Below are 136,656 nucleotides of genomic sequence, written 5' to 3'. Positions count from 1 at the left end.
TAAGATGTATCCCTCTGCCAGTCCCCTTGTCAAAGGCTACTGCAGTAGTGCCCACAGCAGCCAACGAGCCAGTTTCGCAACTCTCTCGCCTGCACACAAACGCCGTTTTTACGGCGACCCAGATAAATCGAATAAAGAGCGTAATGTCTGGTCAGACGGCTCACGCCGTCAGTGTTATGAGTGTAGTAAACATGCCCACTTCCCAGTGCTCATCACTACACACAAGCACAAATTCCCCTGTGTACCCCACAGAGTGCACTCACATAAGGCGCGCTACGGCCGCTCGAGTGATAACTGTAGGTCACGTGCCCACACTTCAGTGCTCACACCTACACAGTGCTCGCTCTGTCCCACACGCTTGGGTAACGGAACATTCTGCCACTGGCCGCGTGTTAATACAGAGCCCTGTGCCCGCTACACAGCACGCACACTCTCAGCTAAACATGTACGAGCCAGCCACCGGCTGTGTGTTAATAAAGAGCCCTGTGCCCGCTACACAGCACGCACACTCTCAACTAAACATGCACGAGCCAGCCACCGACGGTGTGCTAATAAAGAGCCCTGTGCCCGCTACACAGCGCGCGCACCCTCATGTAAACACGCACAAGTCAGCCACCGGCTGTGTAATAATAAAGAGCTCTGTGCCCGCTTTACAGCACGCACACTCTCCGATAAACATCCACGAGCCCGCCCCGCTTCTGCGCCGCGAGCCGTCTCACAAAGCGCTCTCTCACAGCGCTGTTCAGCCGGCTGCCGCCATCTGCGAACCCCCGTCCCCCCTCACTGCCACTGCGCGATTCGCGCTTACACCGCCACAGATTCCCCGTCCCGCGCTGCGCGACGAGCGAGAGTCAGAGGCGATTCGACCCCTAGCTATGAGTGCGAATGCATGGAAAGCTATCCAGGGTGTGTCGAAGTGGGTACTGAACACAGTGATAAAGGGCTATTCGCTTCAATTCGCTCGCCGCCCTCCGCGCTATCGCGCTCGGGCCGAGACTACAGTGAAAGCGGATGCAGCGCATCTGCTTCACACAGAAATAGCGAATTTGCTGCGCAAAGGGGCGATAGAACGGGTTCTCCCTCCGGGTTCCGAGGCAGGCGTATACAGCCGCTATTTCCTCGTACCCAAGAAGGGCGGAGCACTCAGACCTATATTGGATCTGAGATATTTGAACAAAACGCTTATGAAACGGCCGTTCAAAATGCTCACAACCAGTCAAATCCTCGCGCAGATTCGCCCGGGGGACTGGTTCATATCTCTCGACCTGAAAGACGCGTACTTTCAGATTCAGATTATACCCCGTCACAGGCCATTCTTGAGATTCGCCTTCGACGGCCAGGTATATCAGTACACTGTCCTGCCGTTCGGCCTATCCCTGGCACCCCGTACATTTACGAAGTGCATGGATGCGGCTCTCGCACCCCTGAGATCGAGGGGAATGCGAATCCTGAACTATCTGGACGATTGGCTGATTATAGCGCACTCGGCGGAGGAACTAGTTTCCCACAGAGAAGCGCTTCTCGGTCACCTGCAAAGCTTGGGTCTTTCCGTGAACTGGGACAAGAGCTCTTTAGCCCCCAGCCAGTCTATCACTTTTCTGGGTATAGACCTGGACTCGGCGGCAATGACAGCCAGACTGTCCGCACAGCGCGCGCGCTGTGTTCGACACCTCGCCGCCTCCTTTCAGGAGGGAAAAGTTTTTCCATTGAAAACTTTTCAGAGGTTGCTGGGCCACATGGCATCAGCAGCAGCTGTCCTGCAGCTGGGTTTACTCCGAATGCGTCCGCTTCAACGCTGGCTAAAAACGGAAACGCCCCGCAAAGCATGGATTTCAGGCCGTACTCCAATCAGAGTGACTCAGCGCTGTGTTACAGCCCTGCAGCCCTGGCTGACGGCCGAATGGTATCAGCGGGGAGTGTCGATGGGAACCATCGCACACCGCAAAGTGATCTCGACAGACGCGTCCAACATGGGTTGGGGAGCGACTCACGAAGGCAGTCCGATTTGCGGCCCGTGGTCGAATACGGAGAAAGACCTTCACATAAACTGTCTAGAGATGCTGGCGGTCGAGAGAGCGTTGAAGCACTTTCTACCGCTTATACGGGGACACCATGTGCTAGTTCGCTCGGACAACATGTCAGTGGTGTCGTACGTGAACCGCCAGGGTGGAATCAAATCCAGAACCCTGTGCGCGCTCGCAGAGCGCCTCCTATCCTGGGCTCAGGGCCCGTTGCGCTCCCTAAGGGCAGCTCATGTACCCGGTCGTTTGAACGACGGCCCGGACAGACTGTCCAGGGACAACGTTCCCCCAGGGGAATGGTCTCTACACCGCCAGACGATACAGACGCCTTGGCGTCGTTTCGGCGAAGCGAAAATCGACCTCTTCGCCACGAGCGAGAACGCTCAGTGCCAGAGGTTCTTCTCGAAACGGGAAGACGCGCTGGCCCAGTCCTGGCCCAGCGCCCCGCTGTACGCGTTCCCACCGATCTCGATGCTAACTCAAGTGCTAGCGAGGATCAGGAGTTTGAACTGCGCAGTGCTCCTCATAGCCCCGCGTTGGGAAAACCAACCATGGTTCCCCGAGCTAATGAGACTGGCAGACACAGCCCCATGGCCGATTCCGGTGAGGAGAGATCTCCTCTCTCAAGCCCGAGGCTCGATTCTGCATCCCCATCCAGAGCACTGGTCTCTGCATGCGTGGATAATCAACGATTACTCGTTGGCTTGCCAGAAGGGGTAATTAACACGATCACGCAGTCCAGAGCCCCCTCGACGAGGCGGCTCTATGCGTCTAAATGGTCAGTGTTTAATAAGTGGTGTGTGAATAAGGGTTCTAATGCTCGAACCTGTGGAGTTCCACAGGTTCTGAAATTTCTCCAAGAGATGTTGGACGCGGGCAGGTCCCCCTCCACGCTCAAGGTTTATGTCGCGGCCATAGCAGCGTTCGCTGAGTCGGCGCGCGGCCGTGCACTGGGCAGAAATGAACTCATTACCCGCTTTCTACGCGGGGCCAGGAGAATGAACCCTCCACGGCCCCCGACGGTTCCTATTTGGGACCTGTCCCTGGTCCTGGAGTCCTTAAAAGCGCATCCCTTTGAGCCTTTGGACTCAGTGGAGTTGAAATACTTGACGCTTAAGACCGTTTTTCTGCTAGCTCTGGCTTCAGTTAAACGTGTGGGAGATTTACACGCGCTGTCCATCAGCGCGTCGTGCCTCGAGTTTGGACCTAACGACTCGTTAGCCATTCTCAAACCGAAGCACGGCTATGTCCCCAAAGTGTTAGGCACTCCCTTCAGGACTCAGGTCGTTACCCTATCGGCTCTGCCGTCCTCCAGCAGTGAGGAAGGGGTCAACTGCCTTTGCCCGGTCAGGGCGTTAAGGTGTTATGTGACGCGCTCTGCAGCCTTCAGGTTCTCAGAGCAGCTTTTCGTTTCGTTTGGCGGGCGCACCAAGGGTCGCGCCGCTTCGAAACAGACACTGTCCAGATGGATAGTAGACGCTATTGCAGCAGCTTATGCGTCAAAAGACCTGCAATGTCCGTTAGGCATACGGGCTCATTCCACCAGAGGCATGGCCTCATCGTGGGCATGGTCCAGTGGGATTTCCATTGATGACATTTGTAAGGCGGCGGGCTGGGCGTCCCCCTCCACATTTGTTAGGTTTTATAACCTGGAAGTTCCCGCTATGCAGGCTAAACTTCTGTCAGTCTAGTCGTGATTCGTGTCCTGCCCAAGGGTCAGGCTGTATTTCCGATTAGCTTGTCTGTTGAGCTGCACGCTCAGGGTATCAGTTAACATGAACCGGCAGTGCCGTTCTGTGTTTTTTCCCTATGTGTGCTTATGAACATGTGTTGGCCCGCACCGCTGGCCACCTGTTAATCACCTCTATGTTTTTCTATGAGTCATATGTGATTGTTAGGCTCGCACGGCGTGGACAAAGGGTTCCCGCTGCGTAAGCAGAGCTTACGCAATACGAGAGAACCTCTCGTAAGAGAACGATACTTGGTTACTCACGTAACCTCGGTTCTCTCTAGAGAGGGAACGAGTATTGCGTTCCCTGACCGTGCTGAGCCTATCGCTCGCGTCGCTTCAGTCGACAGAAAACAGAGAATATAGCCTACGAGCCTTCCTTATATACGCTCTGACGCCGCCCATTCTGGCGGGCTATGACGCGCAAGGTCGTGCGCGCCCTCATTGGGCGTGACGTCACGCCAGGCTCACTGGTAGGCTTAAGCAGTTGCCGCGCGGCAGCCAATGAGCGCGCAGTATGCCGCTCTAGCTCAGCTGCCTGCAGCCGCACTGCGTTGACAATATATGAAATTAAGGATAATTTTTGGTTTCAGTATCTCGAGAAAAGAAGGCTTTTCCGCTGCGTAAGCAGAGCTTACGCAATACTCGTTCCCTCTCTAGAGAGAACCGAGGTTACGTGAGTAACCAAGTATCGTTTTACACTCACGGTCTTCCAGGCCAAGTGCATCCAAACACTGGCGCCTAATTTCCAAGTCTGCTGGAAAGCTATGCAGTCCAGCAGTGCTGTCGCAACCAGCAACAGTACACCTACCCAGGGGCGTAGCAACCGGGGGGGACGGGGGGGACACGTCCCCCTCACTTTTAGAAACCGGTGATTCTGTCCCCCGCATTTTTTTTTTTTCGGACAAATGCCCTGATTAAAACAATTTTTAATATAAAAATAAAAAATAACCAGGCAATCACCGAAAACGTGAGGAATGGATGATTCTGTTTCATTTGATGTAAGTGGCGATTGATAGCCTATAGCAGGCAGACGTCGATTCAACGTTGATTCTTAGTTGTAAAGGTTAGTATCAATCATCAATCAAATTTCAACGTTGGATCAATCTTTACTATTTATTACGTTGAAAATAAAACATTGATTCAATGTTGAAATGCGGTTGAATGGCGTGTCTGACGTTGATTCAACGTTAATTCGATGAGCAAAGTGATGTTGTTTCAATGTCAGGAGAGACGTCGTTTCCATGTTGGTTCAATGTCAGTTTGCTATCTGTCTAACTATAGTTGATAATAATATAGGCCTAATGTGCGCTGTCGAGGCTCGTGAAGTTATAACATTTTAGAAACAATATAGCCTAGTTAAGAAACAATATATAGCCTAAGGCTACACACGACCAGCTGTTTTCCTGAATGCCATCAAGATTGAAACCGTGACTGGTTTCATAACAGTTCAATAAACAAACAGTTAAAATTAACTTACATTAATTTTACTTGATGTACTCAAAAATGTACTCACTTACATTTTAGTCGCAATGACTGTTTTTGCTCTGTTTCATCAGCGAAAATAGTCCCAAACAAAGATCACAGCAGAACGCGCATCTCACAGCAACACTCGTTGCATTACTGAATGATTCAGCGTTTTGAACAAATCGGTTGAGTCAAAGATTCAATTACCCATTCATAAACTGCCTCATTCTGAATAAATCAGCCGTTTGAACGAATCGTTTGAATGAATGACTCAATGACTCGCTCATTAAGACGGTTGCCTGCCGCCTCCTACTGGCGGTTTAGTTTCATAAAGTATCATTCTTTTCAACATTCCTTATTTGTATATTCAAAAATATTTAAAATAATCTAATTTAATACAGTTATAATTTTTCAATGTAAATTATTTAATTTGATTGGTAACAGCCTAGTGTCTTATTATTTTAATTGAATATATTGATCAAATTTAAGAATTTAAAATGAAAGATGGAGCATAAAATTAGGGGGGAAATGCCTTTATAAAAGGTACAAAAAAAAATTGTATTTTCAAACAGTGATGTAATGAAACATTGACAATTTAAGTTTGAAGGGAGTAAAGCCTCTGTTAAGGCTATAAGGAAATAATTTTGCCAAAAGAAGAACTTTTATTTTAAATAAATGTTCATTTTAAATCAGCCTACTTCAGTGTGATATGTTACCATAATTTGAATAATTTGATACCAGAATTTGAATAATTGTAATGTGATGATCAGATGCAGATATCTAAATCAGAGAATATCATCGGGCGGTTTGTGGGTGGATTATTTATTTTTAACAGTGGATTCAGGTGACTCAAAGTGCACCAGATTAATGAATTTATCTTTAAAATGTACAAAATTTTCTTCCGGGGGGGCATGCCCCCCGGACCGCCCTAGAGGTTACAAGCTCCACCAACAAAAATAATGTGGGAAACACATTAGGGTATGATGATCTACAAAAAAATTACACATTTAATTATCTTATTATTAAACATTATTAGGATTTTACCACCTCCGCCTCGTTTTGAGCCAGGAAAATGAACATCACCTTTGGGTCACGTCCTATGGTCACATACAGCTTTTGTCCCCCCCACTTTTATAATGGCTGCTACGCCCCTGCACCTACCACTGTACTAAATACAGATAAATCTACGCTAGCTCATCCAAGGGCGTGGTGAGCTCGTACCAAGGGAGGGCGTGGTGAGCTGGAACCAGCCTACGTCACGCAGTACCGCTTTCGTCACGCAGTACCGCAACATCCAATAGGAAAATTCAACTGCAGTAGCCACCGTTCAACCTGAAGAGGGCAGCACTCAGACGTTTTTACACCATATATTGTAGAATTAAAACACTTTATACCCAAATGTCAAAAAAGTTACTCGAATCAATGAACAGCATTAATAAAGCCCCATTCTTATAGATCATTAACTAAAAAAAGTTGGTTTAGGGTTTAGTTACCCTTTAATATAAACAGAATTTTTTTTTTTTTTCAAAATGTCGTCTTTTTTTTTGTGCTGGGTGAATGATCCCTTTAAGGGCAAACAGAACAATGTCTTGCCTTTTGTCTTAATGCATAAAGATAGGCCCATATTAAAACACAATCAGACATTTTAAATAAAACTCAGAAAAAAAGGACAACTTAGTGTATATTTTTATTATTTTCTCACCTAATGCAACCACAAAACAACGCTGTGGTAACCCACAACACAAAGCTTCTGATGTTTTGTAGATGTGTTTTGTTTAGTGTTTTATAATTTTAGATTTTCAGTACAGTTTGTTTCAATTTTAATTTTAGAAAAGCTTTGTTTGAAAAATGTTAATAAAACATTGTTATATTCTGTGTTCATCCATTAAGAAGGAACTGAATGCATTTTGACAGGAAAAGAAATATAGAGTCAGATTTCAGAACTTTCAAAATCTGTGATTTTTCATGATTAAATATTTTAAATAGACTGACAGCACTCATTTTTGTTTATTATGCAAGTTTTGATTATTGATGCACAAATAAGCACATTACAGAGCATCTGTAAATAAGCTCCGCTTTATGAAGTCCAGATTATTCTGATAGTATTTTACTGTTTAAATAGTAATTGTTGTACAGTCAACATTTGAAGTGGATCAAAACCTTTCATCAAAGTTATACATGAATTTTGAACAATAGCTGTTCTTGTCTTAGGACAACTTTGATGAACTTTTTTGATCCACTTCAAATGTTGACTACTGTATTTAAATAATTTTCAATGTTTTAATTGACTATTTATGTGATCATGTGCCTTGCAATTTTAGAATATATTTTTTCATGTTTACCAAACACTAAAAATGGTTATAATATAATATAATATAATATAGAATTTGATTGGTTGAACGTTATTACAGGCGGAAGAAAGAAAGCAGCCTTGTTGTACACCTTTACTAATATTAAACCACTCTGTGTTACTTTTGTTCTGTTTGAACGGTTGATCAATCCATCAGTGACTTCCTCATATTTTTATCTTCATCTATTTTCACCTAATTTCATCCATTAGGTGGTTTGTTTTCGTATGGCATCTCAGTACCAGTGGCGCAGCTCTCAGCATCATTGATGCACACAAGCCCTCACAGTATACATCAATCTGCAAACTGTGTGAGGGACCCTAACCTACCCTAACCTAACTGGTCAAAAGCAATATCAACCAAGACCTCAAAACATCATAACAACCATGTGAGCAAAACATGAAAACCCACTCAGAAGAGTCCAGTGACCACATAAAAAAGGTTAACAACCACACAGAAAACCTTGGCAAATGCATGTCAATGCACAGGAAATAAAACACCCAAAATAACCTGACATCCACGTAGCGAAGCGTTAAAAATATGGAACCTCATATAAACGCACTGACAATCACCAAAACATCATAACAACCACAACAATGTACAAAATAAAACTTACTCTACAAACTATAAACTTACTGTACAAAATAAAACTTACTCTACAAAATATAAAATTAGGCGACTCTATAAACTCTACATTAGGCTACTCTAAATGCAGTATAGCCTAGACTATTTACATAGGTTGTGCATTGTGATACTCCGGGCTCCATGTGACACTGTGATGGGTCAGACAGATTTAATAGTTTTGACAAACCAGTGGAAACATAATGACTGACTTCACATTTTATCAGCCAATTTTCTTCTAGTTTAGTGTCAACTGAGTGCTTGTGGAGAAGAATGAGTACCATAATTTAGACTTTCTACCACTAGATGCCACTACCACTCCTTTGTCTTGAAGGGCATGGAAGAAAATGCAATTTAATTCATTATAAGACCGTTGTGTGTGAGAAGATTCGTTTTACCATATTCCTTTGCTTTTCCTAATTGTATTATTTACATTTAAGTGTAAGTTATTTGTCTTAAACGTTTTGTTTCATTTTGATAAGAGACATCAACTAAGAGTCAGTGTAGCATCTCACTGACAGCAGGAGGCACGACATTTTGCCAATGAAGCGTTAACATCAGCCGTATTCTCTCCCCTCCCACAACATATTTAAACAAGCATCTGCCCTTATCTTGAGTCTTTGGGAAACCCGTAGCACACACTCGCGAATAACTGTCATCTTCAGTTGAAGAGACGTTATGGCTTTGGCAGATCCCGAGTGTGCAATATCAAACGGCGCGGATTCCAGGTCCCCGTTTTCTGACATTATTGAACTAAATGTAGGAGGACAAGTGTATGTGACACGACATACGACTTTAATAGCCGTACCGGATTCTCTCCTGTGGGACATGTTTAGTAAGAAGACACCGACAGAACTGGCACGGGACAGCAAAGGTCGTTTTTTTCTGGACAGGGACGGCTTTCTTTTCCGCTACATTTTAGACTATCTACGGGATCTACATCTGGTTCTGCCTGACTATTTTCCAGAAAAGAGCAGATTACAGCGAGAAGCTGAGTTTTTTCAGCTGCGGGACCTGTTCAAGCTCTTGTGTCCCAAAATGAGTAAAGACAACTCCATCACCGATGAGATCTGCCAGAGTGACTCGGAGGAGCCGAGCGCAAGCGCGACTCCGTGGGTCAGACCCGACACCTCTCGCACGCTGTCCGTCGCCAGCACCGCTCATTCTCCTTCCCTGGAGTCCAAAAAGTCGGGCTACATCACAGTCGGTTACCGGGGCTCCTATACAATCGGAAGAGACATACAAACAGACGCCAAATTCAGGCGGGTCGCGAGGATCACGGTGTGCGGGAAAACGTCTCTGGCTAAGGAGGTGTTCGGAGACACTTTGAACGAAAGCAGAGACCCGGATCGACCTCTGGAGAGGTACACATCACGCTATTATCTGAAATATAATTTTCTCGAGCAGGCGTTTGACAAACTGTCAGAGTTTGGCTTCCATATGGTCGCGTGCAGCTCCACTGGCACGTGCGCTTATTCCAGCAGTGACCCGAACGAGGACAAAATCTGGACAAGCTACACAGAGTATGTTTTCTGTCGCGAATGAGCCTAAATGTGTTGCATTTAATTGTGTGTGTGTGTGTGTGTGTGTGTGTGTGTGTGTGTGTGTGTAGGCATTCCACTACAAGAGTAAAGTTTCATCCGTCTTTTTTAGAGGTGCAAACTTGTATAGGAGTTTGCCTCATTCACACCAGGCAATTGTCTCGTTTTTTTGCATCATCATTGTATCGGCTGTTTACTTTAAGTATTTTAAAGCATATTACATATGTAAATAAGAACTAACGAACGCAGAATAACTAGGCCTAGCTATCATTACACTTCCCTTTGTAGTTTAATTTGGTTTGCAGATAAAGTCGTTTTTTCTTACATCCAGATTTTAGGGCCTATTTGTAAAAAGTCTCAGATGTGTATATGCTACTTGCTATTCTTTATGCATGTATTTTAAATAAACACGTAAAATATTGCTTCATTCAACATGGCACAGAGACCACATTTGTAAGTTATAAGATTTTGATGAATGTTCATTTGGTAGGCCTATTATACTTCCATGGGTCAATGACAGTTCCACTTTCAGGAAAAGTCGATTACTCAGTCATTAGGCAACAATCTGGAAAAACTCAGACAGATTACTTTGTGTTCATCAGATCAGGTAGATCTCAGTGACACTTTCCCTTAATAAGTTTAGCTTTATCTTTTCACTGTAAATAAATAATCCACTAAAACGGAAAGTGTAGTTGAATTGCTGCCTTAATTTTTTTTTTTTTTTTTTTTTTTAGTAAAATTAAAGTGGTGCCAAAGTTGCCTGCAGTGATATTTTGCACTTTTTTTGACCAGTTTGAATTTCATTAAGTTTTAAGGAAATAGAGTGGAACCTCTTAAAATAAAAAGAAGAAAAAGAAATTTGTAATAAATTCAATGAAACAAATAAATTACAACATTTTCTTAAAAGTGAGGCTTAAAATTGTATAGCATAACTGGATTGTATTCAATTTTGTACACCTTTTTTGTTTGGGCGAAGAGTGGGAATAGTTTGGGGGTTTGTGTGTGTGTCTAAAGTTTAAGGTTTCTATGTCTATATTACGACAGAGTGTTTCCTTTTATTCCAACATTGTAAACATCCTCTGTCTGTAGTCTGTTCAAAGAGTCAATCATTTAATAAATTATAATCTGTCATAATCTTTCAGCCTTAGTCAGATTTTTGTCTGTTTCCATTGTGTCTTGTGCAGCTCTAAAGGCTGGAGGGCTAAACAAGAACATGTCTAACCAGCTGCTGAACAACCCTCTTCTGTTTTTACTCTTCTGTTTGGTGCAAATGCATCCCATGCTTTAAGTGCATTCTATTTTTAAAATACCTTTTTGTGGCATGGATATAGAAGTGGAATCACTGAAAAAAAAAATGAAATGGAATGTTAAAATTCTTTTAGCAATAACACACAACATTAATCGTTCATTTTTGCAGAACTTTATCTAAACTCTTCAAGCAGTGATAGAGATTCAGGGAGAAAACGAATTACTTGGAAATAACTGGGATTAAGAAATCAGTCCTTGAGTTTGCTTTTTGGATGGAGTATTATTAACTGTGCTCCCAAAAGGTTTGGGGGTCAGCCAGATTATTTCAGTGGCCTAATCATGGATCATTGCCAGTTCTAATGAATACATTAATTGTACCAATGTACAATAGTTCCCTTTCTGTTTTTTTGTGACACAAATGTTCTTGAAATGCAGATGGCGCAGCTGTGCACAAATATAGGTGGCATTATCATTTCGAGTGTAAATAATGAAAGGATCCAGCTGCAAGGTTAGGGTTACAGGACGGGTCTCTCTGTTAGCATGCAATGAAAGTCCTCAGTTCTATTTGCATTCTACAAAATATACTAAACATTTTCAGTTCATTACATATAAATGGGAGTAAGAATTATCTGAAAAGTGTGGGGTGGACACATTATAATCATTACACTTCTGGATATAAGTATCCACCTTATATGTCAATGCAGAATTAGGCTGTGAATGTGCAAGACTTATGATTCATTAGCCCTGTAAATAACTATAAGAATAAGAAAGTGCGTGTTAAACTATGTACTACATACCAGAGTGTTTATGTTTATGAAAAAATTTAATATAACAAATACCAGTTTGCAATATCAAGCAGCATATTGTAATGACTGTAAAAACTCATTGAAGTGCCATCATACTTGGGGCAAATTAAGTCATGTATATAAAAAGAAGGGGACCAAGAACTGGACCATGAGGCACACCATTGGTTATTTGATGTGATTTGGACACCCGTTTGGGGAAAGTTAATGTTGCCTTGCCTGTGAGGTAAGACTCAAACTAGCAAATTGCAGTTGTTGTGAAGCTCAGGTCAGGGGAGAAAATGGTGGTTCACCATCTAAAAGGTAGCAGAGAGGTACATAAAGTTGCATAAAACCTTAAAGATCTCAGAAGCTTCGGATGATGATAAGTGGAATAGCTAGAATTTCTTTTTTTTTATTCAGTTAATATCAACTCAGAATCAGATCAAATCATTGCATCAGACAGATGACAATTTCTGAATATTTGAAAATCTCTATGTTTCAGCTTCCAGCATACTCTCTGTTCTCCTAGACAAACTTTATTTTCTGAGAAAATCAAATCAAAAGCATTGCGCAACAAAACATTCCACAAGACTGACTTCAGACTTTTTTTCTTTTTTTTTTTTTTAAAGTGATCCTTCCAGTTCAATTCTTAGCTAAAAATAACCAATACTCTCAGCTGAGAAATGAATTAATGGTCTATGCACTAATTGCACAACTCAGTTCTTTCTCAAGGAGAGTATTAAGTGAAGTGCAAATTTCATATATTTTGAAGTTTTAATCTCCAAAAAATGGTAGCCTATACTTTGATGAGATTCCATATTAATCAAGGTAGAATTTACGTGCAACATCCTTATCAACCATTGAGCGCACACACTCAATCTTAGTTGCATTCATAAACTGTTTTCCAATCGATGTGTGTACATAAAAGGGCTAATGGGGTTATCATTACTTGAGCAATTTAGTGACAGCTAAATGCAGGGTGATGTGTTATGTAGACTCATTAGTCTGGGAGGGAAGACAGTGGATTTTTGACATCTTTGAAAGCATTTTGAAATAAACCCTGACAACTCCATTTCCTAACAACTATGGAATGCAGTCCCATGTGAACAGACATTAACGGTTTAGCAGTTCGTAGCCTTGATCACTCAGCAACCTCATGACACGTGAAAACCGGTTTATGATAGTTATTTTAGTAGAAGTAGATTTTAGTGCTTTCTCAGTAAATTCAGTTGTTGAGCAGTAATTTTTTTATTTTTTATTGTTAAATATAATTCTAACACAATATATTGTTGGAAATATCTTAAAATCCTCATGAATAGAACACAACATAGTTAGTGATCTTAATTAGTGATCCAGTGTTTAAATGATAATATACTTCTGCATTATTCTTTGACTGAGATTAGGATTGAGAGGGATTCATGTTTTGAACGATGTGTAATGTAGAAATTGCATACAGAGTGACGTTATTTCACACAATTTCTTTTCAGTGATGTCGCTACAATGAGCTGTGGAATATCCAACTTTTAAAAAGATCCAACATTATGGATTTCAATTCTAGGATTTATTGTAGTCTCAAAAATCATGTCATATTATATAATCTGTATGCATATAATTAAATGTGTGAATATTTCTTATAGCATTCTCTAATGCAAACAAGCGAGCAAAAAGTCCAACAATTAATCATAAATGCAGTTCCTGCTTTAGAATAGATGTCGGCCTCACAATTCCTTTCACTTATTTAAACCAGGGACTCTAGTTGTCAAGGCTAGTAATTTCAAAATAATGATCACTGGCTTTCTTAAAGGGGTCATATGTTGCGATTTCTTGTTTTCCTTTATCTTTAGTGTGTTATGTAGCTGTTTGTGCATTTGCACAGTTTGTGCATTTGTTTTGCAGAGTTACAAAGCTCAAAGTCTCAAACCCAAAGATATATTCTTTGTAAAAGTTAAGGCTCAGCCACACCTTCCTAAAACGCTTCATTCAAACACGACCCCACAAATCTACGTCAATATGTGGGGGCAGAGTTTAACGCCGCTGTGACGCAATTGGCCCTCAAATGCGGCCTTCGGAGGACGCAGCCCCTGAATTGGGACACAGCTATCGTTCCAAAAATGGTAAGAGGCGTGACATTTCCGTCTCACGCTTAAGGTATTCGGGCCAATCACAATGCACTGGATCACTGGCCAATCAGAGCACACCACGCTTTTCAGAATGGCGAGCTTTGTAAAAATCAACGCGTTTCAGAAAGGCGGGGCATAGAGGAGCAACATTAATGTACGGTATGTGTAAAATAATGACTTTTTTAACCTAAAATGCGTAAACACATTGCATTAAACCAAATACACAAAATAATGTTCTTTTTAGAACTGTCATATGACCCCTTTAGATACTTTCTAGAAACTCAGCCAGACACACATAACTTTGTTTCTTCTATGTATCCATTTGTGTTAATGTGCTTTCAACTACTAGACACAAACTAATGTGTCCTTTACATGACATTTTACAATGGTTAAACGGGTGAACCACATTTATACTGTCTTGAATTATTAATCATTTTACATAATTCATTCAAATAGAAATAAAATAATGTGACAGATGCGGATTGTGTTTAAAGGTGAGTGGGTCATGTTAAATCTGCAATGAAATGTGATGTAAATCTATACAATTGCATTGTTTTCTCATTGAAGTAAGCTCAAAGGAAATCAAATCATAGGAAACAACATGAATTATTAGGAAGTTGAGGTATTATCGTTTTGTAAAAAGTGCATACTGAATACTATTGTGTTGAGTTCACCAAAAAAGCTCTCTACACTTTAGAAATGAAAATTCCAAACAAGGTACAGTGCAGTGACCTTTACAAATATAATTATGCAATTTTAGTTTGGCTGGCAAGGCTCTCCTCTCAGAATACATACTTGATGTTTAGTAACTTATTGAAATGTATTTTATGAAAGGACACTAATTCAGTATTAAAAAGCTTTGTCACTTGTCACCTGCTTTCCTTCCACATCCTCAGCTTCTTCTAAAAAACATTGGGTCGGAATGACCCTAGTCCCATCTTTAATCAACTCCTTATAATAAACACTTCACACAGGTGTTATGCAAAACATTTGGAGGCTGTTTGGCCTAAAACATTAATAGGCAATTGGAGTCTGTTGGCCTTAAGCTCTGCCAAATCCAATGCATAATTTGCTGAAGAAACGGCTTACATAAAGGTCTGTATGAACAACAATATCTCTCTGTCAGTATATGGCCATGTAACGGACAAACAGTACAAATTACACAACAGATGGTCAGTCTTCAAAGACGAGAAGGCTAAAAAAAAAAGAGCTTTTACACGAAAAAAGCTTTTACAGGCTTTCGCATTTGCATCAAATAAATTACAAATCACTCTCTCCCAAATAGATACATAATTATTATTATTATTATTAATATTTTTTAAATATATTAATACTTGTATTCAGCAATGACACATTAAATTGATCAAAAGATAGTAAAAACACTATTAATCTAAACAAAAGATTTATATTTCAAATACTTTTCTTTTGAATTTTCTATTCATCAAAGAATCCTGAACAAAATACATGGTTTCTAAAATAAAATATTAAGTGTTTTCAACATTGGTAATAATAAGAAATGTTTTTGAGCACTAAATCAGCATATTAAAATGACTAATTCAGCTTTGCCACAAGAATAAATGACATATTAAAATAGAAAACATTGTAATACTATTTCACAATATTACTGTTTTTACTGTATTTTTAATCAAATAAATGCAGCCTTGGTGAACATAAGAGACTTCTTTCAAAAACAAACTCCAAAGTTTTGAATGGTAGTAAATGTTTGTTTTTATATATTTGTTGGATTACTCATTGGATAATAAGTGCAAAATGTGCAGTCACAACGGCAACGTGATTTGGGGAAGACACATCTGTTCATTATTATACTATCACCAGATGTCTGCTCCTAACTTCTTGTGTTATTAAGAGGGCACAGCTTCAGTATATCAAAATAGTAAAAAGATTGCTTCCATATTTAAACACAGTTCAGCTGTTTTATGCTAGCACAATCTGTCTTTGGAGCGTGAAATATTTCACAGCAGTGACCTGGACTGTGATTTCCTGGTTGGCTTGCTCCTAAAATAAAAATCACTTCAAAGTCGCTCTTTTATGTGATAAAATTTGGTGAAACAGCAAGAGTGCTGCGGGTGCCACTGTGCAAGAATTATATAATCAGAATATAAATTAAACAAGTATAATCAATATGAATATAGCCATTTACTTTAACAAGTTATTCTACTATTATAGTCACTGTGTGTGTGTGTTCACATACAGTATGATGAGTAGCCATAAAGAGAAGACTTATGATGATCTAGTGCTCAGCTATATAATAATCTGCCATGCAATGATCTTATGCTCATATATCATGAACTGCAAACTAGCTACCATCATATGAGAAAGCATGTCATGAACTGAGATATCTTGTTGTACTTAAATATAGATTGGGACATACAATAGTGGCATATATGAAATACATCGACTCCACCTTGAACTGGAGTGTATGAAAACGTCTCCGTTCCCTCCATCAGGGAACAAGGGTTATATCAGTAACCAAGACGTTCCCCATCTGTCAGTCACTACAACATTATGTCGACTGACAAATGGGGTCCCTATGGAAAATGCTCCAACCACTGAACTGTGTTACGAGTGATGGAAATGCAGATGCTGGAAAGCTATTGTGTCCCCTTTTGGCAACTGCTCCTGTTGAGTCGTAACTTACCCAGCACCCCACGTAAGTCCAGGGGCCGGTTGCATAAATCTATTTAAGACTGGTCTTACAAGTTAGTTGTCTAATTCTTTTTCTTTAAGACTGGTATTTACTTTTTAAGTCAGTTGCTTGCATACAATTTTAGATTCTGAAGACCGTTTTTGGAGCCTAAAGTGGGCGTGGCCGACGGTCGCCATCCGCGTCACTCCCGAATTTATTCATTTTTACAGTCAGACAATTAGCTGAGATAACGGCTAACAAACAGCAGACAAACGGCTAATGATGACTAATGACCACAGCAGCTGGAATCCACCTGTCACTCAAAAGTGGACACCCTTAATTATGCAGAAATTTAAGGCTTAATATAATTTAAACGGATGAGTTATAAAAAAATCCACTTTTTGCAAAAGGCTGTAAACGTGTTTTTTTCTGCTGTAAAGTTGGGTATTTTAACATGGGGGAGATACAGATTTGACTCACTTCTGCACCCAGCCTCAAGCGGCCAGTCGATGAATTGCCGTTTAATTCACTTCCGTGTTGGTTTCAAGAGAGAGACAGGGAGGTTGCCGCTTCGTTACAATCTATGTTACCATGGAATCTAATAAACTGTCAAGTGCTCTAGATTCACAAAAGTGGCCCAACTTTGTCTTGCGGTATGGCAAATTTTAAAGGGGTGGTTGATTATGATTTCACTTTTTTAACTTTAGTTAGTGTGTAATGTTGCTGTTTAAGCATAAACATCTGCAAAGTTACAGTGCTCAAAGTTCAAAGCAAAGGGAGATATTTGCTTTTAAAGAAATCGAAAAAGAAATCACTACACAACATTCCTCCTGGGTTAGTGACATCACCTTCCCTAAAATTAACATAAACCCCGCCCCCCGGAACACAATTTATAGATTATCAAGACAGAATATGCTAATCAATGACTAGAAGATAACTACACATAAGCTACATACATTTATCAACTAACCATTCAGAAACATCCTGTTGCATTCTACATGTTGTCACTTCTTCTTGAGTCTTTCCATCGTTGTCTGAATCCAGTTTGAACATAAAAGACTAAAAGTTTTTGAAATTTTCAGTGCATGTCTGTGTGAGTGCAAGCTGTTAAAGCTTCGCCCTCTGTGCTGGGAGCAGCAGCTCATTTGCATTTAAAGGAACAGACACAAAACAATGCGTTTTTGCTCACCCTCAAAAATTGACAATTTTAACGTGCTATATAAAAATATCTGTGGGGTATTTTGAGCTAAAACTTAACATACACACTCTGGGGACATCAAAGACTTATTTTACATCTTGTGAAAAGGGCATTATACCACCCCTTTAATATTTGCTTTTATGAAAGGGCAGTAAGAAGAGAAAGAGTTTTCAAAGACCATTCACACCCATTAGAAGTCACATAATGTGAGTCCCTCTTAGGGCTTTTCACATTGCACTTAACCCCTGGTTATCATCGTCCTAAACACCGTTTTTTAACTCCGGGTAAAGGAGCGAAAACGCAACAATTGGAGTGAAGAAGAGACCGTCATTCTTATCATTATAATTTGAAAAGTTCACTCAGAAAGAACCTTGATATTACAGTCAGCAATGTGTAATATGAGGATGCACAATGCTAGAGCCTTTATGTAAACAGGTCACGTGCTGCGTTTGTCCAGTCAGTAACATTGACACCGCGAATATGCAAGAACTTTAACTCTGGGTTTGGGAATGTGCAGTGTGAAACGGCATCTTAAAAATACCCAGGATTAACGGTTAACCCCGGATATAGTATGAGCAATGTGAAATGTAAATAAAGATAAATCAGGATTCTGTTTACCCCTGGTTTAGAATGACCCAGGGTTAATTATTTCATGTGTGAAAAGCCCTCTTGTCAACGGGATGGAAGGGACAGGGCTTACCATGGAGACTGTAATTATCTGCTGTTCCTTTTACATTTTATTTCCTGGGAAGAGTGCTTCGGTTACCAAAGTATTCGTCCTTCAGGTTGATTGCTGCAAACCTATCTTGAGAATGTGTTTCTCTGTCAGCATTTTGAATGGGAGCTTGTGAAGGGACCAGTTCAAAAATCGCAGATCCAAGATTGGCCGTAACCCACCTCCTTTCTTGGGTATGATGAAGTAAAACCCCGTCTTCATCTCAGTTGAAGGTACAGGCTCTATTATGTCCTTCGCCAATAGGACTGCAATCTCTGTGTGCAGGACAGGGGTGTGTTTGCCTGCCACGAAGGCAAAGAAGATGCCACTGAACCTAGGGGGACTCCCGAAGTAGAGGCAGTGAGTCTAGTGTGACACTTACATGGCTCCAAGGATCCCCCTGAAGAGATGGCCAGAGGCAACAGTGAGGAGGCAACGCATCCTTGAATTGCGCCCTCTTGGCTCGTGGCAAATGTGAAAGGGGGGACTGGGAATGAGGAAGTGTAGCGTCGCTCATTGCCAGACCTCGCCATGTATGGCCCAGAGATCAAGGAAACTGCTCTTTTATTGAAAATGTGTTGAGCTCAACAGTCATCAGCGGAAGAAAAAAACAAGGATTCTCCACCCGGCACTCCTCCGGGGGAAGGAACGGTGCTTTCACCACCTCCTGGTCGAGAGCAGCTCCCCACATCTCTGGGCATGCCTGTTTCATGGCCGCTTAGATGGAGGGACAGCCTGTGTTACCTTCCTGCGGGAAGCTCGACGGGGTGGCCGGGGTGGTGTCTCCTGTGGCGCCCAAGCAGATGTAGACGCCGCAGGGGGACGGCCTTGGCGATGAGCTGACTGGGGGGCATCCCGCGGTAGCCTGATGACAGAGGAGTCACGCCAGGGCAGGGTGTGGTTGATCGCCTCAGTCTACTTCTGGACTGCTGAGAACTGCTGGCCGATGTTCTGTTTTGTTAATGACCTGGTATGTAAATGTGTGCAAATTTAATTACACAATGCCTCATTAGCATAAACATAACATTTCAGAAAACTTGTATTACTAGCCATAGGTAAAGAAATAAATGGACCACTATGACCAATACAAGTCTTAAAAACCCAATAAGCAACTAAGTGCCAAGCACAGCATCAAACAACCCTGTAATCAATTTACCCACAAATCTGTTTATCATCATTAAGAAGTAGTCATAGTTCCTAAGAGGGAAGGGGTTTGTTTCATAACTAACTGTATTCTGTCAATAATAAGTATAGCTTTTTCTGTCAATAATCATAGTAACAGCTCTCTGTGGTTTTCAGAAAGGCAATGAAAACAGTGATCATTTAATGTGAGGCAATCTAAACTGAATAAAGTCAATTAAACATACAAATTATGTTAATGCCAAATACCAACCGTGAGCATAAAACCAGCAGAGAATAGATTTTCAATGCATATTCCCATTCTAGAAAAGATCCTTCAAAACTAGATAGTATCCTTGGTTTGGTGCATGCCACAAACCTTCAACGTTCTACGTGAATTATCTGAGGGTAGCGGATCTGCATTTCCTGCCTGAAGACGAAGGCAGGGGCGCAGCCGACCCCCCGGGAGTTAAGGACAGGACCATCCTGGTGGTGGTGGGGAGGATGGAGTTGATTGTTGCCTCAGCATCTGCGAACTCAGACATGTGTAAGTACCGATCTTTTATACAGCAAGTATAAGGACATGATTGGATAGATGTGAAGGTAATAAGTGACGTAGTAATTAAGTCTTCCTGGCAGAACTTATGCTAAAGCTTCATTTCAATGCATTATAAATGGGCCTGCCTGTGTTCTTCAGGAAATAACTTTGTCCTTGCAAGATCATCAGGAACCAAGCAGACCAGCCACTTCTGACTCAACAACCGCAAAAGCTCAACTAATACTGGAAAAGTTGCCTTTTCAGCTCAAAGAAATATCCTTATAAACTCAAATAGAGTATTAATTTAAATGATTTGAAAGACAACCTGGGAGTTAAGCATTTGTGTGTTTGTAAATTTTTACACGGCTTTGCACATGTGCATGAGTGTGTGCTGGATTTATCAGGGCTCTGAGAGTGTAAAGTATTGCTGTTATCCATCACCTCAATGTCTCCAATCGCCGTAGCTCACTAAGAGATAAAGCTTTTGTTTATATAGATACAGACAAGGCGTCATTTAGATTTCATTTTCATTTAGCATGTTGATAGATGTTTGCTTCTGCCGTTGTTTTAAACAAATTGCTCATTTGTCTAAATCAGTAGTCAATTGAATTTGGAAAAAAAGATAATTACCGGTTCCTGTTGTGTTGAGGAGTATAATTTACCTCAATTCACCTCATGCGCTTTATTGGACTTCTAAAGTCAAACAGCCATTCACTCCCATTATCAGGCTTGAAAGAGCCAGGACATTTTTTAATATAACTCTGATTGTATTCATCTGAAAGAAGAATGTCATATACACCTAGGATGGCTTAATTTTCATTTTTGGGTGAACTATCCCTTTAAAGCTTGATGGTATTTGAAGATTTGTATATTGCATTTAATAGATCACACTTTCAAGAAAACATTTGCAATAGTTTGTAAATGGTGTTTTATGCTTGTTTGGGCTGGTGCATGGGTCGTCAGCGTGTGGTGTTTCAAACACTTGAATCATTTTGAAAGGAAACTGGTTCAACTGATTTCGAAAAAGCTTAGTTTCTACCAAAGAGTGGTGTTACCGAATGAGTCAGTGGGAACAATTCAATGACTCACTAATGAAGACACCCTTTTTGTTCATGAATTAATCAATGTTTTTGAACAAATCGGTTGAGAAAATGATTCAATGTTTCACTCATAATGAGTCAATTGTTGCCACCTACTTGCGTAACTTGCATAAAGAGTCACTGAATCCTCCACTAATCATGCACAGACTGAAACAAGCAAACACAAAGCGGAGTGAAACAAACAGCACTGTGGAATGTTATATAGAAATTCTTATTGAATTAGGTACCAGTTTAGTTAACAATAATGATTTCTCTAAATATATAGGCTATATATAATTATATATTATATATAATATGCAAAACTGTAAATATATTCCACATCTATGTTCTTCATCCATGTCTTGTGATCTTACTCTACCATAAAGAGAATTTAAGATGTGTTCCAGTATCTGTCCACATGAACTTAGAGAAGCTCAGTTTAGCATCTTAAACAAAGTTAGGAAAGGAATCGTTTCTTCTGTTAGTTTCTCAAAAGGAAGTCTGGTTTAATCAGTAAACACGGTCACAAGACACACTTCCACAGGATGGACCTGCCAAGTGCCCCATCATCCTCTATCTCATCAGCTTATCTCGCTTAAGCAGCATGGGTTTCCCCATGCTGGGGTCTGTAAATGGCAGCATGAGTGCACTGTTCCTGAACCAGCACAGGCAATTTATTGATCTGGTTTGGCCACCGGACTTGGTAGGGGGTGGTATTGTCAATAAGGTGCAACCTGTACAGCTGTGGAAGCAGTTGGTAGCCATTTAATTGAGAATTACATGCTGATGACCTATCCTCCTCATTGGAAATGCATGATGAGAGATTTATATTGATAACGTACAGTAACATCTGTCACTAACACCAGTGATCTCGAAGGAGGTCTATAATTCTAAAGCTATACTCCCATTCATCCCAGTGGCAGTTGCTCAGCTGGAAAAGGACCCCCCAGAAGTGCGCGATTTTAAATCTGCCACCCAAATTTTTGAGAACAGCAAATACAACAAAACATAATACAAATCAATTAGGCTGTCACAACTGTGGATTTTAATGCTGGGATTGGTTCAGATCTGGCATGACTTATTTTTTATGTCTTTCCTAAAAAAGTTTTATATTCTATTACAGGTACTCCTCAGATGTCATTTTGATCTTATACCGCAATACTAAGTTACAAAATAATTAACAGCATCTGCAGTGGTATGATTCAGACTTAGACCAAACGCCTCATAAGCCAGTACGAAACAGAGTAAAGCAAATGCAAGTTGATTTTATGAGAACAAACAATAACCTTGAAATTCATCAAGCACTGTGTAATCAAAAGACTCTTCCACTGCAGCGGTCTGATTCATCCCTCAAACGTCTACCTTCCTCTAGCTTTCATCATCAGAAAAGGATGCAACTAAATAAATGCTATTATTGGTGTGGGCCTTTCAGTAACTAAGAGACGCCTATACAAACATAGCTACAGATCCTCTAAAGATGAATGGGTCACTGTATATTCCTTTCTAAGGAAAAATAAGTCTTTTAATGTTGATTAGTGTAACCTATTGATTTTATTAAAGAACAACCATTATAAAGCTTGGAAGAGCCAGATTTTTTTTGTTATATAACTCTGATTGTATTTGCCTGAAAGAAGAATGTCATATACACCTAGGATGACTTGAGGGTGAGTAAATCATGGGCTAATTTCCATTTTTGGGTGAACTATCGCTTTAATAGTTCAAATTCATTATGCTGTTTGACTTAAGTTTAAATGAAACAGAATTATACAGTATGAATTATACATTTAACACTACTGTTCAAAAGTTTGGGGTTGGTAAAGCTTATTTGGTTAAAAATCAATAAAAAGTAATTTTGTGAAATATTACTTTAATTTAAAACGTAATTCCTGTGAAGGCAAAGCTGAATTTTCAGCATCATTAGCCTTCAGTGTCACATGATCCTTCAGATATCATTCTAATATGCTGATTTTCTGCTCAAGAAACAATTTGTATTATTATCAATGTTGAAAACAGTTTTGCTGCTTAATATTTTTGATGAATAGAAGGTTTAAAAGAGTGCTACTTATTTGAAATAGAAATCATTCGTAGCAATGTAAGTCTGATCAATTTAATGCATCCTTGCTGAATAAAAGCCCTTAGTAATGTCTTTAAAAAAAGAGAACAGCAGCAATGAACTAATTATTCACGAGATTTAAGTAATCCTTCAACTTCATTTCGTCAACATGCCAGTCTAAACAGTGTATATAAGCACAATGTAATATCACTTAAAAACAAAAGAAAAGGTTAATACCTATTTGACAGTCTTTGAGTCCATTTGGAGATAATGAGAATTCTTCCAAAACAAACAGGTTAAGCTGTGCAAAGAGTTGGTGTCATTTCCTCTCAGGGGTCTTCCTCTGGTGCAGATACTGCTCGGTTTACTCAAGCCCTTCAGTCAAGGAGGCAAGAGGAAGATAACAGCTGACCTATCCTGAGGATCAACAAACTACTATTCAAAAATGTTTTTGACATGTCTCAGTAAATCTCCAAATATTGTGAAATACATATATAGATAAGTATTCTTATCCAAAGGTTGTACATTTCATTACTATGATATTATTTCAAACAGTTAATGTATTTTGTGTTTACTTTGTCTTGAAGACGGCACTGTATTATACAGTTTGTCTATTCATGTTTCTTTTTTTTTTTTTTTTTTTTTTTTTTTAAAGCTTCAAAAATCAGTCTGCTGCAGGCAATTTATCAACTTCATGGATCTGCACATTGTGAATAAACTTTTAGATTACAGGGTTATTTGTCGTAATTACTCAAATGCAACATAAAGGGTTATAAAATTGGCTTCAGACAAAGAGTGTCTACAGATTAGAACAGAAGCTATACCAAGGGAAAATTACACATTCATTCTTACAATGACCGGGTAATAACATTTTTAAAAAGAAAAACAGTTACAAGTACATTTTCTGTGTGGGATGAGTCACATGACTGATGAAGAAGGTAACAAAAATGTTGATGAAAAGTTGAAAAAAGCATACTGCTCGACTGGAGAGAGTTCAGAGAGGAATCAGTTCTGTACTGCTGTGAGGAGAAATCAGATCTATCAATGAGAAACAAATAGGGTGAATGGACACATGCAGGAGAGGCGCATGGCTGTCATTACCCTCACGTCCTGTTGAGATTGACCTATGTTTGGGCTCCCTGACACCTCCATGATGTATATAATAATAATAATAATAATAATTTTGAAATTAAATTCTTATTGTAACGTCAGATTCACGTCATATTCTGGAGTCTAATAAGTAGTCAAACAGTTTTGGGGCACCATTGACTTACTATGGAAGTCAAGGGTGCAGCACAACTGTTCAGCTGAATCAATGAAATTTACACAGGTTTGGAACAACTTGAGGGTGAGTAAATGATGACATAATTTTCCATTTTTGGGTGAATTATCCCTTTAAGTCTTTATTTCTATAGGGAAGATCATTAGATATCAACCCATTACTTAAATGTTAAGTATGTATTTTTTAAGGTATCAAAATTGCCCTGGGGTCTCTGAGACCTCGAACAGTGCATGAAAGTTAATTTCAAAGCACTATAGAAGCTAATTTACAGTAATCAGGTTTTTTTTATGGTATATTATATAAATGTGCAGTAAAGCTTGTAAAACACCTAGGTTCTAAAAAATAATTATTGTGTAATAATCAAGTCTTACCACAAGTGTTTAAAATGATTAAGCTCTAATGGCTTTTATCTTGCAACTCTGCAAGAGATAAACGCATTTTTATGTCATAAAACTGTTAACATCTTAAGGAAGGGAACACTATTATATATGGTCTAAATTCACAGTTCTTGTAGCACAAATGGTATGTTGCATTCAGGTGATTAAAAGTAGCTTGACATATTCACAGCACTGAATAAGGATGAAGCACCTGAGGAGGAGGCTTTGTGTCGCTCTGTTGCCCGTCTTGCCAGCTTGCAGCTGCAGCAGTGTTCAAATACAAGGAAACTATGTAAAATTCATACATTCAAATCCATCGGGCAAATCAGTATTCGTGGATTCCCTGTTCTAATCAGAGGTGTAAAAACATGAGCGCATTCTCCAAAGTTGAAAAAAGAAAGAAGTGTAAAACACTGCAAAGAATAATAATAATACAGCCTCAGACCACACTTTGAATTATGATAATGGGCTTTAATTGTTTCCGTAAGTCCACAGTGGTTTACGGAGCACGGGAAGCCTCTTTCTTTTAATCCAGTTACAAATAATACCTTGGCTCACCTCCATTATAAGCCCAGGCATTTGTTTCTATGACAACTGCTTCGTCATCGAACCCAGAGAACACTTGATCAACGTACTGACATCTTTAGAAGATCTGAGGTCACTACTTAAAGCTTGGATAAAAATAAACCTTCCAATGTATGCACTGAGGTTCTCAAACACATTCAAAGTGCATCAGTGCAGCAGTTGGTACATTGTTCAAACACCAAACTTATATTATGTCAATGTTATGTATACTGATTTAAGTCAGTGGAATAATCTCCCACACATTGGCATATAAAGACTTGATCCCCAATATTGATCTCAAATTGTACTCTACAGTCTTTTAACAAACTGAACCAACCTGGCATCTCATGAAGTTTAGAGGCATATGGTTCATTCTAGTCATAAAAATGCAGGTTTGGCCTTGTGTTGCTCAACCCATCCAAAAGTGCTTGCATTTGTCACTGGGACCATGTTATAGTATTGCTTCGGTTTAGACTGACTTAATAAGGCTCTTCCTAAAGCCTACATTTACATCTCTTCCCTGCTCATTTTAGATGTCATTCAGGCACAATGCCAAAAACATCTGATTTAAGGTCATGCACCACTACAGTACATTACCTTTCTCACACAGCTGTTAACATTTGTCTAGTTGAAGTCATGGAGCGCTGGTTCTCTGTGGGGCTAAACTGCACTTTTATTCATTCTAAAGGATTAAGAAATAATGAGAGAATATTCTTTATTTGCTTTGCCTTGTTTAAAGTATGGTTGTCAACACATACAGCTTAAGTACAGCTCACACAGCTTAAGTACAATTGATTCTGTTTTTAAAATACAGGATTGAGCACAAAATATCAGTTTTGAAAATATACAGGCATGAAAATGTACACAAAAGTACATGGTAGCATTAGCATTAGTGTGACAGCATCTCTTAGTAACCTTATCTTAGTAAAGCAGAACCTTCAACTAATTTCAAACCATTCAAACCTGGTAACTCTCCCATGATACACACAAGCATACTGAAAGGAACATGATGTAACTATATGCAAAATACTGTTTACAAATAGAGCAAGTGCCACCCACAGGAATTATATACTTGCAAAGCTAGAAATGTATTCACCTACAAAAATAAAAGGAAAACTATAGAAAACAAATAATGAACTTTTGAGAATTCATTCATATAGGTCTACTACTAATAATAATAATAAAAAAATGATAAAAAAATAATAATTACATTCAAGGAACGATAATGATTCTATACACTGTTGAAAAATTCAGCATAGACAAGTATAAATTCCATGTTGGTCCAGGTTAGTTTGAGCTGGTCTAGCTGGTGGACCAGCATAGTTATGCTTTTCTCAAACAAAATTAAGCTGGGCTGCGTTTTGCCAAAAGCATCGTAAGCCTAAATTGATCGTAGAGACTATTGGTGGTCAACCTAAGCTTACAATGCTTTTGGGAAATGCAGCTCTGGTGTGGCTGATCCACCAAATCCTGCTTCCCATGCAAAATTATGCCGGTGACCAGCAATAGTGTTTTTTCAGCACGGTAAGTACTTGTATTATTATTTTTTTAAACAAAACATTTTTTTTTGTAGAAAAGTATTAGCTATTAGTATTATCTTTGGAGGTAACGGAGAACAATAGTTGAATTCCAGAAGTAAAAATCCCAATCCCATTTTTTTTTTCATATAGAGAAAATGAAATGAAAGTTATTAATCGTCAGTACAGTAGGCTATGCTAGTTACAGTCATTTTTTTTACTTTTAATCTTTAACTTCATTAAAGTGGCCATATAATGCTCATTAAGTCCATAATAACATTTTTGATGTCTGCTAGAATACATTTACATAATTTAAAGTTAATTAAAAAAGACAATATTTTTCTCATACTTCACATTGCTGCAGTACCTCTTTTCACGCTCAGCCTGAAACACTCTTTTTTAGTTCTTGTCTCTTTAAAGCCCAGCTTTCTGAAAAGCCCAGTCTGCTCTGATTGGTCAGCTGGCCCAAGCTATTGTATTTGGTCAACCGTTTAAAGTGTCGAAAATATAATGACCCTTTCCATAATCAGGTATTCAGCTCCTGAGGCTTCATGAGCAGCTGTAATATGGTGACGACATTGAATGTCCATTCAATGTTTTTCTTTTGGCCCTTGCAGCACAAAACTGACTGTCCCTGACATAGCAAATTCACTAACCCAAGTTCTTTGAGGACGAATCAAAGCAACAGGCGGGCATTATGTAAATGTGTAACATGGAGACGGATATAATAGAGTGCTGCGAGGATGACATATTTTTGTAAGGCAAAACCTGGAAGCGAGTTAGCAATTTAGCACTTTCGTTTTTTTTTAACAGGTCTGTGGTTAAATGCAACATACGTTTTATTCTACAACATAGAATACATCAGTAATACCATCTTTTAATTTTTTTTAAAGCTTTTAATTGTCTTGAAAAGGTTGCTAACAAGTGGCTAAAGACTACGAGGTTGTCTGGAACATTAAACATCATCACACAGAACAGAAAAACCAGGGTGAAGCTAACTTTAGGGTTATACATCAAAAATACACAACCCGTTCGAAATACATCACTGCAGCACTAGCAGGACTGCAAATGAGACGTTTCAGGCAAGTGTTTTCTGCTGAAGAGATTAACTTTTGTCAGGATTATGCTTTGTGTTTGTTTCGGTTCCTGTGACCTTGTTTTCAAGGCTGTCTTTCTCATTCAGTTCACCTGTTCTTAATTAATTAGCTCATTAGTTCCCTCATTTGTTCTGCTATATATACTCCCTGTTTGGTTCAGTTCTTTGTCTAGTCTTTTCATTGTTTAGTGGATGTGTTTGGTTGTTCTCCTTATGTTTTGCCTACGTGGATTTATGAAAGACTGTTAGACTTTGCCGCAATTTTACAGTTACTTACCGCAAAAAAGCCCAGTAAAATACCACTTATATTATTTACGGTTAACTACTGTAATATGCACTGCATTATGGGTATTTTTTATGAAATTTACAGTAACTTACTGTATATGGAATTTACAGTATGTTACTGTTTACGCAAAAGCAGTAGTGCTACTGTAAATGAAGAAGACAGATTTTTTTAAGTTTGTATATGCATATTGTATTTATGTTTTAGGCATATTAAAATATCATATGATAATGTTTTATATTTCCCCCCCCCCATCTTGTTCTGCAGATGAAAATCATGAATCTGCATTCTCATTTTTAAGCTATGCAAACACTGGATGTTTAAAAGTTAAATAAAATAAATAAATAAATAAAAACACGTGGATTGAAGGATTTAAAATGAGTTCTTAGTGAGAGACCAGAGTAATTTTTATATTAGCATTTTCTCCAATAACAAAAAAAAAAAAAAAAAAAAAATATATATATATATATATATATATATATATATATATATATATATATACAAAAATTCACAACTGGTTCCCATACAGGCAATATAAATGATATAAATGTATTTTTATTTTATTTTAAATTAATATAAACTTTATATATATAAACTTTGCTTACGCCTCACACAATTTAAATTGTTGCAAAGCCCGCGCAACAACCTGGCAGAATGTAAACTGAGGTTTGTGTGACGTCACGTGTCGAGTGCACGGACGTCCCTGCTGAGAGTGGATCGCTAGACGCCAGCTGGGTTTTCTTCTGAGGTAAGTACTTTTTACTGAACAAATTTATTTTATAAGTTACTTTTACAAAGTAAACCATTACCAATATCAATTAAATATTGCTAAAGTTATGAAGAAAATAAATAATAAAATCTAATAGGCTTTTAATAACAGCTCACAGGACAGTCTAATTTTCCTCGAAACTGCCGCTTTAATATCCCATTAAATGCTATAGAATTGACTGACTGCCTTTTCCAGTAGATGGACCCAATCTAATATTTACACAAACAAAGGTTTTCTGTCCTTTTTACGACCAGTTATGGCATATTTTACTCGTCAGTTAAATGTGTGGCGTTTTGAAGTAACGTTAGGCCTAGCGCGTTTTCTCAAAGGCACTCTCTCGCGCTCTCTCTGCCCCAGGCCCGGCTCATAATGGGGGTGCTATGCACCCTCAAACGCAAGCAAGAGATTGCTACTTTGATACTGTTACTTGATTATGCTATAATATATTGGCGAAACAGATTTGCCAAACCAAACGCTCCAGTGCATATTTGTGCTTACCGGTATTTGTTTTCGCGCTCTGGAGAACGCAGGAGTTTTTATTCAGTGACGAATTATGCAGGCTCGCGAAAACTCTCATTAACAAAGTGTAGACACGATGTAAGAGATGTGACAGCTACGTATAAATGCTGGATTCACTCTGCACAGGACCGAAATATGACATGTTAAAATAGTAAGGCATTTAAAGCAATGTAAAGGCAGACTAATTTAAAAATATTCACTGCAAAATATATTTTTTTATTCTATGCCAATTATTGGTAAAACTGTCATCTGATTGTGTAATTGATCAATCTAGCAGTCATCCTAGATCTGTTATTTATCATGTTCATAACATATAGTCATTTGCCAATAATCATTGCTGAAAAATAATGTTTCTTCTCTTTCTCTCTTTTCCCTGTGTCAACAGGAGCTAACTACAGCCCAAAGGCTCTTTTAAGAGCCTCAGCACTGAGCATCTTTGGCTTTGTAAGTATGTTTTGACTAACTATCAGATGCATTATGTGATTAACATATTGTAATGGAGAACTTGCAGCATAACTTTTTTTAGGAGCACTTGTGTGAATCAAGAAACATTTCTGATTATTTTCAGTTGTACACTTTTTTTTCAGGATTCTTTGAATAGAAAGTTCAAAAGAACAGCATTTATCTGAAATAGAAAGCACTACTGTTCAGTCAGTATTTTTTTATTATTATTATTTTTTTGGTTGTTGAATGAAATTAATACTTTAATTTGGCAAGGATGCATTAAATTGACTTAAAGTGACAGTAAAAACATTTGTAATGTTACAAAAGCTTTCTATTTCATATTTAAGTTTGAAGGGCCATAAAGATACTCAGTGTACCTTTAACGTAATTGTACATTCAGGCAATTAACAGAGTTCCCTAACAAGGGATGTGCAATAAAGCTATACTATTTAAACTAACTCGACTGGTAATAACTGCTGTTGCACAAGTTGATTCCTCGTCTGTCCATGAACAAATTTAGATTAAATAAACCCCACAACTCCAAACTCAACCATTTCTCACACATTTTCTCTGTTTTTTTGTTTTTCAGATCAGCCATCAGTGGTTTACCGGTATGGAGGCCAGTCAAGACCAACTGGGATGCTTTTTTTGCGTATTGTCATGATCCCTGCTTTGATTTGTTAAGAATTCAGTTCTCTTTTTGCATCCTCCTTTTGATTCTAAACTGAACTCAAATGGCACTGCGAATTGGGTAAGAGACAAACATAAATTACTTAATTGGGGAAATTGAGAGATGAAACCATGCTGATGACCTCTGTCTGTGGTGAAGTAGTGAGTTTGACGTGTAATTAAACTCAAGGTTCTGTGGGGTGCGGACTGGATCGATTCCATTCCTAGAGCTTCCGGACAAATCTTTGGGGTGCGGACTGATGGGGCAGTGAACCCGAGGTTACCCCGTGAGTCAGTCCTAGAGCTTCTCATGTAAGATTTTGGGGGGAAATCAGGTTTTTTGGATACGCTGATTTCTTAGGCGTGCCGCAAGAACACCACAGACACAGTGTAATCACCATGGGAAAATCTCAGAGTAAAACTGGGAGTTGTGAAAAATATAATACACCGGTGTATTGCCAGATGAGAAGTTAATTTATGTTTATGTATTATCTTTTTACTCTTTTAATTCATTTTATAACCGTACTGTACATCTTTTTAAATTGTTTTTATAACTATTTTAAAGTGCCACTATTATGCTATTTACTACTGAATTTTCTCATAATATACATTTGCACATCACCACATTTTTCAAAGATTCTTAAACGGCTCGTCAGATGAATCAATCTCTCTAAATCCCTCCTTTCCACATGCTACTGGCCAGACAGCTCAGTCTGTTGTGATTGGTTTACTGCGTACAGTGCGCATGTCTTAAACAAAAACACCCATTACCATAACAACATCAGCTGTCCTGAGGCTTCCTACATCGTAAACTAAACACAGTAACGAACAATGACATCGATTTTACCATATCAATCCGAACGCGAGTCCAATAATGAAACTCTGGAAGAACTAGTTATTCAACCCGAACCTCCATCATAAGGACGACTCAAGCAGGACGTTTCTCAGTGATACACTGCATTAATAGACACAGTTGTAGATAATCGTGGCCCACAAACTGATTAGCATAGTATTTAAAGGGTTAGTTTCAAGGGTTTGCGCATATGCTTCAGTTATTGTGTGCGAGAGTGATCTCAGGACTGGTGGGAGCATATTGTGGCGAGCTTTAACGAGAAGCAGTGGGTCCGAAATTTTAGGATGAGCAAGCCAACCTTTGATATGTTGTGTCAACGTTTGTTCACATTCCTCTCCTACGAAGACACAACGTTTCGACAGGCCATCCGTCCCTTTGCAGAAGCGCATCGGGGTTGCTCGTCATTAAACCGCGGAGAAGTAGCCTAATGCCTCAGAAAATCCGATCAGCCTGTTTACATGACAGTCGCATTGGCACATATCCGATTTATATCTGATTTATTTTCACATATGAATGAGGCCTGAAACCGATCGCGAAATATCTGAATGCATGTGTTTTTTCCCTGTTTGCACTGGCATAGAACACATCCGATCTGTGTCACATATGAGCAAAAAATCTGAATTGGGTTACAGTTCATTGTAAACGAGGCCTTAGAGCTGTTACACACTACATGAAAGGTCATTTTCAGAAATCCATAATAGGGGCACTTTAATTTTCTTTGCTTTTATTTTGTGATTATTTTAATTCCTTACTGTGTAAAGCACTTTTAATTTCCAAAGTGTATGACGTGCTATATGAATAAAACTGCCTTGCCTAATGTTGCATCACAATAAATAAATAAAATGGATGTAATTGATTGTGAGAGTGAATAAAGAATATGCTGATGTACATGGACTCAAGTCGCTTTTTTGGAATTTATTAAATTCAATAGCATTCATGTAAAATATAAATAATAAAATAGTGTAAAATGGGCATACTACTGTAAAATGAAATTGCGGTAAGGGCATCTTACTGTAAAATTTAATTGCGGTAAGGGCATCTTACTGTAAAATTTAATTGCGGTAAGGGCATCATACTGTAAAATGAAATTGCGGTAAGGGCATCTTACTGTAAAATGAAATTGCGGTAAGGGCATCATACCGTATAACACATTTACAGTAAGCTACTGTAAAGGGGAACTTACAGTAACTTACTGGCAATAGTGCTGCCAGTAAGTTACCGCAAAAATACGATAAAATGTCTAACAGTGGCTATTGATTCTGTGTTCTTCTTCGTTGTGAGCTCATTTATACTGTACAGCCATAGTGTGAGACCTTTGGTGTGGACTTTGTGCTTTGTAACAACATTCCTGGAATGCTTTTTGGCCAGTCAGATTTGAAGAAGTCTATAACTAACTGTTAGTATTACTTAATACACCCTAAACTTCACACCATACTTGATCTCCTGAGATCATCAAAATCATTTAGTGTGAAAACAGAAGAATAACTTGTATATAACTCGAATATCACCTCCATGCCCAGCTTAGCACAATGGCAGCTGAAATCACTGTGGGCTAAAAAAAAAAACATTCTCTTGACATAATAACCTCAAGCATATCTGCTTCCTCCAGTTGTGGCCGTCTTAGCATTCATGAGCAGTGAAACATTTTCCATGTCAATGAAAATGAAGGGCCTGGACATTTCATTGGAGGCCAAGCGTTAGTCTGAGCAGTACAGTAAGATAGAAGCCAGATTGGATCTTTGAAGTATACCATCAAGGGAAATTAGAAATCAGTGCCTGAAGTGATAGCACTTGGCTTAGGTCCTGACATAAAAAATGAATCACTTTCTACCCCCACACCAAATCTCCATTTGACTGAAGAGTGGGTGCTTTGCCCCTCTTTAAAAAAAAAATCCCTTTGATTCTCACACCTGCAAGAACCCTTCCCTCATCCACTTCAGTCAGGTAGCCATTCACTTTTCATGTGTTTTTGGCTCTAAAGTGCGGAGGAGAAACGATGTGGCATCTGAAAAACTATGATTGAGGGTTGCACTGCATGTCACTGCCAGGTTACTAAGTGCTGGTTTAATGGCCTACTCTAGTCAATAAGCATATTACCCACCTCCATGAAACAACAGAAGCCTCCTGCACAGAAAGGCTGATAATAACAAGCCGTGACAAAACACTAGAAAAGGGGGATACAACTCAACTACCTGTACAATTAACCAAAACAGGACCACTGCATTAACTGAAGACATTCAGGAAACTCAGTGTTGAAAACCTAAATGTGAGCTGCATAAAAAAAAAGCAAGTGCACATTTGCCTCCACAGCGCTAGAACAAAATGGGAACATTCTTTATCCTTAATCGATCCAAAGTATTGCCTTGAGCTACAGTCCGGGACACATCAGATCTAGCTTGATTTCCTTTCACTTCATCAAAAGGTCCTCCAACAATCATTTTCAAAGCGCCAGAAGAAGCTTCTGCTTATCGTGACACAAGAAACGCTTGTTGAGGAAAAAAAAAATCACTGATAAGTAGAAAAAGTAGTAAGTCAAAAACACATTAAACTTGAAAAAAGCCGTCACTCACATGACATCTCATATAGCAGCCACAACCATCCAATCAATTCCCCATGGACAAAATCAAGTTTTTTCTTGTTCAACAAGCTGTTTCACTTAGATATACATTTGGGAAGAAAAGACTGTCACAACTTCCAATTCATGCAGACAAAAAAATGAACAAAAAGCAAAAATTACTTAAGATTACTAAATTAAATCTGATTTTTTTAATTAATACATACTATAATTGTATATAAATAACTGCATCAAACTAAGGTCTTTGATGAAACAGAGGACATGGAAAACTTAATAAAAATAAAAACAATAATAAAAAGTACATTTCTTACATACATTAATAAGCCTTACAATGAAATTAGCATTTTTAGATAAGAATATCTTTGGAGTGGTACAGGTATGAATGATTTTTTTTCTTTTATTTGTAAATGTTACCAAACATGTCAGATTAGAGGAGTGTAGCACCTTGCAGGTGATGTTCAGTGAGAAACTAAAACCATGGCAACTAGACAAGGCTGACATCAATCATGCAGACTAAAATTAGCATCAGTCCAGATAGCAGGTGGGCGAGCTTGGGGGTGGATGAAACCCTCTATCCTTCCACCCAGCAAACTAAAGACACTTAGACAATGAGATCGGACATCTGTATCATCTCTTTAAATGAATTTCAAAGATCTCTTTATGCATGTTCCACAGGTCAGTTAAAACTGTTCATCTAGGCGCCTAACAGAGCCTCCTGGAGCTGACTATACTTCGATTAGAAACAACGATGTGGGAGGGAAATCAGAAACAGTCTCTGCTTTTATGCATACTTAAAGGCAGGGTAGGCGATTTGTTCCAGAAACATTTTTTGTAATACTGGTTGAAAGTCTCTTCACATCCTGATAGCAATCACTAAGTTAAGTGATCTAAATGTATTTATATTTATATAGTTTGCCAAAGCGAACTTTCTGGAAAAGTTCCCTACAGCTGGTTAACACCTTCATTGGTCCGTGGAGATTACGCAATAGGTAGGTGTGCATGGAGGCTTCGCATTCTTTCACGTGGAAATTTTTTATGGTTCATTTCTCCTGTTCAGTCCATTGAGGTCAGACATCCGTGAGTGAAAACAAAAACACTGGAGAGCTGCTTTATTTTGATGAAATGAGACTGACAGTTTTTCATGTTTAATACGGTAAAGCTGCTTGATTTTAAGAAACCTATTGTATGCTATATAAATAAATGTGACGTGACTTTACTAGAGTGCTGAATTGCAGAGCTCATGCAAACATCCATGTTGTTTTTCGTGTGCTTTATTAATAAAATAAATGCTTGCTGTTTTCTCAGGAACTATACGGTTATCCGGACCACACCTATTTGGGTAGAGTGGGTAGGGTTAGGTTAACCGTATAGTACATTTACGTGTGGTCACGTGTGGTCCGGATAACCGTATAGTACCTTTTCTCAATTTTGTTGTGGGTGTATTTTGATATTGAGAGGACATATTCATCGAACCGTCAGTTTCAGCAGTGTGGGCGGCCTCGGATGATGCTAATAGTATTTAAGCGCACGTATTTCGAACTTTGCTTTATCCCTAAACGAAGAACGAAAAAGAACTTTGCTGTGAGTAGCCTATATCGGGGCCTTAATGCCATCTCTCGTGACGTTAAAATATGCAGGTTTATTAGGCAAACAGAAATAAATAAGAGAGAAAGTATAGATAATACTGTAAATAAGTAACTAGAGTTTTACATTTTCTGGATGATGCAGATCAGTACTGGAAACTCTTGGAAGGAAACTCCCATCTAAATCTAGAAAAAAATTCCACTCACTTCTTAGCTTCAGGTGAACAAACTGTGCCATTGTAGCCTAATGTTCCATACAGGGTAAGAAAGACAGTGAAATACACATGGGGAGACAGAGAAATTTAGGGCCTAAGGCAATCTGAAGCTTTTTAAATGTTTATATCGATAGGTATTTACTTGCTAGTTATCTGGCAATACTACTCTGATACGAGAATCAGCTGATGCTCTCCATTAGAAGAAAACCAGAAAACCGTTGGCTGCATGTAAAATTTCCATCGTAATGCTCCCAAGGCCCTGATACATCTTATTCAGAGGACCAGCAGTAAGTTGCCAACAGATGTTGGCAGTGTGCAATTGTAATTTCATTAAGGAACTGCAAGACACACTCATTGAAAACATAGTATCATGGGAAATGCAGTGTAGTACTGTGATAAAAATACATGAACCATTAGAAAAGGTTTTGGATGAAATTCCCCTGCAACTGTGATGAGGTTACATTGTGAACTCTATGAAAGATGAGTCAATGTTACATGGAGACAGCAACGATGAATTCAGCCTATAGTCTAAGGTGTAGAAATCTTATTAATGATAGATTAATTAAATAAATCACACCCAGGTAAGACATAGTTTGGTAAATTTTATTTACAATTATTACTGAGTACGCTGCTTTTGTTCTAGATTAATTTTTCCCCCAGCAGAGAAATTGCTCAAATGCATAAAATAGATGCTACCAGAATATAACTAATGAGTGCTGCTTACTAACCATGCCATTTTAAATAAATTCTTAATGCATTTATCCTTAATTATCTTTCCCCATCAAAAAACAAAAAGGCACACAGATGACGTGGAATATTAACAGGATATTTTAGTCAGCAAACCCTTATATAACACATACTGCAGGAGAAACCTAGACAAGCAACAATAAAATAACATTTCTATTAATTACTATAAACACTTTTAGGACCATACAAATATTCGTTAACCAGCCAGAAATCATAAGAATCTTTCAATCAGTGATGATGAAAAAGACAGTGTATGATTTATCTTTTCAATGCATAGTTCATATTCAGGTACATGCACGTCCCTTTTGTACAAACAATTACTAATACTTTCAAATAAACATAACCTTAGGAATCTCACCCTCTCATAAGTAAAAAAGGAAGAATAGAAGCTCATTGAATTATCAAGGCTGGCTGAATCACTCAATGGTTATCACATCTCCAACACACTCTTTAGTGTTTACAGTTCCTTGTCTGAGATTGGTTCTTCCTCAATCTGCTGCAGTACTGTAAGATCACATGGATGTGGGCTGCCCAGCTAGAAAGAGAAAAAATATAGTCATAAAGAAGATCAGAAATCTCACTATATTGCACATATTGCAGAGATGCCTGGCCTACTTTTGAGTCGCACATAGCAGGAGTTACAATAGAGCTGTTGGTTTCGTATTCTGACTTCTGCTCCTGCTTCTGAGCCTCCCAAATCAGACCTGCAGTCAGAACACTGCAAACACAAGATGAAAGAACACATTGTTAGACAGTCAGAATCCTCAATGTAATGCCTTATCATACACTCACCTCCATCTAAGAGTGAGAGAGAGAATCCTAGCTTGAGGTCCAAGGCAGCAGCATAAGAGGATATGAAATTGTAGTAGTAACACCAGCCCAAAGGACCAGAAATAATATGGCAACAAGATTAGAAAGAGGACCATGCAGTGTGAATGAAAGGATGAGCAGAAATACATATGACTGGCATTTGGAGAATGTCGAGTATGTGCGAGGAATGATAAAGCTCTAGATGAGCCACATATGGCTGCTCTGAAGGTAAAGACAGGAATAAATTCAGAAGGGATTTTAAATAAGAATGAATTGCGCCCACTGATAGTGTTGCTTATTTACACGCACTTGTCTGTGCTGTTTTAGCACCAGATTCTCTACAGAAATGCAATTTACCATCTTGCAGGCCATTTTTTGTGTGCTAAATTATGGAAGATGCAGCAGATTACTGCAATCTGGAGTTCTTAACTGGGCCACTATGACAGTTAAATAGCACACAGAAAGTACGCTTGATTACACAACATTTTTGGATATGTCCATCATAACACTTTTCACCATCATTTGATCATCATTTGATGAATTACCCTTGCAAATTGTACACATACACAAATATGCCTTTTAAATACAACTTTATAATAGCACAATGTTTACTGCACCAGTCAAATAGTACTTAGAATTAGTGAATAAGGTGCAATTTATTGTTCTATTCTAATTTGCATATAAATGAGGCGTGTTTGCGCAACTTAGTTTTTATTTAAATATGCCACGGTGCAGTGCTAATCCAGCACATATAGCCGTAGACTATACAGGTGCTGGTCATACAATTAGAATATCATCAAAAAGTTGATTTATTTCAAGAATTCAACTTAATAGGTGAAACTAATATATTATATAGACTCATTACATGCAAATGAGATATTTCAAGCCTTTATTTGTTATAATTTTGATGATTATGGCTTACAGCTTGTGAAACCCACGAAATCAAAATCCCAGAAAATTAGACTACTACATGAAATCTCACAGTAATTACACAGTGATACCATGGTCATTGAACCAGGTTTTGGTTATTTTGGCAGTGTGGGCAGGTGCAAATCCTGCTGGAAAATGAAGTCAGCATCTCCATAAAGCTTGTCTGCTGAAGGAAGCACGACGGGCTCTGAAAATGTCCTGGTAGACGGCTGCGTTGAGTGGACAGCACAGTGGACCAACACCAGTCGATGACATGGCTCCCCAAACCAACACAGACTATGAAAACTTCACACTGGACTTCAGGCATCTTGGATTGTGTGCCTCTCCATTCTTCCTCCAGACTCTGGGACTTTGGTTTCCAAATGAGATGCAAAATTTGCTCTCATCAGAAAAGAGGACTTTGGTCCACTGTGCTTTATTAAATCCAGAGTCAACGCAGGCGTCGACCAGGACATTTTCAGAGCACTTCAAGCTTCCTTCATTTTACAGCAGGATTTGCACCTGCCCACACTGCCAAAAGAACCAAAACCTGGTTCAATGACCATGGTATTACTGTGTAATTACTGTGTGATTTCATGTAATATTAACATTTTCTGGGATTTTGATTTCGTGGGTTTCATAAGCTGTAAGCCATAATCATCAAAATTATAACAAATAAAGGCTTGAAATATCTCACTTTGCATGTAATGAGTCTATATAATATATTAGTTTCACCTGTTAAGTTGAATTCTTGAAATAAATGCCTTTTTGATGATATTCTAATTTTATGACCAGCACCTGTAGGTGGTTAGTGAATAAGACGTGTTTTTGTCATGGGATTCCAACATGGCAGAAATGGATTTGTGTAGTCCAGCTTTTTAAAAATCCCCATGGTTTCTTCTTGATGGTTTGTTTCCATTTGAGAGAAACAAATGACAGTCTTTTAGGAAAGAAAGGAAAGTCACAGGGCAGAGCTGTCAGTGCCGTTATCTACGAATCAGCTAGAGGTTTAGAATTGGCATTTTAAATCTCTGGGTTGACATTTTGATGGCTGAGTTTATATGTGCACACAACAACTGATTAGAGTAATCGAAAAGCAGGCAGGGAAGATTAGTCAGGTTAGTCACTGATGAAGCCAGGCTGGACCTGACCTCGGAGTAGCTGAAAGCTCACCTTGAAACAATTCAAATGAAAACAGAGCCCCAGGGACTCGATGATCATGGCTGCTCCTTTGCCCAGTGGAGTACTACAGAACGAACAGATTTTCCTGCCACTCACTGACCTAGATTACACAAAACATGATCTGAGGGCTAAGCAACAGACTTGCACACAGCCCATGGCTTATGTGGGGTCCAAACACATTTTGAAGACAACAAATATATGGGAGACACATGGGGATGGATGGATGGAATTGTTTAGGTCAGTGGTTATCAAATGGTTTTGCTTGACGAGCCAAACTGAACATCAAGTGGCAGCCCAACATAGTATCTAAACTGTTTATCATATAAAATGTCAACAAAAAAATCAAGGTGTGGTCACAACAAGTCACCATATTCATTTATTAGCCTATCACATAGAACAAGCACTGGGCCAAATTATATATTAACTGCTAAAAAAAAAAAAAAAAAAAAAGGATTTAGAAAAGCATTTTTAAAGCAACACCAAGGAACTTTTCCTCTTCGGTCACCCTACAGGTTGGAAGCGGAATTGTCCATTACCGCTGTCAAATAATTTCTCCGCCCGCAGCCTACTGTCGCACGCACGCACGCTCACTGTTTATCCAGCACCAGCTTTGGAATGAACGATGTCGACAGAAAAGGTAGAGTATGATTTCATGAAAGTTAAGTATGATGTATTGTGACATCAGAAACGAAAAAAATCTAAATAATGACTATTGTAACGCTTGACGTAAAGCAAGTCAAATTTGTAGTTTTCTAATGTCTCATTCGAACTACAGAAACGCAACCCGGTTTGGCAAACTTGCATAGTGTGGTTATATCAGATATAGGGCTGAAAAGCGAATCCAGAAGTGCCTTTCACCCTGTTACGACTTGATGAACCACTGATACGATTTTGGAAACATTATTTTAAGGTAAAAAAAGTGTTGCTTTAAAAGGATAGTTCAAAATGAAAATTCAGTCATCATTTACTCGCCCTCATGCTGGACGTAAATGGGAACCAAAACTGTTTAATTAACTATTTTATTTTGTCTTCCACAGAAGAAAGGAAATACAGATTTGGAATGACATGAGGGGGAGAAAATGATGACAATTTTCATTTTTAGGTGACCTATTACTTGTTTTTAGTATAAACGTCTAAAAATCCAACAAAAACAAAATAAGTATGTATTTTGTATTAATGCACTATGATGTTTTTTTTTTTTAACATGTCTTAATTTAAATAAATGTACAGTTTAATAGGATACATGGCCTTTTGATGTCAACAAAAAAAATGATGGATGTTTTACATTTTATTATTCTGCTGTCATCAATCCACCAGTTGAGAACCACTGTTTTAGAGTATTTAGAAACCAATAACAATTTCTTTTAGCGAGGAATACCTATTTCGTGGTGGAGCCCGAGGCTCTGGCTCTGGTGTGTTTGCGGATGGAGACCAGGATTGCCTTAGGGAGCTCATGGACTGAGAAGCCTCGAGAGTGGCAGACCCTGGACGTCCACTATGGTACGACGAGGAGCCAGAGAGGGCAGAATGAGGGCGGCTGTAGTCTGGTATGGACGAGGTGCTGTTAGATGTGCTCCATGATGATCTCCAGGAGGAATGGGGCATATCGAGGTTGTCAAGAGACTCGCCCCTGCAAGCAAAGTGAGTTTGTCAATGTTTGTAGCTCACAAGTAACATCAGTTGTATCTTTACAGGAGCACTCAGTCATTGTCTTCCTCAGTGTTTTCTTACAAAATAAGAAAAATTGGCATATACTAACCTCCTAATGGGAAGATCAACCGGTTCTTTGGCGGTGACACTGGCAGAGCTCTGCTGGCGAATCCAGCTGTTGTCTGTGTTCAAGGAAGTCTTCTTCTTCATTTCCTGAAGGATCTGCTGCCTTTCCAATTCAGCCCGAGATAGAGGATCTTTCTTATAGTCCCTGCTGACCTCACCCAGACCACCACTTGCTGCTCAGACAAAAAATTACAATTAATAACAATGTGACAAGTTGTAATTGGACAAACATCATGTAATTTCACATCAAGAGCAATCGATTTCAGATAATCTTCATATGATTATATATATATAGTGGGGTCTGAATGTCCACCGAAAGACCACAGTGAAAATCTGGGATTCAAAATATAATGTAAGCCTGGCAATAAAAAAAAAAGTCACAGACGCTCAGATGTTCTTGCTTCCACTAAAACTCAATATGAAGCTCTTTGGATCATCTCAAATCATGCTGAAGAACATGATCATCAGGTTTTTTTACATAAAGTTCATGCAGCTCGTGTTGCTATTATTAAAGCAAAACGAGAATAACCAAAATTAAGACATCCTTAAAAAAAATTTAACTTAGTATTTTTTTTGTTTGTTTTTTATTGATAATATACACAACCTTTCAAAAATCTGGGGTTTTTAAAAAATGTTTCAAAGAAGTCTCTTATGCTCACTAAGACTGCATTTATTTGATCAAAACAGAAATATAGTAATGTTGTTAAATATTATTACAATTTAAAATAACTATTCTATATTTTAATGTTTTAAAATGTGATCGACAAAGCTGAATTTTCAGCATCTTTACTCCAGTCTTCAGTGACACATGATCCTTCAGAAATCATTCTAATATGATGATTTGGTGCTCAAGAAACATTTCTTATTATTATCAAAGGTGAAAACAGCTGTGCTGTTCCTTTTGAGGAAACTGTAACATTTTTTTAAATGATTATAGAAAGTTCCAAAGAAAAGCATTTATTTGAAATAGAACATTTTAACAATGCATTCTTGCAAAATAAAATGTATAAGAAACTTATTGACCCCAAACTTTTAAATGGTAATGTAATATATATTAGATCATTTGAAAAAAAGTAATTCAATTAGAACAATTTAAAAATAGAAACATTTTCACTTATGGTCTCAGGCTGTTTGACCCCACTGTTTTTATATTAGAGTTTTTAATCAAATGCACACTGATCATGTGGACACAGACTCGATTACATTGATTTTGCTGACATTGCATCTGTCAAATTTGCAGCAAATAAGGCCAAGGTGATTGGTTGAGCTGATTGATTAGCGTGGGTCCGAGCCGCCCCACCTCTCTCTGGGTCTCTGTATTTCATGGCATTGAGGATGCTCCTCCTCTCAAGCTCTAGCTCACTTGCTGCCTGCTTTCTCTGGATCTGAGGGTTTTTCTTTCGCCTCAGTTCCTCCTCCAGCAGCCATCCTGCCAACCCCCTGTGTCTGCTGTACACACCTGCAGAGAGCCACAGACTCTACAGCACTGTACTGCCTGTGTGATTTAACTCCAGCCCTTACAACATGTGGCACACTGACAGCACGCTCTTCAGGAATGCTGTCTCAGCGGCTCCTCATTCGTCAAACCAACAATAGACACACATAAAGGGTTAGAGGAAAAGATAAAAGCTGCACTGACCTTTAATATCTGGTTTTGCAACCTCATCAAGTTCTGGAGTAGATTTGGAAATGGACCTGCAAACCGAACCGAAAGAGAATAAGATTACTCAGTCCGATAAACATTCAGATGAAAGATCTTATCAATGTATAACTCCTGTATGGACGCATAGCCTGAAAGCATTGCATTCATTTACAACTTTGTTAAATAAAAATGGTAGTGCAAACAGCAGAGTCCAATTTACCTGTGCGAGTAGGATAATTCAGGGTAAACATTGGTATAGCCAAAGGAGTCCACCTTACTGTGGCCAAACAGCAGAATCAGCACAGACAAGCAGATGGTCACACAGTCATGATTGGACAACATTAATAGAAGATAAATTAGTATGATTATTAATGCATGAGTAAAACACATACTAGGGCTGGGCAGTAGGACTAAAATCTTCAATCGTGGCATGAGTATCTTGTAGCACGGCAACAGCAACCATCACAATGTAGTTATTATTGCTGTAAAAATGTACCCCCTAAAATAATTGTATACTACTGATTTATTATACTACAGTGTTCAAAAGTTTGGGGTCAGTACATTGACTGTAAAAACTGTTACAAAAGATTTCAGTTACAAAAATGCTGTTACTTTTAATGTTATATTCATCGAAGAATCCTGAAACTTTTTCAGTGGGTTTTTTACAGTGTATTGAATAGGCTTCCTCATATTAAGTAATTTCACTATGTATTTTCGCATTATTCCATGTTTCTTCATTGCTCTAAATGTGTAAATAATGTAAAACAGTCATGCTCACTAACATATACATACAGTGTCTACCAATACATAGAATGTATTACAAATTTATAGAGTCATACCGCCCAGCCCTAACACAGACAATGTTAGTTTAGTCAGGTTACTTTGGTATTTAAAGCAGGACTAATACATGTATTTGTCAAGCATGCTATTCAATGCCATTCCTTGATGTTATTGTTCTGGAAGTAAAAAAACAAAACAAAAACGGATTAAACTGCATGCTTGAGAAAATGATACATTCATATTAGCATGACACAGATAATGAAAGATGGGGCATACAATTAAAACAAGAGAAACCAATTAATGACTATTGAAACGCAGAAACTCACTCTTGATCCTGAAACCTCTTCTGCTCTTCCAGGTGCCTCCACTCCTCCTCTCTTCTCTTCCTCTCTTTTTCCTGAAGGAGGCGCTCTTCTTCTCTCTTCCTCCTCTGTTCCTCAAGGCGCTCTTGTTCTTTCGTCCTCCTACTCTCTTCCTCTAAACGCTGCCTCTCCTCTTCTCTTCTCTTCCTTTCTTCTTCTCTCTTCTTTTCCTCAAGACGCTGTTGTTCTTCTCGTTTTTTACTTTCTTCCTCTAACCGCAGCCTCTCTTCCTCTCTTTTTCTCCTCTCTTCCTCTAACCGCAGCCTCTCTTCCTCTCTTTTTCTCCTCGCTTCCTCTAACTGCAGCCGCTCTTCCTCTCTTTTTCTCTCCTCCTCTAAACGTAGCCTCTCCTCCTCTCTTTTCTTCCTTTCTTCCTCTTGCTGGGCCAATCTGGAGGCCTCTTGCTCTTCCCATGAAACAGTAGGTTGTCTGATGGAGGGAAGAGGGGAGTAGAGGTTGTGTCTGTTCAGCTCCATCTCCTGTTCAACAACAATCAAAGATTTGTTTGACAGTGACAATGACATACATGTATATACCCCCTTACAAAATCTAAAAAAAAAAAAAATTGTTTGCATGCCCTTATGGAGCTATATGAAATTACAGGCCTTTACATAAATTCCACAAGATAAAATAATAGGTTTTGTTTTGCTGGAAAATCACCAGATTATTTATATGAACTTTTGAAAAGTGTAATTTGTGTAAATGTAATTATTTTTATAAATTCTGTTATATTTCTTTTGGAATATACTTTCTCCCGTGAACATGGTCTAATTATTGCTGAGGCATCCATAAAATACTGACCTGCATACAACAATGGTTCACTGTAAATAAATGCACAACACAACACAACACAACACAACACAACACAACACAACACAACACAACACAACACAACACAACACAACAAACATAAAACATAAAACATAAAACATAAAACATAAAACATAACATACCTCCTCAAAATCTTTGGGGCCCTCTTTTGCAAGATCTTGCTGTGCCTTTCTCCACTCCTCATCAAGTTTTTCTTGGTCTTTTCTATACTTTTCCTGCACAAAGAGAACAAGAGAAAAACAGTTTGAGTTTGCATGATCAGCAGCACTATACATATCTCCTTCCAGAACTAGTTTCTACAACCTTAGGAACAAATAATCTCACAACTATTCATTTAAATGTTACATATTCTCTTTTACCCGACAACATAACCCATATTTAGGCCATAACTCTATAAAGCCCAACGGTTGAGCTCATATAATATTCACCTGCAGCAAAAACTCCTGCTCTTTCTGCCACTTCTCCTGACGCCTGCGCTCTTCTTCTGGGTCCCAGGACCAGCGTGTAGTGGATGTAGTGACGGAGGGCATAGGAAGCTACACACACAGAAAATGCTTTGAATTATTGGAGCCAACCATATCCCAGATATCCTTTACAATATCTTGGCTTTTTTTTTTTTTTTTTTTGCACCCAAACCCTATAATTCACTTATTATTAATTAATCAGATCATATACGTGTAAGCAACAGTTGTTGGATTAAAAGAAAACATTTAAACTCAACTTACATTTGATATTGCTGTATCAGATCCACCTGTAAAAAAGAGCTACAATTAGATGCTTCTTAGACAGTGTAGCCTACATTTAAAAAAAAAAAAAAAACCTTCATCATAGCATGAAGGGAACACATGAACAGCATTCCATCCCAATATCTGATAACATAAAATATATTAAAATAAGAAACCCATAACCCAACAGTACCATAAATAAATGTTAAATTAGAACCACATGCAGACTCGGATAAACAAACGCATGCAAAGACTTCAATAAACAAACCAAATGAAAAATGCAAAAACACATCTCGTAGATAAACACCTTTGGCCAGTCCCCATATGCAATGCCACATGCAGAAGCACTGGCTATTAGTAAAACTAAACCCCACATCCATGCCGAGCACAGCATGCACTATTTGCATTCACAACACAATACCAACACACTCCACACTGATTACTGATTTCTTTTCCTGAGCTGCTTCTACAATCAAGAATATACAGCAAGAATGACTTGAGTGTGTGAAGGTAAAACAGTCTCATATTCATATCTGTCTTATCCTAAATTCTTTCATTAATACCTGTGGGGAAAATCTCTGATGTTATATTAATATGGGACTGTAAGTAAGATATCAGCAAGATAAACTTTCCTTTTAAAGTACTTTCCTACTTTTATTTAAAGTGCTTTGTATGTTGGTATGGTCCTGACATGCTGTCTTTCAGAGGCCTCAGAGAATGACTAATGAAGATATATTTTAAAAACAATTTACAAACTCTTAAGTTTTGTTCGCACTGACAGCGTGAGAATCTTTTTGACGAATCAGTGGATCTGGATCACAAGTTTAATTAATGAATCGGATTTACAAATGATCCAGGTAAACTTACTGACTCTGATCTGTCAGTGGTTCACAGCCTATCGGAGAGAAGATTATCAGTGATTAATGATGGCAGAGTTGCCATTTTTAGATAAACTAGTTTGTTTTGTTCCTCTGCACTATTTACTCGCCAAATTTCCTCTACTTTTTAAAGTACTCTGGCTCCTGTAGACAGCATGTCAGCGCACAAGATGGAAGTGGACACTGCACACTCAACCCCCCTTTACCACAGAGGTAGACCAGAGAACTGACTGTGAGCCCTGCAGAGCCTGAGGGAAGAGCACAGAGGTTATGAGGGGCTTCTGCTAGAGAGAGGAGAGGAGGATGGCAGGATGAAGACTTAGCGGTTTACCCACAGACCCCGAAACACATAGCCTGAACGCATCAGCACTGCACTGATGCTGTTCTGTTACCTTGTTCAAAAAACTCTGATCTCCTTTTTAAGTTTTTCACAGAAATGGATTCAGATTCTACACGGGAGATAAAAATGTTAGAAGAAGATGAATTTGTCCTGGGGAAGTAGATTTAGCAATTCATTCTTAATCCACACTGCTTTCTTAAAAAAAAAAAAAAAAGTATGTGCATAGAATTTGGATAGCTGATCTCATTTTGACTAATCTTTATCACACTGTTTTAAGTTAATCAAAAACAAGCATTATTGTCAAGCTATTAAACAATCTCAGAACAAGATTCACAAATTTTCACACGCAAAAATGCGTTTATTAAAACAAGCATAGAACAAAAAAACGTAATATTAACAGACTATTTCCAAGCAATTAGCTGAAAAAATTATTTACCTTTATTATTCATATTCTCTGAATCCTCACGGAAACCACCATTTATTCCATTTGAACCATTATTCTGTGGAAAAAAGGTCATCGGTTTAGCATTATGAAAGAAGCTTTAAAATACATTCAAATACCAATTAAAAATTAAAGTGCCATGTATAGTAGGCGATTAATTAGTCTGCTCACATTGCCTGGCTGTGAGCTGACATTCACGGTTTTCACAACATTGTCCTTGGTTTGTTGGGATGTGAAATCCAGGTTGGTGTTGATGTATGACTCAGAGGGACCTAGAGGATCCAGACTGGTCAGATTGATGGTCTTATGGCTTTTAAATGGAAGGGAAGGTAGGTCTCTGCCCCAGTCTGATTGTGGCATGTCAACGAAACCATTCATTTCAAAAACACAGAATTAGCAAACTATGAAAACAGATGTACGACTACAAACAGACAGACAGATACTAAAAACTTAATGTGTCTGGTAAATACTTCTAAAATGTGGGGATGAAAGACAGACCACCTTCCCCTGCCATGCAGTCAGAATGAGCTCCACACACACCAGGTTTACCAACAAGCTTACAGATGCCCTCTGATCTGCCTTCAGTCACAAACTATAAGCCTGTTAGTAAACACTGAAAATATGAACCACTGAAAATATAAAGAACCACTTAATTTAGAAACTAAAATAATGCACTGTTTAGGAAAAATACAAACATACTACATATATACTGAAGAAACCATACCAGGGAAAGGTAGACAAAGGAATAGTTCACCCAAAAACGAAAACCAGTTATTTTATATAACTAAAATATGTGCTCCATATAAAATAAACTTAACTTAAATAAAACAAAAGACAATAAAAAGTTGGAATATAGTGCACAAAAGTCATATGGACTATTTTCATGGTACTTTATTGTAGTTTTGTTCTTTTTAGAGCTTGACAGTCCACTATACCTATTTTAAGCATATTTTAATAAAATTGTCTTTTTTTCTTTTCTTTTTTTTTTTTAAATCAAACACAAAAAACAGCAGCATACAGGTTTGGAAATATTGATAGCATTTACATTTTTTGAGTGAACTTTTCCTTTAAATGGGGAAAAAAAAACAGAAAAAAAAGAACATCAGCAACAAGAAAGCCAAACACACAACTGACAAGCATATACGAGATGAACATAGATGATACACACTATGTGTTGCTACTACAATAGATATATAGACTTTAACTACAGGGTCAACCAAGAACAGAGGATCTTAGTCTGCAATATATGTAGCAAAGGGTAACTATAAGAAGTCTGGCAATGTTTTTTTTTCTGTTGAAAGCTTTACCAAGGCTTGCTGTAGTCAGTGCTGCACTCGATGAGATGGCGGGGACTTACTATTCTTGCCGTGTCTGCGGATGTCCATAAGCAGACTTCCCTGCTGCAAGGCCTCCACCATACTGCTCTTCCACTCATTATAGCTCATGTCTGCCACCCGGTGCCCGTTCACCGCAAGGATCTCATCTCCAACCTTAACCTGACCGAGCTCCGCTGTGCTGCCTGCGTCGCACACATGCATTATACACAAAATAAATGTTCAAAACAATTATAGTAATGACAATGATGCCGAACTGTGATTTATATAACTAAACAATTTATTTTAGCATCTCAGACAATACATTTTGTTTCATGGACATTTTGTTCCATTGCTATCTTGGGCAACTAAAGGCTCATCAGATTTAACCTAGAAAAATATCTGCCCTATATACTGTAGCAGTACAGTACATGTGTGTTTTTTCTGAGTAGCAGACGTTCTCTGAAGCTGCAGGTAGAGCCTGTACTTTGTGCTTCATTAATTCACTGGGCAGCGCATGAGATCACTTTTGACATCACTTCTATTTCAGAGGACTTTAACAGTTTCTTTTACCTGGAACTACAGATTTGACACGGACCCCAGTGGAGTCCCAGTTGTTCAGGAAGCCAAAGTCCTGGCTACTGTTGGGTTTCTGGTTTAGGCTGATCCTCATCTCACTGTAGTCCACCTGGAAGACACAGACAGGTCAGCTATACACAGAAAGTGATTTCTGGTTTTCGGGAGTATCCCATTGAGATTTACTGAAAAAAAATTGAAATTACTTTGAGGAGCAGCAACATTGACATCCAAATTGTCATTAATCTACACAGAAGGCAACCCAGACCTATAAACTTTTTATCTGGATTTAGTCAGATTTACAGAATCTAAAGTGCTCATATGTCTGTCTCTGCATGTGAAATTTGCTTTTGCTTTAGAAAATGTAATGTTATTGTAATGTGTATTTGAGATTTGCTCTGGAGTGTCTTGCCTCAATTGGAGGGATGAGCGGGAATGAAGATTTAGGCTGAGGCAACACCTTGTTGATCGGAGGGACAGGAGACGGGGTTCTCTCCTCTGATCTCTCCTCTTCGTCACTGCTCTGCTTAGGGCTTTCCTGGGACATGTCCTCATCTTCTTTCACATACTGAGCATAGCGGTTGAAAACTGTAGGTTTCTTGAGGCTGTCTGTCTCTCCATTGGTGCGCTTAAGAGAGTCATCCATCTAAAAGGTTTGATGCCATATACTGTAAGTATTTTCAGAACCAATTTAAACTCTTCACTCTTTGAGATGTATTCATTACTTACAGTTATAGTGAATACAAGCAGAAGAGATCATGACTGATCATTTTAACCATGGGAAAAGTCAAACAGAGGAATAGAGGGCAACAGTCCAGTTCAGCTGGCTTGATTCTGGAAGTATTCAAATTAATTTTTTGCCCATAGGAATTTAAAAAAACGTGTCTGTTTAAGAGTTATAAACTGTTGGCTTCAACAAAAGCATTTCCCATCAATTATAACAATAGGCCTAATAGAACAAATATAACAACCTTGTCACACACAGTAGGTATTTAACAGTTTATAAGTTAACGTAAAAAATGTATGGAGAAAATTAATTTTTACTTCCAGAACCACTGCACTCTTTAATGACACTGTATGCTTTGCCCAAAAAAAAAAAAAATCTGGCTTCCACATTACAGTTTTATTCTAGTGTTGTAACTCAATTAGATTCTTTATAATTCATATGAGCTATAATTACACCAGAACTTCATTGTAAATCGATCGCACACTGCGGCAGGTAGCATAATGTTCTCAAAGACCTTCATTCATTACAAAAGAAAAACGCCATCATGATGTTTGAGAACAAACAGGGCCAACTCACCGTGAATGCTCTGGGAAGAGAGGTTATTCGGGTGGCCTGTGTGCCGAATGGCCTGGGCGTAACTACAGAGGTGAGTCTTGCGCTATCTGATCTCTGGTAGCTCCTGGGGAGGGAGGCAGAAACTTGATCCAACCCAGACTGCTTTGTATCCATTGAATTGGGCTCATACAATGAGCTAATGGTGCTGCTGTAGTTTTCAACTGGCTTAGTTTTGCTAATCGAGTCTGAGCTGTTGAGAACGCTGCTGGGTTTACTGACGCTGATGGGCTTGATCATGTTGGTGGGTTTAATCAGGCTGGTGTTGCTGTAGGAGAAAGCAGGAACTGGATCATCCAGAAGGTTTTGGGTTGTTGTTTTGCTCTCCTGAATGCTGTTATTCATTGTAAGTGGGATATCTGGGCTAGAGCGATCAGGTTTGGTTGGAAAATCTGGCTGACGCGATGCCAGGGTGCCAGCCACAGGTTCCTTTTCTCTCATAGATGGTATGGAGGGTAGTGAAGGTTTTTCCGTGGGGGCGTAAGGGGTGTCAATGGTGTAGCTACGTGCTGGCAGAGTTCTGCTTCGGGGTACAGGTTCTTCAAAGACATCATCAACGCTGGAGTTAAAGCTGTCCCTGGAGTTGCTTTGCTCACGGCTCTCTCTGAAAAGAAGCAGGAGGGAGGCAGGACAAGAACCGCGATTAGATTACACTTTTACAATGAGCAGACAACGGATCAGAGAAAGTAGAACACACTACACTCTCCGCACTAACAACAGACAACAGAATGTCAAAAAACAAAAAGTGACAGCAACATTTCATCATAGTTCACCACACACAATAACAGAAATAAAATACAATTAGGAAATTAAATAATAATTTAAATTAAACATTAAATTAAACATACAGTTTGGTACCGTTTAAGCTTTAGAGACACACACAACTACAGCTTGATTTGAAGGAATGTATGTTCACCTCTCATCATGCATTTCCTTCAAGGTCTTTGATTTCCTGGTGCCGCCTGAAGTGATCTGCTCGATCTGTTCTCTTTCTTCTTTCTTTTTCACTATGTCAGAATTCACACTCCTGCGCTTATTCTTCCACCTTGAAAGATCCTGCAGGGACGAGGAGAAAGACGCTCAGCCTCCATAACTGGAGCACAGGTGCTTATTCATAAGCAGTAACGGTAGGAGGGACAGTGCAGGGGAAGGGTGGAGAGATACGAGGACAGATTGAGGAGTGAGAGAGGACTAGATTTTGCCGGTGTCCTATTTTGCCTGTTTGGCTCCACCCGACTTCTTTTCCCGTGTGAATTAGAGGCCCGTATATGACCTAGATGCTGTATTGAAGCTCAGTCCAACCACATTCACACTACGAAGTATCACTGAACAGTTATAAACTATTTATTACTGATGTGACTCGAAGCAGTCAAGGTCCTTATGAGGACATCTTACTAGTCTCAACTTTCATTGAATCACAGGCCGAACATCTGCAGCAATGAATATCATCAATAACAAAACCATGTGATCTGATACTCACATCTTGCCACTTATCTTCATTCTCCTTAATCCGCATGCGCATCTTCTGCAGCTCTTCGAAGCGCAACTCCACCGCCGAGGTGCTGAGGTTCTTCTCACTATCAGTGATGTCACTCACTGATTTGCTCCTGTAAACATGTTTTTCAAAAACGTTAGTAGTCCAATTAATTCCTTAAGGAAAAAAAAGTAATGCATTAGGATGGAAAAAAGATTTAATGGAGTTAAGCCATTCAGCATTTTGATATGAATAAAAGTGTTTCAGCTCACATCAAGCAAGCATTAATAACAGAAATTTACAAGACAAAGTATTGAAGGGTTAGTAAAACAGCATGTCCTGAATATTATTCAAGCCACAATTAGTTATCATAATAGACAACTAACGAATTGGTTAATAATTTTCCATGAGTTGCTCATTCAATCACTTCCACTCATGTGACTTACCTGTGAGAGCACAATACGTCTGCATTGCAGAAGTACATCTGTGCTTCTCATGCTCTGGATCTTTCCAGAAGGACACGTTTGAACAGAGATTAAATTAGCCAGCAGTGTGCATATCTGTAGTCGACACGTTTTTTGCAGTGAAAGTTTTTTAGACAGCAGCCCATGGGGATCATAGCATTGAGTACATTGTGAGTGTCAGCGCTTAATATAGGGGAGGGCAGGGGCCTACACAGCAGCCGTGAACACACACAAAAACATGCCGTTACTGCACAAGGCCACAACTCACCCTTTACTATCAGAGCTTTTCTGGAACAGTCTAGAAACCAAAGAGAACCACAGCAACAAAAGTCATATTTTGGTGTGTTGATTGACCAATAAAGTAACATTCACTATTGTTCAAAGGTTTTGGGTCGGTAAGATTTTTTTGACAGAAGTCTTTTATGCTGACTAAGGCTGCATTTACTTGATAAAAAAAAAAACACCAAAAAAAAAAACACAGCAAAACAGTAATATTGTGAAATATTATTATAATTTAAAATAAATTATATTTATGTTCATATGTATAAAAATATAATTTATCCCTGTGATGGCAAAGCTGAATTTCCAGCAGCCAGTCTTCAGTGTCACATGATCCTTCAGAAATCTTTCTAACATGCTGATTTGATGATCAAGAAACATTTCTTGTTATTATCAATGTTGAAAACAGTTGTGCCCCTTCATATTATTGTGGACACTGATATTTTTTTCAGGATTCTTTGATGAATAGAAAGTACAAAAGATCAGCATTTATTTGAAATAGAAAATGTTTGTAACATTATAAATGTCTTTAATGCATCCTTGCAGACAAAAATAATTAACTTAAAATAAATCATGGTACTGACCCCAAACTTTCGAACGGTATTGTACATGTCATTAGCTTTAGCCACACCGCTCCAGCTATGATCAAGTGCATAATGATTATTTATTTTTTACAAAGTCATGCTTCAGCATTCAGTTAATTCACTGATTACAGACCTGGCTGTCTGACATTTAAAATGTGCAAACGTAATATTAACTGTCAGTTGTAACTTAGTTCGTTTCAGTTTAAGGTAGAATGACATCATTGGAAACTTGCAGAATTCCCCACCAATCCCAGTGCATTTGATCTTTTTAATGCCCTGACATTACATGGACTCTGATCAAATGCAATGTTGTACTTGGGGTTCAAGTGCTAGGCGTGTTTCCATGGTCACATAAGTGTAAGTTCCAGCTTTCACAGGATCACAAGGGTGTGGGGAATTTGGAGCTAGGGCGCATTGTAAGTTACTTCGTAAAGAGTGAATTTGTCTGACTGGATTATTTTTAGACATTGCTCAGGTTTTAAAATTCCACCACAGCTTAGCTGGATACACTCACACCTTATAAAGTCTGTTAGGACTTTGGGACTTAAACGAAAGTCAAAGCAGTTGAGTCTGTACTTGATGTATCAGTTTCTTAGATGCTTTCATGACCAAAACTTTCAGTCTTTTATTAAACACAAGCAAAATGCATTTCACAAGCAATTGGTCAGTCTCTCCAAAGTCAAACAAAGTGTATCTGTAATGTCACATTCTTTGGTGTTCCAGCTAATCAAAAATGCTTTTAATTTTATATAATTCAGTAAAGTAAGCCTAAGAAAATAGACTTTTGATTCATTAAACACTATAGGGAAATAACTAGAAGAATAACAAGAAAGTGCATTAAACTGTAAAACTATATGTGCTACAAACCAGTGTGCTTATGATTATGACAATAAATTAAAATAATATAACAAATACCAGTTTGTAGTATCAAGCAGCATAACTGACTGTTCTTGTACAGCTAAAATAATTGGAAGTGGCTGACAATGGAAGCCTTGCACATTCAAGAAAATAAGATAAGATAAAACACAACACATTTCAATGTTGAAAACCATTTTGACCTCATCACTTCATGCACAAACTTATCTAAATGAGTGCAAATTTTGAAGCTGGTCCAAAATTATTTTATAGAAAAACACTAAGAAAACCAAACATCTACCTGTTACAATCATTCTCATGCAATCAAAGTCAAACCCATGTCAGACTCACAAACATTTGCCATTGCCAGTCTAAGATCATAGTTAACACGAGAATGCGAAAAAGTACACCGCAGATGAGATCATGATGACAAGCGCACACAGGTATTTCTGCAGGCTCAGAAACCTAACCTCTCAACCATCAGCCTCTTCCTGTATCGCACACGGCTGGCCTCTCTGATGGCTTGCCATTTCTGCATATCTTCTTCATTGCAAGACAAAGAAACACTGGGAGATCCCCTTTTCTCCATCCCTTGGGTATTTAAAGCTTTTAGCTTCCTAAGTAGCATATCATCTGTTTTCAGGTGCTGCTCTGCTCCGTGTTTAATCTCGGACTTGGGCTTGTTCTGTCTGGGTTCAACTGGGCCAAACATTAGCTTGGCCTGCAGTTTTGGTGGCAAAGCCCATGTCTCTGGAATAGGAACAGGGTGGTAGTTATCAGGGGCCCCAGACAGAGGGTAATGACTGATTTGCTGTTGAGCCCTTCGAAAAACCACATCGTCTTTTTCAATGTCAGGATAAACGGATTCACCCTCATGGCGGGGCTGAATTACCACTGTGACTTCAGCCTCCGATCTGCGACGAGGCACCAGGAAGTTACCGTACTTCAACTGGGCCAGATCATCACTCGAGTGGAAAGTTTTTGTACGACGTGTAAACATATCGTCATTTTCCAAATCAGGCAGGATGTCGGCAGAAACGTTGTATGGGTCGTTAGGCTGTTCACGCCCAAGGAGGGGGCGCTTTTCACATTTTATGAGTCTGGGGCCAGAGGTGGGATCTGGTCTGGGCCAAAAATCAGGGGGCTTTGACTTAGAGAGCCCAGCACTCTGCTGAGCAACCGTGAGGTGTTGTGTCTGAGAACTGTGGGTGAATCAAAGGAGAAAAGAATAAAGAAAGGATTCAGAACATGCAAGGGGACAGTAAAAAAAAAAGAAGAAAGAGTAGAAATCAGTTAAGACCAGTTAACACGAATAGTGTATGCAGAAGGTTGCAGCTAACCATGCAATATATAAAGTAACAGCAGCATTATGCAGACTCATTTTGCTCTAAATTTTGGAAAAGCAGAAGTGTGAACGCTCTGCCTCAAAATATTAAAAGTTACTTCAAATTTAGATTTAATAAAAGTAGTTTTAAGAATTTTGATACACACCACCACTATAATCACAGAGGAATGATATCGTTGGAATCACTTTCAGATATATTTTTTTCCCAGCTGATGAATAATGAAAACATTGACAGTAATCACAATGTATCTTGCTTTAAAGAGCTTGAGCATTTAAAGCGGCAGACAACATAACTGCAGCACAAGCTTATAATAAACAGGACGTTATGGTGCGTTGGTGTGGGCGCTAATATAGTTATTTTTATAGCTCTCTGTAGTTATCGTTCTTGGTGTGAGCGGGCCTTTAAGCTCTAAAAATGCACCAAAAAATCTGTAAAATGGTCCATACAACTTGTTTGCAATATTCCACATTTTCTGAAGATATGATAGCTTTGTTTGAGGAACAGACCAAAATGTAGTTATTCACTGATGATATTACCCTTACGTCAGTTATGGCACATCATTCAAGAGCTCAAAGAGCATTAATTGAGTCAAATGAAATCAGTGTGTTTGTAAAGGAATTGATCAGTCAGATTTCCGAATCAGCTGTATTCATTGAAAAGATCAGACTCAAGAGAATGACTTGTTCAATGAACCCGAATTCAACTCACTGACTCGAATGAACAGCTTATTGGATGGCTATGTCTCCTCGCACAAATCATATAAAGCTTCAGAAAACTTGTAATGTTAGGCATGAGTCATTTGGACCTTCTCACCATTTCCATCACTTATGTGCACTTGTCTGATGAGATCATTAACATTCACAAAGATTATATAAAAAAAAAAAAAAACACTACTTATTAGTATGCATCAGTTGATAGATTTATTATAATATGTGGAGAAGCTGATCAGGGGAAGTGAGTGGATGTCCGGTCCTACTGCATATGGGGCTGTGATAAGGACCTGGGTGTGGAAGTGAGGCTGGACTGAGCGAGGCCTTCAGGTGCATGGAAGTGAGAGGGAGGGGGTTCAGACTGAGTGCGAGAGAAAGCAGGTAGAGAGAGCCAGGGATTGGCGTCATCATCTGATTCTTCAGAGGACGAACCTGACTTCTTGCGACTGGAAAATGTGAGGTGAAAGAGCACAGAGAAAGAAAATGGAGAAAAGTTAGTAACCATCACCAGAAAGAAGACAGGAGGTAACAGAAGCCTTAGCAACAAAGTAAATAAGTAAAAAAGAAACCTCAGGGTTTACAGTGGCATCCAATAAATTTGTACATTTAAGCAACGCTTAAAAATATATGAAAGTATGAGCAAAACAGATGTACTGCTCAAAATCAAGATAAAAATGTCTAAAAAAATTTGGACATCTGTACTGATTTGTCAAATTTTATGAAATGTCCATCTAACAGGTAAAAGACAGTTTGTTTGTATAATATATTATGCACTTTACGTTTTTGGAGCCACTGGATAGCCAAACATGTCAGAGAATTATAAATTATTATTTGAAAAACAGCTGATCAATAGGGCTTAGAATTGAAAACAGGTTCTTAGTCAGATTTCATTAAAAATAATTAAGTTTAATAATTAAGTAAGTGTAATTTTATTTTTCCATTTTAATTTCCAAATTACTTTAATGGACAGTTGCCAATTATAATAAATATGGGACAGCTGATTTATGTAAATATTTTTTTGGAATATCAAGCATGTCTTGAAAAATGGAGTATTCCTGGAGGTAGGGATAGGGTTATTTTTATTTATTAGAATTATTTATGTTCTTTTCTTAATTTATGTTCTTTTATTTTTTTTGCCTCAGTACTGGACAGACCTGAAACCTTGGATCTTCCTGTACCAAGGGCGGCGCTGGGAGCCCAGTTTGATCTTCTTCACATGTGTATCCTCCTCAGGTGTCCAGAACTTGGGCAGAAATTTATCAAAAGGCACTGTGGCAGATGTTTGTGGCATCAGGCCTACTTTACGGGCATAAAGGTCATCCTGAACAGGATCAGCATAGCCAAACTCATCCTCCTCTTCTTCAGAGTCATCGTAAATGCAGGCATCAGCGGATACAGGCCTCCTGTAAGTCCTCTGAAGAGGCTGTGACTGACCGCTGCTCAAAAGACAGCCATTTGTGTTACATACCACCAATGATCAATGCACATCAAACCATCCATGGTTATCAAGCACACCAAACCAAATGAAAATCAAACATTGAAAACAAAATGTTGTTTCAAAAAGTCCACGCTATGGGTTGAAAATCAAGCGAAATAATGACATCACAGCAACTCAAAACCAAACTTCGAAGGTTTCTGGAGAAGACCCAGAGTTAACACTGATAAAATAGCAAACAGATGCGTGTCAAAGAAGCCAGTTTCTGACCTGAGATGGGTCAATGAATGCCGGGGCACATTACTGACAGCCACCTGTGGCCTGGTGGTACACGAGACAGCAGCTCCCTCCAGCGGGCTCATGGGTAAGGCAAAGTTGGTCGGAGCGACAGGGGACGGCCTGTGAAATCTACGGCTAGCGAGGTCATCTAGAACCATGTCGGGATCCGGTCGATCTGTATCTGAATCACTGCTCTCATACTCATAAGCCAAAGACTGGTGGGCAGTTGTCTGGGATTTCGACTCGGTGATGGATGAAGGGTCTGAACCAGCCCTCTCATGACTGGGACACACCACCAATGATGGTCACGAAAGCACAAAATGCCAAGAAATAGTGGGAATAATAAGCACCGGCATTCAAACATCGAGAATGTTTCATAGCTAACATCTCAACCTACAAAGGAGGAATATAATGATAAACAATTCTAGGAAGCAAAGCAAATGATCAAGAGACAAATTTTGAGAATTGTTTTGAGAAAAGTTCACATTCAGATCTTTTGATGGCAGGTATCAGAGCACAATGTGAGACATTGTTGAGATATTTTTTGAAACTCTAGAAGAGACAGATTTAAGATTACTAGGGTCTTTTGTCTGGAGAAAAATCTGAAAAGCTGGAGACAAAAAAAGTCTCCTTTTGCTCTCTTTTTAATTTTATTGCTGCCTAGGAGAAACTACTGAGACCTCATTTGTGACTTTTCAATTCTGTGGGTGTTTTCCTCAAAGAAAAAAAAAAAAAAAACATTTTTCTTCGGCAAGCATGGTCTGTATTACATCATAAATCAATGATCAGATGGTCACCTTTCACCAGAGTAGGTGAATATACCATCCCATGAAAACCCCCATCGAATCTTTAGAGTGTAGACTTGCATTACCTAGTAAAAGTGCCGTCATCTTCTGTGAACATAGGGCTAGCCCAGCTTCTTCTGTTGTCTTCATTTCGCTCTGCACGTTTCTTGCGTAATGGTGCTGGAACATAGCCTGACTGCTTATCCTTTGATGGCAGGAACTGATTGAACGGAGTGGTGGTCTTAGGTGTTAAGACCAATGAACGGCGGTATTCCTTATTTTCTGACATCATGAAGCTCAGATCTGCTTCGGGGTCACTAACACAACCTGGAGAAACAGCACAGAGAGCCAGGAGTGTGAGTGTATAAACACGCACATGCACACATGATTGTTATTCTTTCCTGGTGGGGACTTTCCATTGACTTTTATTGTTTTTATACTGAGCTAATGATGTTTTCTAATCCATAACCCTGAACCTTATAGAAAGTAACAGAATAATCTTTTTGAATTTTTTTGTTTTGTATTGAGACATTAGCCTATTTTGTATTTTTACAAAGCTGATTTTTTTTATTTTTCTATTGGTCCCCATAGGTGAATTCACACTTTATTATGCTAGGAGACAAAATTTTATCCACACAATATATGCAGTGCAAAAATTTGTTTTCTTCATTAGAATTTAGATTTTTCTTATTTTACACACAAATCTCACAAAATTTAAAGCAAGAAAACTCTATGCTGATGGATTAAGAGAATACATGTAATTCATATAATATAATACTGTTCAAAAGTTTGGTGGCAGTAAGATTTAAAAAAATATATATACATTTTTATTCAACAAAACTGCATTGAATTGATCAAAGGTGTCAGTAAAGAATTTTTACTTAGAAATAAATATATTTCAAATAGAAAACATTTTTACACAAAAATATTAAGGAGCACAATTGTGATAATACATGTTTATTGTGCAGAAAATCAGCATATTAGAATGATTTCTGAAGGATCATGTGACACTGAAGACAGTAATGATGCTGAAAATTCAACTTTGCCATCACAGGAACAAATTGCATTTTACATTTATTAAAAAATAGAAAATGGTTATTTTAAATTATTATAATATTTCACAATACTACTGTTTTTACAGTATTTTTACAGTACTGTTTTTACAGCCTTTGTGAGCATTAGAGACTTCTTTCAAAAGCATTATAAAATCTGACCGACCCCAAACTTTTGAATGGAATTCTCTGAAAATGTCTTTATCATCCTAATACATATTTACACAATTTCTATTGTTGTAAATATTTTACACGGAAAGACGACAGCTTTTTTGAACACACTTCTCTGTAGTAAACATGATAGTGGGATGCGTCTGACTCATTGGCAGGTCAGTGGGGAATAAGAAAAAAAATGTCTCACTGGGGTGAACGTGTAGACAGTCCAGCACAGTAATTATATCAGCAGCTAATTACATCAGCACCTTCCTTATGATCTGCAATTGAGCCCCTGGGACCATGACCGAGTAAAAAGATGCTAATGTCATTGAAACGCAAACATGTAGAAGAGAATGAATTGATGGGAGTTTGCACTTTCCATCAAAACGGTATCTGCTGACCGTCACAGACAGCAAAATATAGTTCATGAAAGCATTAAAAGGTATAGTTCGAATACCACTAGAGGGCACCAGGCATTTGTTTTGACAAGCAAGAGTTCACTCCAGAATTAAAATTTCCTGATAATTTACTCTCCCCAATGTCATCCAAGATGTTCATGTCTTTCTTTCTTCAGTCGAAAAGAAATTAAGGTTTTTGAGGAAACATTCCAGGATTTTTCTCCATATAGTGGACTTCAACAGGGACAAATGGGTTGAAGGTCCAAATGGCAGTTTCAATGAAGCTTCAAAGGGCTCTACACGATCCCAGCTAAGGAATAACGGTCTTTTCTAGCAAAACGAAATGTCATTTTCAAAAAAAACAAATTGTCAATGTATACTTTATCATCTTGCACTAGCTCTGCAATGCGCCACACATTACGTAATCAGGTTGGAAAGGTCACGCGTGTTCCGGTTCAAAAAGGTAGGGTAGGGCGAAAAACTCCATCTCATTTTCTCCTCCAACTTCAAAATCGTCTGACATCGTTGTTTTACCTTTTTTTTTGTAAAGGGTGAAAAGTCTTTGCACATTCGCTTTGTAAACACACCTTTCCAACGTGACCTTTCCAACGTGATCACATAATGCGTAAAGTCGTGGACGTGCAAGATGAGCATTTGTTTTTAAAAAGTATATACATTTTAATTTTTTTAAGACCGATCGTTTCGCTAGATAAGACCCTTATTCCTCGGCTGGGATCATATACAGCCCTTTGAAGCTGCACTGAAACTGCAATTTGGACCCTATTGAAGTCCACTATATGGAGAAAATCCTGGAATGTTTTCCTCAAAAACCTTAATTTCTTTTCGACTAAAGAAAGACAGACAAGAACATCTTGGATGACATGGGGGTGAGTAAATTATCAGGACATTTTAATTCTGGAGTGAACTAATCCTTTAATTAATTAATTAACTACATTTCAGCCAAAGCTATCTGTGGTCAGGTTTTTAAACTTGACTGCATATTTTTCTTGCAGTGGTGGAGTGTTTTGTTTAAAAAGACACAAAATGAGATATCCACCTCCACCTTTCGTACAACTACTCATCTCTGACTCTCAAGTCAAGCTAGAATGCACAAGAGTGACTTCAGAGATTGAAGAGTCTTACCCTCGCTGCTTCCTTTGAGTGTAGCGTCTGAGGATGTGCTGAAAGTTCTGGAGCCCAGCGAGTCGAGGCTGTCTAGAGAGTCTTCTCTCCTGTGTCCGGCCCGTAGCGGGAAGAGCTCTTCTTTCTCTGAGTACCAGCTATCTCTACAAGTGCTGTTTCGTGCACTGCCCCGCAGTGATGTGCAATCCTCTAGTGCCTGTCGAGCACAAGGGTGTGAGTGTGAGGGAGACAGGCCGACACACAGCATGCACAAGGGAACAACACAAACAACAAACACAGCATACAGCCTCCATCAGTGCATAAACAGTCTTGCTCGTGAGAATTTGCCGTCTCTTTTCTAATGAAAGTAATACTTTTGAAAGTGTTCAAACTGTGTTTTTTTTACACAGATGATTATGATTACACTGCACAGGTGTAAACTTAAATGGCAGGTTTTAATGGCAATTTTTTATGTCACTTAAAAGGATAGAATAAGCATGGTCAAATTCATATTGAGAAAAAAAAAACCCTTCAAAATGATTTTGAAGGGTTTTTTTTTTTCTCAATATGTAATGGTCAACAGTATCAATGCAATCAGGTGAATTAATTGCTATTGGCTGACTGTGTTTCATACCATGAGACTAGTATGGTGCATTCTTAGCAAGATATTTCAAATTCCAGAATGGATGTAAAATGAGATTTTCTGTACATGGTCAGCTAGTCTAGAAGAATCCACAATATTCACGCACTCCTGTATACACAGTAACATCTAAGTGTAAATACTACAGCAAATACTGCATAATCTTACCTTATATAGTGCTGTGCCAAGTAATTCCTCAAAAGCCTTTAGTTTTAGGTAAGGTCCATTGTAAAAAGGATCAGCATGTGCCTTTCTGCCCAGCCAATATATGGTGATCAGAACCTGTGAGACACAACTGTATTAGTACATATTGCAACAAAGTTGTATATGTCAATAAACCATGCATGCCAATATATCAACAAGAACTAGATAAATCACATTGTACAATTTTAAGATATTATATACACTGGCCCTAAAAGTATTGAACTTTTTTTTTTTAATACCCTTTTTTGAGAAGTTTCCTAATTACTCGAGTGGTCATTTTAGTTTTTTATACATAAAATCAGTTCACTGTTTATATATTCTTTACAATTAGGACAAACATATAAAAAAAAAAAAAAAACAAGACAAGACATCTATTATATTATATTATATTATATTATATTATATTATATTATATTATATTATATTATATTATATTATATTATATTATATTATATTTAAAAATAGATGTCTTGATCAGTGTATTTGAGCTTTAGATGAAGTGTCTTGAAATGTTACTATGACATACCGCTACTGTGATACTTTAAGAAATAAACAGACAAACACAAACCGCAATATGTGAGCTGTTAAGCAAGCATTTTATCTGACACCACAGGAATGAAGCAAAGACTCCGAAAGCTCACAGCATATTTCAATTGAGCAAATTAGGGGATAAACACGATTTTACATTTACCCAAATAATTCAGCATTAGCACTTACATTTTTGAGCCTCCTGCTGCTCTCCTGGCGTCTGTAGGGGAGAAGAGGTGTTTGGTTAATCACTCACAGTCTGGGAAAAGGACAATAAAAGAACAGTGTTTTGGGTTTCTGTGTGCCCTAGTGAATGAGCTAGAAAGTGAGAGCACAATCCCATCAGGCCGGCTCCCAGCAGCTCTATTCAAAAGGATACAAACTGAAAACACGTTCACTCAAACACATTGACAAACACCGCGACATAGGGACGGTTGACAGCAGATATAAAGACCAGAAAACCAACAGCCAAAGAACCCTACTCACACAAGCTCCACTCTAAATTGACAATATATTTTATTTTATAAATGCAACAAGCAAAATAAGCAGAAAAATAAATAAAGATACTGTATATGTACTGTGTATGTTCTACTTTTATGTCACAATCTTGTCCTTGACTGGTTATATATGAGCACTGTCACCTAAGGTTAAAACCAAATAGGATCACTATAAAAATACCACATTCATTGATGTAAAACATGGCATGTTGAACTTAAGATTCCTGACATCCTTTTGTTGCATGTAAAGTGAGGTACTGTATTTCTTGCTGATGTTTCGACCAAAAGATTATAATACTTGAGCCATTAGTTATTGGAACTGGAGGGCCCCTTAAGAGCCCGCCTAAATAGGGCACTGTACTACAATATAATGAAATAGTAGTTTATTGATATGATACACTAAATTATTATGTATACATGCAGGGAATTAAGATATAATCTACAACAATAATAATCATTATCTTCGTCATCATTACTATTTTTAATACATTACTTAAGAAAAATAGACACAAAGCTTTTAAATGGATATGTGAATGGAGAAATATGCTTTTTTTGTGTGTCCAGAGTGCATATTAAAGGCATATATCAGCAGGATAGGCAAATAGGCCCAGGCTAACTATCCAAAATTTGACTCCTTTTGTCTTGCTTTTGTTATTCCGTAACAAAAATAACAAAGTTCCTGTTCCAGTTATAATGATTCAATGTTTGTGGCCTACATTACTGTTTTACAAAACTCATTGCCACAGTCTTATTTTTACTCTCATTATCACATGACACAATTTAATGTTTTGATATTAACATGTACAGTAAACATCATGTGGCCCTCATCCACATATGCCCCATTTTCCTAGAGATATAGGTAATATACCAGTACAGTAGCTCAGGCCTAGACCGTACATTTTAGAATTTTGAGACCCAAGAGTATTTAAAGTCACCACGAAATCAAAATGAGCAGTATTTATTAGAAATTATTTGTCCTTGCATGTCATTGTTTTACAAGAATTTTTTTAATTCAAAATTACTTTCAATGACACCTCTCTGATGACGTGTTTACTGGCACAAGGGCGGGACAACCTGTAACTCATATGACATCACAGCAGTAGCAAACCACAACAATCTAACAATCCAATCAATTTCCAATGGACTTTAGTGACACTGGTCCAACTGTTACTTACAGTACTAACAATACACTTTCAGAATACAAATACATTTTTAGCTGTGACAGCCATGATGAAAGATTTATGACATAAGCAAAAGAGTTCAACAGCTGAGAGGTTGAAGAGTGATTATGCTAGTCAGCAACCTGTGTTTTTCAAGCTGGTGAACCTGTATGACATGTTCAACTAGCTGAATGAAGGCGTTCCCTGCTCACGATAACAGCAATTTATTGCTCCAATAAAAGTTGCAAAAAAAAAAAAAGTCTGTCTGCCATCAGAACAAAGTCCACATTTATAAAGCTGTTTGAAAAAAAGAAAAAAAAGTCAAGAACATTCTAATGCTTGTTACCTAATGATAATTCATGATCCCTGAAGAAGCCAAAGGACTCTTTGTTGGGGTGAGAAGAGAGGGAAGGAAATTATTTTATTTTGGGAACCTCTAGGGTGTATTTTGATCAGCTGTTCACTCACATGAATATGAGGCATTTATTTATCAGAAAAAAAAAAAAAAAAAAAACCTTGAGAGAATGTACGAATCTTGAAAGGGAAAGCTAAATCAGCAAAATCAACATTTATGATCCAATCTGATTAAAGAGAAAGTTCATCCAAAAATGAAAATTGTGTTATAATTTACTCACTCTCATGTTGTCATAAACTCCTTAAACCTTGCAAAATGCAAAAGAAGAAATTTTGAAAAATTTACTGGCCCTCTTTTCCTTGCAATTACAATGAACCGGGACTTAAACTTTCAAACATCAAGGATGCAAAGACACCATAAAAGGTATATGTGAAAAGGTATCATAAAAGTAGTCAGTTACATTTCAATTCTGGTTTTATTCCTCACAAAAAGCTTGTAAGACATGCAGTAAAGCACATGAGTAGCACAGACCACTTTTCTAATACTTTTATGGTGCTTTATGGTGCTATTGTGTTCCAGATGAGTAATAAATATTAATGGGATTTTCTTTTTTGGGTGACCTAACCCATATCCAACTAGTGCATTTATGTTTAACAGCCGCTCTTGCCACTCTTAATTCTCCATCCTTTAGTAAGAGAACTGTGGCTGGAACATTCCAATTACAACAGCAAATTTTTCTACTCAAAACACTGTCAGACATAATCAGAGCACAAATGCTTTTCAATAGGGTCTCTATTCACACATCAGGCTTTAAATGCTTTGAACTAATGTGTCTAAACAAGTACAAGACTGCGTTAAATTGATTATAATCACCCGTCTGTTCCCAAGGCAAAAAATGTTGTTTATGTTAATGACCATTTGTGAGAATATAATGTTTGCACTGTTACATTCTCACAAAAGGCGACATCAACCTGCTGCATTCTTTAATATTCATGTGTAATGGACTCAGAAATTAAAGTTACATTCCCCAAAACTGTGTTCTGGCCGTTTTAGGGCCTAAATATACTGTCTAAGCAGGTCAATGTCATAAGTATTGTACCAGTCCGTGGGAAAGTCACAGTTATAATTAGGATTTGTCTCTCTAGAAACCAAACCATTTCTGTATGTGTGATTGAGTTGGAACATTTTAAAATAAAACACAATGGAAGTTTCTAAATGGCACTGTGCTGTTTCCCTCCAAACAATGTCCAAACCACAGTGGCTCACTGTTGTGAGTGAAAAAGTGGGATAGTCTATAACAGAGATAGAATATCACCTACACATAATGTAAAATACTTGCACATGGACACAAGTCTAGCCTTCAGTTACACAATATCCACGTCATATTTCTGGATTTTTAAGTCGTACATCCGTCCTCTATTTCGAAATACTTTTAGTCCATAAAAGGCCAGCCAAACCCTTTTGGGAAATGCAATAAAATGACAGTGACAATGGACGGGCAGGTTCATTACACATCAACACCCCTCATTTATAAAGTGGGTGTGTGTGCATAGCTAGGAGAGTAAGACCTCACAGACCTTTTTTTTAGTAACATTCAGCGGGTAAAGAATGTTCCTGGTTTTATGTACGAATGCCACTAATTAGTCATGCCAGCTTGCATCAATCATTCTTTGTGTTTTTACTCAGCTCTATGATACAACACATACATTTAAATGGAGGCATTGGCTGTGATTTATTTAATGTCTCCCAAAAGGCTTGTTACATTCTTATCCAATTCACCAGCTATAATCCACAAGTAAAACACTGTAAGGAATAATTTTCACTAGTCGGATGAGCGAGTGTTGCACAAATGCAGCTCTTGTTTGTCTGCTTATGGTATGGACAATTGAGCAATTCACAATATACCAGTGTCCCTGTCATAATGACCACTGATGCCATCCAGTGCCACACACCATTGAGCAAATGACATATTCATTCTCCCACAGCACTTATAATGAAAACATTATATTACAATTCACAACACTGTAGAAAAGTGGATATTTTAAATAATATAAACAAACAGTCCACCAATAGTACTTTTTACTGACCTAAACAGACTTGCACTACCGTTCAAAAGTTTGTGGTAGATAAGATAATTTAATGCTTTTGAAAGAAATGTAATTCCTGTGATGGCAAAGCTGTATTTTCAGATACTTCTGAGTCTTCATAGTCACAAGATCCTTCAGAAATCACTTTAACATGATGATTTTCTGCTCAAGAAACTTGTCTTATTATTATTATCGATGTTAAAAACAGCTGTGCTCCTTAATATTTTTGTGGAAATATTTGTTTTTCCAGAATTTGTTTAATGAATGTCAAAAGAGCAGAATTTATATGAAACAATTTTTGCAACTTTATAAATGTCACGTACTGACCCCAAACCAAATCTAATCTAAATGTATTCATAAAGCACAATAAAAACAACAGTAGTTGACCAGCGCTGTACAAAACCTTGATAAAAAAAGAAGAATAAATATAAACAATTTAGACCGCAATGCTATGAGGAGGAGGAGAGTACCAAAACACTGATAGGTGATGGATCCTTATAATCTAGGGACAGTTATAAGCCTAGGTAAAAAGACAAGTTTTTAACTTGGATTTAAATTCAGATTCTGAAGAGGTTAATCTGAGGGAAACCGGAAGACTGTTCCACAGTTTCGGCCCAATAATAGAAAAGGCACGGTCACCCTTCGACTTTAATCTGGATCTCGGGACCCTCAACACTCTTTGCTCAGAAGACCTCAGAGATCTAACTGTTGAATTTGGATTTAAAAGATCACAGAAATATTCAGGAGCCATTCCACTCAGAGCTTTAAAGATTTTTTGTGTGAAAAAAGCACACACAAAAAAATAAGTTAAATTATTAACTCAAGAGTAAATGCAAAGAGCATAAGAGAGAGGAGATGTGATCAAATTTGTGGTGTGCCAGTCAGAAGTCAGGTAGCTGCATTTTGAACCATCTGAAGATGATTCATATTTGATTACTTATTCCAATATAGATGGAGTTACAATAATCAAGCTGTGATGATTGTCGATAATGATGAACAGTAGTGTATTTAAATCTAATAAGGAGGAGTACATTCAGCACATCCATTTTCAAATATTTTACAATAACCAGCTTAAAGTATGCAGCAGCCAACGTCAGAGTACATTTGCATGTACTAGGAGAACTGCTTTAAAAGTGATTTCGGTCAATCAGTTTGGTGCTTGGGCATGAGATGATGGCATCTGCGGTCAATAAGAACAATACTGGCACACTCTGCCACACTGTATTGCTGCTAAAAAAAAACCTCTGAAACAGATACAGAATAGGGCTGGGTGATAAAACAGTATCGGTATTTACTATTTATCGACGGTACACCACTATCGGTAACGATATACTTTTTTTTTTTTTATATATATAGCACTCGATATTTTCATTAAAATGCGTGCGCATCGCCCATAGATCTTAAACAGCCTATCAGATGTTTTGATAAATCAGCGTGCTACCATTGACAAGCAAACAACCAATAAGATCTAAACAGCCAGGTTGCGTTGCTCTCGTGTTCCTTTGCGTCACCGCATTGACATCCCAATATCTCTTACAGTTTTAGAAGTTTGTATTAATGACATGAAAGCATTTGTGATCACATTTCTTTTATGAATAATTTGGCTCTCTTATATGGAGCAATGCATGGCTTCTCTTAAAGTCAATAACTGATGATTGTCCATAATTATTAATACGGTTTGAAATTGAAAAGTGAAGTGCTATCAAGACTCTTAATCAGTTCAAATGCACAACTCTATAAACTACTGGAATGCAGGAAGAGATAAAAATCTTTATCATTAACATTTTGTAAGTGCTAGTAACATGCCAATATGTTCACTGGACGAGACAATAATAAAACAGAGACAAAGTTCACACAGCTACCTAGATTTCACCATCTACAATGACAAAGAAATGAAACCTTCTAAACTATGATTCACCACTAGTCATAGTTTTCATCTACCTTGCGTACTTGAAATCATTAAAATGCTCTTATACCAATAACCGATACGACGCATTGTGTGTGCAGTGTTTGTGTCCAGACAAAGAAACAGACAACAGAACAAACAGAGACATGGAGATATCAAGAGATAAAAGATGTCTATCAATGTATCTAACTAAAAGAATATCAAACATAAATATTTACGTATAGCTGCTGTGCACTAGCTGATAAGTGTATTGATGCACAAGCTAGTCGAACGCACATCCATTTCTCACAGACAACACTGAAAAGTTATGTCAATAGCAAAGAGCATGCACACTTCTGTTGTATGCGCTTGATTGCTGATCGCTTAGTTGGATTACAACTAACTCTTACTAAATTCAATTTTAGTTAAAGTTACGTGATTTATGTATAACGTGTGGTTCCCTAACCCTACATTACAGAAAAAGGTCATGTGCCGCTGCACTGGAGCAGCTCTAATGTGCGCTGTAGATGAAATACGATAAACAAATTACAAGCAATAGAATGAACAGTGAACAGAACAGAAGAGTATAAGAAGCTTGTACAATCAGTTTAACAGGCATAATTAAGCATGAAAATAACTGAAGGAAACATATATTTGTGAATTAAGCAAACTAATATGATTACTTTTCTTTTGGTTTCTATAACCAATATTTAAATGATATATAAAAAAATATAATAATAATAATAATAATAATAATACAAATTCAATGAAAAAACAGCTAACGGTACTCAGTGTCAGTGAGTACCAAAAATTAAAGTATCAGTATCAGACTCATTCTGGAAAAAGTGGTATTTGTGTATCGGTAATAATAATTTATTATTAATAAAATTCTAATTAATAATTAATAAAAACTTTAACAGTATCTCAATGATATTTCAATAACATTGTTACTAAACCAAAGGATGTTAACATTTAAAAATAAATACTAAAATGATTATATATACACATGTACAATACAGTGAGTGTGTGTGTGTGTGTGTGTGTGTGTGTGTGTGTGTGTGTGTGTGTGTGTGTGTGTGTGTGTGTGTGTGTGTGTGTGTGTGTGTGTGTGTGTGTGTGTGTGTGTGTGGTGTAAAAAAGTAAAGTAATGTTGATCGTGTTTATAGGCACATGTAAACAGGCCATCAAACTGAGCAGCTGTCATGCTGGAAGAGGCTGCCAGTGGGACAGAAGACCTGGAGTTGTTTCCCTCTCTGAGACACTTGCTTTTCATGGACTGATGAGTAATAATGAATGTAGGCCCTGCTTATCGCATGCCTGCCAGCAACAGGCTGCAATATCTGCTCACGTTGCCTTCTGTGTGACTGTGAGCAGTCGCCATCAAACACCACAAAGGCAATAAACCTCAGATCAGTGTGAGAGATCTGAAAACTGTAATGTGGCGTGCAAACTCTGCCCTCACATTACAGATGGTTTACTGCCATGTATCGTTTACTGCTTGTATGTATTGTTTCAGAACACAAAAAAATGTTCTAGAATGATTTGGCAGGGGTCGTTGTAAAAACATTTAAAAATAAGCCCTACCATATATCTGTGTTGGACAGTGCTGATAGGGTGTAGTCTAATTATTGGCCAGCTTACAGTTAGTATATGCAAATTGCATGGTCTACACAAACCCGGAACAGAAAATACAAGCCAAAATGGTAGCCTTCTTGTTGTGTTCTTGATGTAAACACAAACATGTTTCTGAAGGATGTAAAGTTACACCAGGAGAATGAAGGAGAAAACAAGCTAAAAATAGTAACAGTCAGGAATCATATCACTGCTGCACTTCATCTAGTGTCGAAAAGTGACCTTTCAATTCTAAAATTAGGAACCCTGGAACTCCTCCGACAAATACCTGACAGTGGACGCAGATAAACCCTCACTTCATGCTCACAGACACACCCCCCAGACATAAGTGGCATAAGTGATTATAATTATAGCCTATAGGGATTGGATGAGTCCTGTTTAATCAGAGCCTCTGGACAGTTTCCATGGCAGCAAGGGTGTGGCATGGTAACCGTCATGCAGCAAGGCATGCTTTGTTTAATCTCGGCCCACAGGTTAGTGTCTGACAGCACTGTCACTTTTGCTGAGGTAACAATGACAGGATGGGCAGAAACATAAAGCCCTCCCCTTGCCCTATTCAAAGCAGTCTTATCAATATGGGCAGGTTGATTTCACATATTTGAATCGTTACTAATTTGTATGTGACGTAATACATCTATGATATGTCACAATGCCCCAACACACATTTTGTGCTGGACCAAGCCAGAGCTGAACACACCTAGTCAAATGAAGCTCACAAAAGGATCAACTATCGGAAAACACAGGAAAAGAACAAGAATCATTTGCAGACAGCCCACTAAATAATTAGATCACCCCAGATTATATATTTTTAATGTCGTTCCAAACTTGTAAATATGTTCCAAAAACACATAAGGTAATTTTTTTTAAAGAATATCATCAGAACTTTTTAAAATAAAGTGAATGATAACTGAAGCTCACCATAAAAAGCACCATAAAGCACAAGCAACATAAATTAATGTGGTTTACATGACTTGTGCTATTTATTTATTTCTAAGTCTTGACATCATATGATTTGTGAGTGGAATACACCAACTTTAAGCCATTATTCACTGAAAAACTTGACATTCGCCCAAACTCTCATTGGCAAGGTCATGAGAATTCAAGAGAGCTTATGAGAGTAATAGTGATTGCCAATTCACAAATGAACCTATCTTTTCAGTGAATTTGATTAAACAGATTGAACTGATCCAATTAAACTTTTCAAGTTCAACTCACTGACTCAATGATCTAGATAACAATCCACTCACAGCAAAGATTGTCAGTAAACAATTAATCTGTTAGTCACAGCTATTAAATTACTTTAGAAGATTTGGAAAATAGCACACAAGTCAAACAAACTACTTTTATTATACTTTTATGGTGCTTTTACTTCCTTTTTCTGAAGGTTGACAGCTTCAGTCCCTATTCAATGCAACTTCACTGGGTAAAAAACAACCAGCACATTTATCAACATTTCTCCTTCTGTGCTTCATAGACTATAAAGTCAGGTTTTGAATGACATGAGGGTAAGAAAATGATGACAGAATTATTATTTTTCTGTGAACTGTTGCAATGAATTCTGAAACTTTCTAGTTCATTTAAGTCACCAAGAAAATATAATAGCATAGGACTTGTGTATTTGTTCACAAATATTAAAGTGCTTGCGGTGATGAACATGTCAGAGCTGGACTGACAGATCTCACAACGTCACTACCTCCCAAAGACACACCTGTGAAAATACTGAACAGGTTGATCAACATGCCATGTTTTTCCACCCTTTTCACAGACATGGGCTAATCCGAAACACTGAAACTACAACAATATAGCATGATTACAGCATGCACAGGACATTAACACCTGCAAGTGGCAAATTTACCCATGGCGCACACACACATAAAGTCTTTAATCTCTCTTCATCTCGAATTTACACAGTCACAGGCCAATTGTCAGCTTGTGTTTCAGTGATAATGAGAGTTTATGCTTCACTCATGAGGGTGATTCTGCCTTTTTAAGATCAGATTATAGTTTCATTGCAACTCACCTCTGCTCTTCTTTATTTATTGGCTCTTCTCTAACTTTAATTTCTCACCTGACAAAGAGCGCAAAGCTAATTCATGATTTTTATTTAATATTCAATGCATTTTCACAAACAAGACATATTCATACAAGCCAGGCATGACTGTATGATAAATGTTATTAAGCGATTATGTCAACAACGTGCCCATGAATCTTTTTAAAATAGCCATTCACATTGAGTTTCATACTGACTCAGTTGAATTTAAATGACTGGTTTAGTAATACAAGCCTGTTTTACAAAAATATGTGGATATGAGACCAGAGGACAATAAGAGCTGCCAAAATCAGCCATAAACAGTGGTTGGACACATTCTGTTATAGCAAAACCACAGCTATTTTCACATTGGCGGAAGGTCAAGTTTATTACCGAACATTGTAAGTTGAGAAAACCAAAACTTACTTGACAGTCACACGTGTGGAAAAGTCTTGCAGGTCTCCTGGGTGGAAAAGTTGGGCCTCTTTTAGTCCAAACTTTGAACAGGCTTTTAGGAAGAGGTTGATGTTGTCCTGTCGACAGAGAATATGTGTCCACCTTCTGAGTTAGACAGCACTCATATGGGAATCTTTGGCACACACAGTCCAGAAATCATTGCTTCCAAAGTTCAGTCCAGTGAGCTGAAGCAGTGGGAGGAGACGAAAGAGGGCAGGTGGCAAATAAAAAGTGACACCACAAGAGCAAAGAATAAAGGCAGGATATCACTGATTGACCTGTGACTGTACCTGTGAGAGCAGGAGTTTGGCCTCGGGGCGGCGCAAAAGTATGACAGAGAGTGTCAAAGCCACTGGTACCCTCCCCCACACATGTACTGCAGTCACACAAACACACACACGCACTCTCTTTTCATTTGCTCTAGACTAACCCAAACACATACCTGCATGTGCACAAACATAAACTCAAGCACACTCTCACTTTTCACACCCAGAAACCGCCACACAAATCTCTCAACAGAATATTTGAGGAATCTTTAGGGCGGTGGATTATTTTGGAGACGAGGTTGCCATGAAACACAGGTGACAGAAACGACAAAGTATTTCCCCCAAGCAACTGTTAAAATTGCTAGGTGGGTGGGTCAGGAAATGCTTTTAATATTAAGCAAACTAAAGATTGTGTCTGTTCATTCACATACACATCTGGTATGTTGAGAAATGTAGACTATCATGGTACTGAAGTCGTGTTATGACATTATTTCAATTAGACTTGATCAACCGTCTGGATGATAGTTCAGAGCGTGCAGCCCACCCTTTCCTGCTTTCCCGCTTGCTCTGAAATAATTACAGGGTGCTTTGGCCTATATTTAAACAGCAAACATGCTTATTAGCAGATGGCAATGAGGAGCTCTACTTCTGAATCACCTCCTCGCCTGCTGTTTAAATCCTTTCCCGAGGTGCAAGGTCAAAGGTCTCACCCTGACCCTGTGTGTGGGAGTCAAAGGGTCAGTTGAAGTACGTTTTATCTGTGTTTAAAGGTGACGAATGAGATACACCACACAGAAAATGAATGTCAACATCAAGACGTCTCTCATTGTTTGTTCTGTTCCTCAACCAAATTCTCACACTCCAACAGCTTGATCAGTGTCCTTAAACTTTAACCTAGATTTATGCAATATATCTGAGATGTGAAAAGGTCCAACTAGTCACCTGTTTACCTGAATACCTGAATGCTAAATGTCTTGAAGCAGGTGGTTAGGAACAAACAGACTATTACATGTTTAACCTCTACTTGGAATTTTAAATGACCTACAATTCCTCAACAGGACATGTTGGTTAAAACACTAATATGTTTTAATAATTTTGCACAGATAGCTTTGGGACAGTGACATAATGAATCTCTAACTTTACAGCCAGTGCACATACAGTAATGCTGTCAGAAATACTCATTCAGCGAATACAACCACCAGAAAACACTTTTTTTGCAACTGCTGGTTGTTGGTTTGTTGCACAGGCATTACTGGTGATATGTATGTAATCTGAAGTATGCTAAAGTTACATTTTTGTGATAAACTGTGTCAGCATAGATCAAGCTCTCATATGAATCATGTTGTTTTCAGTAAACTATTATGTGAATAGGCAATAATGCTAAACGAAATTACAATTACAACACTTAGACATTATGGGTTCAATTAAAGTAAATAATAAAATATAACTCCTTAAATGCACACTTTTAAGAGCAAACAAGCCTGGTGGCCTGTGGAAAATCCTATTCAAATAATTAGTTCTGCCAATTCTCTTTTCACAGTGGTGAGACTCATTGCAAATATATCCATCCAGCCCAATTATAGGGGGGTTTATGAAGGGCTGTGCTCTAGAGTCATCTAAACCTCAGTCCAAAGCCCTGCCAGAATGACTTTTCTAATGTGGCCGACCAGCGTGCCACACAAGAGTAGGCTTCCTCTCTTCAAATTGTTAAAAGGAGGATCAGCTATCCGGGGAAACACAAGGGTAAACCACGGCTCCGGATTTGATGGAACTATGGGAAAGTGATCCAAAGATCAACCAAAGCCAAACCTTGAGTAGAGTTTAGTGATCCAAAGCTAGAGTCGCTACACCGTCCACAAAACCAGAGATTTCCACTCTTGCACTAATGAGCCTTGATTTAACAAAATATAAAACCTCAGTATTAGAATAAAACTGCGTCTAACAAAAGCCAAGCTGCCAGAAGGAACAATAATAGTGCTGGGAAGATTTCAGAGGCTTGAATGAGCCTTTCATTCTGTGGAAAAAAAATCTTTCATCAGTCATAAACATTGTTGGATAAGTGCATTATGTTCTTTTGCAACTTACGGTTTGCTGGTAGCTCAGAAACAGCTCTCTTATGGACAAACTTTACAGGCTCAGCAGTATTTAGCAAAACTAAAATATACTCCAAACTATGTGTTTTTCTTTGCATGCCTTTGCTTAGCCTGTGCCATGTAAGCCCTCAATTGTGAGTTTAGGCTGTGCTCGATAGGTTTTGGGGTTGGAAGCATTTTATGGAAATACCGCTGTGATACTGTTGGACATGCAGATGCTTATCTAAGCTTACCTGGGTCAAGAGTTTTAAAGGGAAATAGGAAATAAATTAGCATGTTTTGCATTGATTAGGCCAAAAAGTTTAAATAAAAACAGCTTAATTCAGGCCCATATGCCACTTGTCTATGCTCTTGCATTAAAAAGCAAGAGCATAGACCATAGCAAGAACCATAGAGCATAGGTTTTTGTACTGTCCAAGACAACAAGTAATATATTATATTATTTTAAAATCTAATTTCCTCTTCTCTACATACATGTGTATGGATCGTTCATAATAGAAAATTGCAATGCTTCCTGTTTGGAAAATGGTGACAAATGATTTCTATTAAATAACAGGCAGAAGTAAATCAACTTTTTTCAATTCATGCTAAATACCCATGTACATGTCAACCATTTAGTAAATCAATCAAACTTCTTTTTAAGATTTAAAGTTCTTATCAGGATGGAATACTACAGCAAAAATCCTGTATCCATGTCAAAGTACAAACAACAACAACAACAACTTACCAAGCCAGCAATAGGTGTGGATAATCTGTTTAATTTCTTGATAATGCCAGGCTTGATCTTGTTGATCAGTCTAGAGAAAGAAAAGCAGAACAAAAAAAGTCAACACAAACAATTACATTGCGTGTCAGTTGCCAGTTTATGGCTTTCTTTACTTCTGACCATCTGGCTTCAGTTTACAAAGCCATCTAATGCCCTGAAAAAACACCAACAGCTCTCTGTGGAAACAGACATCAGTCAAAAGCCTCCAAGTAAGTCTAGTTTTGTGTGTAAAACTGGTTTGGGGAAATACACAGGCTGAGTGATGAGCATGAAATGATGTGCATTAAAGGGAGAGGCAGTCATTAACATTTTTATGACTCGTCTCATACAGTGTATTTTCTCTCATTTAGTGATGCGCAATTCCTTCTGTGGTAGAATAAAAAGTCAGTGAGTAAAAAAATTACAGGATTTTCATTTTGGGTAAAAACTTTAAGGGAATAACATAGCTGTAATTTTTGTTACAGGTCAATACAGGCTTTAGAATCAATATCATGTAGTGCATTTAATAACATGCAAAGAATAACAAAATAATTTGTAAATATGTGATTGGTTGAATGCTAAATTTAACAGTAACATTTCTAATTAAAGGTAATTAAAATGTAGAATCTGATTGGTTAATAAAGCAGCGGCATGCCAAAAGTCGGGTCATAACATGGTAACAAAGTCAGAGATGTGTGCACCTGTTTAAAATAAATTACTTTTTAAACACCAGTATCTATATACTAATATACGTAACTAGAGCTACACAAAGCTTTTTAAAATTAGATTGGTGGCCCAAAAATGTTTTTATATAATAATATATATATATATATATATAGTATAGATACAGTATCTAAATAATATGTAGTGTTGGCCATTTATTCTCTGTCTGTAAAACACATCTACCCATTCACACATCTAAAAAGTATTTGCACACTCTTTAAGCTAAAGTCAAGCCTTTGCTGTGCCGGCCCCAGCAGTAGTTTCACAGGACTCATTGTTTAGACGTGAAATCCAGAGTGACAGTGTCCTCAGGTAATGTAGGCTTTTGTTAGCTCATGTGGAAATAGCAAAGCTAATGGCTCGGTATACAGACTGTAAGCAGGCAGCATAAGAGCGCAGGAGCAGGACGATGACATTCTGCACTGGACTGTGGTAATTAGTCTGCTGAGTCATTCGACTGACACCAGCGTGTCAAACCGGCCCACGCACTGCCCCAAAACCATCCAGTCAGGTTCAGAAATGTGCTGAAATCCCTGAGCTTGCAGCATGTCACGCCCAGTCCACCGACCCAACGTTCCCTTTACATAAACAGCACAAGAGGCCCGAGAGCTGCTTCTCCCCGTGTGCCTGTCCTCTGCTCAGGTTTCTGAACCCGGCTAGAGTAGCTGTATGGAACACCTCTTCCCAGCTGTCCTTTTAAATGCTCTGCCATCCATGTTGTTTTCCTCTGCTGGGCTTACTAATGCTTCCTGGGATGGAAGAGTCTCTGATTGTGACAGCAGGGTAAAAATTATTTGTTTTAAAAATAGCTGCAAGGCATCATGCACGATAAATTACATGCAGCTGGAATTAGATGCAAATTCCAAATGAAAAAGTTCAGGTAGTGTTAGCTTGCATCATATTTCAGCCAACAGGTAAAATATTGTTTCAGTGCATTATAGAAAAGTAGTTAAAGGGATAGCTCCAACATAGGCTCAAAGGAAAAATGTTTTTAAACTAATGGCAGATTTTTTATTAATAAAGACTTATTTTTGCACGGTTCCTTGTACAATACTATGTTAAGACCTCCAACAATTTTACTATGCTGCATGATTTGTAAACTATACCATTTTGAGCTCCATATGTTTGGCTTTTATGATGTAAACTTGCTTGGTAAATTACCTGGTACTGCATTTCATTTGCAATGCAGAACACACATGTATGAGTCCAGTAAAACATGAGTGATAAAAGAGCTCAAAGTCTTGTAGAAGCAAGCTAAATGGTTACTTCAGCGCAGTCTTGATGGTGATGCATTACAAGTAATGCGAGTTAAGTAATTAGATTACTTTTTTCAAGTAACTAGTAAAATAAAGGGGCGGTCACACTACACTTTTCGTTCAATTGACTTTCACTCATACGCATACGAATGCATCAGACCGCAAACGCAAGCTCATGAGAAAAGTTTTGCATTTCACGGAGTTTCAAAGTTCAGTTCGAGTAGATTGTATATTTTGAATGCATTGCTATTTGTTATTTGTTGAGTTCATGTTTATAAAAAAGTCCAGTGTGACCACAGCTAAACACATTACTTAGAAGTTACAAGTAAATTACAAGTTACTTTTTCAAATAAGTATTGAAAGTTACTTGGTTTTCCCATTCATTGACTGAAACATCTCCTAGACCCTATGTTGAGAGAAATCGGGAGTAAGTGCAGAGGCGTTGTGTGTAAACATGATGGGTATTGTAGTTCTAGACTGAATGTGAGCAGGCATTTACTCATCTCACTTTCAAAAATAAAAGCAGATTTGTTATTCCTAAAAATGAATAAAAACAGTGAAATGCATTGCAAACTCAGAATATTTTACAAAGCTGCAATAAAAATAAATAAAAAATAATAATAATGTTAAATTACACAAATAAATGTATAAACCTACATTTATTAGGTAGGTATTAACCTACCTCTATTATTCTCAATATATATGATGCCACTTGGAAATATTATAAGGAAACATGGAATTAGTTTCCATTGTTATGCTGATGACACTCAAATATATATTTCATCACGGCCGGATGAAAACGCTAAATTATCCAAATTGACAGAGTGTGTTAAAGATATAAAAGATTGGATGACGCGTAATTTTCTTTTATTAAATCCAGAAAAGACAGAGGTACTACTTATCGGTTCAAAAAACCACCCACAAAACCAATCACAATACAACTTTAACATAGTAGGATGTCCTGTTACTTTATCCTCTACAGTAAAAGACCTGGGTGTTATACTAGACTGCAACCTGTCTTTTGAAAATCATATTTCATATGTTACAAAAACAGCCTTTTTCCACCTTAGAAACATTGCTAAGCTACGTAATATGCAATCAGTTTCTGATGCAGAAAAGTTAGTTCATGCATTCATGACCTCGAGACTAGATTACTGTAATGCTTTATTAGCTGGTTGTCCTGCATCCTCAATAAACAAGCTACAGTTAGTCCAAAATGCAGCCGCTAGAGTTCTTACTTGATCAAGAAAATATGATCATATAACACAGATTTTATCATCACTACATTGGTTACCTATAAAGTCCCGTATTAATTACAAGGTATTGCTACTGACTTATAAAGCCCTAAACGGCTTAGCTCCAGTCTATTTAACGGATCTTCTATCGCCCTATAATCCATCGCGCTCTTTAAGATAACTAAATTCGAGGCTTTTGGTCATACCTAGGATATCCAGATCCACCAAAGGAGGGAGAGCATTTTCACATTTAGCTCCAAAACTCTGGAATAGCCTTCCTGATTCTATTCGTTGCTCAGACTCGCTCTCCCAGTTTAAAACTAGATTAAAGACGCATCTCTTCAGCCAGGCATTCATATAATATTTTTAATCTTACAGTTAAATCCGGCCTCTAGTTCATAAACGCCAGAGGAGAACTGGCCCCCGACTGAGCCTGGGTTCTCCCACAAACAAACAGGCAAGCCCATCCCAGGTGAGAAAAAGTAATGCAAAATTAACTTTAAAAAGTAACTAAGTTACTACTCCATAAAAAGTAACTAATGGCGCTTTTCCACTGCATGGTACGGTACGGCTCGGCTCATTTTGTGGCGCTTATCCACTGCATGGTACGGCTCACTTTAAATGGTACCACCTCTGTTGAGGTTCCAAGCATACTGTACAGATACTAAAATGCGATTGGTCAGACAGAACCAACGTCATCGGATTTGCAACACAAGACACCAAACCCGCTAGATTTAAATAGTCAGCAACAGCCACCCAAGTATTATTTGTTTGCAATATTTTTAAAAATAAAATAAATAAATAAATAAACTTGTAAAAAGAAATGGCTGAATAGTGGTGACTGGTCAGTAGACGAGGTGCAAACGTTCCCCTCGCTGGTAGCCGAGGAGCGGATCCAGCGAGAGCTGGATAAGTGAACAGGAATGAAAAAGTTCTGCATCAACTTTAACGTGCAGTCTTTAATCCCACCCACTTTGAAGCGGTACTAAACTGCAGTGGAAAATCAAACCGAGCCGAGCCGAATCTAACCATGAAGTGGAAAAGCAAAGCGAGCCAAAACGTACCATGCAGTGGAAAAGTGCCATAAGTTACGCAAGGCGTTACTTTTTTAGGAAGTAAATGCAATGCAATATTGCAATGCAATATTGTAACACATTACTTTTAAAAGTAACTTTCCCCAACTCACATTTGCTTTTGTTAACACCATTGCTTATCATCAATAAGTGGTTACCCTATATATATGTGTGTGTGAGTGTGGTTTTTTTTTTGGTAACTTTTTTTGTCCACACAATGAGTCAGAGGTCAGTGGTGTCCAAAATTCTAAATTCATTGTCATTGCTTAACATTATGACACAAGCACCAATGAGGTTTGAAATTGAATAACCACTTAATTCTTGCTCTGTTGATCATTCAAAGTAATTTTGATTCAGGAGACTTCATTTAAACCAGTTTACTTTTACCTTACCTTTATGTACTTTTGGAGCTCAAAACTTTTGGACCCCATTGACTTTAATAGTATGAGAAAAAAAAAAAAAGACTTTCTTCAAAATTCTTACTTTGTGTCCCATAGACGAAATAAATCATACAGTGTTGGAACAACATGAGGGTGAGTAAATGAAGACTGAATGTTCCCTATTTGAATGAACTGTCCTTTAGGACTGTTTACATTATGTTTGTGGTGCACAAAAAGTGCAACGTATATCAAAAACCATTACAAAATGATAGCCTAAGCCACAAAATTATAGCAGAATCCTTTTCATGGTTTAAGCAAGAAAACCATAGTAAAAAAATAAAAATAAAAGAAGTCTAAATAAGCATAGCTTTACTTACTCACACAACAGAAGTCCATTCTCCAGAGAACTCCGGAAATTACTGCTCCCAAACTTCTTCTTAGTGACTGCCTGCGAGACAAGGACAAACACAGGAAGCACTAAGAACCAGTGAGTGGGAAGGTAGGATGTCCAGGGAAAGGAGAGGAAAGTTGTTCTTCCGAGCTTTAAGTCCAAGCGTCTAGCACACCAGTACAATAACACAGCCTCTTTTGGAGAATCGTGGGTTATTCAGTAATCAGAGCTGGAGCCCAGTGGCCAAACCACAGAGAACGAGAGCATCTGGAGGAATGTCACAGTTCTACACACAGCTTCATGCCTTTCCAATGATCTCAAACTACTCCTGCAGGATGCAGAAGGCAGGCAGCCCATTGTTTTTGCTCACACACAGGGAAGCATTTATGTTGTGTTTATTCCCTCAGACTACACTGTTACAATGTGAGCCCTGTTGCTCCACACCTCATATAACAATCTATGACTAAAGCCCTTTTTCCGATGCAAATGTTCTCAATTTCCAAGTTTAAACGCCAGTAAAAACATTTTTACAGAGTTTAGCTTTCATGAGACAATGTCATTATGAGTAGGCTAATACTTTATAATATGCTACTGGTATAACATTAAATTTAAGAAATTAACTACAAACAATCAGGCTAGACATACTGTATTGTAATATCTCCAAAACAGTCTTGTTGCAAAAACAAAGTATGCAGAAGATATGAAATCTAGAGATGTCATTAAAGGGTAACCACTTATTGATGTCTGTTTTGTAGAACAGGACATTCTTAAGCTGCTTTTACTTGGCTGCCACTCAAAAACATGGCATGTATTCAGAGGGTGTGGAGGGCCTTACATGTAAAAGGACACTGGTTATGTTGAGATCAGCATTGACTGCGAGATTTGAACCGCAATTGTTCTCTTTTAAGAAGCAGAACTTCAAAGGAAACTTTCTATGTCTGCTGAACAAAACACGGACAGAAATAATGTATGGACAAATATTATGATCCTATAGTACTAGATCCAGTTACACTACAAGTTACAAACTAAAGGTAGATTATTTCAAAGGGAATTTTGTATTCCATGTCACACTGATCTAAATCTTTTAAAGCTTGAGAAAAAAAAACAAGATATTCTTATAATACAGCCAAAAAGTTGTAAGTTGTCAGAATATTAAAGATCAATGTTTTTGGAATTAAATGTCAAATAGCTTCCTGTCCCCTTCATGTAGATTTATGTAACCATTACAAACCCTCACAGATATGGAGAGCAAAGAGACAAGAGGTTAATCATATGAAGCACATTCACACAGCAGTAAACTGGTGCAGTAAACATCAGTGTTCAATGACATATGAAATCCTGACCCCTGCTGTTCCTGTCATTGTAATGTCCATAATGGCTTATTGTTTTTAAACAGATCTCTGTAGCAGGTGGATAACAATTTAAGAGCTTGAACAATACATAACCAGATTTTTTACATAACCAATAAAAAAAATGAACAAAAATATTAACTATAAAATGATATAGTAATTGTAAAAGGAAAAACATAATTTATATAGCAAGAATCCATTCAGTGGATCAAAAGTGACAGTAATCAAAGAATCCTGCAAAAAAGTATCACAATTTCCACAAAAATATTAAGCAGCACAACTGTTTTCAACAATGATGATGATGATGATGATGATAATAATAATAATAATAATAATAATAAATGTTTCTTGATCAGCATATTAGAATGATTTCTGAAGGATCATGTGACATATCATGTGAGTGATGATGATGAAAATTCAGCTTTACCATCACAAGAATAAATTACATTTTGAAATATATTAAATATATACATTTAATAATATTTCCCAATATTATTGTTTTTACTGTATTTCTATTAAAAAACATAAATTTGAGATTCTCTAAAGAATTCAAATTAAACAGTCTCACATCCCTTACCTCCACACATGCACCTTTTCTACCAACAAAAATCTACTCCAAAAAAGGAGTTTTTACTACAAACTATTTTTCCTTCAAGCTCACATAATGTGATTACATATTAATTTAAATAGCAGGTTTTGATAATGCAAGACATTATTTTAATTCAGCTGCACTTTTGCACACAACGATTGTTCATTCATGAAGGAGCAATGAGGCATTCCAAGTTGTTTGGACACACGGAATGTTGCACATCGTTAATTGTGCCAAAGTGCTTTAATCCCTTTGCCCAAGTAAAGTCTGCTGAGCAAGAGGGAATATTGGGAGAAAATGCTCAACACCACATCACTAGGGTCATTTTAGGATAAAAAGAACAATCAATTCAAATATGTAAAACATAAAAATTTTAATTAAATAAATAAATAAATAAATAAATGACCTTATGTACAACTACAAATTTAAACTTCAAATTAGATGACCCAGATTTACCTAAACAATAATGGATGAGATATTTAACAAAACTTCTATGTAATATGATTTTACTACAATAATGATTTAGCCACAGTGGCTAATGGCAACTTTCTACACTTAGACATACCAAGCAACTTCAGAAGGGTGGCTAATTTTAGGTTTGACTTTAACAAGCTGAGAACTACCCTGGAGAAAAAACAGGAATGTCTCTGCCCACAGACCGGGTGCAAGAATGAGCACATGTGACAAACTCCAGATCGTTCAGCTGACCATGACACCCTACACACTCACACACTCAGACTCCAGCACTGCTCAGTGCGCCCTCACGCCTGACAACCCGTTAGTCATTCAGATTGGAAGCTAAGTGGCACATCCCCTTCCTTTGCAGGGGAGCAATCGGCTTGGGGCTGAAACTGCCCTGCCAAGGTCCACTGCCTGTGACAATGAACCAGTGTGCATTTGTGTGAGACTGATGTCACACTGAAAGCATTTAGATTCACCCCTCATGAATTAAGAACAATATTTGTTCAGTTACAGCCAGTGCTTTGGCCCTGCCATCTCCCGCTGAGAAGGGAATTCGCAAGGATAGGAAAGTCCTAATCATTTGTTCCCCAGACTAAGTGGGTTCCAAAGGGTTTGGAAGAATAAACCCAGTAAAGCGTGTGCAAACTTTTGCAGGACTACTAGTTTTTTCACTGTGAGCTTGATGAAAAAATAAAATAGATCAGTTTTTTCTAAAAGGTTCTTTAAAGCATAGTTCTAGCCAAAAATGAAAATGCTGTTGTAATTTATACTCATCCTCATGTCGTTCCAAACCTGTATGTTTTTCTTTCTTTTGTGGAACATATTTTGAGAAATGTCTCACTGTTTTATGCCCAGTGGAGGTCAATGGTCACCAAATTGGTTACCAATATTTTTCAAAATATCTTCTTTTGTGTAACGAAGAAAGTCGTACAAGTTTGGAACGACAACAAGAGGGTGATTGATTGAGGACATAATTTAAATTTTTGGGAGAACTATCCCTTTAATGCATCACTGTTCGTGGAATAAGATACAAAAATGCACTGTCATGTCCTTTTAATCACATACCCAAAATTTGTTGGTGGTGGACAGGAAGGTAATAATTAATAAATATAATGTATATATATATATATATATATATATATATATATATATATATATAATAATGAATAAAAAGTTGTATTCGTTTAATTAATCAGTATTAGATAATTATGTTATTTATACATTTTTAGAATAATATAATAATAAAAACCAAAGAGTATCTCCGTTTTGTTGTTTTGACCATGATATGAAGTGCGACAGGGTACTAGAAATGTTATTTGTGAGTGTGACCTTTAAAGAAAGTTTCATATAAAAGTAAACAGTGATACATTAAAGTGATCGTTCACCCCAAAATGTGAATTCTGCCCTAATTTATTCACCCTCAGCGTTTGGTAAAAGTAAATGAGAACAGAAAATTCTCAAACTAACAGTAGGGGTTCAATCTTCAGCTGGCTGGCAGGAGTCACGTAACCTGTCAGTGGCTGGTGGTGGCAGCTGGCAGTCTGATTCAGGCAGGTCACGTGACAAGGCTGGCAAGTCAGCCTTGCCAAGTTTCAGCAACCATTGATTTTTTTTGGCAGATTTTGTGTTTTGTATTCCTCCCTCTGGTGAATTACATTTATTTATTATTGTGCATCTCTTGATATGATTATGTTCTTTTACATGATTGGTGTTTTAGAGAATTTTATGGTAATTAAAACAGTCAGATAGCCCTGGTGGATCACGACCGGCTACCGAGGTTGAGCTATAACACGTTCCCAATCACACTCGCTGCAAGGAAATATATTATTTTATAATTTATATGTATTCTTATGAATACATTAATTTACACAATCGACATGTTAGAGAGGTTTATCACAAATAAAGTGGTCAAATGGCCATGATCCCTACTGGTTGGTTCCCACTCTCATTCCAGGGAATTATTTTTCACCACTCATGTTTTACACCTGTAATAAAATAGGCCAAGCTACAAACTCCAACAAATTTGTGCTGAATTCTTTAGGCCTATATGAGTTTAGTATTTTATCTTTCATAGGCCTACTTTAATCTGATTCATGGAATGTTTTTCTTTTTGTGGCTTTATTATAATTGAATAAATATAAGTTTTTTTTCTTTCCATTTCAGATGGCACTTAGAGGCTTTTGCATCTGAACTCTTCATATATATATACACATGCATACATACATACATAGGCCTATATATAAAAAAAACAAGAATATATACTCGTAGCTCATCCGCGGCTGACTGGATTCAGCGGCCAGAGAAGCGTCAATCAACCAGGGCTATCTGACTATTTTAATTACGATAGAATTCTTAAAATACCAATCATGTAAAGGAACAATCATCATATCAACAGATGCACAAAAATAAATTAATGTAATTCGCCAGAACTAGAGAGGGAGGAACACAAAACACAAAATCTGCCAAAAAAATCAATGGTTGCTTAAACTTGCCAAGGCTAACCACCAGCAGATCACGTGACCTGCCAGAATCAGACTGCCAGCTGCCACCAGCCACTGACAGGTCACGTGACTCCTGCCAATCTTCAGCCAGCTGAAGATTGAAACCCCACTCCAAACTAATCATAAACAAACAGACACTAATGTCTGATTTAGTAACCTATTCACCATCAGGTTTTTGGAGATACTTATATTTCGCATGCAACACCATGCTATTTTTAGTTGGCTTTTTATAAATTCTTGTTAAAGGAGATTTCAACAGGTGTGTCTGGGTATAATTCAACATGAGTAAATTAATATGTGCTTTATCGTTTTAGTTACCTCATAATTTGGCAGTGTCAAGTGTCATTTTCCTGAACTATATTTATTTAAATGAGAGCACGGCAAGTGTAAAAGTGAGAACAGTTCTTACCTCAATCCATCTCTGTGCTTCTGAGTAAGCAGCCTCATAACCCACTGCAGACTGCGCTCGCCACTCCATCACCGGTCTTCTTAAGTGGTGAAGATGTAAGGAAACAGGCGTCTACAATCCAAGAGCCAAGACGCGAGAGTTCTGTTCTACGATACCGCGTCGCGTGAATATTTTTAATACTAACGTTACCTGCTTTCTTAAAAAAAAGAAGAAAAAAAAGAAGTCAGCCGCTGAAACGCTTTTCTTGTTCGACTACCAGTTTCAAAACTATCACTCTATGCAATCGAACGTCAACGACCGTAAAGAACGCAGAATAAACTCTTAAATCTCCCCTTGTTCTTTTAGCTACTCCAGAGAAACTTTAGAGTTGTGTTGTGTACTTTATACGCCCCCTAGTGCGTCAGGATACACACCTAAACTACCGTCAGGTTACGTTACAGGTGCCAAACTAGGACAAAGAAAACACTGGAGAAAAAACAAAAACATAAAAACTAATGTCTAAGATTTAGTTAAACACATTTACAAGTACAGAGTAAAAACAGAGTGAAAATATTTAAAGATCAGAAGTGCATTTAAAAATGGTAAATTGTATCTAATTTAAGCAGAGGATGGCGACTTTCAATCATTTAAATACAAGTTTTGATTTAATATTTCTCATGACAATAGGCTACAATTCAAATACTTTTAGCTTATATTCATCATTTTGATTTTTAAAGTGCAAGTACATACTAGTTAATATGCACATAAGGGATTCATTTCAGTCAGCTAGTCATTTTGACTAAATTGCAATTAACGAATAACAAAATTATTATCATTAGCTTACGCGAGAAGACAGATCTTCCAGAAACATGGACCTATCAGCATTTATTTTGTAATAATAACCAGCTGACCATACATTACATGCTTATTTCAAGGGTATTTGTCAAATAATTCTTAAATAAATCATCACAGCTATGTAGGAAACAAAGACCTCATGAATTTCCATAGACAACAGTCATTATTCAAACACGCGACCACTGAATGCGGTATGAAAACAATTAATTTATCTTAAACATAATTAAACCTTACATTAAAATATAAATCTGAATCAATTATTGTGGTAAACATTTTAATTTATTTTTAGATAACATTGCTGTTTTGATGGGGGGAAAAAGTATGGATGTAAAACCAAAAGAGAAATTAATCATTGCTTGAGTATTCACGGAGTGAACTGTTGTCACTCATAATACAGCAATGAGGCCAACATGAGATGAAAACACTGGACATTTGTTCTTTATTCTTTTAGTTTTAACTGATTTTTTTGCTGTATTCTTGAGAAAACTGTATTTAGAACACCATATGTAGTGAAACACTGCCATCGGTCTAACACTTCTGTGAGAACAGTACATTTATTTTTGTCAAAATATGTGTACATATTCATCATGAGAACTTTTATTTTAAATGGCTTCTTTTCTGGCAGAAAAACAACACCCTTAGGTCAATTTGTATCATTAACAGAGAATGCATTTCATATCATTTTGAAGAAATGAACACAAAGTATTTAGTCAGAGTGTCAACATTCAGATACAAAATAATTTTTTATGTGCATGTACATTTCTTGATATTGGCTAATTCTAATTTGCTTCTCATTTGCCTTGTGGTCAAAACTTTCAACAAACTTTTATTTTAATCAGTCAAAATGTAACCTATACTGTATAAATGCTAAAGTTTTAAAGTATTCAGCACTTCTGAATGATTGGCAGCTTTTCTTTTAGGTAAAATAAAAACATTTATGCTTTGGAGAGAGCCACCACAGTGAAGCGGAGTTCCTGGGGATCACGTGCCATAAACTTCTTGCAAACCTCTGCAGAATCCTGTGGATCAAACACAATTTAAACAATGCCTACAAAAAAAACAAGTTCCAAATATACAACCTTGTCAGAGAGTCTATACATCTATAGAAAGTCAATGACAAACATCACACCTCAAGAAATGTGTCGTCTGTGGTTTTCCCATGAACAATTGGAAAAGGTTTACGTCCATCTGAAACACATGAACAAAACATTAACACCTGTAATAATTATGTATAAAAATATGAAGTGTAATTCTTTAAATAGGTGTTGATACTGTTAATCTTTACATTCTGTTTGCAGAAGTGACAAGCACCTAAAACAAAATGACAAAAATACATTTATTAAAATGTACCTACCCAGTTCATATAAATATCCCTCAACGTTTACAAAGGCAATGAAATGCAAATCCACTTTTTCATCTAAACCTGGAGCCTATAAAGGTGAGCAGAACAAAAAAGTTAGCACTAGCAGGTTAGATTTTTTGGAGTAGCTGGAGTAGCAACAAGACATAAAAGCAGAACTGAGATCCAACACAAAGAGAATGCTAAAGGCCTCAGAGTCAGAGAAAACAATAAGGTCATTAAGAATAAGGGAAAGTCATCTCAGTCCTTTGAAAAGCCGTGAAACCAGATTGGAAGGGCTCTTAAAAGTGATACTGTAGGTGACTGCAGAAAAAAATGTGGGTGTGCAATTTCAGATACATTTAAAGTGGGTCTCTTACATGTAAGACAGCAGCAATTTTCAAGTTCAAAGGCAAAAACAAGAGATTTATTCATGGAAGATGAGGACAGTGATAAGCTGTTATAAGGTTGTCTGTTTTTAAAAAGAAACAAGGACTAACACTTCAATATTTCCAATATAGTCTGCATTTCAAAATGTCTGCAAGTACAACAAAAGAAAAACATAACATAGAACATTCAGCAATGCGATACAACTTCAAAATGTGTGTAGATACTTGGTACTGTTTTGAATGCTGTATTAACAACTAATCAACTACTATATTTAACAAATACCAACCTCTGTTTGTCCTTCCTGAGCGCTTGACTCATGCGTTACTCGGATACTCTGAAAACATAAAAATATCAGAGGTTTGCTGAAAACAGTCAGAAGTTTTTTAAACTTCCAAAAACAGTTCCAGTTGCAAGCTGCTGCACCAAAATACACATTTATCACCTCATCTTTTTCAAGGAAAGCTGCCTTTTCTTCTGGGCTCATCTTTGCAGACTGCAGTAAAAATGCCTTAAGGGGCGAATTCGGCTCTGTAAAAGAAGAATTTCATGAACATACCATAAACAAATATATTAAACATACAAATGAACTGACTAATAATATACTTTTCAAAATAAGGAAAATCATTCTGAAAATGAGCAACTCATATACATACCAAACTCCAGATGCCTTTGATTGTTTGCCACGGCATGAATCAGCCCTATTGTACCACAAGCATTGCCGATGGTTTGTTTCATGAAGTACACATCCGAGGACACCTCTTGTCCTTGTGCCTTAATTTTTGCCTCCTCTTCCTGTCTAAAGGTTTCATACTGCATTGAGGAAAATAATTATATTACTAAAATAAATCTACAGTAAATATCATGTTGTAAAAATAAAATAAAAAAGAATGACAAAGATGCTTCATTCTACTGACTGATTATGAATATGGTCTTTTTTAGTGCTTTGCCAAAGAAATAATCGGAATACACTTTGTATTTTTTAATGTTTTAAATGTTGTATGTTTTTATTGTTTCAGCATGTTCATTAAAGGTGCTCTAAGCGATGTTGGGTGACGTCACTTCTTATTGACGTTCAAAGTATTGTCAAACAAAACGGAGGCTAGCTTGACCCTCCCTCCTCCTCATCCCCTCCCCCTCCCTTCCATGCTTTCTGAAACAGTCATGAACCATTTAGAAAAGCCAAACTGGATTTACCCACCTGTCCAGCAAAAACAGAGCCACCTGAATTTCGGATTGGAAGCCCTTCTGCCGGCGGTGTTCTAGCCACCTTTTGAACGCTTTTCTGATGTAAATTCAGGACTTTGCACGTTCCTTCTCCTTTTCCCTATTCTTTGTTATTTGTTCATCGGAACGTCGTCTCTTTGGTCGTGTGTTGGCCATATCAAAATTCTCAAGAATATACATTTTTAACGTTAGTCGTTTGTCGTGGACATCTCTCCTCTAGCTAACTTCCCTCTTCATGCTTCTCTCTCCTCCACTCCCCACACCCCCCTTCATGTGCACGCGCACTAACCCCCCAACCCCTATCCTCAAATCATTCTTGTCGGTTATTGGCTGGAACACTGTTTGTTATGTTTCGTGACCAAGGCTGGGCCAGTTTGTTTTTGTTGCCGTTTGTGGAGCTTGGTTGTCTACAGAGACCGCGTTTTATTACAGTGTGTTCAGTGGACAGGCAGCTAGCGGATAATGAGGAGATGTTTGCTGTATGTGACAGAAAATGTTTTGGCCTAAAAAATGCGTGACATCGATTAGACCACCTTTAATCTCCCATTTCCATCAATATAGTCATAACCTTAAACGCTGATGATCGATGTTGTGACTTGTTTAACACGATCAACCCAGTTATTTTTGTAATGATCAACTCTAGAAGTATTCCTTCATTCAAAAAACTTTATTTGATCTAAGACTGGAGATTGCATAGGAAAGTAAAGTAAGTGGGTGAAAGCAATGGTACATTGTTTAATTTATATCATCTTTACTCTTAATCTGGTGTAGTATAGCCTACCCTTGTTTAGTTCTAATTAATGCTCTTTAATGTGATGGGTGTTCTTTAATTTCTTTAATACATAAGTGTTCAGATTCTGCCGTTTTCGACATGTTACACATATAATATAAATGCTTTTCATCATACAAGATTAATGTTGGGAAAATTAAATTGGTAGATTAAGTGCTCTATTTGTGATCAATTGTCCTTTTGTTGAATAAATCACAAAAAAATCCCTGCTGTGTGCACTGCCACTGATAGAGGGTAAAGTGCAAGTTGATTTACACTAAGCCATTTGAAGCGTCTGCCTTTCAAACAAGCCACAGACCTCATTTAAATATTGTGTGAGAAACAGAAATCCAATCGGTTATCCAGATACAGAGGCCACTTAATGTGAACAAATGAAAACACTCCTTGTCCTGATTGGCTAATGATCCAATCTGCTTGATCAGATCACAGTGATCGCATGTTAATGCCTCATGTAAACACAGCCATTGTTTGTCTGAAGATGATGACTAACAACAAACTCTTGCTTGTATATAGCCTACACATTTTTTGTTCTTCCTTGTCTTTCCTTTGTCATCTTCGCTTATTTTTTTTTTTTATTTTGCTTCGCTTCAGCTATGATAAACTGACATCCACTCTTGCATTGTGTAGGCCACTTGTTATTTGGGGGCGGAGCAATGAAGGGAGGGGTGTGTTTGTTTGGGTTGATTTCAAATACCAACAGTGTTTCTCAGAAATCACTTACTGCAACGTTAATACAAATTACTTGTAATAGCTTGTAGTTTTGTCTTATTTCTTCATTTACTGCAGTGCATAAGTAACTTTGTTAGATGGTATTGTTAATTAACGTTTGTGCATGTTTGTATGAGAGCCCAGGTTTGTATAACAAATACAATTTGTCACATGTTTTATCATGCTGAAACCTAACTGCCCAAGTCACTAACACTAATTACATAACCACATAAAGATTAGACAGATTATCGCTTTAATTCCAAATCAGGAATATCATTAGACATTTGGTACAGCAAACTCAGTTATTTTGTTTATTTTGGGTCATAATAAAGAGAAAAAATTACTAAAAATCATGATGAGACTGCTCGGTTCCATTTCATGCAGGTCAAGTCTTTGTATATGAATCTGGTACACACATACATTAGAGATGCACCAATGTATCGGCCAACAATCAGTATCGGCTGATAAAAGCAATTATTTTCACGATCAGCCATCGGCCAATTGTTGAAAAACAGCCGATGATCAGTGCCGATTATATCCTGTCAATCAAAAGGGTGCGGTAAAACATGACCGACTGCAACAAGAAAATCTCTTGTGTTGAATTTAAGGCAAGTTAATGTGACAATAACGCATTAACAGCTAAAAACAGCTACATAAAAGCAGACTCTATTTGACCCTATGAACCCCCGTAGGGTTGCCAGATCTGCATTTTTTACCTATACTAAACATTATTTGTAGCGCGCCTCTCACCCAATAAATCGCAAATAACTTCTAAAAAGAAACAAACGCTTGACGCTCCTAAATGTGACGTGACGGATCGTTGTAGCGCCTCAGTTCAAGCAGCAGTCTATTTTTCCAATTTAAGACAAATTATATCTAGAAAAACATGCATGAATATCAGAAGGTAAGTTGAAAGTTACAGTACAACTTACCGAAATCAGTTTCATGTCTCATGTAATCACTCAAACAGTGTTTCAACCGTGGAAAGATGTCAATAAAACTTACTTGTGAAGCTTGAAACTTGCTTGTGAACAATATCACTTAATGTTGCATTAACCTTAGGAAAGTCATTTGTTTGTTAGTTAGCCAATCTTTAAAAATATATATAAAAAATAAACTAGAGAGGAGCTTATTTACTGTTAATTATATATGTATGTTTGAATAAATTTGCCATGAAAACAAGTGCTTATGAAAACTATTAATATGTGTAACTGAGTTGTATACAAACATTTCAGCTTTTATTTGAGTGTAAATATTATATCTGGAAATAACTAGCAGTTGAATAGCTCTGTTGTTAATTTTAACCTCTAATATTATAGTGTACCAAATGAGAAGGTTCTCTGTATAGTTTGTATAGTTTACTCTGTATAGTTATATATATATATAAAGGGAAAGAGTTGATGCCAGAAACAACCATATCCAGTTTAATGTCCACCATCATTTACAAACAGACAACTAACTATAAACACAGAGCTTGTTTACGGACATGGAGTCTATATGAGTGTAAAGTACAGTCATACCTTCTCTGTTATAGGGAAGAGCAAAAGTACAGCGCACACAGGCCTTGGCACCAAACTGAGAACTTCGGGCTCCAGACCATACACATCCCCAAACTGCCAGGTGGGTACCAAGCCAAGCTGCCGTAAAAACTTAACAAAAGTATAACACAACACGTAGATTAAATACCAATCATATAAGACTAGTAAAGGGGTTTGAAGTGCATGAACATACATAGACACCAAGGGCCTACACAATCCAAAAGCATTTCTACTTAAACTTGTGAATAATAAACTAATGTGGAACATAATATACATTTTACATTAGTACAAATGCAATAAAGTTACAAACAATATACCAAGCGCGGTATTATTGATAAACATAATAAATCAAAGTTGATAATTAGCTTTATCACAAGCGTGCTTTAATAAACCTGATTCATTCATTTGGCACAAGTTTTGAATCCTAGACACACCCAGATAGTCGAGACATCTACTCACTTGGTTCATAACCTGTAAGCAGACACAGAACACAAAACAGTATCATATAAGTTAAAATATGATGTAAAAGACATAAGCTGCAGCTTACCGTTCCTGCTAAAATGAACCAACGAACGATATAAAATTAAATGAACGGCGAAGGATCGTGAGATTGGGGAGAAATTCATACCTCTGGGTTAGCCTCCAGTGGTAACCAGCGCTGGCCCTCCATCTCAGATTAAGACCCGTCTGATATCCTAAATAAAAAAGATGATATTGCTTCCACGAGCAATGGTGTGGACGCTTTGACAGCTGAGGAGGAAGTTCAATGGAATATGTGCGCGCGCGTGGCGTGACGCGTGCGTGTGTGAATTCAGCGACTGGCCTAATGTCCCAGCGGAAATGCAGGCATCAATTTCAAAATAAAAGTCACAGTTACCGTAGAGACGATCTTTGATATTAGGGATAACGTGCCTTTATGCGGCATCATTCGTGTTGTAGTATCACGAAGATCTTTGATAGTCTCACCATGCGTACATGCACATCAGTTTTCTATTAAAGTCGATATTGTGGTTAAACCTTTATTCTGAAATCTTCTCTTTTTGTGCTTTGTAATTATTTTATCCTTTACTTGCTTCATTTTATTCTTTCATAAGGCTACTCTAGTTATTCTACTCTAGTGACCTTTTTCAGGTCCGTCAGAGAGGTTTTGGTTAGCTGGTTTGTTCCTGTAGGCTGTCACTCAACAGATTTAGTCCAGTGGGTGGCGGTATGTACTCAACAGTTGATTCTATAACGTTAAACCGCGAGCGAAGAAGAATTCTAAAATTCCGCGGCAATGTTTGGTTTTAAATTTGTATAAACCGGTTTAATTTGTACGCGCAGTATTTGTTATCCGAATAGAAATGCATTATAACAAGAATAAAGATAAACCACATCAAGCCTCGAGTTTGTCGTCGTCTTTTATTGCTGGTGAGTAACGTTAGACAGAATATAGCATCATATTCTTAACGGCTGTGTTTTATTCCGACATTGTATACGTTAACGTTAATCACTCATGCCTTTTCAACAGCGCCCAATGATAAAAAGGAAAACATACGACTGGGCAAACAGACGTCTGTATACGCAGCCAAGATAAAGACGAAAATACACAGTAAGAAATACTCGGAAATGCCAAACTTTACTTGTGCTCTTTTATAAGTTGACCGATGACCATAACTTTTATTATGGAAATGACGATAATAATAATGTTTTCCAGATACCTCATCATTCTTTAAGTTCTCTTTGAAAAGCAACAACAAGGCTCTGGCCCTGGCTCTGGTTGCTCAGAAGAAGAAGAGCAGGGAGCTGGAGGAAGAGGTGGTGCGGCTGAGGAAAGATGCGCAGACCACTAATTTCGATCTTGCTTATCAGCGTCATAAAAGCAAACAATTGGTGAGACCATTAGGGTGAAGTCTGGTTATATGGAATTTAATTATTCTGGCACGAAGGTTTGTTTTTGTAGGTTACTTTCTAAATTTAGGCATTCGTTTTAACTTAAGCCTTGGTTCCCTGACTCATATAGGCTACTTGTACAGGCACAAAGTCTGACTCGTATATCATATTGAGCTTGTACTGTACTTTAAAAACACTTTAAAGAACATACATAACTTATTATTGTTATTTTTATTATTATTATTATTTACAATAGATGTAGTTAATGTAGTTTCTTTTCTTTCCCTAGTTTTCCATTATACGAGAGTTTTATGACTCTTCTCTTAACTGGATGACAAAGGCTGTTGACATTTTTTGTAATGATGAGGTAAGTCAATATAATTTTCTAATAATTAAGTTATATGGCTAATAATAATCAGAATTATATGAATCATTATTATTTTAAAGACTTCAGCCAAGCTTTGTTGATTGTTCACAAATAGCTAATTGTTAAATTATTATTGCTGTTCATTAATAATAATTATTAATATTATTTTAAAGGTTCCAGACAGTATGGACACTGAACACAACACCAGTAAAGGTATGAGAAGACAGTGTAAGCTGTTCATTGTATACAAGTTTACTTAAGAATGTCAGTCAAGCTTAATTTTGAAAGTATAGTCAAGTTTGAATGATTGGCACTGTTAGAAAAGTTATGAATTTTCTAATGTTTGTTGATGCTGTTATTATAATTTTAATTAGCTATTTATTTATTTTTCAGACCAATTGTTTGAAATGGAAAAAGAGGTTGAGAATTTGCCAGAGGGTCCGTTGTGTCCACAGCAGGGCAATGTTGTGTCTGTACCAGTGGATACAGCTATGGTTAAAGAACCTACAAACTGTGATGTTCTCAGCCAAGAGAGAAACAGTCCAGCACAGCAAAACACCCTATATGACTCTGAAATGGAGATGACTGTTAATGACAGTGCTGCTGAAATTGTAACAGTTGAGACAAATGCAAGAAGAACCTCTAGAGTTACAGAAGAACATCAGGAAAAGAAGGATTTGTGTCTTCCAGGAGAAGGTAGTGAGCGTGTATATGCAGAGGAAGACTTACCAATTGAATTTAGTAGGTCAGGTTATACATCAGCTGTGCCAAAAGAGTTGACCACTGTGACACAGCAGTGCTCTCCCACTGTTCAGAGCGAGGTGGCGAATGAGCATGAAACGGAATCAATAACTGCACGCAGGAAGACTCACGTCACCTCTCGTTGCACTAAAAGTAGCAGGCGCACATGTAAACGGAAAGAACCAAACCCAGATCCAAGGAAAACGTACCTTATCTCCCAAGATCCTTCTAATGACATTTTTAATGATTGTTTCAGTGATCTTGAGCTTCGGAATTCTGAAAAAAGAAAGACAATTTCTTTAGATGGAAATATTTCAAGTAAAGCTGCTAAAAACAAAACAAAAGAGTCTCATGCTACCCAGGAACCCAGGAGAACATGTATAGTTCCAGACGAGCTAAGACCTCAGAAGAGCAGGAGGACCAAAGTCTCATCCCTTATGATGGATCACAGTGCATCGTATGTGCATGAAAATGTTGAGTCTGCTGGTACTGTATGGCCAGAAACGGATGGTACTGACGTGCATGCAAGTGAGAGTGCAGTTCAAGTTAAAAAACATAAAAACAAAACTCTGGCACAAAAAAACAGAGGAACATTTGTGATACAGCCAAGTCAATCATTCAACAGTTCAGAAGGATCACAGGAGGTAGCACCAGGAACCCAAATGACAGCTCAAGATATTGGTTTAGATACTACTGCACAACAGCACAAGGAGCCTGAGCATGTTTCTCATGACATATTGAAGGAAAACACCTATCATCCAGAATGTACACAAGATTTACATATCAGCCTTGTACAGGAAGCCTCTGAATTTCCATCATCAGTTCCCGTTAAAGCTAAGAAACACAGAAAAGAGGGGGCAAATAAAAATAAAAAATGCAATGCTGCAGGAAAAGAAAAATCCAAAGCATTAACAAAGAAACAAAACAGTTGTGCTGCGAGTATGGATAAAAATGTGTCGACTGAAAGGCAAGATGCGATTGATCTTCAAAATGGAGCAGGATGCAGGTCTTTGTCTAACACTTTACAACTACCAGGGATATCTCATTGCTCAGAGGAGGACATCAGGGATGAACATTATGCAGAAACCCCTGAAATACGCTGCCCTTCCTCTGTTGACGAGCTTGATCAGGCTGACCATATCAATATGGATGCTCTTAACGTAGATCTGGACCAAACCAACAAAGCTCATGAGAGCAGGTGCAGGAAAACGTATGTAATTTCATCTTCTCATGAATCTCTAAATAAAGAAATGACTGACAGTGGTGCTTCCAGCAGAACATCATCTTCTGAACATCATCTTCTCACAAATGAAATGGATGATGTTTCACCTGCCATGAACTCGAGCATGTTTATCATAGAAAAATATAATGCGACTTCAGACCGTTTTAGTGAACACACAAAAGACATTCAGCTCACAGAGGAGAGGCCTCCATGGGAGACTATAGATGGTTACGCTGAAACGCTCTCAGTCGAAAGCTCTGCCCACAGCCCTCAACCAGAGGCCCGCTCTCAAACTATGAACATTTACCAGGACCAGGACTCAGAACTGAGGCACCAAGCACCAGGTAATCCTTATGTGTTGGTTTAAATGCTTTGTCAATTATTGTATTTTGCAAGGTGATTCAAATAATAATTACTTTTTTCATTTCACATGTTTGTATTTTATACGTTTTTATTCTGTGAACAGAAGATAGCAGGGTTATGAAGAGTCTAACAAATACAGACGTTAACTCTTTAGGGAGAACACGAAGAAGAGCAGCACCAGTCTCCTACAAAGAGCCAACTCTCAATTGGTGAGTCACACTTGAATAATATAATGAGATAAAATATATTATGATTTATTTCTGCCTTGATATAGAATCTGTAATAAGTTTGGATAACTTTTGTATTTTCTTTCATTGATTTATTTATTTGTTTTGCAGCAAAATGAGGCGTGGGGACAAATACTCTGATACAAAATTCTTAAACTCTCCGGTGTTCAAAGATAAGAAGAAGAAACAAACTTAGAAGTGAATTTCCCATTGATTGATTTCAGTCTTTTATTTAACTTTATTTTTTGTTATTTTGTTTTATTTACTTTTTTATGCAATTAAATTGTTTAATGGATTGATCTTAAAGCATTTTAATGACAGCTGTTAATTAGCCTTCAGATCTCAGCATAGTTTCATTCTTGTGCATTTAGGCGATTTCGTTAGAATTTTAAATGATATTTATTTCTGTGGTTAATAAAGAAAACCTGCTCTATTTGCTGTTTATTATTAACTTGATTCTGCTTTCCAACCCAAAGTTGTGTTCCTACTGATCATATGGAAGTAATCTCTAATCTCTTTCCTAACTCATTTTATACATACATGAATGTTGTATCTGTGTTATGTAACTGAGCACTGGCCGACAGTGTTAAAGTGATTAAAGGACTGAATGAATTATTTAGAGGACTGTTCACATGAGAGGACTACAATTCTGAGATCGAGTAGGAGTGTCTGTTCAACCAGTTTATACTGTCTGAAAGCAGATGGAAGCTTCTGACATAGGCATCTTATTGTGTTATCAGGAAGTGTTAGTTTTAGGTAAGTTAAGGTGTTTTCTTAGATTACAACAATTTTTACATGTTTTTTATATGTATCAGTCTTTTTGTGTCAAGGCATAAGTAGATGCATTACATTAAAATGTAATTGGTTTATATTCATGGACTGTTTCTTATTTCATTAGTAACTTGTTGGATTATCCCAATTTTTTGCAAATGTTAGTCTTACCAGATGCCTCAGGTAACCTAACACAAGTCTGTTAGATAACCTGTCAAATTTTCGTCTCACTTTTCCTGTTCAATGGAAACCAAAGTTTGCAGTTTGCTTCCTGTGTTTAGTGTTGCCCCTGGCAGAGGATTAAGTACTATTTGTTTCTTGTAAAGCACTTTGAACTGTTGGTTTTAAAAGTTCTTTATAAATAAAGATTATTATTATTAATAATATTATAGGTAAAGTTGAACTCGTGTTTTTTATTTATTTTTTAACCCATAATGTTTATTTTTATTTTTCCTAGCATTACTGTTATAATGGAATTTCAACTATTTTTCCAGACTGAATTTTGGCATAAAGAATTAAGTGTCTCAACTGAGGGTCTACAACATGGAGGCAAAGCGATTGAAGAGGGATGTTAAAACTTTGCTGTAAGTAGTGTGAAATAAATTCACTGATGTGTATCAGGATAAATAGGATAATAAATTGTACTTGCGTAAGGACACACATTTAGAACAAATCTTAAAACTTTTAATTGCTGCTGAAAATGTATATATATTTTAACATCTTTTAGTGGTGAATATATTGGACTGCGACTCAGAGAAAATGGTTTTGATCCAAAAGGGAAAAGCACTTTTACAATGTTAGATGATTTGGTAAGTGGTCAATATTAAAACAACAGTTAAATTTCAAAGGTTATATTGTTCTATTGAGATGAAAATTTAGTTGTGAGTTGATGTTTTTATGTTATAATCATACATGTAATAAAAAAAAAAAAACCACAAGATTCATCTAGCTTTGGGTTGTATTGCTAAATATTCATCTTTACACATTCATATAGGCCCATTATGATTTGGCTATAAGTGTGGCTTTGTGGTGGCTCAATAAAGATGATGAGAAGAATTTAGTTGAGAACAACTACATGTGAGTAATTTATATAACTGGAATTTGTGTATGTTTAATAGTTTCATGCTAGTTTTGCAGTGTTTGCATAAAATCACATTTGACCATGCTATGTCTTTGTAGAGGAATTGGCAGTTTACGGCATATTAGCCAGTACCCTAATCGTCTGGAAAGAGAAGCAATGATCCTTTCTTCCTTTGCTGGAATGCTTCTGGTAAGGTTCAGAAGAGAATATAATTTGCCGGTTTTATATAATTTTTAAATAAATATAAAAAAAAAATGTAAAAAACAAAAATCCAGTATTTATATTTTTATTTCCTTATTTATGTATAGTTGTAATCAAAATAATTCAACACCCATTGCAAATCAGGTTTATTGGCAAAATGTACAGACTTTCAGCAATTGAAATAGCTCAACACAAATGTTTCAAGTGGTTTCCCCAAATTCAACTGAAAATGCAACGTGGTTTGCAATGGGGGTTGAATACTTTGTTACAACTATAATTGTGTTTTTTCCACATTTACTTTTTTATTTATTTATTTACACATTTATTTATTTTCACATTTATTTATACATTTCTTTGAGGTAAAACGCCCTCCTCATTAGCATACAGAGAGACTAGAACTCAGAATGGCAGTGCTGAAGTTTTGAGGCACAGTGACACCTTGTGGTGTGACCAAACGATATATACCGTAAATGTAGATATAAATTTGGAAAAAATACAATTATACATAAATAAGGAAATAAAAGTGTATATATATATATATATATATATATATATATATATATATATATATATATAATTTTTTTTTTTTTTACATTTCTATGTATATTTATTTATGTATTTATTTATTTATTATTTTGTCAACTTTTGAATTCCAGAGGTTTTCAACAGCAATTCTGTTTTTGACAAGTTGTATAATGTCCTCTCATTTTCAGAACAGCTTACCTATAGAAGACATTCTGTCTCTGTACAGTTGCAAACCATCTGCATCTTACCCTCATGATCACGATAAGGTATTTGAGAGTATTTATTATTTGAGAGTGTTTGTCACACGAGTGAGCTGATGTCATGCAGGATAAAAATTGAAGGGATATACATGGGGGCCTATACCATGGAGCCAATTTAGGTGGCTAGCCAGGTATGTTTCAGTTTAGTTTGTGCCAACACTGGGTTTTAGGCACCATGAAAGTGGTTTGGCTTTTAGCAGTGTTCATCGCCATAGTAACTTGCACGGCTAACCTGGTCCGGGGCAGGTTATGCTCCAGGTAAGAGATCTCATACCAAAATTGGATCAAAATCAGCTGTGAGCAAAATAAGTTTCTACTCCAAATTAAAGGTCACTACATAGCAACTTATTTTTAAAGACAAAATCGTCTGGCTTTTAGCAATGCTTATAATAATAATTGTGTATGATTTAGATATTATTTATGCAATTATTATACCCTTAATCCATTACACATGTACAATTTTAGTTGATCAACTATTATTATGCCCTTAGTTAAATGATTATAAACATTTAAAGGTAAAATAAATAAGCTTTAAGGTGATGATACACAGGGCAACTTTTTGGGCAATATTGCTGGGCATTGTTGCCGTCAACGGGCAACCAGATAAGACACAGGGCCCACGACCGATCTAAATTATCCAGATATATATTTATTGCCCACTTTCAATGGGAAAGTGCCCAAGCAACAATTGCTAGGCAAGATTGCCCACACTGTAAAAAAAAATTACATCCCCAAGTCAAAAATTTCTAGTGACTGATAACATCTAAATTTTTAAATTAGTCTGACGTATTATTTCTCATTGAGCCAATGTTAACAGACTATTGCAACAAGAATTGCACTTGGGCCAATTTAAAAATTTAGACTTTTACTTGCATTGATATAGCAAGATTCCAATTTCTTTTAGTTGTCCTCTTTCATAGACGGCTCTTTTCTTTTTGCTGTGTAAATTTGTTTAAATTCATAATAATTTTCAATCTCATAATTTTCTGCAGAAGAGAGAAGTGAATCGCAGTTTCACTATTCCACAGCATGTGATTGGCTGTTTGCTAGTGATGTCACATCTAAACTCCTAAACTCAGGATCAAAGCCTGAGTTGACAGAGAAAGTTGATGATCAGCGTCATGGTACCAACAAAGCCTGATTGAATTGTTTGGTTTTGTCAACTCAAAACTAATCCTGTAACCCTGAGTTTGATCAATACCATCATGGTACAGGCCCATGATCTGTAAATAGAAAGCCTTTAATTGTTGTTTAGTCTGCCATCTCACATTATACTTCTCAACCAGAAGGTCAGGACCCACTAGAGGGCCTCAACAAACATAAAAGAGGTCTGCAGGATGACTTAAAATGAACACAATTTTTTATTTATCTTTTAAAAATCTATTTATTTATTTATAGTTGTATGTATTAATCTAACCGCATTACTAAAAATGTAATAAAAATAGTAAATAAAAACAGTAATAGTTAATGATAAAAAAGCAATAATATTTCTTTTTTTTTTTTCCTCAACAACTTTTCTTGATAAATATAGTCCTATAGTTCTTGAAACTTCTGAAATTACCAACTGAAACATGATAAAAAATTATATATCAGTTTATGTTAATTAAAAAAAAAGCTTGAAAACGAGCAGCCTTGTCATAATGACAGCAGACATACCAAAATCTATATTTTATCATACAGTATATGGAGGGCCTTCATATGGAGGGCTACTTTATACCGTCCAGACATACAGTACAGTGTCATGAAAAGGTATTCCAGAATCCCTCTTTAATTGCTTTAACTGAAGAGTTTCATGTCATCAAATTTCAGCAAAGTTTTAAAATTATTTCAATGTCTTTTCCTCAACAGGGCAACATTGTTCACCCATTGTCCCTCTCTTATCATCCATTTGCTATGCTTAGTTCATTCAAAGCAGTAGAGCGCTCAAGAAAACACAGTATGTGACCTTTTACATATTTTAATAAAAACATTGTTAATGCATAAATTGAAAGTGATCACTAAAATAGAACAAAAGGTTTTATTGATTGTTTATCATTGCCTTTTATCTCTTACCAGCCCAGGTGCTGAAACGCTGGATCAAAGAACACAGTAAGCAGAAAGTCTCTCCAGTAACAGAGACACTCGAGTCCTCCTCCTCTTCCTGCTCCTCATTTAGTGTGAGTGTAAGTCTGCTTTTCCTCAGATACATTCTACCACAATCTGTTATACTATACACTCAGTAAAATAACAATGCACTCATAAAGTTGAAAATTACTGCCATCATGTGCTCAGATTATGTACTGTAATTGTTGCATCTGTCTTTTGACAAAAACAGGACAGTGAGGACTCTTTAAAAGATGAAACCGCTCACTATGAGGGCTTGCAAGAATCTCTGCAGGACTGAAAACAGCAGCTGTCCAACAAGCAAATATTAATTTGCATGGTTTATTAAACACCGCTATGATTACACATTTAACATCCTTGCAGGTGTTTCCTGGTTTGTCTTTATTGTTAAAATATTGGTTATTTCCCAAGACTTTGTTCACAGCCAGGGAATAATAAAGAGAGGAGATTAATTTAGAATAATCTATTTTATAAATACCAAGATGACTTGTTTTACTGACTTTCTTAATATATGTCCGACATGTCACACATTATCTTTAAGAAATAGAGGGTGTGTATAATTATTTTGCCCATGCATTCTCATTTTATAGTACATGTGAATGAAGATGCAATGTTAAATATGCTGTAATCAATAAAGTTATTGAACTACTTCTTAACTCAGTAACCCGTGGTACATTGCAGATGTATTTCGTTCTGTTGATGCATTCCATGTCATAAGCAATCATTCCATCACATAAAGCATCTCATTAGTGCCTGGATCAAAAGAGAGGAGGGCAGCTTAGGTCAGTAATTTGCCAGGTAGGAATTTTGATTTGATGAATCAGGGCTTTTAAATCTATGGATAGGATTAAGAGGTAAGCAGCACCATCAGAGTGACAAATCCCAGTCATTGAGAGGACAAATAAAGTTTGATCCACCATGTTGATGGAGGTTTATAAAGCAGACCTCATGCCCTAGTTTGTTTGACTGTTTCTCCGGTTTAGGACTGTTTCCTGAGGCTCACATCATAATGAGTAAGGTAAATGAGACGGTCAAAGACTTTTGCATTTCTCGAGGAAACTTTAGGTTAGCATTTGACTATGAAAAATTGTTATCCAAATGCTTCTTATACTTAACTGTACTTTGACTATGAACATAACAACAGAACCAAAACTGCTTTAAAGTATTGCTTTAATCGCTTGCTTGCAGATTATTTTTTATGAGGATAGAAACTTCCAGGGTCGCTCCTATGAGTGTGGCACAGACTGCCCAGACATGCACCCTCATTTCAGTCGATGCAACTCTATCAGAGTGGAGAGTGGCTGCTGGGTCCTGTATGAAAGACCCAACTACTCTGGTTTCCAGTATGTGCTAACCAGGGGAGAGTATCCTGAATATCAGCGCTGGATGGGCTACAATGACACTATTCGCTCATGCCGTACATTTTCCAATGTGAGTAATATGCATGTTAATGATTATTATTCCATCTGTGTAGTTTGCTGTTCTGACACACAAAAACTTTGTTGTTCTCAGTACACACAGTGTTTAAGCCTCTTGTTGTATTTTGTGTTGTTGTACACGTTAACACAGCACACATTCAAACTCTTGACTTGAACTATTTGAAACTTGCAGAAAAGTGGTGGATCCAACCGCATACGGATCTACGATCGGCCAGATTTCCAAGGTCGGATGATGGAATTCAGTGATGACTGCGGGTCCATCCATGAAAGCTTCCAGTGCCGCAGCATTCACTCTTGCAATGTCATGGAGGGATACTGGACCTTCTATGAGCACCCCAGTTTTCAAGGCCGTCAGTATTTCATGCCACCCGGAGAGTATCGCAAGTTCAGCGACTGGGGTGCCATGTGTGCCACCATTGGCTCCTTCCGCAAAATCACTGATTTTTAGAGTCCACATTATTAAAATAATTGTGCCTTTACTGGCATTGACTTGTCAATAAAATGTCACAAAACCATATGCTTTGCAGTGTATGTATTCATGCTGCAGGTGCGTCATTCACACTCAAGTTGATTATTACAGCTGTCCATCATCAAAAAGATATAGATTTCAGACTATGTGGCATCTGTGGGGGATGCTTTAATTCCTAAAAGAGAATAGGGCTACACTTTATTTTGATGGTCCACTTTAGACATTCTAGGAACTTCTCAACTACATGTCAACTAATTCTCATCAGAGTATTAGTACTGGGTTAGGTGTTAGGGTCTGGTTAAGTAAAATAATTTGACATGTAGTTACTTATTATCAGTAGAATGTCTGTTGGGGGGCCATCAAAATAAAGTGTTAGCAGATATTAAGCAGACAGTCTACTAAGACTCTAATGACAGTTAGTTGACATGTAGTTGCAAAGTTACCTCTTGTTTCTTAGAATGTCTAAAGTGGACCATTGGGGGAAAAAAGTGTTCACAAGATAAGTATTTCTTCATGTTTGCCAATGTAAATTATTTAGAAATACACTGTAGGCATTACATATCCTAATTGATGGCACTTTTGCTTTTGGAATCAAGCAAGTTATATACTACCTGTTATATAACGATTGTAATGACAAACTAAATGTCACTACTGGCTATCACGTAGATCATACCATGCTGGTAACATTATTAGTCATTGACAATTATTTTGATGAAGCAGCCATCCTACACTGGCAAGGTCCTGCAAAACATTAATTGGTCCAATACATTAGTTAGTGAGATGAATAATGGCAATGGGACTGTCATTGACATCAAACTGACATCACATTTTTTTACAGATACCCTCATGAAACATATATAAACATCCACTATCAGCTATCCTAAAGACATTTCACAATTTCAGAAGCAAAACTATTCAGTTTAAATTCAATTATTTTATTTAAAATGTGTAATCCTAAAATAAATGCAGACTAACGCTAATGTTGTGTTGTTTCCCCAGACCTTTCCAGCAGCTTTCAACAGAGCAGCTTTTGCTGGAAAAACTAATGTTACGGAGGCAATCACAGTGATTGTTTAGGCTAAAACAGACAGTCATGTTTACAAATTTCCTGTACAGTTTCTGCTGACATGAGTACACTGCGACTTAAATGACAACACAAACAGTAGTACCATTATGTTCTCGGATATATATTATAGTTCCAGCAGCACTTGGCACCTCCACAAGAAAGATTTCAAAGCCCCTATAAACATGGGAAAGGTCTGTATGAATTACAATAACGCATTAGTCATAAATGAATTATTATTGTGCTTCTCTCATTATCTAAATATTGTTTTCTCTAGATTATCTTTTACGAGGACAGGAACTTCGGCGGCCGTCACCATGAGTGCATGAGTGACTGCGCTGACCTGCATTCCTACTTCAATCGCTGTCACTCCATCAGAGTGGAAAGTGGTTGCTTCATGGTCTACGACCGAAGCAACTTCATGGGACACCAGCACTTTCTGAGAAGGGGCGAGTATCCCGATTACATGCGTATGATGGGAATGAATGATTGCATCAGATCCTGTCGTATGATCCCAATGGTAAAGACTGAAGCAAATCATTATCTAAAGTTATCAATGGTCTTGTTTTAATATATTGAAGTTAAGTACTCAGCCTTAACTCCTGTTTTGTTACCCATTTAGCATCGTGGGTCCTTCAGAATGAGGCTCTATGAGCGCTCTGACATGGGCGGCAAGATGATGGAACTCATGGATGATTGCCCTAATCTTATGGACCGCTTTAATATGTCCGACTTCCATTCCTGCCATGTGATGGATGGTCACTGGCTTGGGTATGAGCAGCCCAACTATATGGGCAGGCACTTCTACATGAGGCCTGGCGAGTACAAGAGGTACAGTGACTGGGGTGGCTTGAGTTCCAGGATAGGCTCCATCAGACGTATCATGGATCTCTAATGAAAGGAGTCCTTTTGAAATGTCTGCTGTATGCCCTTTTTCACACACTAAATAAAATGGTGTCTGTGCTGAAGTGTATTCAGATTTGTTCTTGCACCCTCTACCTGGGGGGGTCACTGTCTGATGATGACACTTGCTACAGGCTGCCAGACTACTTTACACTGTTCAGTAACCTGAATAAAACTATAGAAACATTTTCCTCCATGAGACAGGTGTTGAGTGTTCTCTTTGCTTGTACTACACATTAATCTCACTCATGGTGAATAACTAATGATAAACAGATGAAGTGTAAAAAACGTGCTTTTTAATAATACGGCCAATGTTTAACATTGTTTATGTAGATGAACATTAAAAAACAGGATGGTGTATAATCTAAATACGGGGTGTGACTTAGTGGCTCTTGAGCAATACACTTAACCCCAGTTTAGTTCAGGTGAAGTAGGCTAATGCAGGGGACACACTTAACAACTAGCTGAAACATTCTAAGACTGAACTGAACACACTTACAGACTGTTTCCAACAACTGGAGCAGATTTTAATCAACGACTGTGAACACTGACTGAACGCAACTGTCTCTGACTCGGCGCATTTGGGCATGATCAGTCGTAAGTACCAAATTACATTCATAATCAGCTTACAGTCGTTAAGTGTGTCCCCGGCTTAAGTGAACTGTATATATATATATATAAACGTGCTTTTTAATAATTCGGCCAATGTTTAACATTGTTTATGTAGATGAACATTAAAAAATAGGATTGTGTATAATCTAAATACAGGGTGTGACTTAGTGGTATATTATATATTATATATTAATATATTATATATTCCCCTATTTTACCCAATGCAACTCTATCAGGGTAGAGAGTGGGTGCTTCATGGTGTATGAGCAAGGCAAGGCAAGTTTATTTATATAGCATTTCATACACAATGGCAATTCAAAGTGCTTTACATAGAAGAAATAAATAAAATAAAATAATAAAAAGAAATAAGAATAATTAAAACAGTTTAGAAAAATAAAAAATAAAATACAGTACAGTACAAACAGTCGGACGAACATTGGCACAGTGCTCATTCAGTAAATGCATATTAAATGCACCCAAATTATATAGGACAGCAGTACTTCCTGCAGAGGGGCAAGTATTCTGACTGTCATATGTGTGTGTGTGTGTATCACCATTAAATATATAATTTAAAATTATTAAATATATTTTCAATCGATTTTTTTTATTGTAAGCACATGGTGAGTGAGTAACCCTAGCTGTAACATATATATTAGAAACAGTGATATAAACATATAGATATAAAAGTTACTATTAAATGAAATAATCAGTAACATTAAGTACTTAAATAATTAAAATACATACATTTACATTAAGCATGTTTATCATTTTATGAGATATGCAAATCCCACAAACCATTGTAAATTCATAGATTTAAATAAATATCACATGTCGAGACTTGAATGCAATTTGTAAACAATATTTCAGGAATTATTGGATATTGGGTATGGATATTAATGATTTTTTAATGTGATTACAGTCTCTATTGTATAATCTATTTCACAAAATGGCAGTACAGACAATATTTTTTTAACAAAGAATACCAGTAGAAACGTTTTTCCCCCTTTTCTTTCCCCTTTTTTTGCAATTGTAATATGAATGACACACACAGTGTCGGCACTTCGTGTCTACTATATATACCAAAGAGTGTCCTCAAAGTAATGAGCAGTGTCACACTCCCATGGTACAACTGCACTGTCAAAAATGGGGAAGGTACAGTATGCAATACTGTGAGGAAAGTGAGAGAGGGCTAGGGTTTGGGTTAACCCACAAAAATAGGCTTTTGTTTTGTGTTATATTGAAGACATGTATGATGGTTTACTGTAAATTGTGCATGTATAAAATTTCTTTTTTTTTTCTTCTTTTTTTAACAGATAATTTTCTATGAAGACAAAAATTTTGGGGGTCATAAATATGAATGCAGTGATGATTGTGCAGATATGCTCTGCTATCTTAACCGCTGTAACTCCATCATGGTGGAGAGTGGATGCTTCATGATCTATGAACAACCAAATTACAACGGCCAACAATTCCTGGTCCGTAAAGGAGAGTACCCAGAGTTTGAAAGCTGGTTGGGCAAAAATGATTCTGTCTGCTCCTGCCGTGTAATTCCCATGGTGATGATATGCTACTATATATGATTGATTGATTTACATTCAAAAAGAAATTCCAAATTTCACTTTTTTTTATCACTCCAATCATTCTTTTACATTTCAGGATTTTTTTCTTAAAAAATGAGTGGATAGTAGCTAATTTACATACACTTTTTGTTCTTCTATCTATCATACACAGGGATCTTCTCATGAGGTGAAGCTTTTTGAGAGAATGGAGTATGGAGGTCAAATGATGTCTCTTGTGGAAGACTGTGCAGATGTTATGGACATGTTCCAAACAAACCACATATTCTCCTGCAAGGTAATTGGTGGAAACTGGCTCTTCTTCGAAAATTCCAACTTCAGAGGCAGGATGTACCTCATAAGGCCTGGAGAATACACCAGATTCACTGAATGGGGAGGAATGAGTGCCCGTGTGGGTTCCATCAAACGAATCATGGATTACTAGAATTAACTTTTAAGATTAAAATCAACCTAATATTTTTAAACCTCATTTAAAACTTTGCTATATTTAATCCATTAGATGCTTTATTTTATTACTTGTTCATTTTGTATTGTAATATTGTTGTAAACACACACCAAGCTTAATACAGACTTCAAATTGGCAATATTTGCTTACTTGGGGCCTGCCATGTTGAGCTTTGACACTCTCTTATGTTACCTCAAAAATAAATGTTTATAAACTCTGTTTATTTTTGACTCATAGAATGTTTTACTTCATATTTGACAGTATATTTTTCATAATGTAATTTTGTTTCTACGACTAATAAATCAAATAAAACCGCTTATAAATGACTGTAATGTTTTCTTTTGTAAAAGGACACTGCTTTCATGTTAGTTTACTGGTATTTTTTTTTAGTTTGGTCGTTATATATAAGATGAATCTTATAACAATATTTCAGCTTTCATCCAGACTAAGCATATATTACTCAACTGGTTCAGTAAAGGATCTTTTGCATTGATTCATTGTGCTGATTGCAGCCAGATTGAAGATTCTGCTAGCAGGACAGGAGCATTTTGTTGAATATGGAAAAACTGCACCAGGCCAAGCCAAACATAATCAGATTGTTTCATTGTCCCCCTGATTATAGCCCCTATTACTACTCCCTGGGCTAGATTTATTTGAATGACAATACTTTATGCTGACAAAACTTTATCACAGCTGCTTCTAGGTTTTATAAAAGACAGTGATAAATTGGATGCCAGTGTTGAGCAGTATAGCCCTGCCAGATGCCAACATGACTATCGGAAAGGTAAGATTGTAATTTCCCTCACTCTCAGACTAATAGACTTATAATGGTTTTATAACTCTCTAACATGAATCCAGTTTACAGCTGTAAGCTCATATTATTGCAAACTTGAATAGTAAATTTACTGTACCACTTTTCTTTAATAGATCATCTTCTACGAGGACAGGAACTTTCAGGGCAGCCATCATGAGTGCAGCAGTGACTGTGCAGACCTGCACCCCTATTTTACCCAGTGCAACTCTATCAGGGTAGAGAGTGGGTGCTTCATGGTGTATGAGCACCCAAATTATATGGGACAGCAGTACTTCCTGCGAAGGGGCGAGTATTCTGACTGTCAGCGTATGATTGGTTTCAGTAACTATATCAGATCATGCCGTATGATCCCCATGGTAAGTGATCTAAGGGAATAAATATTAAATGATAAAAAAATAACCATGCACTAGTTCATGAATTCAAATAAATATAATGCTTTTGACTGCTGAAACACACTTGTTCTTATGTTCTTGCCACATGAAATGATAAATGTGTTGCTTAGTATATCCCAAATCCGTGTTTTCTTGTAGTATAATGGTAACTACAGAATGAGACTATATGACCAGGCTGATATGGGAGGTCAGATGATTGAACTCACAGAAGACTGCCCTAACATCATGGACCGCTTCCATACATCTGACATCCACTCCTGCCACGTGATGGACGGCCACTGGCTTCTATACGAGCAGCCCAACTACAGGGGACGAATGTACTACCTTGGACCAGGTGAATACAGAAAGTACAGCGACTGGGGAGGAACAGCCCCAAGAATTGGGTCCCTCAGGAAAATAACCACTTTCAACTAGACAACATGAACTGTGCAGCAACATATGCACTAAATAAATTCTCTTGACTGAAACATCTTCTTGTCTGGCTATTATTCTGTTGTAGTGTTTTAACGTGAACTTAAAATCACCATAAAACATCATTTAAATAATGAAACTGTAATTATAGTTATTCTAAACTTAATTTCCTTCACTGACCTATCAGTGAAAATCTGGTTACCAGACTGGAAAATATTCATTGAAAAATTCAGTAAAGCAAAACTGAGGGCAAACTGTCTATCACACAACTTATGCTTTTGGCTGAACAATGTGGGGCTCAGTCTGGATTATCTGTCCTCATTGTAGTTAAATCTATCACTACCATGACAAAAAAACAAAAGCAGCTCTGCTATTTAAATGCACGTTGACCTCAAAGAAATTAGAGGACGTATTTAATACACATGCATGCTATCGTGGTACAAAGAAGCTATCAAATACCAAATTACAAAGTTTTTTCTCCTAAACACCTATTCAGCTTTATAATGTAAAGAAGAAGACTGCGTAAGAAGACAAAATCAATCAATCTATTAAGTCATTCTGGATTTTTAATGAAAGTAAGTAATTTAAGTTGTGATTGGGTGGATACAGTTAAATTTCTGATAATATCTGCTTGTTTTTAAGGCATAATCCAAATAGCTACATCAATGCCATGCTGTACAATTTTGTAATTAACTTAATGCAAGTTTTTTTTTTTTACATATACACAACATGGTATGGATAAGTACTTTACTTGGATTTATGCAAGTATGGCTTTGTGATTATGTGGTTATTTTTATTCTACTGTTAACAGGTTTGTGAATCATTTTTCCTTTTGTGTGACTGATAAAAACTATTTGCACACATAGTCAATTAGTAGTTTATGATATCACAAGAACATGTAATGATTACTGCTTGCTTGCTTGGTTTTTACTGTGTATCCTAGGCCTTTTTCTAAAAGATGTTTGTATTTTTTTCCACTTTCATTTTACTTTTACCATTAAAAATATTTAGGCTATTTATCCACATGTAGAAGAGATTTACAAAAAGCACATACATAATACACATGCACGTTACAGAAAATTTGTTGGACAAACTTGCTGCAATTTCTACATTGAACTTTTTCTACTTAACTTTTGCAAGATGCTGCATCCACAGCTGTAGGTGTTAGTAAGAAATTGAAAATGACCATCATATTGATAAACAAAACTTGTTGCTTGTTGCTAATATTGCTAGTCTAACTAATAGCTAAAACAAACTAAAAGTTTTATTAACCAATATCTATGGTTTTTAACCAGCACCAAAACACATCCCTGGAAGTTTCTTGATTAGCTGGTTTAGGTATGTTTATTTAGGGTTGAAGCTAAACTCTTCTGGATAGTATCCCTCCTGATTCTGAATGTGACACCCCTGTTCTAGAGACGAATTGACATTTGAATGAGACAGTGCTCACATAACACTTGTGTTCAATCATTCCCAAAACACAGTTAGGATTACAATAGGTTTTTTTTTCCTCTCTGTTAATTTCCCTTTGTAAATTCTCCATATAATTTCTGCATTTTCTGTAAAAATTCTGTAAAGTATGTCAGTGCAGCTGAAAGTCCTATTGAGAATGGAATCTCAGTAACCGCTCCCTCTGTTGAGCAACTTCTTTAATGCAAAAGGGATGTTCCATATTGTTCTGTGAGCATTGTGCTGTGAATGTGTGGGTGCCGTACCAGTCATTTCCCTGGACCATGCAAGAGAAAACACCAAACATGTAATTATATATCCTTTTTCAAGTAAAATCCATATTTTGAACCCAATATTGTGCTCTAACAAAAAGGTAACATGTGCCAGTACCCTGACATATTCCTGTGATAATTTGAATAACAATACTTTGTTTGTCAAGAGGCAGTATAAAAAGCTTGGGAAGCATATGGAATCTCTCCAACGGTGACCATGGGCAAGGTAGGATTTTTGGCACCACTTTCATGACTTTTACATTGAATTGCACCTCCCCTATGTATACTAACCTTTGATGCATACGGATTACTCTCCTAATAGCGGCACTAAAATGAAGTGTTGATTTTGTTAACTTTTTCAGATTGTTTTTTACGAGGACAAAAATTTTCAAGGTCGTAGTTATGAGTGCAGCAACGACTGCACAGACCTACACACTTACTTCAGTCGCTGCAACTCCATCAGAGTAGAGAGTGGCTGTTTCATGATCTATGAACGTCCAAATTACATGGGCCACCAGTATTTTATGAAGCGAGGCGAGTATTCTGACTACCAGAGATGGATGGGCTTCAGTAGCTGTATTCGATCCTGTCGCCAGATACCAATGGTGAGGTTCACTGAATGTGCTGCTTTTGTGGACATGACGGTTTCTTTGATGCCAGTGTACTGAATCCTTCCTTTGAATCTTGATGTCAACAGTACAGGGGACCATACAGAATGAGGATCTATGAGAAGGCTGACTACGGAGGTCACATGATGGAATTCATGGATGACTGCCCCTGTGTGTCTGACCGTTTCCACCATCGGCATGTGTACTCCTGTAATGTGATGAATGGCTACTGGATCTTCTATGAATATCCCAACTACAGAGGGAGGCAGTACTTCCTGAAACCTGGGGAATACAGGAGATACCGAGACTGGTGTGCTACCTGCGCTATTGTGGGCTCCTTCAGACGAGTCAATGATTATTAGCCATTCTGCTTGCACTAATTTATATGAACTGTTCATTTCCTGTTTATAAGCATAACTGTTTATAAACATTTTGATTTTTCACTTCTTGTGCCTGGATCTAAAAAAAATAAATAAGAATAAAATGATATTTGTAATAATAAAGTACTCTCGTTTTACTGAATTGTCAGCACTAAATCAGACTTTTATAACAGAATTAACTGGCTTTTTTCAACTTTTTAATTTGATTTTTACATTATTACACATTTACAAATCTTACAATTATTAAAAGATAAAACAATAATAATAACAACAAATTGCATTTATATCAATAAATGTAAACCCAAAAAGTATAACTTATAATGAGTACCTTTTACTCAAAATGTGCCAGAAAGTTTAACTATTATTTTTGAGTTCATTCAACATCTATCAGAGATTTAAGTTAACACTAGATATTTTTTAAGTTAACATTAGATATTTTTTGAAGTTTTTACAACTCCGATAAAGTTGAGAGTTTAGGGAACTTGAAAAAATAGATTCAACCATAGTCAAATATTTTAATGTCACACATACTGTAAACCCTAACGCTCAAAATAATTAATTGGTTTGAGTAGGGCCAACTTAAATTATACAAATTTGTTCAATCAAATTAACTTTTATGAGTATTTAGAACTTTCTTTTTCTTTTGCGTTCACAAAACTGACACACAAGTTGAATTGTTTCATTGTTTTGAGTTCCATGAACTTGTTTCTTTTAATTTAGACAAACTTATAATTTAACTGACTATTTATTTTTTCCCACATTAATTTCCCACATGTCTACTACAATTATGTGTTTTTGTTTTATTAATACAGTATATACTTTTTTCTTGATATACCCCGAAAGAATGGAAGTGAAATGTGACAACATGCCCCATAGGGTACATTGTAACATGTCGTGGGGCACATTGTAACATGACCATATGACAGCTTAAAATGTTATCTGATCTAATTAAAAAAAATTCAAAACATAGTAAAATATTTTCTAAATATAATACAATTAAAAAACTTTTTCATATAAAATAATGGCAATTTTTAATAATTAAATATAAACTCATTTTTGAGCTTTGACTACGAACACAAGAAAACACAGCTATACAACATATGTCAAAACAAATAAATAATTAGTAATTTCAGAACATTGACTCTCAGTCTTTATTCCCCTTTTTCTCACGTTTTCTCAATAAAATTAATAAAAGTATAGAATATAATAGCATATTTCTAATAGGGGCACATTGTAACACAGTGTTACAACATGCCCCCGTCTGCACAACTGGGATTTAAACCCTGCTAGTGTCTTCTGCTAGTTAGCAAAGCATTAAATAACTATCTCAACTGTTAAATAACATCTTAGAGATTAAAATAATATCAGATTTGTCTTATTTTAAATAAACACAAAAAATAGAGATGAAAAATTAACTTAAGTAAGAAATTTACTTTTGCTATGGTTTAATAAATGTCTATGGATAACTTAAAAAAAAAAAAAATTGGCGGATTTTATTTTATTTTATATATATATATATATATATATATATATATATATATATATATATATATATATATATATATATAGTGTTGATATGGCAACTAGTAAGTACACAAAGTTTCGTCATCCAAATATGTGCGGAAGTATTTAAAACAAGCGTGTAACAACTAACCCCGCGTTAGGTTGTGCCCCGCGCTCCCCAATACTAATTTCTGTTAATGTTGATTTTAGGAGAATTACCATCATGGTGACAAGTGGTGCATGTGGCTTGGTTTGAGAACAATGTTACAAGCTATATATTGCTGCAGTCATAAAGAAAATGCTATACCATGCTATTGTTAACATGTTAGCAAATGAGCAAGTTAGCATTTATTGAACTAGTTTGTTATAATTAGTACAATTATTCACTTTGAGATTACATGAACATTTTAAGTTAAATGTATGAAATAGTCTACTCAAAAATGTCAAGTTAAGAACAAGTAAAATGTATGAGTACAAAATAAAAATCTGCCAGTTCTGCTTAAACTTTCGATTTCTAAACTTAAATTTTTTTTTTGCATTTTTTTGAGTTTTGCCAAATTATTCGGGTTTACAGTGACTGTCTAAGTTGTAAAATGTAGATATTTGAGTAGAGGAAACTTACCCCCCCCCCCCTTCAAGAATTGAAGTTATATGAAATTATATAATTTAATTTAATTTAATAACATTTAAAGTGACTTAAAAAAAACTACGTTTAGATAAAGTAAAATTTTGATATGAATAAAAGGGATATTTTAAGTTGCATAAGTGAAGTAATTAAAGTTGTCAGTACTTAAAAATTTGAGTTGCATTAAATTAAGATGAACAAAACACTAAATATATATTTTGATTTAAATTAATGCTTATTTGTTATTTACAGTTATAAAAAAAAAAAAAAAAACTAGCTATGCTTACTGATGATATTTAAGTTGGCAAACTTTAAAAAAATTAGAGGCAATCAGTGGCCTCAAAGTTTTAGAGTTAGTAGAACTTATCCGGAATACATACAGGGAAATATTTAACAGGATTTTCCATAAATTGGTCATAAAATCTGATCTAAACTAAAGTCACTGCCTAAACATTAATAAACAAAAAATACATTTTATTTCTCTATTGAAAATAAAAAGCACATATATTTATAAGAAGCATATACTTCAGAACATCTAAAATCATACTCACTAAATATTCCCATCCACGTGTTTAAATATATATAAATATATTTATTTATTCATTATTATATTTATTCATTTAATTATATATATATATATATATATATATATATATATATATATATATATATATATTTTTTTTTTTTTATTTTTTTTTTTTTTATTAAAATAATACATTTGATCCAAATTTTTTTTTTTTTTTTTATTAAAATAATACATTTGATCCAAATAATACATATATTTAAACAACTTTATATATATTTAAATATATTTATTATTTGGTTTAAATATATTATTTAATTTAAAAAATACTACTTTTGCTTGGTTCATTTGATGCTCATCTACCATAGTCAATGGTAAATGTAATAAATTTAGGAAACTGATTTTTCTCTGTTTCCATGTGCAATATTTAAATATGAGTAATAAATGTATATATATATATATATATATATATATATATATATATACTGTGTATAATATAAAATAAAATGTTTAGCACATTTAATGATAAATGGCACATGCATAGTTACAAGAGACTTTAAATACAAAGAGACTTAAATATTGTCAAATGCACTAAATGTTGTATGTTTGTATGTGATGAATGCTATACTTGTGCATAAAGAGCATTTATTTCCATGGTCCTGACATCCAATCTTACCTTGTTTGAGTATAAAAATTACATGTATAATTCTAGAGGTTAGTCTAAAGTCTATTTTGTCCCTTTTGTAAACTAGTTAATATGATAAGGGAAAATCTATCAGCCACATTGTCTGTCATGTGAACATGGTCACATTCGCTCTGGATGTGACTAAAGCTTTGTCTATACTGTAAAAGACAATGCACAAAAAGCTGCCAGAGATGTATGGATAAAATCTATTGTTTCAGTTTACAGGACCACTTCAGCAGAAGTCATACTGCTTAATCGTCAGCTTTTGGCATTTGAATAACAACAAAATGTGGGCCCCTGATTCTTGTATAAAAACCACAACCAAAGGCCATCAAAGTACAGCTGGTACAGTGAGCTGAAGCACTGGGAAAAACAACACATCACCACCATGGGCAAGGTAATAGTGCTTGAAATAAGTATGCCTCATACAAATGCTTAATAATTGATAGAAAGCTATATATGTTCATATTGAAGCCAGTGTGTATTTGTTTAAACCCTGATGCAATTCAGATCTAAAAAGCATTCTGTTTATTTAAAAACAGTGTATTTTTTTTCATTCCATCAACAGATCATCTTCTACGAGGACAGGAACTTCCAGGGCCGCAACTATGAGTGCATTAGTGACTGTTCTGATATCTCCTCATACCTGAGCCGCGTTGGTTCCATCAGGGTGGAGAGTGGTTGTTTCATGGTCTATGAGCGCAATAACTTCATGGGCAACCAGTTCTTCCTGAGGAGGGGCGAGTACCATGACATGCAGCGCATGATGAGCATGGGCATGACGTTCGACAGTATCAGATCTTGCCGCATGATTCCTTCAGTAAGGGTCTCACTTTGTTAATGGTGTTGTGCAGATTTAGCAATGCACAATTTTTTCATAATTTTAACGGTATACTATGCATGCATTGCTGAAAGACTGCTAAATTAATAATCTTTCTTTGTTTAACAGTACAGGGGATCCTTCAGGATGAGGATCTATGAGAGGGATAACTTTGGAGGACAGATGTACGAGCTGATGGATGACTGTGAAAACATCATGGAACGTTTCCGTATGTCTGACTGCCAGTCCTGTCATGTGATGGACGGCCACTGGCTCATGTATGAGCAGCCCCACTACAGAGGCAGGATGTCCTACTTCAGGCCTGGAGAGTACAGGAGCTTCAGGGATATGGGATATAGCAACATGAGATTCATAAGCATGAGGCGTATCACTGACATGTGTTAAATCGCTAGAATTTAGAAGCAAATAAAGTGTTATTTTCAGAACTAGCTTTCGTGTCCATTGTTTCATTAGATTACTGAATGGCTGACATTTTAAAAGGGTTAGATCATGCATTTTTAAACAATTTAATGCTTTTTTTGTTAGACTTAAACCTAACTTAATAACATAAGTCACTTTGTTAGACTAAAACAATCATAATTTAGTTTTGCATGGCTGTTTTTCACCCTCTTTCTGAGCCTTAAAATTAAATAGGGCTTTTTTTTTTAAGTAGGACTTTTTTTGCTTCGTGTCCAAAAGGTCCAAACATTTCAGAACACCCATTTGCAGCTTAATTTCAATTCAGATTTGAAAACAATTGCATAGATCAACCTAGTTTAATTTAATTTAAAAATATTAATCCAAATTAGGTGCTACATTTATTTCATGATACCCTCACTGACCTTTTTATAGTTTTTTTTTTAATAGTTTTCCCTATAATCCACATCAAAGGCAGAATATATGGAGAATAATAAAAACATGTCTATTATTAGTAGTTATTTGTACTAAATTTTGTACAATATACATTTGATCCATTGACCCGCTGACAACTCTGCAGTATGCATGTGTAGGAGGGCAATTTTTATATTTAGGCTACTGAACTTGAGAGAGAAGATAAGTGGAGACAGAGTTTATAAAAAAATAATAGAAGCTGAAGCAAGAGTGGAATCTGTTATTTTCAGATTATATTTTTAAATTGTTGTTTGTGAAGATAAAAGTCCATTTACAACAGAGGTTCTAGTTTATTGTGACTTCCTCAACTCTGGTGAGTTTTCTCCGAGCACATGTTCTGTACATGTGTCTGGTTAATTTGATATGAACATATGACAATTTATGTTCAATGTTTAATGACTATAAAATGCATAAAAGCATTATAAACCTTCAAATGTAAAATATATCTAAATATATTTTAATGTTCAGCGCAATTTCGGTCTACTGGCGTGGGAAAAGACGCTCAAAATTTTACAGTTTTGCAGCTGTGAGGGCGTAAACTAGGGATGTCCCAATACCGATACTGGCATCGGGGATCAGGCCGATGCTGTCCTCATAGCCTACTCGTACTTGTAGGTCTACTCATAAAAATTCACCGATACCACGTAGTACATTTTGCAAAACGAAACTGGCCGCCGCGAGTGCTTTGTGGAGGTGAACTGAGGCATAGGAAAGTATCATGTCGGCGGTTTAGGCTCATTTCACAGGGTTCGTACAAGGTGCGTGTGTAGCATAGACTGTAAAAAATATGGACAAAGCGTCTGTGACGTCACCCATAGACTTTCTGAAGAACGGGTTTGAAGCCGTTTATGGGGGGTATGGGCGGCGCCATCTTGGAAAATCTTGGGAAATGCTAACCCCGCCCACCTTCTAACGCAGCGCGCGTCACTCAGCTCGCTCTGCTACTCCGGTTATATTTCAGGAAATGAACTATTTTTTTACAGTCTATGGCAACGAAATATGTTATAAAACACCATACTAACTCTTTTCGTTTTCATTTAAAGAAATCTTAAACATTATAGCCACACAAATGTGGTTCAGGCAACGCATATTGATTATATTCAACTGCACATAACGTTTGCCTATTTATGAAAAACAAAACAAAATATAACACAAATCTGCCTCTTTTCATTTTAAATATAATATAAAAATATTAAACATTTTATGGTCCAGGCAATATATGCATTTGTACTAAACAACAGATTTTGCAGTAAACAAAATTACATATCATCTTCGTTGTATTAAAATGACAAAACTCAACCCAGTCTCTTTTTGTTAAATGTCAGTTTTATCAATGTTAGCCATTATAAAAGTATAAGTAAAAGGTATAAGAAGCTATACAAATAAAGCAAACAATTCAATCAAACATACAAAGTCAGCGCGAGTTTACATCGGTAAAGTCAGTGCTTTAAGTGGGCCGGTACGCGCCGGTACTCAGTACCGCCACTTCCAAATATAGCTCTTGAGCGTACCGCCACCTCTCCGTGCGCCCAGAACGTGCTTTTAGCGTACCGGTACGCTCATTTGCACATCTGTTTTAATCCTCTGGCTGCGCTGCCGCTTTTCAGAGCGCCCTTCACAATGCACGGCGCGCGCTCTATTTCAGCATAATGGTTGTTTGTTGCCATGACAAAGGAGGAGGAAGCACAACTGAAACCGCCATGGAAGCACGAGAGGACCTCCCGTTATCGTAAACGACCACCCGCCAACTCTCACGCATTCACCGTCCGTGAGACACATGCACGCAATAGACACTTTTCACACGCTCTCACAACACATCCATTTTCTCACGCACAGAAAAATCGCGAAGCAAAGAGGACACGGAGACAGAGCAGGTTAGTTATGATATAAAACAAAATCCCAGCTCTCAGATTCTGTCATTTTTATAACGAAATTCAAACAATAAATACCGTTTTGGCGCTTGTAAATGTGACATGACAGATCCCTAGCGCACGTGAACCGATCATCTCTATTAACACGAATGAACACAATGTTAAAAGAAACAGTACAACTTACCGAAATGTATATTCAGCCTACATAATATCGATCAATCAGTGTTTTTCAACCGCGGAAAGGGTCAGTAAAACAGCTGGAGAACAATTGTCACATAATATTTACCTCAGGAAAGCCATTTGATGACCATAGGCTATAGCACGTGAGTTGGCTAGAAAAAAACAGCTATAGAGAGTATTTTTGCTAAATATGTGTACTATATTACACTGTAAAAAATTTACTGTAGAATTTACAGTAACTTACTGGCAACTTTGGTTGCCAGTAAGACTGTAAAATTTACAAGAGTCCTGTAAATCATTACCTACAATTGTACTGTAAAATTTACAAGAGTCCTGTAAATCATTAACTACAATTGTACTGTAAAATTTACAGTAACTTACTGGCAACTTTGGTTGCCAGTAAGACTGTAAAATTTACAAGAGCACTGTAAATCATTAACTACAATTGTACCGTAAAAAACACAGCACACTGCCTTATATATGCTGTAAAATTGTTTTTACAGCTGTAACTAAAATTACAGTCGAAATAATGTTTGTGAATGCAAGTGAAATTACAAGAGCAACAATGAACTTACATGTACTGCTATACATTTTACAGTAAATTAGAGCATTTGCTGTGGAATTCAATTCACTAACTACATTTGAGATTTTTCACTGCTTTGTGTGTACGTTTGCTGTAAGTTTCAGCCTTTGTCAAATAAAACTCACAATAACAGGTTTTCATTAATATAACAAATTTATTGTGCAATAATGGCTATTTAACATAAGCACCAGATTCCAAAATATATTGGGAGAAACAAAAATGGAGATTAAATGAAAGGCTTTAGCCTTGGAAAGAACCACTGAGAACAGCGGCACTTAAAGGATTATTTCACCTCAAAATGAAAATTTCCTGATAATTTACTCATCCCAATGCCATTCAAGATGTTCATGTCTTTCTTTCTTCAGTGGAAAATAAATAACGTTTTTTGAGGAAAACATTTCAGGATTTGTATCCACACAATGGATTTCAATCGCAACCAACATGTTGAAGTCCAAATCAATGCAGTTTCAAAGGGCTTTGAAGTGCTTCAAACGGCTCTGCACGATCCCAGCTGAGGAATAGGGTCTTGTATAGCGAAACTGTTGGTCATTAAAAAAATAATATATACTTTTTAACCACAAATGCACATCTTGTACCATCTCCGAGATGCGCTACGTATTACTTCATCACATTGGAAAGGTCACGAAAAAACTAAAACAAAAATGTCGGACGATTTTGAAGTTGGAGGAGAAAATTAGATACATTTTTCGCCCTTCCCTACCTTTTTGAACCGGAATACACAGACAAATAACTTAGACCGATGACGTGACCCGTGACCTTTCCAACGTGATGACGTAATGCATGGCGCGTAGCAGACCAGCACAAGACGAACAATTGTGGTTAAAAAGTATATACATTTTTATTTTATTTAGAAAATTACAGATCGTTTCGCTAGATAAAACCCCATTTCTCAGCTGGGATCGTGCAGAGCCGTTTGAAGCACTTCAAAGCCCTTTGAAACTGCATTGATTTGGACTTCAACATATTGGTTGCGATTGAAATCCATTGTGTGGATACAAATCCTGAAATGGTTTCCTCAAAAAACTTTATTTTCCACTGAAGAAAGAAAGACATGAACATCTTGAATGGCATTGGGATGAGTAAATTATCAGGAAATTTTCATTTTGAGGTGAACTAATCCTTTAAGTATCAACTATACAAGGCACACATCCCTAAAGTGTGACTGAACTTCAGTCATAAACAAAAGAAATGGTTTGAACTGTGCCTACCTTTAATTTGCCAAATCCATAAAAAAAGGCAAGAATGTATTGAACATCAATCATGAACTTGGAAATCAGGTCAGAGTCTCTTGTATCAATTCCATTGGAATACTTTTGTTTAAATGGCAAGCCATTCAAAGTCCATAGTTTCCGTAACAGTGTGCATACATATGGGTTCATTTCATGCATTTTCTTGTTTCCAGCAGCAACTTTTGATCCAGTTTCCAGGTTAATGCCCACAAGTCCTCTGTGGAAAAAAAAAACACACAACATCCAATTATCAAAAAAACAGTATACACTTAAACAATAAAATACAAAATTTGTCAGACAACTCATAAATTACATTTAATTTCAATTAATGAAGAGTTAGGGTCATATTTAATTTTATCCAAAATTTTAATATAAAAATATTTAGCCTTCCATGTTTGCAATAAACAAAATGTACAGATTATATCATTATTATACAGATTTAATTTTAGTAATTTTAGATTTAGTTATTCATGAAAATAATTCTCTATTCAGTGTGTGGTTAGCAAATTTTTTTTTTGTTCATTTGAAAACTTTTCCATAAAATATCTAATCCTGATAAACTATCCTAAATTGAAAACCTAAAAAAAAAAAAAGTCAAGAAAATTTGAAAGTCCACAATAAATATAGAGTAAGATTTTATGCTCTGAAATACCTCTGAATAAATTCCAGCGTGCATGCAGCGTCATCCTGATAAGCAAGATTTAAGTTGTAATAGGTCGCAAACAACGCTGCCAGGCCCTCAACAAATGACTCTGAAAATGGGCCCAGGACAACTTCCCTTTCGACTGACATCCACTTGCTTGGGGTCATGGATTCACCTATAAAAAATAAAAATAAAATACGGCAGAGCATAGATTAATAAGTGTTGTAAAAGTATGGTTCATGGGTAGCTCATGATAAAGGGATAGTCTGAAAAGAATGAAATGAAGTGAAAATTACCATGATTTACTCACGCTATCATAGGAGTAAATTACTTTCTTCTTTCAGACAATTGCAATCGGAGTTATATTAAAAAAATGTCCTAGCTCTTCCAAGCTTTATAATGGTAGTGAATGACGGCCAAGATTTTGAAGCCCAAAAAGTGCATCCATCGATCATAAAAGTACTCCACATGACTCAGGCCTTCTGAAGTGAAGCGATGCATTTGTTTAAGAAAAATATCCATATTTAAAACCATTTAAATTAAAATATCTAGCTTTCAGCATATTTATGGCGAAAGAGTGAACTCTGACCTGACGCAACGAAGAACACGTAAGTGCAGAGGATAGAGCAAAAAAAAAAAGACTCGAATTAGAAGTCTAAAACAATAATTTTTAAAGACAAATTTCTGAGGATTTCGAATCGATATAAGAGAAGACCTTAAGTTTGTTACACAGCCCTATTTGTTTGAACCACGAGAGGCGTTAAAGCTTACACTATACATCATGTCAGGAGTTACTTTCTTTTGGCATAAGTCGACTTTTGTTTAACAATGTATATTTTACTTACACAAACACATTGCTTCGCTTCAGAGGGCCTTTATTTACCCCCTGGAGTTACTTTTTCCTGGATTACTTTTATGATGGATGATGCACTTTTTAGAGCTTTAAAATCTCATCCTCCATTCACTGCCATTATAAAGCTTGGAAGAGCCAGGACATTCTTTAAAATAACTGATTGCATTTGTCTGAAAGAGAAAAGTCATATACACCTAGGATGGCTTGTGGGTGAGTAAATCATGATGTAATTTTTTATTTTTAGATAAAGACACTATAAACTATGGATTTACAATGAAGATTAATGTTACTAATAAGGATTTTTGTTACTAATGAGAGAGAATGGTTCAGAGATAAAAAAAAAAAACAGGGCACAGAGAGAGCTAACTATGGAAGGAATATAGGAATGAGAATAGAATTGTGAAATAGAATACAGGAACAGAGGAGGCAAAATTGTATTTTTAAAATGGCCATTAAAGTGAGAAGAAAAAAAACAGTACAGGACAAACAGTTATCCATTTAAAAGCTAGAGAGCAAAGAAAAGTTTATATGATGGAGACACAGACACAAAGTAAAGCAAAAAACCTTGGATGATCAGTGCGGGTGAATCCGGTAATCCCTCTCTTTCCATGTCGGCTGAAGTTGCTGCTGCCTAAGAAAAACAAAAATTAATTTAGCATTTCAATGAAATCTTTAACACATTAAAAATCTAAATGTTATACTTACATCAGCTTCAATTATAAGGGATTCTGTTCTCTCTTTAAAATGGGCCATTAAGAGTTGCAAGATGCACAGGACCATAGAATTTCCCTCTTGATACTTCGACAGAACAGCACACACCACATTGTTTGTTGGCTTTTCTTGAAAAAATCTTAGAATCCTCTTTCCTTTCCCTTCAATGCTCTCCATGATTTTCAGTAAGCAATTGGAAATGTAAAAAGATCCCCTTCAGACAAAACAGGTAAGGCCATGAGTTCTTTAGTTCAGACAGTGGTGGAGGTGGCGCTGACGGTAATATGTGACCTCCATCAACTTGTGAAGTTCTCCTCTATCGGCTCCAGACATTCCTTCAGAAGAAATTTACTGAGAGAGACAAAATATGTGGGCAATCAGGTACACCACATCTAAATCCTGATTTATGCACATTTCTATGCAATTTCACATGCTGCACAAAACTCAGGATTGTACTGCTCTCATTATTACAAAAGTGACAGAACATGTTCAACTGCCCAAAAAAAAAAAAAAAAAACCCTTCACAAGCTAATAAATGCACAGCAATAAAGCATGTGCACAGCAAATACCAATGTCACGTTTACACTACTTTCTATTTAACAACTAAATTACAAATATGAATACCAAGCACCCTTACAAATAATATTAACATAAAAATAAAACAAAAAAATACTTAATTACACCATCTTAAATCGAACAAAAACGTGCTATTACATTAGCTAATGGCTTGGCAGTCAAGTTAAACACTATTTAGTTGCATAAAACCTACACAATTTAATTGCAATGTTTAAAAGCTTACATGTCTAACGTTACTACCAACAACAATGTAAAATCATTTTATACCGAACAGTTAACAAAAATGTAGCACTAATATAAAATGACAGCACGGCCACACTTTCACGGTGAAGAAAATATAACAGTTAACGTTAGCCAGCTAACTTAATCGTTCATCTGTGTCTGGACTCATCAAGCAAATTCAGTATCATAAAATTGGACAAATAATCTAGATTATCAATTTTGAAACGTCACAAAAAAAAATAAAAAAAATAATAGTTAATATATTGTGGATGTAACAGGATTTCACGTTTACACTACTAAAGCATGAATTACTAGCGTTACACACCTCGTCGTCTCACTCTCATTCGAGGTCCTCGTCCTCCTTCGGTAAACTTAGCGTGCATGAGGTGAGCGCGAAAATTGAGTGGTGATGATGATGCAGCGCGTGGAAAGTCCCAACGGTCCCCCAAGATGTCCACTGAAGATGACGATTGACGAAATGACATCACACGCACTGCGCTACGCCGATGTCGTTGTTTAATCATGGGAGTTTTTTTAAAAGCCAACAGTTTTAAAGTACTAGAGGTGTACGTTATATAATCAAATGTCAGAGTTTAAATGGTGTAAATAATTCGCTAAAAAAAGGCTGTATTTATTACAGTTGACTATTACTTTAGTGTTATTGACTTGTGAAGCAAAAACTTTTGCAACCGTTTTTTTTTTCTTAAAACATAAATAAATAAAATAAATTACAGTGGTATATGCGTGATATCCAGTAGCATTTACTGCATACCGGTAAGCATGTTTCCACAAGTCATAGGAACATGCATGCTCCCACATGGCAAAATACAGTAATACTGTAAATTTTAAAATACAGTAGTCTATTGTAAATATTTACTGTAAAAACTACAGCAATTTTTAACAGTGTACATATTTATTATATTTTTTTACTTATATCATTAAATAAAGTTGTTATTAGGATAAAAAAAATGCATTATATTTAATTTGAATTATTTTTAACCTTAAATAATACTACCAGCTGATAGGGCTCTCTGTATGTTTACATCATTAGGTGAGATTTTTTTTTCTTGAGAAAAATGAATGCCTATCTTGTGTACCTAATATTTATCCAAATTAGATTAAGAAAAAGATTATTTTTTACATCCCAACAACCCCCCCACCCACCCCACCCCACAATAAAGCCACAATAAAGTTCACAATCAAAGTTCTAACTGCTTGCTTTTAAAAAATAAAATAAAAAAATAAATAAAAAATACTTTTACTTCAATTACTTAAGTACATTAAATATCAGGTACTTTAAGACTTTTACTTAAGTAATATTCTAAAAGGTAACTTTCACTTCTACCAAAGTCTTTTTCTGATACTTGTACTTTTACTCAAGTATTGCTGTCTAGTAATTTATACAACACTGCGTCTTATAAAGTCAGAATTCTGACATCTTTTCTCAGAAATGTGAGATATAAACTATCTATAAAGCTAGTCAAATTCTAAGGGAAAAAAAGACTGACTTTTTTTTTCTCAGAATAGTTTATATCTCACAATTCTGACTTTATAACACGCATTTTGCGACTTTATATCATGCAATTCTGACTTTATATATCCCAATTGCGCCTTTATTTCTCAGAATTGCGACTTTATATCTCGCAATTGCGACTTTATTTCTCACAATTCTGACTTCTTATCTCGCAATTATGAGAAAAAAAGTCACAATTCTGACTTGATATATCGCAATTGTGAGAAAAAAAGTCAGAATTGTGAGATAACAAGTCGCAATTATTATTATTTATTTATTATTCAGTGGCGGAAACAAGCTTCCATAGTTACCTCAGGGGAGGAGGGGAGTCAGCAAAAAAAAAAAAAAAAAAAAAATTAGAGTACCGGCACCTCTTTTGAGCCACTTAAAGCACTGGGTAAAGTTAAATAGCTTATAAAGTTATGAAACTTCCCCTCAGCCAAAACGATTGCCCAGGGAAAAAAATATAGATTCACGAGACCAAAAATCGCCCATTAGATATACACAAGATGAATTATAATCTCATGTTTAACCACTACAGAGACGCCAGAGTCCGCGGCATTGGCGGCAAACCTTAGAACGTCAAGCCGATGAAAGACCGTTCCAGGCGGGGTACATCGCGCCGAGCACCCGGTCACGGCTGGATCAACTGGATAAAATTTTCATAAATCTTTAAATAAACCACAGATTTGAGCTTTAAACAACTACATTCTCGCCTGAAAAACTCTTAAAACTACATTTCATGATACAGAAACAGTAGTATTATATGTCAACTGTATTAAAAAATGGCGCTTCTTATGTTGTCATTCTCCGTGGCGCTGTCTTGTCAGCTGTCAATCAAGCTGTCAATCAAAGTTAACCACGCCCTTATTGTCATACATTTTATATCTAAATACGATCTAAACTAACGAGTTAGAAAAAAAATCACTATCCTCGCCGTTGTCAGGCACTTGGAACCTATCGAAAAATACAATAAAAGTCCATGGGACCAACCTGTAAAGACATGAATTTATGCTGTGAAAACGGACATTTTAACATGGGGGCTATGGACATTTGCTCCCTTTTGGGACCTTCCCCTAGCGGATTTTCGATGTATTGCAGTTTTTCGCACTTCCGGGTAGGCTTCATTTTTCAGATCAGAATGTTGCCGCTTGGTGTGTAGTAGCCTAGCCTAACATAGCTGTGGTGCGCGAGCTGATAAGAGAAAAACAAGCAGTGGATTAAGTGCGCACATCCCTTTAAACAGACGTCAGTGGAAAGTTTGTTCAGTCGGATGTCAATGGCAAAGAAAATAAAAAGAGGCATGTAGCTTATTATTGGCGTTAACTGACGAGAGAGAGAGAGAGAGAGAGAGAGAGAGAGAGAGAGAGAGGAGGCATGTAGCTTATTATTGGCGTTAACTGACGAGAGAGAGAGAGAGAGAGAGAGAGAGAGAGAGAGAGAGAGAGAGCGCACTTCTGTTGAATGCTCTTGATTGCTGATCGTTCACATGTTATTTGGATGAAAACTAAATCGTATATGTAAGTAAAGTAATATATGAACTGTTACCTTATTTAAGTATAACGCGTGGTTCACTAGGCTACATTATTACAGAGGACGTGTGCAGGTCAAGAAGTTCCATGAACGCAAACATCCAAAGCGCGCGCCCCGCAAACCAGCGTCTCAGCGCGCGAATACTGAATTAAATTGTTTTCACGTCTTGCGCTTGTATGGACGAATTCACACAAAATTATGTAAAAACGCCCGTCTTGGCGAGTATCCTATAGTAAACAAAGTCGGTTATATCTCAAATGAACGTAGCATGATGTTCAAATGCTGTCCGTGCGTTCGGTCTTAAAGGGGCAGCAGTCTAATAAACCTGCTGCTGTGTTTTAATGTTAATCAAACAAAGGACAAAGAAATACTCAAATACTCTTGACTAAATAGGCTATCCTTTTAAACTTTACAAAAATATCTATCTATATATAATTTATACAGTAATAAATATGCTTTTTTTCACATTTGATTATTTTATTCAAATTTCTGTACCTGTTAGATCTACCTGAAAAACTCTAAAAACACTGTTTATTTCATTTGTAGCCTTTCTTTGTTCTATTGTATTTATTTTAATAAATTAAGCCAACTAATAACGATTTATATTCTTTTGGTTTATCTACTAATACATTTAAAAATTACAAATGCAGTGAAAATTCAGGGTTCGGTTACGGTATCGGTATCGGCGAGTACCAAAAATCAAAGTATCGGTATCGGACTCGTTCTGCAAAAAGTGGTATCGGGACATCCCTAGCGTAAACTATATTGTAACCAGGGCCGTTTGAAGGAATTTGGGGGCCCCAAGCAAAATGGACATGGAGGCCCCCTCAATACGCACGCAAAGCCTACAGGAACCGCAGCAGCCTATAGTTCACTCACACTTTATATAAATAAAAAATTTTTACAGTGCAAATACTGCTGTTGCATATACTGTGCATAAAATTTTGAACATTTTCAACAATTGAACATTTGCAGTAACCTTGAAGTAACTGTTCAAGATCCATTGGTAACTTATAAAAATAATGTCATATTTGCACAAACTGTCACTACCGTATATCCCGACACTAGCACATTAAGATAAGCTATGAAAAAATGTTCCTCTGCCTCTTTCTGGTTAAATAATGTTTATAGATGGGTTACAAAGTAGTAAAAAGACTTGTTTGCTAACAGTTAAATGACAATTAACTAAAGATTAAATAACTAACAATTTACCATCTATTAATGATGGTTATTATAAAGTGTTACCAAAAAGATATAGCATTTCCATATTTTGATATTAGAAGGGAAGGGATGCAGCTGCTTTCACAACTACCAATGCTTAAAAACATTCCAAGCTAATGTTTGATGCAAGGAATTTATTGTGTGGTTTTCCTAACCCCCATTTGGTAAATAGATTTTCACGGTGGAATAGTTAGTACACTGTAAAAAATTATTCTGTGGCTTAGTAAATATTACAGAAATTTTTAACTTTATTAACTTAATAAAATCTCTGTATATCGTTTACTTGATTGTTTGAGTTAAACATACCAAAATAATTGAGTAAAAATCCAACAGTTAATTTTATCTAAAATTTACAGATATATTTAAGTTTTTTTCAATAAAATAATTTAGTATTTGACTAACCAATTATTTCTTTATAATATACTTAATATATATGTGAAATTTCTATCAAAATATTTGAGAATGTTTAATTAAACTGATCTGTTTCAAGAAACAAAAAAATTACTTAATTCAAATCAATATTATTAATATATTTAACACGCTCTTAAAATTGAGTAAGTTTACTCAATTAAAACAATGCCCCCCCTCCCCCACCCTCTGACGTGACGAAAACTCGACGGTTGGAGTGAGCGTGGCTGTTTGAACTCTCCAGTCAAGAACAACAGCTCTCTTCTCAGCGTCGCAGATTTGGTGCATTTTCACTGTGAAATTCAGGTTGGTGTATGTTTTATTTTATCTATAAAATCATTACTGTGCTTTAAATCATATTTAATGCAAAACAACATAGCCTACAGAGGCGTAATTCGACACCTAAACGAGACGAGAGCCGCGTTTGTCTTTTTGCGTGATTGAAACGCTTTGCATAAACACATGACTGACTTTCATAATGATAATGAATATAATTATTATCATTTGGATGATAAAATGTCCTCAGAACTATCACTTTTTGTTTATTGGCAGGTTATGTCAGTCGCTCGCAGTATATTTCGGCTGTGCCTCAGACAGTGACTGTGAGTGAAATGCAAGACGGCGGTATGAAGTTCAAAGTTCACCCGCAGAGCGCGAGTCTGTCTCCGGCACGAGGACCAGCGCAGATTCGGTGGATATTGGATAACAGAGTGGTTGATTACACTTGAATTTGGCTACCTGAATGTTTAAATATTTCATTTTTACTTGTTAAATAAGTTTAAATGCAGGCAATATTGTATACATGAAAAAACAGTCTAAAATGTGCTGTATTGCTGTACTCATTGAAAATAAAGGCCAATGTAATGTATAATGGTGGTTGTCTGGAGTACTATTTTTACAAAGGTTTAGAGAAAATAAAAAAGTTAATATTACTCATTAATAAAAACAGTTAATATTACTCATAAATATTGTTTTTTTAATGTTTAAATGTTAAACTATTTCTACTCAATTTTATTTGTTAATGTACCAGATGCAGTTACTCAGATTTACTTAATTTTTTTACTTGCATTTACTCAATTCATACAGTATATTTCATTGATTTCACAGCTTTAAAATTTACTCAATTTTTTTGAGTGTAAAAATGTTTCACCAATAAAATTGAGTAAATAATAGTTAAACTTTTTACAGTGTAGGCTATAGCATGCTATGCCACTTTCATCAAAACCTATTACAAAGCTATAGCAATGTCATGTCATTAAATACGATAAACAGTGATTCTGGAACAGATCTGCGTCTTCCTTATCCGGTTAAAAAACATATTATAGTATGTAACCATATTCCGTCCGTTCGAGAAAAAAAAAGTTGCACTTACTGTTCGCTACAAGCTGCATTTGCCGTCAGGCAGGTAGCTAACATAAACATATTTTTGCTAGCCTACCTGCTGCAAAATTACACCATTTGTACAAGACAAGTAGAGCTATTTTATCCAGTGTAATTTATCACTTAGCACTATCTTGTTTACCCTTTCTCTTCTTTCTTTTCTGGCTTCCTGAAGCATAATTCCGCTTCATGATGACTGCCGAGGAGGTTTTGTATTTTGCCGGCAGCACAGATCACGTGGTTGGCTGGCTGCTGTCAGCGACGAGGGGGGCCCCTTGAGGGGGATCCCGATAACAGTGTCATTGCACTTTACTGCATTGACTATCAAAGGGGTGCTCACACAGTTTGTCGTTGCATTTTTTTCTTAACCAGTCTTTGTCTTGGGGCCCCAGGCCAGCTCGGGGCCCCAAGCAATTGCTTGGTTTGCTTGCCTTGTCGCGACAGGCCTGATTGTAACGCAGTTCGTTGTTATAGGAAGAAGGAGGTGGGAACTGGCGAACATTCAAAAACTTTAATGATACAAATAAAACAAATACAAAGTGAAAGTAAAAGACAGCAGCCCCTCACGGACGACTGCTGTCACATATAATAAAACAAATGGAGTCCCTCGTTCCCTGCTCCTCCCCATCAAGGCGGACGACAGCAAGCTCCGGCCTCTGGCAAACGGCGGCGACTCCTATGCTCCCTCATGGCTGGCAGCGAGCTCGACCGTCCACCCGGCAACGCACACCAGCGCACCGCCTCGAGCGTCCATGGCGACGGGACTGCTCACCATGCTCGATGGCACCGCAGATTCCCTACAGTGGCGAGGGCTCTTTGACAACGCGTTCTTCCTCCTTCTTCTCGGGTTTCGGCACCAGTGTAACGCAGTTCGTTGTTATGTGAAGGAGGTGGGAACCAGCGAACATTCAAAAACTTTAATGATACAAATAAAACAAATACAAAACGAAAGTAAAAGACAGCAGCCCCTCACGGACGACTACTGTCACAAATAATAAAACACAACACAAGTTCAAGCCTGTCCTCTCTCGATCTTCACTGTCGTCGCTCCCCCTTTATGCTTCTGCTCCTCCGTGAGAGATACGAGACCGGTGTGTCACACAGGTGTCGCTCATCAGTAATCACGCCACCGGCCTCATGCCACTCTCTAACGGCCCTCGGCCTTGTCCTCATCCTGCTCGCCACATATATTGTGACGCCAAATTGAATTTTACTTAGATGAATCAGGAAAAGGAAAAGTCCACGAGCCAGGCCTCAGACCAACAGCCCAGAATCAGTTTTGTAAATATTAGAACCTCATTGTGTAAGAAACATGAGGGGAATAGAATCTGAAGGCAAACAATCCAGCTGTCGGAATCTGTTCCCCCACCCCAATGATGAGAGACGTTGATGTAGTGGCTTAAAATATGTATTTTTGGGCGTTTTTGCCTTTTATTATGATAGGACAGTATGTAGACTAGAAGAGAAGTGGAAAAAAAGAGAGGGATGGGATCAGGAAAAGACTACAAGGACTCGAATTTGAATTAGAACCTCATTGTGTAAGAAACATGGGGGGAACAGAATCTGATGGCAAACAAAACAGCTGTTGGAATCCGTTCCCCCACCCCAATGATAAGAGATGTTGATGTAGTGGCTTAAAAAATGCTGATTCTATTCTGTGTGTGGATTGAGCTTAACCAGCATTATTTTAAACAACAGTACTGTCTATTGAACACACTGTAGTTCTGTACCACACATCCTTGTTCCTGTCATAAATTAAATATGGAGCTACTGACTAATAGTACTTTGTTACTTTAGGTACATGGTCGATAAAATCATAATATATGCACTATTATCGGGGTTGTAGCTAGGGAAATCTGGGCCCCCTTAAAAAGCATTGATGTGGGCCCTCCACTTATATCATTTATAGTATAAGATATGGGCATTTAGGAGTCCCACATCTGGTGCCATGTAGTGTAATAGGGATTTCTTACTAAATAACAAAACAGACAAATAAATAAATGCAAATAAAGGTTTTTATTGGACATCAGCAAAAGCAATATAAATATCGCCTTCTCTTATTTTAAATAAAATTATATAAAGTTGATATAATATTGTATCAAAATGGCATTAAGCGATTAATAACATCTTGTTTAATGTAATCAAGCAATCATTCTCTACAAACTAATACAATAACAACAAAAGACATGAATTTAATAAAATAGTAAAATAAACCTAAAATAGTAAAAAGAGACCACTGAGAGGAAATTAGCACAGGACGACCACAGAAAGACTGTGACAGAAAACATGAAACACTGGGTGAATCTTCTTAAACTGAGGGGGTAATTTGAGTTGAACCGTCACTGGGTTAAGCACCTTGGTTACGACATACGGTCCAATAAAATTGGGTCCCAGTTTACGTGCGGGAAGTTTGAGGGGAATGTCCTGGGTTGACAACCAACCCTTCTGACCACACATGTAAAGTGGGGGCCTAAAACGGTGACGGTCCGTCGATGCCTTGTTCCTCTCACCAGTCTGGGAAAGGGCAATGCAATGTAACAGGGAGGAGAGAAAAGATGGAAAGCTCCTAAAGCTTAGTTCCATATAAATTCACGGATAATTTGTTGTTTTGTCGTTAGTGAAAATCAATATTGACCTTGTATTTGAAAAAGGATGCTCATATAAGAAGCATTTCTAAAATTCAGAGTCAGTTCATTCACATTCGGAGATCGACTATTTTTGACTGCCAAAATGCCGGCGGACACAGCTACAGTGAGTTGTTCAAAATCTTTCTTTTTAGTAAACTCTGTGTACACAAACAATGTTCTCAATGCTCGAGTTCATGTGTAGAGCCCCTGGTCATACTTCGAGCAAAGTTTCATGTTGTGTCGAGCCTTCTTAGTGTTTTAAAAATAGCAGAGGTGCGAGTAAGTCACTAAATGCAAGTCTCAAGTCAAGTCCAAGTCTTAACATTGCAAGTCAAAGTCAAGTCAAGTCATTCTGTTGTAAGGTTCAAGTCAAGTAAAGTCAAGTCATAAATAAAATATCAGTAAGAAGCACTTTAAATGCTCTAAAATAAAAATAAATTAAATGAACACAAGTAAACAAGAATTAATACAACTTTTCCCATCTTGTGCTATCCCTACATATAGTTATTTTGCTGTGATGTCCCCTATGAAAGTGTAAACTAAACAAAAACATTCAAAATTTCAATTTAATCCAATTAGGCCAACGTGAACACGCTTAAGCTATGAACTAAGAACATATATCTGGGAATTTCATATTATTGTAAGTTTTTCAGACAGTAGAATGTGCTGATGTTCCCTTCTCAGGAGGAGTCAGAACTACAGCTGTTAAACTGGATCATTTTTATCTATGAATACCCTGATGTATCTGTGTAAACATGGAGTGAACATTGTCACATGCCCCCATCTCAACATATAGTGATAATACCTATAATGCAAACACATGTATGGTCAAAAAAGAGAGAGATCGAAGCCCTCGCCCCGCGGCAAATTTCCAGATACTTACATAATTGTGATGAATTTAATCCTTTTTAAGTTATTATTTTGCAGTGTCAGATTACAGTTAACACCTTTAAATATTACATAAATGTATTATGTATTTTTTTTATTAAACTTAATGAGTGTATAAATCAGCAGCAAAAAGTAATTCTTGAAAAAATCTGCACAGTAATTTTATAAAATCTAAACATGTTAATAAAAACTAATTACTATTAGTACTCTTATAAAATTAAATCAGGCAATCATACATTTCACAATTTTATATTTATATATTAATGTCAAGAATTCAGAAGTGTATTTATATAGCCTACACTACACAGAAATAATATACAATTAAATTATGCTTATTTTAAATGTATTGAGCAGGCTAGGTATAAAAAAATATATAGGCTTTTAATAATCTTTCAGTGCGCAAAACCATGATAATATGAAACGCTTCAAAACAGAGCGCACAAAGTGCGTATGCGCATCGCGGGTGCAGAATGATGTGCTCAAAGGAACATGGAGTCACAGTGTTTAGCGCTGCGCTGCACAAGTGCGCATTTAAAAGTTCACGGCACAAAGCGAAGAAATGTCCAGCACACAAATCCTAGTGTATATCTGTCCAACAGTTTATTGATCATTTGTTTCACAGTTTTAAATTCCAGTTATTGTGCGTTTGATGCCGATTCATAGTCCTTGTGATGTGTGTGATCTAACAAGCACACGGTAGTGAGTCGTTTAAAAACAGCAACAAACTCCAACAAAATAAAGTCATTTTATGCAAATCCACAGCCTTTTATCTACAGATCATGCATTATAATGTGAATATATCATATTGGAGAGAGTTTTAGGCCTACCGTGCATCCAACCGGAAGAGGCACGCGCGCTGTTTGAATACTGAATGGAGAATGATTGACAGCTGCAGAGGAGGGAAAACGAGTTTCCGTAAAAAAAAAAAAAAAAATCACATTAATTGAAAAAATTATATTTTCCACAAGTAATTTCAAGTAGCCTACAGTAAATAGGCACAAGTCCGAGTCAAGTCTAAAGTCACAAGGAGCAAGTCTAAAGTCAAGTCGAGTCTTTTCAGAGATCTAGTCAAGTAGCCTAAGTCTCAAGTCCAGAAAATTGCACTCGAGTCTGACTCGAGTCTCCCACCTCTGAAAAAGAGTGATTTTTGATACTATCATAGTAGGTAGTGCCCCAAGCACTCCCATTCAAAAGGCAATTTGACCGAAAACGAAAATACGGTCAAACTTAAAAGTGGCGTTTCCATTCT

At 37.0% G+C, this 136,656-nt stretch overlaps 9 protein-coding genes and 2 long non-coding RNA genes across 29 annotated transcripts; 8 read left to right on the top strand and 3 right to left on the bottom strand.

The window, feature by feature from the left end:
* The first annotated feature begins 8,825 nt into the window (after positions 1 to 8,825).
* On the top strand, positions 8,826 to 10,861 carry kctd12.1 (potassium channel tetramerisation domain containing 12.1). Its single transcript, XM_081369210.1, has one exon. The coding sequence runs from the start codon at positions 8,865 to 8,867 to the stop codon at positions 9,729 to 9,731; it is 867 nt and encodes a 288-aa protein (XP_081225336.1). The 5' UTR covers positions 8,826 to 8,864; the 3' UTR covers positions 9,732 to 10,861.
* A 25,703-nt stretch (positions 10,862 to 36,564) lies between these two features.
* Positions 36,565 to 87,238, bottom strand: lmo7a (LIM domain 7a). 17 transcript variants are annotated; one of them, XM_081367790.1, is made up of 34 exons: positions 86,512 to 87,238; positions 81,188 to 81,258; positions 76,126 to 76,195; positions 73,010 to 73,116; positions 63,128 to 63,158; positions 62,375 to 62,488; positions 61,588 to 61,783; positions 58,925 to 59,165; positions 58,045 to 58,335; positions 57,494 to 57,775; positions 56,630 to 56,785; positions 54,754 to 55,485; positions 52,834 to 52,863; positions 52,108 to 52,234; positions 51,544 to 51,683; positions 50,592 to 51,231; positions 49,701 to 49,934; positions 49,286 to 49,400; positions 48,757 to 48,918; positions 47,571 to 47,746; positions 47,394 to 47,457; positions 47,010 to 47,066; positions 46,824 to 46,901; positions 45,740 to 45,765; positions 45,443 to 45,550; positions 45,137 to 45,229; positions 44,148 to 44,662; positions 43,262 to 43,318; positions 43,039 to 43,094; positions 41,383 to 41,572; positions 41,002 to 41,253; positions 39,615 to 39,723; positions 37,338 to 37,440; positions 36,565 to 37,257 (listed from the first exon to the last, which is right to left on the bottom strand). In XM_081367790.1, exons 1-34 carry the CDS (start codon positions 86,578 to 86,580, stop codon positions 37,235 to 37,237), a joined length of 5,715 nt encoding a protein of 1,904 aa, XP_081223916.1. In that variant the 5' UTR covers positions 86,581 to 87,238; the 3' UTR covers positions 36,565 to 37,234. The 17 variants fall into 17 exon arrangements, with proteins under 17 accessions (XP_081223916.1, XP_081223925.1, XP_081223926.1 ...); XM_081367799.1 differs by having other exon boundaries at positions 46,824 to 46,898; XM_081367800.1 differs by having other exon boundaries at positions 46,824 to 46,865.
* A 688-nt stretch (positions 87,239 to 87,926) lies between these two features.
* Positions 87,927 to 94,073, bottom strand: uchl3 (ubiquitin carboxyl-terminal esterase L3 (ubiquitin thiolesterase)). Of its 2 annotated transcripts, XM_081367789.1 has the most exons (9): positions 93,963 to 94,073; positions 93,794 to 93,805; positions 93,317 to 93,445; positions 89,728 to 89,884; positions 89,517 to 89,602; positions 89,361 to 89,408; positions 88,700 to 88,775; positions 88,475 to 88,533; positions 87,927 to 88,364 (listed from the first exon to the last, which is right to left on the bottom strand). In XM_081367789.1, exons 1-9 carry the CDS (start codon positions 94,002 to 94,004, stop codon positions 88,281 to 88,283), a joined length of 693 nt encoding a protein of 230 aa, XP_081223915.1. In that variant the 5' UTR covers positions 94,005 to 94,073; the 3' UTR covers positions 87,927 to 88,280. The 2 variants fall into 2 exon arrangements, with proteins under 2 accessions (XP_081223915.1, XP_081223914.1); XM_081367788.1 differs by lacking the exons at positions 93,794 to 93,805; positions 93,963 to 94,073 and having other exon boundaries at positions 93,317 to 93,711.
* Positions 94,074 to 94,376: 303 nt separating this feature from the next.
* Positions 94,377 to 99,001, top strand: sgo2 (shugoshin 2). Of its 2 annotated transcripts, none has more exons than XM_081367765.1 (8): positions 94,377 to 94,744; positions 94,845 to 94,925; positions 95,031 to 95,206; positions 95,496 to 95,573; positions 95,747 to 95,786; positions 95,967 to 97,880; positions 98,054 to 98,108; positions 98,238 to 99,001. In XM_081367765.1, the coding sequence occupies exons 1-8, from the start codon at positions 94,678 to 94,680 to the stop codon at positions 98,320 to 98,322; spliced, it is 2,496 nt and encodes an 831-aa protein (XP_081223891.1). In that variant the 5' UTR covers positions 94,377 to 94,677; the 3' UTR covers positions 98,323 to 99,001. The 2 variants fall into 2 exon arrangements, with proteins under 2 accessions (XP_081223891.1, XP_081223890.1); XM_081367764.1 differs by having other exon boundaries at positions 98,003 to 98,108.
* A 439-nt stretch (positions 99,002 to 99,440) lies between these two features.
* c9h2orf80 (chromosome 9 C2orf80 homolog) lies at positions 99,441 to 103,347 on the top strand (the record flags this gene model as incomplete). Its single annotated transcript, XM_081368110.1, has 8 exons — positions 99,441 to 99,481; positions 99,625 to 99,706; positions 99,892 to 99,974; positions 100,077 to 100,167; positions 100,893 to 100,970; positions 102,813 to 102,900; positions 103,020 to 103,120; positions 103,279 to 103,347. 8 exons carry the CDS (start codon positions 99,441 to 99,443, stop codon positions 103,345 to 103,347), a joined length of 633 nt encoding a protein of 210 aa, XP_081224236.1.
* A 729-nt stretch (positions 103,348 to 104,076) lies between these two features.
* LOC308691809 (gamma-crystallin M2-like) lies at positions 104,077 to 104,954 on the top strand (the record flags this gene model as incomplete). Its single annotated transcript, XM_081367373.1, has 3 exons — positions 104,077 to 104,085; positions 104,256 to 104,498; positions 104,679 to 104,954. 3 exons carry the CDS (start codon positions 104,077 to 104,079, stop codon positions 104,952 to 104,954), a joined length of 528 nt encoding a protein of 175 aa, XP_081223499.1.
* A 1,367-nt stretch (positions 104,955 to 106,321) lies between these two features.
* On the top strand, positions 106,322 to 111,195 carry LOC308691807 (uncharacterized protein; the record flags this gene model as incomplete). The annotated part of the gene is made up of 6 exons (XM_081367368.1): positions 106,322 to 106,558; positions 106,661 to 106,930; positions 108,867 to 109,109; positions 109,285 to 109,407; positions 110,503 to 110,745; positions 110,920 to 111,195. The coding sequence occupies exons 1-6, from the start codon at positions 106,364 to 106,366 to the stop codon at positions 111,193 to 111,195; spliced, it is 1,350 nt and encodes a 449-aa protein (XP_081223494.1). The 5' UTR covers positions 106,322 to 106,363.
* Positions 111,196 to 113,130: 1,935 nt separating this feature from the next.
* Positions 113,131 to 113,883, top strand: LOC308691806 (gamma-crystallin M2-like; the record flags this gene model as incomplete). Its single annotated transcript, XM_081367367.1, has 3 exons — positions 113,131 to 113,139; positions 113,276 to 113,518; positions 113,611 to 113,883. The coding sequence occupies 3 exons, from the start codon at positions 113,131 to 113,133 to the stop codon at positions 113,881 to 113,883; spliced, it is 525 nt and encodes a 174-aa protein (XP_081223493.1).
* A 3,742-nt stretch (positions 113,884 to 117,625) lies between these two features.
* Positions 117,626 to 118,462, top strand: LOC308691805 (gamma-crystallin M1; the record flags this gene model as incomplete). The annotated part of the gene is made up of 3 exons (XM_081367366.1): positions 117,626 to 117,629; positions 117,780 to 118,057; positions 118,187 to 118,462. 3 exons carry the CDS (start codon positions 117,626 to 117,628, stop codon positions 118,460 to 118,462), a joined length of 558 nt encoding a protein of 185 aa, XP_081223492.1.
* A 3,285-nt stretch (positions 118,463 to 121,747) lies between these two features.
* Positions 121,748 to 126,295, bottom strand: LOC308692590. Its single transcript, XR_014030360.1, has 5 exons — positions 126,163 to 126,295; positions 125,034 to 125,390; positions 124,893 to 124,959; positions 123,485 to 123,650; positions 121,748 to 123,049 (listed from the first exon to the last, which is right to left on the bottom strand). It is a non-coding gene; the product is annotated as an uncharacterized lncRNA (long non-coding RNA).
* A 4,404-nt stretch (positions 126,296 to 130,699) lies between these two features.
* On the top strand, positions 130,700 to 131,383 carry LOC308692588. The gene is made up of 2 exons (XR_014030359.1): positions 130,700 to 130,818; positions 131,065 to 131,383. It is a non-coding gene; the product is annotated as an uncharacterized lncRNA (long non-coding RNA).
* Positions 131,384 to 136,656: the final 5,273 nt, after the last annotated feature.

Source organism: Scardinius erythrophthalmus (assembly GCF_964197995.2).
Source record: "Scardinius erythrophthalmus genome assembly, chromosome: 6".
NCBI lineage: Eukaryota > Metazoa > Chordata > Actinopteri > Cypriniformes > Leuciscidae > Scardinius > Scardinius erythrophthalmus.
This window is presented reverse-complemented; position numbering and strand designations above follow the sequence as displayed.

Coding starts and splice junctions, on each gene's coding strand:
- kctd12.1 (XM_081369210.1), top strand. CDS start 8,865: ATGGCTTTGGCAGATCCCGAGTGTGCAATATCAAACGGCGCGGATTCC.
- lmo7a (XM_081367790.1), bottom strand. CDS start 86,580: ATGGAGTGGCGAGCGCAGTCTGCAGTGGGTTATGAGGCTGCTTACTCA. Junction 57,776..58,044: donor CATTCATTGACCCATCTCAG/GTCAGAAACTGG, acceptor TCTTTTGAGCAG/CGGTCAGTCACAGCCTCTTC. Junction 47,067..47,393: donor AGAGAATATGAATAATAAAG/GTAAATAATTTT, acceptor TCTCCCGTGTAG/AATCTGAATCCATTTCTGTG.
- uchl3 (XM_081367788.1), bottom strand. CDS start 93,610: ATGTATATTATGTTCCACATTAGTTTATTATTCACAAGTTTAAGTAGA. Junction 89,603..89,727: donor TCAAAGGCATCTGGAGTTTG/GTATGTATATGA, acceptor CTTCTTTTACAG/AGCCGAATTCGCCCCTTAAG. Junction 88,365..88,474: donor CAGACGACACATTTCTTGAG/GTGTGATGTTTG, acceptor TTTGATCCACAG/GATTCTGCAGAGGTTTGCAA.
- sgo2 (XM_081367764.1), top strand. CDS start 94,678: ATGCATTATAACAAGAATAAAGATAAACCACATCAAGCCTCGAGTTTG. Junction 94,926..95,030: donor GATAAAGACGAAAATACACA/GTAAGAAATACT, acceptor AATGTTTTCCAG/ATACCTCATCATTCTTTAAG. Junction 95,787..95,966: donor TGAACACAACACCAGTAAAG/GTATGAGAAGAC, acceptor TTTATTTTTCAG/ACCAATTGTTTGAAATGGAA.